We start from the raw sequence: 144,179 nt of genomic DNA on the forward strand, positions 1-144,179 counted from the left end.
TACATGGTGAAAAGAATGGATCGATTTGCATTCTTCTACATGCTGACCTCCAATTGAACCAGCACCATTTGTTGAAAATGCTATCTTTCTTCCATTGGATGCTACTTCTGAAGCAATGGGGAAAATATAGAAAAAGAAAGAAAGAAAATTATATAAGAAAATGCAGTTGAAGAATCCTAAAAAAAAAAAAAGACTGAAGATAAGAGCACATAGCACACAATTATCATAATGCAGTCACTACACTAAAGTAAACTATGATCTCTTGCATATGGCTGTGATCCTCCTTTCCCCACTTTTATCGGGGCTCCAGTTCATCACTCATATAGGAAACACTCTTAAGCAAGCATATCACCGATACAATTATCATCACCCAGATAGGAAATACTCCAAGGCAAGCATAAATTGCCTCTTCTTTTCTCTTTTAACATTTCATGCAACTTCATCCATAAGTAAAGAGCATATCATTTGTTTTTTAAGGCTTTATTTTTTAAGCATGTGTAAGAAGTAGTGCACATGAGCGTGGATGCCTCGAATCATAAGATCTCCTCAGAGCTAGAGTTACAAAAATATGTGGGTTCCCTGAAAGATAATACATTCTTTTGAAACAAAATAACCATTCCTCGAGCCCAACCCAGAAATTCTTACACTTTAAATATTGCTTTTGCACACAGAACCTCATAAAATTAAGAGTTCAATTTCAGTATAGAAGGGGAAGTGTTTTTAATGTCACATCCATAGTTAGAGAGGCACTGAGAGTTTATGGTTGCTGGTGTTGTGTGATAGTTTAAATGAGATTCCCCCCTCCCCACATTAGACTTCTATATTTAAACAATTGGTCCTCAGTCAGGGAAAGTGTTTAAGAAAGGTTAGGAGAGTGTGTTTTCAAATGTCCATGAATTTTCAGTTTGGTCTTTCTGTCTCTTGCTAGGAATCAAACATAAGCTCTCAGCTTCTGGTTCAGTGGTGACAAACAAGCCTGTCAGTTACAGTTCTCTCCATGATAATGGCCATGGATGCTAACCCGTGGGAAACTCAGCTCTAAAATAAATGCTTCTTTTTATAAGTTGCCTTGGTATTGTTGCACTGTCACAATTGAAAAGTAACTAAAATGGGGAGACTTACTTTTCTTGGAGTAGGTAACACCACTTGCATGTGCATATAAAGAACATTAATTACAATCAGCATGCTATATATACAAAATGTGGGGGCATGATGTTTGGGATGGAGTTATGATGAACGGTTCATGGGAAAGTGGAGGAAGAAGTAGGGGAAGATATGGCTAAGATATATTTTATACTTGTATTAATTTTTCAAATAATAATTAAAAGTATTTCAAAGCGATGATAAGGAAGAATTTTTGTTTACCAATAAGCCTGTTGGTGTATCAGTAGGTATTTATGAAGAATTTGTGTAATTAATAATAAAAAAATCAATCAATGAGTATATAAAAATTTAAAGTGAAATAAACAATGGTAATATTGCCAGGGTGTTGAGTGCTCTAGATGCAAAATTTTGGCTGACATGTTTTGGTTCAATAGAGAAGCTACTGAACTCTTTATCGTTATTTGAAGCCATACCAATATATTCAGGGGGACATAAGTTCTGTTCATATGTTAATGAGTGCAATATGTAAGGAACCTATTTGGTTCTTTTGGTTATCTCATTGACAGAACATAGGAATTAAATAAAAATATTAAAAAGAAATCTAGGTGTCATGGATAAAACCAACCCCATTTTAATGGAAAATATTCTAAGACAAATGAGTACTTGAATAAGCCAAATCTTAGCAATTTATTATACAATGATTACTGGAAAATTGGGATAATATGTTGACATGGCTAGCAATAATTCAAGCAAGAACTTACTTGAAGTTAACTGCAGTTGTAAAATATCTCCTGATTAAATCATAACTCCCAGTGACTTTAAATATCAGCTTTTAAAAATAAGAATTTTAAGCGGTGTCACATTGAAGTACTTAACTGCTCTCTTTATTCAGTCTGTAATCCAAAATTAAACTGGGAGGGAATGATGCTACACATTCCACTATTGTTAGGGTAGAAGTTTAGAAAAATGAAAATCCATAAGATGACAAATGCATGACAAAGCTCGACTTCTTTTCCATTATTTTTTGCAAAAAATGGACTTAATAGAGAAAGGTGATCACATAACAAAGCTGAGAAAGCTGAGCACATTCCTCCTTCTTAGAGGCTGCATATATTTATAAAATAATCCAGTAGATTCCTTGTTCTAGATTAGAATCTTACAACAAAACATTGAATAAATGCTAATCAAAGTTTATATTTATTTAGCATGCTATAGATTCTTTTTTCTTTAAAAAAGATTTATTTGTTTGTTTGTTTATTTATTTGTTTATTATATACAAGTATACTGTAGCTGTCTTCATACACACCAGAAGAGGGCATCAGATCTCATTACAGATGGTTGTGAGCCACCATGTAGTGGCTGGGATTTGAACTCACCACCTTTGAGAAGAGCAGTCACTGCTCTTAAACACTGAACCATCTCTCCAGCCCTTCTTTCTTCTTGAAACAGTCTCATGGGTCCCAGACTGGCCCAGACCCAAGTTATAGAAGAGGGTAATTCTGAACTACTTGGTCTCCTGCTTCCACTTCCAACTCACGACCTTAATGTAAGCTAGGCTCAAGTCCTCTGCCACCTTAAGTCCATGGCTTGATTTTTAAATTAGCTTTAATTTTTTAACTATCATGATGTAATCACCTGGATGTAATAGGGACTGTTTCTCAACAATTTCCTATATAAAGTAAAATTTTAAGTTTTAACAGGCTCTTGGCTATTCACAAGGTCATTAGCAAAGTGAATAAATCTTTCGTGTCTTTTCCTTTGCATTCCTCTATTCAATCTTGACAGACAGACAGATGGAGAGTGCAAGGAGACTACTTTTTTTCTTGAATCTGTAATAGAAACCTTAGAAGCAGAGAGTTAACTGCTTCAGGTCTCACAAACAGATGCACAATGTTTATAGATTCTTGCAAGTGTATGATCTATGGTAATGTATCACTATATATAATGAATAGACAAAGAAATGAAAGGCAGAAGTGCTGTAAAATATAAATCCAGCAACGTGGCTGCACTGATAACAACCAAACGCTTTCTATGTCTGTTTGACCTGGCTGAATAACATCTGGCTGTAATTCTTTCCAATGACTTAATCACAGAGTAGAGGAGTGATTCAGGAAAACATTTTGCCAGAATTAGAAAAAACAAAAACTCTCATGAAAAAGCTTTTACACTTTTCAGGTTTGGGGTTTTCAACTTCAGTGCATGAGGCAGGAAAGCTCTTGCATTTGACTAACAATTCAGTGAAGAGCTTGAATCAGTTTTTGAGCCAGAAAAAGCTGCCAATAGTCACAGTTCAGATGGCAGAGCTTAATCAGCATGTCTCAGAGATGACAATTATATCAGGCTAATAAAATTAAATTTACATATTAGACCCCAGAGACTTAATAAAGCACCTTATTTACTTGAAAATACGTACACAGCTAACAGATAAATGTCTGACAGTTTCCATCCTGGTCTATAGTGAGGATCTTCCAACTTGGGAATCTGTCATTAAATAAAAATGCTATAGGGTTAATCACCACACAAAACACCTTAGACAGGGACCTTTGCCAAGTCGAACAGGGATGATTTTCTGAATGCCATACCCTAAAAGTGATGGATCAGGGCAACAGAACACACTCAGGGCTAGCTGAAATGTTGAATTAATATCTGAAAAGGCTTTAAGCCTAAAATCCACAAATATCTATGCTATATTAGTCTACCAATCAGGATTTAGGGATAGGGGATTTCCTTAGAAACATGTAATTGTTGTACACTTATCCTTTGGATGGGGTATTCAACTGTGGCAGGGACCTTGCCTTGACTAACATTGTCTTATCTTGCCAATCAGGATGGCAGTTACCAACGTATATGTATCTTTTTGCCGAACAGGATGTCAGTTTCCAGTGAGGTCTTGGGAATTTAAACTTTATTTAGCCTGAACTTAAATGTGTCTTAAATGGTACAGTTGTCTTCCTTATGTTGGGGTCCGTGCCAAAGATAATTTATAAAGGCAAGAAACCATAATCATATATAGGTGCAGGAGGTACTTCTGGACAGTTGGTTTGAGTCCAAGCTTATTGTGGCTAGCTATACAAAGCACAGACTGTGACTTCTATGGTGATAGGTTTCCAAGAACCTCAAAGCACAGCAAATAACAGAATCTGAAATGAATTAGAGTATCAGAAAATTTCCTAGCAACAGCACAGGAGAAACTTTTCTTATACTATTAGTAACAGTGTAAAATGGCTAGTTAGACAGGTAACAGTTACCTAGACCTTAACATTTTACTGAGGCCTTAAAAGAAACCTTTTGGGATACTACTACAATTGGTCGTATTATATAATGAGAATTTCAAATTATAATTGTTAGCATGAAAAATTAACACCAATTTAAATTTTTTATCACTACTGTATCAAATTACCACATGTACAATATTTCAAAACAATAAATTATTACCTTATGTTTTTAGAGAACAGAAATCCAAATCATTTTTTCTGATCAAAATCAAGGTGTGTTTAAAACTTAATCCTTTCCTGAAGCTTAATCTTAAATTATTTTTAATTGTTTCTAGTTTTCATTTTGAAAAATTCTCCTTCAACTCACATTAACAAATTTTCTTTATCACTATTTACAGTATTATATTGCAATTTGATAGTAGATTTAATGTACATACATTTTGTATATAAAAAAACTATATTTAAAAAGTAACAAGAGCAATTCAGGCTTTGCAAAACAATAAACTATTGGACTGATGTTTTAGAGACTGGACTGAAGGAAAAGGGCTTGCAGTCCCAAGGAAGATCAACAAATCAACCAACCAGACACCCAGAGCTTCCAGGGACTAAACCACCAACCAAAGAGTACACATGGAGGGACCCATGACTCCAGCTGCATATGCAGTAGAAGATGGTCTTGTGCCATATCAATGGTAGGAGAGGTCCTTGGTCCTGTGAAGGCTTGATGCCCCATTTTAGGGGAATGCCAGGGCAGGGAGGTGGAAGGTAATTGGTGGGTGTGGCAGGGGAGCACCTTCATAGAAGCAGGTGGGGTGATGGAGTAGAGGGTTCCCAGAGGGGAAACCAAGAAAGGGGATAACATTTGAAATGTAAATAAAAAAATACAATTAAAAAAAAAATGTTATAGCGGCAGAAGGACTGGGAAGATGGCTTAATGAAAGTTTGTTTGTGAGCACAAAGGTGAGTTGAGACCCTATGTGCTCAGATAAAGGCATCCTTTACTTCACTGCTGGAGGAGTGAAGATAGGATCAGCAGAGCTCACAGGTAGCCATCAGCCCAACTAGTGAATCCCAGGCTTAATGAGAACTCAAAGTGATGGTTACTAGCACTGAAAAACTCAGCAAAAATTGATATCTGGTCCTCATAGGCACAGACACTGAGACACATGTACACATACATGAATGCACATGCACCACACATATACATACAACATACATACAACTGACAAATATGCATATGCACATGCAAAACAATGTACACTAACAATGGGAAATCAAAAGTAGGGTACATAATGCCCAGTATTATACTCCAATTAAAATTAAAAGAAAATTCTTTTGGAAATTGAAACTAAATATATCTTAATATGTGTGGATAAATATAGCTATATTCCCCTTTCTCTTTATGTATAAGTTCAAGGTGTATTTATTTAGTTATAGATCACAAAGAACATTCACTATGAATTTCAGCCTGCCTTTTGCAAGTGCCTTCTAAATTTAAATCACTGTAATTCTTATATGCCTGCCTCTGCCTCTCAAGTGTTAAAGGCATGTGCCTCTCAAGGAAAGGATTAGCAGTTGTAAACCATGGACTTGGTATGGATTCCTTATAATAGTCATTCTCATAGGGTTATCTTGGTATAGTTTGGTAGAGTCTCCATTTCTCTTTATTTTTCATAGTTAGGAGTAAAATTTCTAGTTTGCTTTTTTAATGTACAATCTATCACTCTTGAGGATTTATTCTAAATTTTTTCCTGGAAAAATTTAATATTCTATTCTTAAACATGATACCAATTTGTCCACTATTCCATTACTTTTAGACATTTTTGTCTATCTTACTTGTATGAGCTATATAAAATTTGATGTCTTTGCTGAGATTTGCTAGGCTTTGCCATTTTTCTTCAGGCCTTCTATGACCAGATATTTTTGTCAATTTTCTGCTGATTAGAGGTATTCCATCTTGCTGACCATATGCAACATAAATTAGAGATGGTAGAGATTTTCCCTTCACTTTCCAAATTGTTCGTCTTATAGACAATTGTCCTGAGCTGATTTTGTGGTTCCTTCCTCAGTATTGGCCATTCCATTCTGTGGCCTATAGGCTACCTCTTTCCATTACTTTTGGTCCCTTCAGTGTTTGATCAGTAAACCTTTCATTAGCCAAATATTGTGACCATTCCATTGGTTGCCACAGTTAAATAAGTGTCTCTCTTTGGGAGGGGCAAGTGTATTAGGGATGGAGATTATTGGCAACTGAGTTGTTTCCTCACTGCAGGAAGGAGCAGACACTTTTGCTTCCACATTGTGGTCATTAAGAAGTCAAATTTGTACCAGTTCTACTGTGATACCTTTTTTTCCATGCCTAAGCTTGCAAAGGACTCTGCCTTTGAATGGTTCCAATACATCATTGTAAGGAGCTTCCCAATGAGGTTCTCCATGCCTTGTAAAATTCCCAGATTTGTTTTTCAAAGAGATATTTATTCTCCATATATGCAAAGAATGTGCAATAGAACCCAATAGGACAGGCAAATGTTGGTGGGCACCTTTTTGCTTTATGAAAAATCTCTAGTTGTCAATTTGCCAGAAGAGTTAGTTTCAAGAATAAAAGAATAATTCAGTCAGAATCCAAGAGAAGTCAGTTTGAATCAGTTTTGAAATTGGAAAGAAGTTTTGAGCCTGAATAGCTGAGTTGAACTAGCGAGGCAGAGTTCATAAAGAACTAGAAAGGGTGGCCTTATTAAACAGCACAACCATTTTATTTGGTAAATAAAAAACTTTTACAGGAGAAGATGCAGAGACTCACAGCCAAACATTAGCCAGAACTCCAGGTATCGAGATGGACGACAGGAAAGGAGACTTGGAGGAGGAAGATGGGTCAAGGAAACCAGGAAGACACAAAACACATGGTCCAGAGAATCAACAAATCAGGGCTCACAAGAGCTCACAGAGACTGGTGTTAATGAAGGAGCCTATCAGGGTCTGAGGTAGGACCTCTGCATGCCAATTCAATTATGATTGTGTAGCTTGGTATTCTTGTGGAACTCCTAAAAGTGGGAGCAAGACTGCCTCTGATTATTTTGTCTGCTCTTGGGATCCTTTCCTCTTAGTTTGCTACCTTGTCTAACCTTGATGCGATGGTATGTGTGGTAGTTTGAATAGGTTTAGTCACCATAGATTTATGTTTCAATGCTTCACCATAAGGAGTGGCACTATTAGGAAGTATGACCTTATTGAGTAGGTGTCTCTTGTTGGAGACAGTGTCTCTTTGCATAGTCAGACTTTGAGGTCTACTATGCCTAAACTCTGTACTGTGTGGAATCAGATTTCTCTTGCCTGCCTTTGGATCAAGATGTAAAATTCTCAGCACTTTCAGCCCCATGACTACTTGTAAGATACCATGCTTCCTGACATCAGGATAATAGACTAAACCTCTGAGATTGTAAGTCAGCCACAATTAAATGATTGTCTTTATAAGAGTTGCTTTGGTCATGGTGTCCATTCACAGAAATAAGACCTTAACTATGACAGTGTATATGGACTTGTTTTGAAAGCATGAAGGTGTTGAGGAGGTGAAGATTAGCACTGTGAGAGGCCAGGAAAGATCATTGGTGAAGATGCGACTTTGGTGGTAGCTCAGGACCGAAGAACTCATGGAAAGTAGCTGAGACTCGGCTCTATAAATAGAGTCTATGAGAGCCTATTGGTTGAAATGTAGCCTAGTTGCAGGAGAAGACTACAGAGTACTGGAGATGCAAATACTATATGATGACCACCAAGAGTAGCAATACTAGTAGAGTGGATTCAGTCAAAGCCTAGAATGATACAGAGCACAGAGGTGAAAAAGTAACTGAACCAAAACCTGAGGAGGAGCTCATAAGATCTTGGTTGTACCCATGGACCCCAGACTTTGGAAAAGGAAGCTGTGAAGGAGAACTAGTTTTGGAGGCCCCAAGATTTTAAAGATGCCAGAGATGGGAAGGGGAAACAACCTAAGAGAAAAAAAATGGTTTGTAGTCAACAAAGCTGAAAGGAGTTGGGCATTAGGCATGGAGATGTTAAGTTTGGACTTTGACCAGTGGAATTTGTACTTGATTTGGTTCAGTATTTCCTTACGAAGACATTTTGGAATGGTAATATATGCCTTTGATTTTAATTTTATAGTGGATTGTATTTAAGTGATTGAATGAACCTCAAAGGAAACTATGAACTTTGGACTCTCAAACATTGTTGGGACTGTAATAGACTATGGAGGCTGTTAAAGTTGGATTAAATGCATTTTGGAATATGTTATGGCTACAAGGTTATGGGTTTCAGGCCATGGAATATGATTGTTTAAAGACATTTGGTCCCCATAATTTCTTATATTTCAATAAGGACATTGCGTCATTATTAGGAGGTGTGGTCTTATTGGAGTAGGTTTGGTCTCGGTGGAAATGTATCACAAGTTGGTAGGCTTTGAGGTCTTCTGTGCTTAAGCTCTTCCCAATGTGGAATCAGAGTCTCCTCCCAGCTTCATTTCAATCAAGGTACAGAACTCTTGGCTCCTCCAGTATTGTGTCTGCCTGCAAGATGCCATGCTTCCAACCATGATAATAATGAAGTAAACCTCTGAAAATGTAAGCCAGTCTCAATTAAATCTTTGGCTTTATAGAAAGACAACTTTGGTCCCTAGAAAGACAACCCCAGAACAACCACCCTCAGCCCCCCAAGTCCAGGACATTGGGTGATGACTCTTCATAGTCTCTTCAAGCTGAATATAGTCATCAAGATATCTTGAAGGGGAGTGGGGATAGGGAAATGGGGGAGGTTAAGAAGGTCACCCAATGATTGTAGTCTCTGATGTCTCTCCTGACTAGATCAGGCTAAAAGTTCCTGGGATCAGGAGTTCAAACAAGGTCAGTTCAGCATGTCTGATGATGAGACTCACCAAAGCTGTACTTTCTGTAATATATAAATCTCAAAACAAACTTTTAGTATCATCAAGATATCTGTCTGGATTGTATCAGTCTATGAAGGGTGTACAGACTAGTTAGGATAAAATTTTGTTTTCTGTTTTCTCTTTTTTTTGACATTTTTTCTTGTATTGGATATTTTTATTTACATTTCAAATGTTTTCCCCGTTTCTTATTTTCCCTCTAGAAACCAACTATCTCCCCCTCTTCTCTGAGGGTGCACCATCAACCCACATACTACTTCCCATGTCCCCACCCTGACATTCCCTTACACTTGGACATTGAGCCCTGACAGGACAAAGGACCTCTACTCCCACTGATGCCCAACAAGACTGTCCTCTGCTAATATGTGGCAGGAGCCATAGGTCCATCCCTGTGTTCTGGAGAATTTAGAAATGATCATAATTTAACAGGGAGAAATTAGCTAGAATTGATTGTGCTGCTACAATTTCATTTGGTAGAAGTCCTTATGTCTGTTACTCAATTGAAGTTATAATCTCTTACATTGGTACATAGTTTATTTGATACAAATTTAAGGTTTTCATTGGAATGCATGTCTGATTGATATAAAATTGAGATTGATATTGTTACTTTCATATAGACATTGTGCTTAGACAACACTTATACAAGGCTTAGACCCAGTCCTATAACTGCTATTATATACTGAGATGATTAAACATATGAGTTAAGCATCAGATAACAAATCCATGGCTCTGAATTTACCGTTAGGGTGTTTTCAAAATAATTTATTAGAAATAGCTAAAAGTATAAAACAGAGAGCAGCCCAGACTATTTTACATAGACAGTTGGTTTTCAAAAACTTCAGAAATCCACAAAATATGACATGTAATGTTTTATACTCTTTTCTTGTTGAGATTATCTGCTCCTAGTAGCTCCTGTTTTGCGCACTCAGAGTGTCTCTACCTCCAGGTGCGGTAATACATTGTGGCTATGTAGCCACTGGGCAGACATTGCCTATTTTATCAACACATGAAATACTCCTCAGAAAAGAACACACAGAATAGTCAACTGATAATCTGTGCCAAGTCAGAATAATCAGTAATTCAAAATTCTGTGTTGAAAAAGTCTGTCAGATGATACTGAGCCAGAAGGCTGAAGACTGATGCTCTTATGTGTTGCTAACAGGGACTGTGCAAATAGGCAATTGTCTCTACAATCTGTCTCAGTTCTAGAAGCTGTGTTAGGCTTCCAATATTTTCAGATAATATTGGTCTTTCTCAGATCTCTGATAGGGTTAAAGACTAATTATAGTCTCATAGCCCATTCAGGCTATATAGTATACTAGCTAGCCAAGATATAACATATAGATTTTAATCCTTTCTTAAGCTTAGATAACAGAATGTACTACTTAATTGACAAATATGATTGACTGGGTGTTAGATGTATTTTATATGTTATAATTACAGAAAGTAATAGCTGCACTCAGCTTACATTTGACAGAAAAGTTACTTTTTTTAATTATACAGAAAGTGTAAAATGTGGATTGTTGTTTCTATGTAGGTGAAGCAGGCACAAGATAAGGCAACACCCATGACTGGGCAGTGAAAAAGTAAGACAGGCACAGAGCTTGGGAGAGAGAGAGAGAAAGAAAGAAAGAGAGAGAGAGAGAGAGAGAGAGAGAGAGAGACAGAGGAGAAGGACAACCCAGATCTGTGTGCCCTTAAAAGGCCACAGGTAGTTATGAATATTTCATAAGGGATGGATTTTTATAAGAAAATTTGTCCTATGTGGGCAGTTTATATTAATATTAATTGGTTCAGAATTTATTGTGTGGACATTTTATAGGGGGAGGATTTACTGATATTAATCTGTTTGATAAAGAAAAAAAAGAGCTGCTTCATTCATGGTATTTCTTCACAGCAAAAAAACACCAAATAGGGCAGAATTTGCTTAGTCATATTTTAACTTCTTATGCTATCTATGTTCAGTTGCTATCCATGGGAGACCTGCTCTTTTCTGAAGGTAAATGGAGGGGTAGTCAATGTGTAGGGAAGGGGAGATGTAATGGACTTTGAGGAGCAGAGGGAGATAGAAGTGTTATGATGTAATATTCGAGAGAAAAGGCAAATAAATACATAAATAAATAAATGCTATATGATAGATAAAGTATAGAATAAGTAAATAAACAAAACCCATTTTGTTTATCTAAAAATTTTGCAAATTAGAGGCTGATAATATTCAAAATGCAATTATGAAAAAAGAGTCTCATTTTTCTTATAATTTGGAAATGTGGAAGTATAATCATTAACATATTTGTTGCGTTTCACATTAGATAGTGATTTTTGTTTCATATTGCCCATTAGTTTTTATGAACAAAACACAATATTTATTTCCAGTTACTTAATAAATAAAATAAACAGGCCTGAAGAGATAGCTCAGCATTTAAGAGCACTTGTCACTCTTCCCAAGACAAACATGTGGTTCCCAGCATGCCCAGTGGTTCACAATCTGTAACTCCAATGCAATAATATCTGACACCCTCCTCAGGTACCAGACATGTATGTGTGCACACAGACAACCCAGAAATATGTTCAATAAAAATAAATGCATGCTTTTTTAAATGAAAAAAGACTTAAAATTTGAAGTGGCTAAAATAAAATTCGAGAAGGCAATACAATTTCTTATTTGTAATATTCATTTTTATTTTTAATACTAGCTCAGAAATAGTATCTAAGTATTTGTACCGTATACTGTCGAAACTTAAGAAAAGCAATAGATATGTGCTTCAAATATGATTTTAGAATTTGTGATTTTATCACACTACAGAAGGTGTTGAAATGCTGAACATGATTTTTTATAACAATGAAAGAGTTCAAAAGTCTCCAGGGAAATGTAGACGGACATAGTTCAGAAACAGAAATGGAATTGAAAAGATGAATAGTCATTGCAATGTAGGTAAAGTAGAAATGCAACTGGAGTGCTTGTCAAAACAAAAGTCAAAATTCTTTGGATTTCTAGTTCTATCCTTATAAAATATAAAGTATTATCTACAAATAAAATATTATTTTATGATGTGTGAACTGTCAGAGCTTAGTATATTTAAGTTTCAACTAAAATGAAAATAAAATGCCCAATATAGAAAGAAATATTAAGGACATTATAGACAAAGAATATTGAAAGAAGATCCTTAAAGTGACAGACATGTTGACTGACAAAGCATTTGACTAGAATGTGCAAGGTCCAAGGATAAATCCCCAGTCTAAAAGTAATGGGACAGGAGACAATATGGGCTGGAGATCAAATAATTCACTTTTTTGAGGTCTTATTTTAAAAATACATGTTGATAACTAGAATGTAGTTTAGAGGATTGAGCTAATTTAGAAATATTTGGAAAGATTGTTTTCTGCTAAAACCATAAAACAGACGACAAACAAATGAGTTTCAATATGTCCATCCTCAAGTAGAAAAGCCTGAAATTAGGGCACAGGTTAATTATTATCTTGGTTAGAATCAAAATATAGTTGGTACTATGTAGCAAGTTGCTGGTCAGTCCTCTCCCATCTACATGTAACCTGTGACAGGAGACAGCAACTATTACACAAACAGTAATAGTGATTACGCTGTCCAGGAAACATCAGACTATCACCACCTCTTTAGAAAGGACACAAGAAGTACCTATATTAATACAGACTGAATTTTAAATTAAAATATACATCAATTCCTTCACTATGAATAACATTAAGATTGATATTGCTTGTAGTAAGGAGAGGGCCCCATATAAGGCCATGTTAAAATACTTAATACTAAGTACTAAATATTAAATATGAGATAATAAAGCCTGATTATTATCACCATTACTTTATGGCTGATAAAGAAAAAGAATATTAAATATCTATTTTAATTCCATTTAATTTTACTTTTAAAAATGTATGTCTCATACTTACTAAGTGATCAAGTGATTAATGTGTCTCTACTGAACTGGGTTATTATAAAAAGACATTTCATCCTCACACCACACAAACACACACACACACACACACACACACACATACAGACACACGCACACACACACACACACACACACACACACACACACAAAATCTGTCTGCTTTTTAAATTTAAAATCATAAAGCGTGGTTTCTAGCTGGGGCCCGAACCTCGCTGATCCGGGCCACAGCTCCCTGCTCCCAAACCCCATGGGAGAGCTCACTGCCCAGACAGGTGGGTACTCCTGAGACTGCAGGGCAGGAGAGACCTCCAGTACTGCCTACCCCTGCCCACATCCCTGGCCCAAGAGGAAACTGTATAGGGCCTCTGTGAACAGGACAATAGGGAGAGATTAAACGTTAACACATTTATATAATTTAGGACTAAGTGTTCTCAAAACACTATCATGATATTTCTTTTTATTATTTCCTGTCTATTTGGTTTTCATTTTGTTGTATTTTCTTGGTAAGACACTCAGCTTTTAATGGAATAATTCCGCAAACACTATAAAACTCAAGAAGTACGAATGTATTTAAGAAAAATAACATGGGTAAAAATTGGTTGGCTCAGTGGGTTTCAAAAAATAGATGTGAGTGGCTTAAAGAAAATTTTTGCCAGAAGCTGGAAAGAACCCAGATGCCCTTCAACAGAGGAATGGATACAGAAAATGTGGTACATCTACACAATGGAATATTACTCAGCTATCAAAAACAACGAGTTTATGAAATTTGTAGGCAAATGGTTGGAACTGGAAAATATCATACTGAGTGAGCTAACCCAATCACAGAAAGACACACATGGTATGCACTCATTGATAAGTGGCTATTAGCCCAAATGCCTGAATTACCCTAGATGCACAGAACACATGAAACTCAAGACGGATGATCAAAATGTTGCTTCCAAAAAGGGGAACAAGAATACCCTTGGCAGGGAAGAGAGAGGCAAAGATTAAAACAGATGAAACATCCATTCAGAGCCCTCCCCACATTGGCCCATACCCAAAAGATGGATGAAACAAAGAAGTTAAAGTGTAGATCCTCCTGAGAACACAGCAGAATACAGTGAAATACAGAGGCCCTGAATGTCAGCAACAAACCACTAATAGAATAGGACCCCGTTGAAGGAATCAGAAAAGAACTGGAAGATTTTGAAGGGCTCGAGACCCCATATGGCCAAGCAAACAGGTTCCAGGACTAAGCCACTACCTCTATCATGGACTGACCCTGGACCTGGCCTCATAGGTAGCAATGAATATCCTAAGTAAGAGCACAGTGGAAGAGCTTCCTGCTAATACTGAACCCCAGTGAACTTGTTGCTGGAGGCAATCACCCATAAGGAAGGGGAAGGGGGAGGGGATGTTTGCCAGGAAAGGGAATAACACATTATATAAAATATTCAAGTTAATAAAAAAAAAGAAATACCCAAGTTAATAAAGATGAAAAAAAAAAGATATCCACAAAAAAAAAATTTTTGCTAAAGGTTATCAAAAGGAAATTCTACGTAAGAAGCATTATACAGACCATACCAGCATTTACATCCCTAATATTCCATGTCTCTCTTGATTTGAGGAAATTATATTAAGATAATCTTATCTTGAACCCAAATCATGGTTTAATTGTACATTGAAACACACTAATATGCTAACTATGAATAGATTTTGCTGTGGAAGACAGGTTGTTCACCTCATCATTGCCTGGCTGGCCATGAGCAGTGGTTCTGCCAGAGTTAACAATCCTGAAAGAGCTGTCCAACACATTATTAGGAAATAATATTTAAAATTCAAAATGTAATTTATACTATGTCTTGCTTTTTTTATTGTAGAAACAAATTGTAAATCCAGACCATCTGTACTCAGGCATCTCTAGCCTCCACCCTGATCTTCTATGTACATTTTGTTTAAAATAATATCAGATCACTCAAATCCTCACATACACTTAGCTCCCAATGATAAGTAAAAGAACTATGTGAAATATTTCAAAGAAAATGAAAAGCCAACAACCACTCCCTTTTCTCAAATTGTAACATCAGGTGGTCTGTGGCATCAGGTGGTCTTATAATAGCATAATTAAGGAAATGATAAGTGTATATATACCTATCTGACTACAGAAGAAAGTACAAAAATATCAATAGTTAAAAATTTAAGAAACCACAGAAATGATTTGATTATAGCTATTCTCCCTAGGGACATAAAGGAATCATGTAAGCAAGTTCAGGGAAATGAAAGAGGGCAGGGATGAGAAAGGAATCACAAATAGTAAGGAGAGAGATAACACTGGACTTTTTCTATAAAATTCTTGGATACCAAACAGCTCTGTGAAAGCAACATATTTTTCTGTATTAACTCTAAATCAAGAACATCTGTAAGAAATTTTTACATTTTGAAAATGACCCTGGTCAGTGCTAGTGCACTGAGGAAAGTCGCCTGTTAAAGTCCTGATATTTGTAATTGATCAAGCCATGCGCATAGGTCATGCTGAAGAGGGGACCATAGCCAGTTGGAAGCAAAACTAAATAGTCCAGCTATGCATGCAGAACCTGCAGAGTGTCTCTCTAATGGTTCCCCTTCTGTGCCTGAGTAAGTACATCCTGTGTAAAAGATGTATTGTAAAATGGTGGAAAGCACTTTTGACACCGAATATTCTATATTGACTTTCAGAATTCAGATGTGGCTTCTCCTTAGTAGACACTCATTTGCTGTGACAGGAAAGCCACTTTCATGTGCCATTCAGTAGGAAGCCTAGTGTGACATTTTTAGATCTATGCCTGACACGCGAGAAGGAAAATAATAACAGCCCATCTTTCTTGAAATAACAAAGAGAAATGATTTTTTTTGAGCAAAGGAAGTAACCCGAGTGGGTACCCACACTGACAGAAAAAAAATCAAAAGATTTTACATAATGAAGGAATCAGGGGTATTTGTTACCAAAATAGGGATTAAACACAGCTCTGAGCTGTGAAAAAATATTCTTTCTGGATGTTAAAATTGTGTTTCAGAAGAGGCAATATAACGATAATTCTTAAACATTTTTAAGGTTTTATGTAAATGTGCTCCTAATCAAATTAATTCATTAATTAAACTAAATCTGAGCAGTCTTAATACTTCAAGTAGATTTTCATGATTTAGTGTTCAAAACATTCACAAGTTTCTTTCACACAAAGATATTCCTATCAAATATTAAAATATGTATATTTGTAAAATCCTGATGGATCCATCCACAACATGATTATGTAACTAAGGTCCAGGGATCATTACTGAAAAAGCAGGTAGAAAGATGCTAAGCATTGACTCTCCTAGAAATGCCAAAGCAGCTATACTCATGGAGTCTTTCCAGTATGGCTGCCTATGCATGACCTAACTGAGGACAAAACCAATGGGTATGCTTTGTAGAAGAGGGCAGTGTTTCTGAGATCTCAAGGCTTGACAAAGAGTTATGGACTAATAAATGCTGAAGGCAACAAAAATTATCCCGCAGAAAAGAGCACACCAGTTGGTTATGCAATATCAAATGGTCACCCTGAAAATAAAACTGCAAGTAACATTAAATTAAGTGTACTAAGTAGGTTATATAGGTGTGTGTGTGTGTGTGTGTGTGTGTGTGTGTACATACATATGTTTGTAAGAACAAATAAAGTAAGTGATACATCATACACGGTAAATGGAATGATTCCATGATCTGAGATACGTGAGATTACATGGGAGAGAATTAAGAAAGTAAAACAAATTGTGAAATGATGCAATCATAATATTTGATTATGGTTTTGATATAAAAATAAAAATGTGCAAATGATTATATGTAAAAAATGCTGTTGAATTTCACAGATGTGCTCATAAACCTTCAGTATGCCTAAGCTCAACACTAGAGTATGTAAAGTTGTTACCTCAGCAACGGAGCGAGTACAAGTTGTTACCATCTCATGGAGTAGTTTCTCTAATTTACATACTTAATAATGATTTTGTCAAGTGGTAGTAACATATTGAGATCGATAAAATATGTGTGGGTTCTCAGGAAAATGCAGATTTTTGTTACAACATTTCATGCCATAATATAAAGTATGCAAGTAGCTTAGGTTGATAATTTTTTTGATATGCTTGAGAAACTTTTTTGGCTCTAAAATAAATAAATAGTCTTTAAGAAGACAGGACCACTAGTTTTATGGCTACTCTTATTCATGCTATTATTTTAGTTTTCATAAATTCATGTTCAAAAAATTATTCTAAACATTGTAGAAGACTACTGTTTAATAACTACATATATATATACATATATATTTATATACTAATTTTCTTATCTGGAAATATACTTTAAGAATTATATATGTGTTTGTGTAATACATAAATTAGATTCTATCTATGAAAATCTATATGTATGATTGACATTTTAACTATAATTAGCTATAATGTAATGATGTAAAATAAATATTTATATTTTCCAATTTTTAATGATTTTTCTTTTTCTTTTTTCATGAATATGGACAATAAATAAAATGTGAATTATAATTTTTAAACATTATTTCCTAACTTTGTAATTTTGTAAATTGACTATACACTTTGTTTTTACGAAATTATTGAAGCACTCATTAGAGCTTATTTCCCCTGCTTCAGTCTGCAAACTTTCCTTTTGTTTTACGTGTGACTTAAAAATGTGAAATACAGGACATACGGATAAATTCTATTGATGGATTTTTAATGCATAAAAACTGCCATTTGGTCACAGCCTGTGAAAATATATCAGACAACAAAGAGAACGATTTAAAGCGTATTACCTCATATTTCCATTATTTTAGTTTACATGTCAACCTCAATCCAAGAAACTAGATCTGGAGTCAGGGTGAAGCCAGTGAGTACCACTGAAGTGCATTTCAAACTTGTGAATACAGAGCTGAATATAGAGGAAAATATACGGATATCTGCCCCTCCTGCTTAGGACCATCCAGAAGAAAGGAATAAAAATAAATAATGGTCCATCAAAGACACATTAGGACAGAGTTGTAGCATTTTCTGAACGGAAATTCTGATTTTTTTTTGCCACTTGTTTTCTAGTGTAAATAACAGAACCATAAAACTGGGTCATGTTTTTAGAGTGAGAATGAATTTTAGCACTCACTAGGGTGTGATTTAGCAACCACTCCCTCCCTCAAAAGTTCACAATCATATATAGCACATCTTTCTGGAAACCTCTTTTCCCTTAACCTTGTTTCCTATAAGTGTTCTGTGCCTTGCAGTTTCACTATGTTATGGTCTCTTTTATAGGGAAAAAATCATAATTTTCTGATCTGTCTTAGTAAGTCTATTAATGTACATTAAAGATTTCATGAGCGTGTATGTTTGCTGTGCCACATATTGAATATCCATCTAAATCAAACCATGCCTCTTATATGCATACAAAAGCTTTTCTATAGCTAATTTTCATTATTCAGAAAAACTTCATCATGCAAATGAGATGGAAATATTTCAATAAATTGTTTTTCAAGGTGAAATAGTTGTTATGTTTCTGTAACTCTATATAATCAAACATCATATATATCATGTAACTAATATTAACAATTTCTAATGTGAAATCTGTTCTGCTTCAGAATGAAATATTATTTTAAAAACTTCTAAACTGTAGATGATCATCTAAAAGCTACTGTTAATTATAGTAAAATAAGATTTTTATTTTACCCAAATTATCTGTTCATAAAAATTTTACAGCTGTTATGATAATAATAATATTCTAATTAAATATGTTAGCTTTAAACCTCCTAATGAGGGTTGATTGGAAGTAAAATTAATTGGTATGTTTGTTTATATGTTCAAAAGATGTTGACTAATTAAACAGCATCACTTTATTTAAAATTAAAAATACTAAAGAATCATATTCCTCAGTAATGTTCCCTTCATTATTATCCCAGCTTTCTTAATATTAGAAAAGAGACATTAAGGGTAATTAGAGAAGATTGCTTCAAGCTTCTCTCCATTTAGTTTGATGTTGGCTACTGGAAAGTAGTTTTTCCCCCTGCAGTGGGAGTTTATTAGTCCTTAGATATCTTGGATTGCTCATTGGGAACTATTTCCTCTAATAAACAAATAAAAACTCTGGGCAGGTTTTTGAAGACACAAAATTATTTTTAACTTATATTAAGCTGCCAATACTGAAATAATTTATCAACTTGCTGTTTAGTACAAGAGTATTTATAGAAAATTGATTCAGTATTTTAAAATAAAAGAAGGCAATGCTTTCTGTATAATTGGCAAAATTTAAATGTCATATTTGATTTGATCTCTTATCTGTTTAGATAAATACAGAAATAGTCACAATAGATTACTACAGAGAAATCAATAACCCAGGGTAAGAATGCATTCCCTCACAATTTAGTGCTATTAAATTCTGTAGTATTTTGAGAAATCCATCAGTTATCTGACGTAAAGTATTTAGTATTTCAAGATTAATTTTGAACTCATGATCAGTAGAGATTAACAGTGGTTGAAATTTTATATGATAGTTTGATCCCACCAATGGTACCTAAATTTTGTTTTGCTACATGAAAGCCAAACCATTTTAGTCTTCATCTGTAGAACATTTTATAAAAGGTGCCATTTTACTGGCTACTTTGGTTACATGAAGGAAAAAAAAAACAAAGAAGGTACAATTTTTTTAACATAGACATGCACTTATTATTTAAATTATTATCTCAACTCTAAAGTGTACAGATAATATTCCCTTGATCCAAAATTTCAATTATTTCATCTCTGTTTTCAAAATGCGAAATAAATCTACAGATGAGTCATCAGCACTTGCATTTGCTTCTTTTCAGAATAAGTCACTTTCTGAGCTGGATCACAAAGAATGCTGTCAATATTTGCTCGTAACAGAATATTTAGAGTGCTTTAGACTCTGTGTAACTTTTAGTGAAAGATTAATTGAATTCATAAAGCTTTCTTGAATCAAATTTATTTTCTCAAAAGTCTAATGAAATTATTATTTGTTTTTATGTGAGCATGAATTTTATAGTACATAAAATTCTTGAAAAGCTTCAATAGACACTTTCCAGAAAGAAGATCTAGGGTTTGAAGGGGATACTGTAAGGCTGACTTCCTGCAAATACAGTCATCAATGTGTACCAGTACTTTATACCTTGAACTTTGACGTAGACAGAGTTTATATCATTGCAGTGGATAATGAGTACTCTTGTGCTATTTATGGAAGTATTTCAGTCATCCAGAAAACTCTAAGGGGCTATAGTGGATTTCCCAAGAAAGTCTCAAGCCAGAAACAGAAAGATAGCAGTATGATAGACCTCTCTTAGCTTAGTAGTCATTACAATTCAATGTTTTCAAAGCCCTTTCATTGGAAATCTTTAATTCCTAGACTATAGTTTTAATAGTTCCACTCACTTTGTTTTGAATGTGAACTAGTAAAGCTTAGATTATTATTGTTTAAGAAGACCAGGAGGATATAAAAATCAAAAGACAAATATCCATGTAGCAGTAGAATCATTAGCAGGCAGTGTGCTTTGGCCTGTCATCTGTTTTTATATTCTCAAGACTGAATGATAGGAGGCTTGGGATTTACTTAAACTCTAAGTCTCTTAGAGTAATAAAGTTTTTCTCAAACTTACTCATATTGCTGCCATTCTCTGTCTCTCCTTAGTACAAAAAAAGTCTCTTTTCCTTTGACTTCTCAAATCACAGTATTTTACATTTCTATACTTAATTTTCATACTTAAATTTCCAATATAAAATCTTGGACTGTTTGGTTTCTTATAAAGAAGCGACATCACTAAGTGGGAAGCAAAATGTTAATACTATCTATAGTATTAACAATAATAATGTATTATTATTTGGTAATTATGGTAGTCTTTCATATTTAGCAACCACATTCAATAAATATCATCTTCTATCTTTTAGTAGATTTGTTGATTATCAAAAAATTAACTGCGTATATGACTAAGGAGGCTGCAGTTTATGGATAAAATTGTATATACCTTTTCTCTCTCTGTTTTTTCCTCCTGTTCTTGACAATAGATATTTTCTCATTCATTACATCCAAATTTCAGATTCCTCTCCCTAGACTTCCAATTCCCCCAGACTCTCCTCCCATGTGAATTCACTCTCTTTCTGTTTCAAACATTTCTTTCTTGTTGATGTTAGAGGAAAAAGTATTTGGTATTTTACAGCTAAATCTAAAATTTTAGTGGTATTATATGATATTAAATAAAAGTTTTAGTGGTCTCTCGGTACATTGAAGTTTTATGCCTTACATACTGACAATTTAAATATTAAACTTGTAAGTTATTTTTATTATTATTTTTATTCCTCTATCATTATATTCATGTAATGTATGGCTATGATTACATGGATTTGGTTGATTTTGTAATTCCGAATAAGCTTTGCTTTCCTCAGATAAACTCCATATGATCAAGATATAATTTCATTCTTATAAGTTGCTAGAATTGAAATGTTAATACCCTTTAAAGATATTCCCACTGATGTTCATGAGGGATAATGCTATATTTTTTGGTGATGCTTTGTTTTTCTATTTTCTACCAACACAACAAGCTTGAATGAAATATGGTTCAAATGTAAAAAGAAAAAAAAGAAAAGAATGGATTCTAAGAGATAACAACAAAACATAACAAAACATAATGTAATCATATCAAAATTGTACAGGGCAAGCCATCAGAAGAAAAGGAGCTGAAGATCAGGGGCAAAAGTCAAAGATCTACTTATTCACTCACCCCATAATGGTACTAATCTGAAAGACATAATGTATATGAAGAAAATGTGGTATAAACCCATGCAGGTCCTGTATCTGCTACCCCAGTCTCTGTGATTTCACATCCACTTTGGTTAGTTGATTTAGAGAGTGTTTCCTGATTCTGATCATCCCTTCTGTCTCCTATTCTCCTTCAACTTCTTCTGTGGAGTTCCTGTGAGCTAGGAGGCCAAAGTTTTGATGGAGTTATCCCATTTAGAGTCCTGTGTTCCAAAGTTTTACCATCTCCATGTAATGTCTGTCTGTGGTTTTAAGTATAGACTCATATAGGAGGAATAAGCACTGATTTCTGAGGACAGCAGAATATCATTCAGAATTATTCTAACATTTTTCAAAACAAAATAGACTATCAGTATTTGATTTTACTCTATGCTATCCATCTCTGGTTCTTAGTCACCAAAGCAGTGTCAGATATGTGCTCCATCTTGTGGTGTCAACCAAAGTTAAAAAAAAATCATTGGTTGACTGCTCCCATAAGCACTGTGCCATGATGGCCCTAGAATATTCTGCAGTAAGACAGCATTGTAGATCAAAACTTTCATGGCTGGTTTGATGTATAAATTTCTCTCTTGATAACCTGCAGAGTATTTTCCTATATCATAGACACTAGATCATAGTAGTGTAGGGTATATATAGACACTAGCTTGACCTCTTCATGTTCAATATATTGTGTAGGTTTTTGTTTTCAGAATTTAACCAGTTCTATCAGTTTGTGGAGAGCAACCTATTGTCTTGACAAAAGCCTAAGGCAGTAGGGGATTTCGATATTACTCCTTTGCCCAACAACTAAATTAGATGTAACCCAGTCCTGATATTGGAAATTTCATTTGTTAAAATAGATGGCTAACTGGTACTCTGTTCTTCTCATTATGTGAAGACTTCATTAGAATTGCCTTCATATATTTTAGGAAATTTCCACTGTACTGGGTTTCTATACCATATCTCAAATGCCCCGTAATTCTAGTTGTCTCTCCTTACATTTCTTTCTCCTCCCCACCTCATCCTATTTTTCCATTTCCCAAGTCCCTAGTTGACCCCAAAAGTCTGTTACTCCAAGTGTTTGCTTTAGTTCTTTCTTCTATGACTAACCTCTCTAAATTTACAGATTGTGGTGTCATAATCTTTTACTTAATGGTAAATATCTACATATAAGCAAATACACACCATATTTTTCTTTCAAGGTTTTAGTTACTTTACTCAGGATAATTTTTTTCTAATTCCATCCATTTGCCTATAGATTTCATGACATCACCTTTTAACAGCTTGGCAATACTTCATTATATAAATGTTTCACACTTTATCCATTCTTTTATTGAGGGACATCTATGTTGTTTCCAATTTCTGCCCATTTTGAGGACAGAAGCAATGAAACCGATTAAGCAATTATTTTTCTTGGAAGTGATGCATTCTTTGAATGTATGCTCTATACTGGTAAAACTGGATCTTGAGGTAGCTCAATACACATTTTTCTGAAGGACTACAATATTGATTTTCATAGTGGCTATATAAGTTGCCACTCCTATCAGCACCAGATGAGAATTCTTGATTTCAGGCAATGAATTCCTCATTTAATATGTGTTAATATATGTAGAAAACATACAATAAAAGGCTTAAAGGTAGGTTTAATTTTATAAAATTTTAATCAATTTTTCATTCTACTTAAATATTAACAATTTTGACAGATTTTTTAAAAAATCTGTTTAATTAAAGTATTGATTTTCGTGTTCTAATCAAGGAAATGACATTAAAGAAGTGGGGGGTTTTGGAATGTTATTATAAGAAAATTCTTAGATAAGAGAACTACTAACATCTAACATATCCTTACTCAATTTTCTTATCATTTATGTGCTATTCATCTGGTTTATTTTATAGAGAAAATGCTAATAAATGGTGTTTATATACATGAAAATGCTGGATAAATTTTGATTTTTCTACTTTCATGGTAACTATGCCTATCTTAAAAACAATATTTATTAATATTTTGTTCAAATATGATTGGCACATGAACAGAAAATGCTAAAAATAAGAACTTGCTTTCTGTAAAATAAATAGAAATACCTAGAAGAAATTGATCTATCAAAATTACTATTTTGTGAAATGTCAAATATTGAATTATATTATATCTCCTAAAGAAGTAATGTGCCCTGTAAAATAGTTTATCTATAGTCTGCTGTTTATGAGAAATAGTGTACATTAATTTTGTAAAATGGAGAAGTTGCTGAGGAATGTTTCTTGACATTTGCATCAGAGTCATAATGGATGAAATAGCCTCATCTTTTGACGTCTGCATTATTTCAGGGGTATATAAACACCTACTAGAGTATTCATTATTCATATTATTTAGATATTTGACATTAGAATGGATTTAATAAGAACATAATTTATAATGAAGTCTAAGAAAAAATCATGTGATCATCTTATTAGATGATGAAAAAGTCTTTGACAGAATATAATACCCCTTCATGTTAAAAGTCAAGGAAATATCAGGAATTCAAGAATCATAACTAAATAAAAGCAATATACATCAAACTAATAGTCACCATCAAACTGAATGGGGACAAACTTGAAGTAATCCCACTAAAATCATGGGACTAGACATGGGTGCCCACTCTCTGCCTATCTATTCAATATAGTACTTGAAGCTCTATCCAAAACAATTAGGCAACAAAAAGATGTTAAAGGAATATAAATTGGAAAGGAAGAACTCAAGATATCACTACTTGCAAATGAAATGATAACATCTTTAAGTAATTCTGAAAATCCCACCAGAGAACTCCTACAGCTGATAACAACTTCAGCAAAGTGGATGGATATAAAATTAACTTAAACAAATTAGTAGCCTCTCTCAAGTCAAACAATAAATGGGCTGAGAAAGAAATTAGGGAAAGAACACCCTTCACAATAGTCACAAATAATATAAAATATCTTGATGTGTCTTTAACCAATTAAGTGGATGATCTGTATAAGAACTTCAAGTTTCTGACAAAAGAGGTCTAAAACCTCAGAAGATGGATCATTTACAAAATGGAGTACTACTAAGCTATTAAAATCAATGACTTCATGAAATTTATAGGCAAATGGATGGAACTAGGAACTATCATCCTGAATGAGGTAACCCAGTCACAAAAGAACAAACATGGTATTTTCTCACTGATAAGTTGATATTAGCCCAGTAGTTTGAAATACACAGACCTTATGAAGCTGAAGAAGGAAGAAGACCAAAGTGTGGATGCTTCAGTCCTACTTAGATGAAGGAACCCAATAATTTTGGGAAGTAAAGGGAGGGAGATATCTGAGATGGTGAGAGGAGGGGGATGATAAAAGAAGGGACAGTATCAGATGTGGGAAGAGATAAGGAAAAGTACTGAGAGTCAGGAAATTAAACAGAGGTGGTTAGCAGTGGGGGATGTTGAACCGGAGGTAGCCACTAGAAAGTCCCTGATGCCAAAGAAAAAAGAGGTCCCCAGGACTCAATGAGGATGACATTAGCTAAAATACCCAACACAGGGGAGATAGAACCTTTTGAGACCATAACCAGTGGATAGGCAGATCTCCTGGTAAGGGATATTTCTACCCACCCATCCTAAAATATTTAACCTAGACTTGTTCCTGTCTTAAGAAAATACAGGGACTAAGATTTTAGCAGAGACTGAAGGAAAGACCATACACATACTGCCTCACCTAGAGATCCATCCCATTTGTAGACACCAAACCCAGATACTATTTTTGATGCCAAGAAGTACTTGCTGACAGGAGTTGGGTAAGATCCCCAAGAGACTCTGAAAGAGCATGACTAATACAGATGCAGATGTTCACAGCCAAAAATAGGCCTGAGCATGGAGACCCCAAGTGAAGGTTTAGTGGAAAGACTGAAGGAGATAAAGAGGATTGCAACCCCATAGGAAGAACAATGATATCAGATAACCGGACCCCCCAGAGCTCCCAGGGACTAAACCCCCAATCAAAGAATACACATGGGGGAACCTCTATGGCTCCAGCTGCATACAGAGCAGAGATTTGCTTTATTTGGTATCGAAGGGAGGAGAGGCCCTCGGTCTTGGGGAGACACAATGTCCCAACATAGATGGTTGCTAGAGTGGTGAAGTGGTAGTGGGTAGGGGGTTCACCCTCATACAGGCAGGAGGAGGTAAAAGAAGATAGGGACCTTGCAGTGGGGGAAACTGGGAAGGGAGACATTTGAAATGTATACAAATAAAATAACCAATAAAAAAACTACATCATGAAATTTGTTGGCAAATTGATGGAAGTAGAAAATAACATCGTGTGTGAGGTAATCCAAACTCAGAAATACATATATGGTGTCATAAAGTACAAGATAATCAGGCTACAATTCACAGAGTCGAAAACAATAAATACCAAGGAAGGTCCAAGGCAAGATGCTTGAATAACACTCAGAAGGGGAAATAAAATAGACATCTGAAGTAGATGAATGGAGGGGAGATGGATAGAGAGAGGTAAGGATCTGGAGTAGAGAATGAGGAAAGCTGGAAGAGAGGACAGAAATGTGTATGGGAGGGCATCTTTGTGATTTGTGAGACTTACCAGACTCTATGGAGGGTGACCTGGTGGAGATCTCTACCAAAGGAGGATATGGAGCCTGAAGAGGCCATCTCCTATAGCCATGTGGGACTTCTAGTGGAGGAGGGTATTAACCTATCCATAATCCTTCAGCTCAAAATTATTCTTAATATAAAAAGTGCAGGGATAAAAGATGGAACAGAAATCAAAGGAATGGACAGCCAATGATTGGTGAAACTTGAGAACTGCCCCACGGGAAATAGCCAACCCCCAACATTATTAATATTCTGCTATGCTTTCAGACACGAGCCTAGAATAACAGTCCTCTGTGAGGCTTCATCCAGCAGCTGATGGAAGCAGATGTAGTGACCCTCTGGCAAACAATAGTGAAGCTCAGGGAGTTTATGGAAAGTGGGAAGCAGGACTGTGGGAACTAGAGGAATCAAGGACACCGTAAGAAGACATATAGAGTAAACTAACCTGGGCCAATGGGTGCTCACAGGGACTAAAGCACTAACCAAAGAGCATTCATAGGCTGGATCTAGTTCCATGTACTCCTGCTGACACACACACACACACACACACACACACACACACACACACACACACACACACAGAAGTAGCAAATGTGCAGCTTGTTCTTCACGTATTTAGAGTAGGGGCTTTCTCTGACTCTGTTGTCAGACTTTGGATCCTATTTCCATAACTGGGCAGCCTTGTCTGGCCTCAGTGGGAAAGGATGCACTTAGTCGTGCTGTGAATTGGTGTATCAGGGCGGGTTGGTATTCATGGAATTGTCTCCTCTTCTCTAAGAAAAAGCAGATGGGGGAATGGTGGAGGGCGTATAACGGTAGGATTGAGAGAAGAGGTAGGAAGGGGCAGCAACCAGGCTTTGAAGTGAATAAATAAATAAACAAACACATAAATAAATAAACAAACAAATGAAAAAACTAAGGATTTTAAAATGGGGTTTGCTTAGGCCTGTCTAAAATGTGATCTATCATGTTTCCTATGGGATAATATTTTTATAACATGATATTCAATATTTCAAGTACAATTGATATATTTGGCAATATTTTAGAAGCTAATTTTGTAATTATATTGATAAGGGTTTAATACTAAGCTCCAGAAACACTTGAGAGAATCTACTTGATAGGAAAATTATGAATTAATTGTGAGGTCTACTTCTGTAACATGTCATTTGGAAACCCATTAATAGTCAATTATGTGACCAGATAAAATACGTATGTCATTGGCTTTAGGTACTATAAATACTAAATTAAAGAGTTTTTTTGTATTTCAGCTAAATTTAAGCCAACACTGTGATTTCTGCTTTCCATCAGTAAATTTCTGCGACTTTACACTTGTTGATTTTCAAAAAATCCAGATGGGCCACATTACCATTCGGTTTCTTTGAGATATATAAAGAAAAATCTTGCTTTCCAGAAAGGTACAATTTTACACTGCTATGTGTACTGTGAGATCCTTAAGCTTTTAACTGAATTTGACCTATTCGAAACAGAACATTTTATTCTGTTTTCAGACAAGAATTGTTATGACTCATAGTGCTGGCCAATGTGCAACTAATTAATGGGACCTAACATAAACACACAATCCAATTAATCATAATGCCATCTTAAATATGTGAATTAGATCCTCTTGATAGTCTAGAGGGACAATATGAACTTTCATTTATTCTTTTGGATATGGTAATGATTTTGACTCAATCCATCCTCAACTAATTTTTTAATTCTATGAGACCAGCGTTTTTCATGTACATATTAATCATTGGAATCATTGACTATAGTAACTACAGCTTTTACTGAATGTCTAAATTTGTTTTCAATTTACTTGCCTATACTCAATGCTCAATGTACATTTTGACTTTTTAACCTACACAATCTATAGGCAATTGTGTTTTCAAACCAAACTCCTAAAATGTAAGTTCACAATCATTTTCATATCACCCTAGGTTTTAAGAGGAGTAGATTCAATATAAAACATCAGGAAAGACAAAAATGGTATCAGTTTTCTGGTAGAAAAACAATGTCTGATACATGTTGCAAACCTTTGTATGTGAGGGGAGTATACAGATGATGATAGCCAGAGTGCTGTGCTTGAACCATAACCTAATACAAAGCCAAATGATGCAAGTGTCTGAACATAACTGAAGAGATTTATCTCATGCAAAAAGGTTGAATGCTATCACATTTGTCATTATTTAAAAATGTATTTTATGAAAAATACAATCAGAAACAGAATGTAATTAATATAAACCTTGGAAGACGGGAATGCTTCAGAATTCTGCCATGAGATATGCATTTGAAACACGTATTTTTAGATCAATGATTCTAGTTATAGTCACAGCAAGAGGTTTAGTTCTGCTGAAAGCTATTGATACAGCTACCTTGCCTGCAGCCAGCATTCCCAAATGGCTACAATATCAGACGGCAGTCTAGGAGGCACCCCATTACAAACTTTATATGGTAATTGTCTCCACACTACCTCCTAGTGTATTATTTTCATTTTCTTTTTCCCATCCACAGTTTTCTTCATTGTTTATATGTTTCTGAAAATAAGTGTCAATAAGAACTATTTGTCAGTAGAAGATGATTAAAATGTGTCAGTCTTGAATAGCAAAATACAAATCATTAGGTGAAGTTTAGTGGTTCTATTTCAAAATATTACTAAGAAGAAATATTGTCTGAGGCAGAATGATCCATGAATTTAATCCCAACACTCAGGAGAAGAGGCACGTAGATTTCTAAGTTCAAGAACAACCTAGTCTGCAGAATGACAGACAGCAAAGACAACACAAAGAAACGCTCTTGAATAGCCAGGAAGAGGAGGAAGAAGAGGAAGAAGACAAGAAGACAAGAAGCAGCAGTAGCATAGGTCATTGCCAGGGGTATTTGGTTACTTTCCATAATGCAACCATAAAGCACTTCTAGAAGGCATTTTGCATTACAGCAGAGGAAAAAAATTGTCTTCAATAGTATCTAGCTATAAAACCTGCAAGACAGACCTGTATGTAAGGTATAATAATGCAACAGAGGTACAAATATATGAGAATAGACAACCACTTTAAAAAATGAATCTAAATAAATGTACTGAGATGGAATGAAGACATATATTCAAAATTTGACCAAAAAACTATGACTAAGATTGGTCTGTCTGTCCCTCTCACCTGCAGTCTGCAGACTGCAAGGAGATCTGATGCCAGGGTAACAGGTAAGAACCCTACCCAAATAATGACATCAGCTGGGATCATAATGTTAGACATAATCTCCCTTCCAGTCTGCACCTTTATTGGGGTAAATCAGAATATCTGGCTATCTTACCACACCACAGGCTCCTGAACTCTCAGGATATCTGCTGCAATCAGGCAATAGGATCTGCTCCAGATAGGACAACAGTCTGCAGGTCTCCCAGAAGATGTGCTAAAACAAGGAATTCAGGAGATAAGTTCCATATAATGTCACCTAGGACAATTAAAACCCGAGATAACAAAATGGTGAGGAAAGTACAAAGAGATAAACAACAGAAGCCAATATATCTTGGTGCCATCAAAACACAGTTCTTCTACCAAAGCAAGACCAGCAAAATCCACCATATGTGAAAAGCATGATGCCGAAATAAAATCTTATCCCATGAAGCTAATGAAGTTCTTTAAGGAAGATATAAATAACTCACTGAAAGAAATACAGGAAATCATAGGCAAATAGATAGAAGCCCTTAAAGTGGAAACAAATAAATTCCTTACAAAATACAGGAAAGCAAAAACAGGTGAAGGAATTGAACAAAGCTATCTAAGACCTAAAAATGGAAGTAGAAACAATAAAGAAATCAAAAATGGAGGCAACCCTGTAAATGGAAAACCTAGGAAAGAGATCAGGAGCTACAGATACAAGCATCAGCAACAGAATACAAGAGATAGAAGAGAAGGTCTTAGGCATAGAATACATCATAGATAACATTGACAAAAAGGCAAAAGAAAATACAAAGCATTTGGCAAAGTGACCATCTTTACTATATTAATCCTGCCAACCCATTAGCATGGAAGGTCTTTCGATCTTCTGAGATCTTCCTCAATTTCTTTCTTCAGAGACTTGAAGTTCTTGTCATACAGATCTTTCACTTGCTTGGTTAAAGTCACATCAAGATATTTTATATTACTTGGGACTATTGTGAAAGGGGTCATTTCCCTAATTTCTTTCTCAGCTTGTTTATCTTTTGAGTAGAGGAAGGCTACTGATTTGTTTGAGTTAAATTTATATCCCAACATTTTGCTGAAGTTGTTTATCATGTAAAATAGTTCTCTGGTGGAACTATAGGGGTCACTTAAGTACACTATCATATCATCTGCCAATAGTGATATTTTGACTTCTTCTCTTCTAATTTGTATCCCTTTGACCTCCTTTGTTGTCTGATTGCTCTGTCTAGGACTTCAAGTACTATACTAAGTAAGGAGAGAGTGGGCAGCCTTGTCTACTCCCTGATTTTAATGGGATTGCTTCAAGTTTCTCTCCATTTAGTTTGATGTTAGCTACCGGTCTGCTGTATATTGTTTTTACTATGTTTAGATATGGGCCTTGAATTCCTGACAGATTCCATGCAATCCCCATCAAACTTCCTACTCAATTCTTTATAGAGATAGAAAAGGCAATTTGCAAATTCATTTGGAATAACAAAAATCCCAGGATAGCAAAAAAAACTATACTCAACAATAATAGAACTTCTGGAGGAATCACCACAACTGACTTCAAAGAGTATTACAGAGCAATAGAAATAAAAACTGTATGATATTGATACAGAGACAGGCAGATTAATCAGTGGAACAGAATTGAAGACCCAGAAATGAACCCACATACCTATGGTCACTTGTTCTTTGACAAAGGAGCTAAAACCATTCAATGGAAGGAAGATAGCATTTTCAACAAATGGTGCTGGTTCAACTGGAGGTCAACATGTAGAAGAATGCAAATCGATCCATTCTTATCCCCATGTACAAAGCTTAAGTACAAGTGGATCAAGGACCTCCACATCAAACCAGATACACTCAAACTAATAGAAGAAAAATTGAGGAAGAGCCATGAGTACATGGGCACAAGGAAATTTTCCTGAACAAAACACCAATGTTTTATGCTCTAAGATAAAGAATCAACAAATGGGGCCTTATAAAACAGCACAGTTTCTGTAAGGAAAAGATACTGTCATTAGGAAAAAATGGCAACAAAAAGAATGGGAAAGATCTTTACCAATCCTACATCTGATAGAAGGCTAATATCCAAAATATACAAAGAACTCAAGGAGTTGGTCTCCAGAGAGCCAAATAACTTTATTAAAAATGGGTTACCAAGCTAAACAAAGCATTCTCAGCTGAGGATTATCAAATGGCCAAAAAGCACCTAAAGAAATGTTCAACATCCTTAGTCATCAGAGAAATGCAAATCAAAACAATCCTAAGATTTCACCTCACATCAGTCAGAATGGCTAAGATAAAAACTCAGGTGACAACAGATGCTGACGAGGTTTGGAAAAAGAGGAACACTCCTCCATTGTTTGGATTGGGAACTGGTACAACCACTCTGAAAATCAGTCTGGAGGCTCCTCAGAAAATTGGACATTGTACTACTTGAGGATGCAGCTATACTTCTCCTGGGCATATATCCAAAAGATGATCTAACATACAACAAAGACACATGCTCCATTATATTCATAGCAGCCTTATTTATAATAGCCAGAAACTGGAAAGAAACCAGATACCCTTCAACAGAGGAATGGATTAAAAAATGTGGTACATCTTCACAATGGATTAGTACTCAGCTATCAAAAACAATGACTTAATGAATTCATAGGCGAATGGAATGAACTAAAAAATATCATCCCGAGTGAGGTAACTCAATCACAGAAAAACACACTTGGTATGCACTCATTGATAAGTGGATATTAGCCAAAAAGATCAAATTACCCAAGATTGCAATCCACAGACCACAGGAAGCTCAATAAGAAGGATGACCAAAATGTGGATGCTCCCACCTCTTCTTAAAAGGGGACAGAAGATCCATAGGAGGGGATATAGAAACAAAGTTTAGAGCAGCAACTCAAGGGACAGCTGTATATATACATAAATATACAGACACCAAAACTAGATAAGATTGATGAAACTAAAAAAGGCATGCTGAAAGGAACTGGATATGGATCTCTCCTGAGAGACACATTCAGAGCATGTCCAATACAGAGGTCAATGCTAGCAGAAAACCACTATCCCCTTGGGGGGGTGGGGGATGAGAGGAAGGATTGAAAGAGTTGAAGGAGCTTGCAACCCCATAAAAACAACAATGCCAACCAACCAGAGCTTTCAGGGACTAAACCACTACATGGACTGACCCAGGGCTCCAATTGCATATGTAGCAGAGAATAGCCTTGTTGGGGCACCAGTGAAGGGGAAATCCTTGTTCCTATCAAGATTGAACCCCCAATGCAGGGGAATATGGGGGCGCAATAAGGGGGATGTATGTGGGGAACACCGGTTTGGGGGAGGGGAGAGGAGGGGATGGGGGCTTATGGACAGGAAACTGGGATGTGGAATAACATTTGAAATGTAAAGAAATATATCTAATAAAAAATTTAAAAAAAGAAAATGCAAAGCATAAAACATGCCTAAATATTCAGGAAATGCAGAATAGACTGTAAAGACCAAATCTATAATAGGAATAGAAGGAAACTTTGGCAAAGAAAGAAATGCATTGCCATAAATGCACAAGTTGCCTAGAAAACACCAAATAGATTGGATCAGAAAACATAAAAATAATTCGTTTCCTCATGTAATATTCAAGGCACTAAGTGCACAAATAAAAAATTTAAAAGCAGTAATGGGGAAAGGACAAAAGACATATGGAGGCAGACCGATCAGAAGTCATTGGTGTTCTTTGAGGAAATTTTCCACAATGTCTATGTGTTTGAGGCTCTTCCCCAATTTACCTGCTATTAATTTTAGTGTATCTGGTTTTCTGTGGGTCCTTCATCCACTTGGACTTGTGCTTTCTACAGGGCAATAAGAATTGATAAATTTACATTCTTCTACATGCTGACATCCAGTTGAACCAGCACCATTTGTTAAAAATGCTATCTTTTTCCACTGGATGGTTTTAGTTCCTTGTCAAAGATCAAGTGATCATAGGTGTGTGAGTTCATTTCTGGGTTTTCACTTCTATTCTGTTGATCTACCTGCCTGTCTCTGTACCAATACCATATAATTTATATCACTATTTCTCTGTAATCAATTTGTGGTCAAGGGCGGTGATTCCCCCAGAAATTATTTTGTTCTTGAGAGTTTTCACCATCCTGGGTTTGTTTTTTGTTTGTTTGGTTTTGTTTTGTTTTTTTTATACAAAATGAATTTGCAAATTGCTCTTTCTAACTCTATGAAGAATTGAGTTGGAATTTTGATGGGGATTGCATTGAATCTGTAAATTAGATTGCTTTTTGCAAAATGACCATTTTTACTATATTAATCCTGCCAATCCATGAGCATGGGAGAGATTTCCATTTTCAGAGATCTTCAATTTCTTTCTTCAGAGACTTGAAGTTCTTGTCACACACATGTTTCACTGGCTTGGTGAGAATCACACTGAGGTATTTTATAATATTTGTGACTACTGATAAGTGTGTCATTTTACCTAGTTCCTTTCTCAGCCTCTTTATCTTTTGAGTAGACAAAGGCTACTGATTTGTTTGAATTAATTTTATATCCAACCACTTGGCTGAAGTTATTTGTCAAGTTTAGTAGTTCTCTGGTCAAACCCTTGAGGTCACCTAAGTATACTATCATATCATCTGCAAACAGTGATATCTTAACGTGCTTCTTTCTTATTTGTAACCCTTTGACCTCCCTTTGTTGTCTGATTGCTCTAGCCAAGACTTAGAGTACTATATTGAATAAGTAGGTGCAGAGTGGGCAGTCTTGTCTAGTCCCTTATTTTAGTGGAATTGTGTCAAGTTTCTCTTCATTTAGTTTAATGTTAGCTACTGCTTTGCTGTATATTGGTTTTACTACATTTATGTATGGGCCTTGAATTCCTGATCTTTCCAAGATTTCTAAAATGAAGAGGTGTTGAATTTTGTCACATATTTTCTCAGCATCTAATTAGATGATCATGTGGTTTTTTTCTTTGAGATTTTTATATGGTGTATTACTTTGGTGGATTTCCACATAATGAACCATCCTTTCATCCCTGGGATGAAGGTACTTGATCATGATGAATGATCACTTTTATGTGTTCTTGAATTGGGTTTGCGAGAATTTTATTGAATATTTTTGAGTCAATATTCATAAGGGAAATTGGTCTGAAGTTCTCTTTCTTTGTTGGATCTTTGTATGGTTTATGTATAAGCTTTATTGTGACTTTATAGATGCACTTGGGTACTGTTACTTCTGTTGCTATTTTGTGGAATAGTTTGTACAGTATTGGTATTAGGTCCTCTATGAAGGTCTGATAGAATTCTCCCTAAACTGATCTGGTGCAGTTTTTTTTTGTTTGGGAATCTTTTAATAACAGATTCTATTTCTTTAAGATGTATAGTACTGTTTAGATGGTTTATCTGATCCTGATTTAACTTTGGTATCTGGTATCTGTCTAAAAAATTGTCCCTTTCATCCAGATTTTCCAGTTTTGATGTATATAGCAGGATCTGAGGATTCTTTGAATTTCTTCAGTTCCTGTTGTTATGTCTCCCTTTTCTTTTCTGATTTGTTAATTTGGACACATTCTCTGTGCCCTCTGGTTTGGCAGGCTAAGGGTTGATCTATCTTGTTGATTTTCTCAAAGAGCCATATTCATCCTTTGATGAAGTGTCCTTATCTTTTTTGATAACTTTTGGTTGAAAGTTGATTCTATTTGATATTAGAATGGCCATTCCATCTTGTTTCTTGCAACCATTTGCTTGGAAAATAGTTTTCCAGCCTTTTACTCTGAGGTTGTTTCTGTCTTTGTCAATGAGGTGTGTTTCCTGTATGCTGCAAATTGCTGTGTCCTCATTACCTATTTAGTTTGTTAGTCTATGTCTTTTTATTGGTGAATTGAGTCCATTGATGTTAAGAGATATCAAAGAATAGTGATTGTTGTTTCCTGTCATTTTTGTTATTAAAGGTTGTTTCTGTGGCTCCCTTCTTTTGTGTTTGTTACAAGAAGATTACTTTCTTGCTTTTTCTAGGGTTTAGTTTCCTTCTTTGTGTTGGAGTTTTCTATCTGTTACCATCATTTTTATGGCTGGAATTGTTGAAAGATACTGTGTATCTTTCAATTTGGTTTTGCATGGAATATCTTGTTTTCTCCATCTATGTTAGTTGAGAGTTTTGCTGGATGTAGCCTTGGCTGGCATTTATCTTCACTTAGGGTCTGTATGCCATCTGCCCCGAATTTTCTGGTTTTCATAGTCACTGATGAGAAATGTTATGTAATTCTGAAACTTACATATAATTTTATATAATTTCATGAAAAAAATTGCACTGCAGAACTTGAAATGATTAAGAAGAAAAATAACAGCAAGTCCATGAGGAAGTCTGTTATGGCCTTTCCTAGACCACATGTAAGAAACACAGACGTACACACACACACACACACACACACACACACACACACACACACACACACACACCAGTCTACAGTGAATTGCATGTCAGCCGAGTGGATGTTTCCTAGTGGCACTTTAACTACTTACAAGGCTTTAGTTGCAAAAATGATTGTCCAAATGCTCATCAAATTTGCATGGGCTTTTTTGCTATGTGTTTTGCTGTGTTACTGCCATAACACAGATGATGAAAACACAGTGTCTATGTTTAAATAATCAGAATGACATTATAAAAATGGATAAAAGCCCAGAAATTTCGAATTCTAAAAGCTTAGCCTGGTCTAACATATTTAATGTTTTCTCAAGTTCTATAAATTGATGGAAGGAAAAAATCCAGTTTTCTAAGCATAATCATGAAAACTCTGTTACCTATTTCATAAATCCAAAGATATTTATAGTAGCCAGACTCTTAAATTAGCCTAACCAAGCAGTTACTATAGATTGAATTTGCCTGAACTCTGTTGCTTTTTAGATATGACCTTGAGAAATTACTGAACTTCTCAATTTTCCATCCTTCAGAAAGTGACTTTATAAAAACTCTCACTTGATTCAATATATTATTAGAGATAAGGAAGCAACTTGTCCTAAAAGAGTTTTTTTTTAAATTATGACAGCCAATCATAAAATTAAATTATCACTAATACATTAAGGATTTATTCACTGTTATTCACTGTTTCTCCCAAGGACACTTGAACTAAATTTGATGTACAAAATGTGTACATAAGCATTTATCTTTCTTCTTTGAGAGTCGGGCATGTAAACACATATTTGGAAGTACACAAGGCAAGGTATTTTATTAGTATAACTTTTGAGATTAAAATCGTTATTTACCAAGACACTGGCTATAAGAAATTAAACCTTTATTACTAATACCCATATTGAGAAAACATTCATTTTCAATGAATACAAAGATCTCAGTTTTACTGATTTTAAAACAAAAGTTTTGTAATTAAATCAAACAACTAAAACCAACTTATAAGGGTGATCCATTTATAATTTTAAGCATTCCAAACATTTAGAAGCTTATTTATGGGTTTTTTCTCTTTGTGTAGTATGTGATGATTTGTATTAGATTTGATGAAAATATATACAGTATATTCAAGGAATGTTTTCAAAGTTCTTTATGTACTTCTACTTTGTGAAATCCTAATTATATATAAAATGCAATGTAAATATGAAACTCAATGTTACACACAAAACAAACCTTTCAGATTATTATTCAAAGAAGAGCTGATGTCATTGATGTATAAATAAAAAAGATTTCAAGGGAATAGGAAAGGGAAATGGTAAAGGAAGGGTTTAACCATAGTTCTTGTCTTCTTTAGAAGACAAAGGTATTAAGACAGTTGTATAGCCACTTTTTAAACTCTGGGCTAAGGTCAAATGAAAAGAGTTAAAGTGAAAGGTACTACTACTGTCAAAATGTTGGGAAGCCATGATAGGTCCTACTAAAGGGTAGGGCTGTTGGGTGATTCTAGAGATCTGACTTGGTACTTTTATTAGTGCCTGGTTGCTGGAGAGTGGTGAAAGAGGTCATGGCATGATGTAGACTGTCAACAGTGGGCCTGTCAGTTTTTCTTCCACATATGGGTGAGCGGCCTGTGTGTTTTCAGGATCACCATGTGGTTTACCTAAAAGAATTTAGAATAGTGTAGTTATAACCTAATGTGAAACATTATTTTGGGAATATAAATATTAAAACTATTTTATTAACTAATTAAATCATATTTTACATGATACATGTGTTTTTATTGCACATACATTTAAATTTTACCAGTATAGGAAGTATGAAAATCCAAACTGAAAATACATAACAGATTTGCTTGTTGTCTTTAGCATAGATGTAGCTATTTAGTTGCATATTTATCTATCACTCTCAAGTCTCTTACCTACCCACAGTGTTATAGAATGAAGAAAATACAGAAATAATGGGGTAGAAATTTCAGATTTCAAAAACTGTGTTTTTCTTACTTCCCAATTTATGACTACTGAACTTGCTGTATTAAATTCACAATTTCCTAAAAAGTAATGGAGGTAATTGAAATAGTTTTCTTCTGAAATACATTCAGCTGAGTCAATGTTTCAGCAATGATTCTTGGCCAGTATTCTGAATTATGTAAAAAATAAGGAAGTTGGACAAGTTGAATGGGATAAGCAAGGTTTATTCTGGGGTTTTTAATTCCAGTCTGATCTGTGATGTTTCTAAAGCTTGGCTCACATTCTAAAGATATACACACAAATGGCATTAATGACTAATAACTGTAGATTTACACCAACTGTTATTCTTCAAGAAGGGAAACATGCCTCTAATCTGTGGTTTCTAAAATGTATGTATGAAATGTGAAGTAATAGACATTGAGCCAAAGAACATGTTTCTTATGGTTTCAAGATGTAGTTTTGGGAAAATTCTTTGACTTTCTAAGGTAACTATATGAAAGCTAAAAGTGCACTAAGGCAAAGAATAAGAAAAGTGACTGAAAAGAATTAATTGCAGAAACACTTCACTGTCTCAGAATTTGGTATTATGATTGCATATTTGAAATTATATTCATAATTTAAAAGTGAGTCAGAAATAATTATGGTGAGATTACAAACACTATGGATTAATACTAAATGTAAATGTTTTTATAAGATTCTTTATGCTGGGTTATACTCATGTTATTTTATTGGAATAAACATCAATTTTTAAAAATCTGTTCTGTTTCATTGTGTATATTTGTACATGTCTTTGTGTGGATATGTCTACATGCATGCAGATACCTGTAAGGTTAGAAAAGGAGTCATACCACCTAAAAATGGAACTACGGGCAATTGTGAGTCACAGACATGGATTCTGGGAACCAAATTTAGACCCTATATAAGAATGGTGTATTTGGAGTCATCTCTACAGCATCCAAATTAAGTTTGAAAATTCCCTTTTAGCATATATTGAGAAAATTACATGCATTTTCACCTAATATATTATGATAGTAAACATATTTTCATACACATGAAAACATATAAATATATAATATATAATATAAAATATAACTATGCTACTATTCATGCTAAAATATTTGAATTAAATATATGTATAGATAGGTAGAGGGATAAATATATATATATGCATATGCATAGATATAATAAAGGACACAGTCTTTGTGCTGATAGAATTAATTTAATAAGGAACAATAACTCATTACAAAATATACATATAGATGTATATGTGGATATATAAATATACATAAAATATACACATAAAACTTTCATTATGATGAAAAGTAACACAGCTCAAGAATATCACTTGTTGATGAAATATAATATGCTCAGAGATTTTCTATTTGGAAATACTGAAACATATGGTAGATAATTTGTGGTGTTATTTTTTCTTTTTCAGATTAGGGATAAACATCACTTGAACATGTCAAAAACAAATTTAAAATAGTTTTTTATATTTAATAGTGTGAGCTATATGAACGCGTGTTCTTTAAATACTTGAAGATATTGTTTTAAAAAAAGAATTGCTAAACATGGATTTATGTTATAGTTGTCTTCAGTATTTCTTTATTACTTCAATACTTATATACCATACTTAACTTACTCAAATTATTATATTTTCTATATGTGAATAAAATTCTAATGTGTATCATTGTAAGTAATACATATTACATCAGAATATTATTGATTAATATGTATCAACATTTGAGAGTTAAGAATATCTCAAGTATATAGTCCTTTGATTATGACTGTGAGATTTCTGGATATCATGTTCTGATATAGGTACCTGTGGTATTATACACTGTTTTAATTTCCTTGGGTTTTCATGGACTTCAAAAATCTGCCAGGATTACAAGGGGCCTGGGTTTGTATGTGATGTGTGTCAGTCTTTCTTTTCAGTACCAAGAAAATTCCACAGATTAATCTTTATGAGACAAAGTATCTCAAAAAATACCACTAAATTTGTTTTGACTTGGCAATCTATTCCTGGTTATGGGGCCTGCCCTTAAGTATGCTTTGTATACTGGATACTGGGACAGCATTGGAGAAAGCTAATTTTAAATTATTTTATTTCTCAGCCACCTTCTAAGAATTTTTTACCTACAATAGATGGAATCAAATATAGACCTACAAATAAATACTGTGGTGGGATTGAAAGATCTTGATACACAAAATGCTGATTGTATGTCTCCTTTACATCTTTCCCTTTGTGCCTCAAAGAACTTTATTGAATAGGGGACAGACATATTGGAAAATCAGTGGAAATTGAGTACATCAAGGAAATAATGCCTTTAAGACATAATACAGCTGATAGACATATGAACACAATTGCTATTTACTAGATTGTGACTCAAATGACAAAATTCAATCACATAACCACAATTATTCTCTGTGTATTTATAATGAAAAAAGACAGATAATCATTTAATTTCTTATCTCTAAGCCTCACATAGCTGCTCTACCACATGACAAGTTGGGATAAAAGAAAACACAATTTTAAGCATTTATAAGGTGGAGAATTTCCTTTTTATTGTCCTGTCTATTTAGTGATTTTTATGCTTTCTGTACCTTGATTAACACCTTTTTCCTTACATTAGAAAAAATTTTCTTCTCTAATTTCTACAAATCCTTTCAGTTACAACATAAGAAAAGACTCTAGTATATATTATCAACACACAATTTGGATATAAAATTATCTCATATTCCTTTTGACGTAAAAGTTGTGTTTTTGCATTGACAATATTATATATTGGAATTTTCTTAAATATTATGCGGTTGTATTTTTGTCATTAGACGAAACTATTGATTTTTATATTTTCTGCTTCACTATAACCATATTACACAGGTAACCACTATTTTGGTAATTAGTTTGTCATCTTTCCTTTAACTAGAGACTTCAGTCTTAGAGATTTCTATTGTATTATTTCTATTTTCCATAATTTGTTAAGGTTTTTGTTTTTATTATCAGACATTTCCATGAATTCTTCAAATTGTGCTTTTTATTGCATGTACATTAATAAATTGTATTTTCTGATTTTTCTCACAGAATGTCTATATGGTTGTGGTGATTTGAATATGTGACCCCCACAGACTCATGTGTTTGAATGAGTGGCACTACTGGGAGATGTGCCTTTGTTGGATTAGGTGTGGCTTTGTTGGAGGAAGCACATGTTGGAGTGAACAATGGAATCTCACGGGCTTAAGCTATGCCCAGTATAGAAAGATCTCAATCTACTGTCTATGGACCGAGATGTAGAACTATCAGCAACTTCTCTAGCACCATGTCTGCTATGTTTCCTGTGATGATAATGGACTGAACCTATAAAACTGTAAGCTAGTCCCAAATTAAAAGTTTTCCTTTAGAAAAGTTGCCATGGTCATGTCTATTCCCTGCAATAAAAACCCTAACTAAGACTATTTTAATGGGTGGAACCTGCCAAACTTTCTTTAATCCTTTTATTAATAAACTTAATTTGATATAATGCATTTTTGTAAAAATATCATGTAATCACAGTTTTGAAAAATAAAAGTTCTATATATGTAGTTTTGATGGGTTTTTACTTCAGAGAAAGGTATATATATATATATATAATTTGCTGACATTATATGAGCTTATGTATTCATAAAATTTCTAATATATTCTTTCCCACGTGTCTTTTTTATTTCTTTACAACTCATGTACTATATTTAGAAACTGGAAACAATCAAGATGTCCCTCAACTAAAAAAATGGATGAAGAAAATGTAATACATTTATATAATGGAATATTACACAGTTGTTAGAAAAAATGACATCATGAAATTTGCAGGCAAATGAATAAAACTAGGAAAAAATCATGTTGAACAAGGCAACAAAGCCCATAAAGACAGATATGATATGTACTCACTTATAAGTGAATATTAGCTATTAAGTAAAATATATTCACACTTCAATCCAGACAAGTTAAAGAGCAGAGGTCTGGGGGTGGGTGGACATTTAGATATCTTTATGAAGAAGAAATAAAATAGATTTAATGTTTGAACTCATCAGGTAGAGATGGGAAAAGAATGGTTAAGGTGGGTAGAAAAGAGAGAGGCAGAGCCTAGTGGGAGAGATGACTGAAACAGGTAACCATTTTGGGGTAATGTGGAAACTGCATGGAGTAGAAATTTCCTGGGACCTCTGAGGGTAACCCTAAAAGGACTCCTAATGGTAGAGGATATGGAGCCTGAACTGGCCATCTGTAACCAGATTAGGCTCCAAGTGCTGGGACTGGGCAGTGGCAGCTCAAAGCTTGTGGGACTAACCAGCCAATGACTGGTATAACTTGAGGGAATTGTGTCTATTGTAAATTTGAAAAAAAAAAGCAGTTTTGACATTCCAACATATTATGTTACTTCACTACAAACCCAGAATCACAAAACCCAACTGGACGTGGATAGCAGCTTACAAAACCATAAGCCAAAGCCAACACTCTGACCTGCCTACAGCATTATTTTTTTTTTGAAGGATGAAATACTCCACTATTTACTCAGACCCATTTAACAGAAAGGGTAGAACAGTTTCCATCCTGTTCTTTTTAAAACCTATACTTTCATTAGAAGCTAGAAAGGTACATGCTCATAAGAATACACTGTAGGTGTCATATTTTGACTATATATTTTGACAGGAAATTGTCACATACATTTACAAAATATTTTTCTGTAAAGCTATATTTAGAGTCATAGTACAGTATGTTGTCCTTGTTGGGGTATAAGGACATCCATGTGTAGAACACTGCTTTATATAATGGAGGAAAACTAGAAATATTTGAAGACTGGATCCCCCCCTTATTTTATTGAAAATGTTTTTCATGCAATATATTTCAAACCTATTAGCTCTTCTGCAGTTCTTCCCATATCCTGCATTCCTCCTTATCAAACCAACTTATTGTTTTATTCCTTCTCAAACACTGCATTAGATAGATCAGAGTGTTGGCTTTGGCTCATGGTTTTAGTAGATTCCATCCATTCCTGGTTGGCCTAAGACTCGGGGTCTGTAGTGAGCCTGCATATTATGTTGGTTAATGAAAAGTCAAGTTAAGTTATTCAAGAGAAGACTTGAGTCAAAAATGAGGTATTCAAGTGGAAAGAAGCACAGTAGTAGGATATGAAAGACAATGGCAAATCTAGGCAAAGAATACAACAATAATAAGCAGAGGGAATAATGAAAAGGAGTATAATCTTTTATAGCCATGATGCTAGCAATGACTGTGTTTATTCAAAGAAATAACTTGCTATGAAAAAATTATATCAAAAATGTCGTTAGAAAAAAGTAGACTTCTAGGAACTGGTGAATAAATAAACCTTCAACTAAATGCAGTTTAAAAAGTGAGCTGTAGTACAAAATACATCAAAAGTTCAGTATCTTCCAAATGTTTACATAATAAAATTCAGTCTTCAGGATCATGCCATTGGAAATGATGGAAAGTGGTGAAGCTGGGACACATGGAAATACAAGGAAACAAAGAAGAATGTGGCAATTCCAATGCAATAAGCACAGGCGAAAGCACAAGTCTTCAAAGAATGTCAGGCACAGGTAAGACAAGATGTAACCAGGCACTCCTTTGCGACATCACCCATTTTCGAAAAAAACATTTTCTGTTCTAGTTCTGGAACTCTCAAGTACCTTACAAGACTTTTAGGTTTTTTTCTATGAACGTAATATTTTTATTCAAATGATCAGTATAAATCAGTAATGAAATGAAATATAAGCATATTTTAGAATATGTAAGTTAATTAAAGGTCCAATGTCTTTTTAATCCCAAATTCCCATCATACTTCAAATATCTACGCATGTCAGAAATGTAGTCCTTTTTCCAGTTTTAACTATCATACAAATTTACAAACCAAAGAAATATTTATTTGCTTGGGTCTTTGTTCTTCGGGTCAGTTATTTAATCCCGATTCTTATTGATATTCATTACAGGTGTGATTTTTGAGAGGAGAGAGGGTATTATGTTCTGTAAAAATTCCTGAAACAGAAGATCAGAACCACATGATTATGATCATATGAGGAATTTGTAATGTTAAGAATAGAATAGTAGTTACCAGAGAAAATTGGAAGAGAGGTTATAAAGGGGGAAGTTGATTACTATGTCTAAGCTGTAATTAGTAACAGAAAGTTTGGAATGGTGTTAAATAGTTTGGTAACTATAAATAACTTATAAATGATGATAGTCTTTATATTTCTTAAATCTGTAAGAAAGGAAATTAAATGAAATCATATAACCAAAGAATAGATTTTGTTTTAGGAAATAGGTATATTCAAGTTGAAACATATTATCCAATATGTTTACATTTCAAAACAAGGTTGTAAGAAATGATATAAGCAGTTTTATATATCAGAAAATAATTTTAAATTAAAACATAAACTAATTTGATGTACATATTTTTTTCTTAAATAATAAACTATAAATAAGTAGTATAAGGTTAACAGAATTATTTATGAATACAAATAATATGTCACATAATATATAACAAATTATTTGTGATTAATAATTCGAATGATGCAGTAATTCATAAAGAAATTTAACAGTTACATAGTCCAACTGAAAATGGAGTAAGGATGAATTCATTTTTAAATGTGAAAATTAGCTCTCCTGTGTAAATTAATGATGACTAATGCCCCAATTTATTTGGTGCTACCTGGTATTTTTCTTTGTGATGATTTATCATAGACTCTGCTGTACCTTGGATGTAAGTTCCATGAACAGGGGACATACAGTTGTAGTGATTTGGTGAGAACCACTGACCATGAGACATCCAACCCCAACTGATACATTTAGAAGGCAACCCAAGGCTCAGGAATCTCCCCCAGAAAAGGTGAGGGAAAGATTTTAGGAGGCAGAAGACAAATATGCCTGCTGTGAAATAATGTCTAGAACTATTCTCAAGGGCTGATCCAGAATAAATTTGTTCAAAATGCTTAGTGCAGGTCCTAGGAGGAAGTTACCATATAAATCTATGTTTTGTTTTGCTTTTTACCACATTACTTTCTTACATTCGCAGGAGAGAGAGTCTCTGTGTTCAGGAACTGATGTTGCATTACCATATACTCTTTGATTCTTTTTAATCTTTTGGTTCCTATTTAACTTCTTTTCTTTATTTAAACTTCTAATGCCTCATCATCTCTTCTTTAACAGACATGGAAATATTAGCATCAGATTATATTATTAAATTAGAATAAGCATGCCAAGGTTTCAAGGAATATTAATGAAAGGTATGATGAAGTGATTTTTAAAAGTGAAGTATTAAATAATAAATGAACTCCATCAATAACAAGCAGTGAGTAAATAGTGGACTTTAAATTGTCTCATTGTCCAAATTGTAAGACAGGATAAAGAACAAGACAGTGAATCATTATACCCTAATACTCTATTTCAAATCTACTCTCTTCTATAATTCCAAAGAAAGCATTTACTTAAAATCAGTTTAAGAGTATAATTGAAATACCATAAGTAACTGTCTAAGAACAAATTTGATAGACACTATAATTTTTTCAATCATCAGGAGAATCAGATAACTTAATGGAAAAGAAATCTTAATTTGCTTATGAATTACAGAGCTACAAACTCTCCCTGTGCTTTGACTTAAGTGTGCATGTCTCAGACTGCCTGGCTGACAATCACTTAAGTATCTTGAAACTGAACGCTAAGAGAAAGATCTATGGACCCTGGAATAAATCAGTTTTATTTCCAAAGAGGCTGGAAATGGAGCATAGCATTATGAAGCCTAAAACAAGACAAGACAAAAGCCCAAGGCCCTTTTCATTGGCAACTCCTGTACATGAGATACTGCTACCATGGGACCAAGGCCATTTGCCCCTTCTCTTATGTTAAATGACTCAGCTGATGGTCTTCCCTAATGCCTTTTACTTTACAGGTTTAAAATATCAACATTAGTGTTGGTACCACTAATTTATTTTTTGTTTCTTTTGCCTCTAAAATTAGCATTGCCCTGAAGAGAAGAGACCACGTTCTTTCTCAGAATTCTTTTATTTTCTCCAGGTTGAAAGAGCCTGTTCATTTTCCATGAAAGCTACGTTTTATTACTATGATTTCTTCCACATCAGACCATGAGTTATATTTAGAGGCTGACTAATTCAGCTTCAAAATTGACTCTCCAAAGAAACAAAAATAGCATTATTCCATATTACAGATTAAATTGAGAATTTCCTTAATTCCTTAACAATCAAGATTATTTTTTAAAACTTAAATATGTTTTGAGATTATAGTTACATCATTTCCCCTACTTCTAAGTCTACTATGTACTCCTGTCTTTGGTCTCTTCAAATTAATGGTTTCTTTTCTCTTTAATTGTGTGTGTGTGTGTGTGTGTGTGTGTGTGTGTGTGTGTGTGTGTGTGTGTGTGTGTGTGTGTGTGTGTGTGTGTGTGTGTAAACATATAATATAACCTGATCTGTCTACATAATATTACTTGTATGTTTACATTTTGAGTGGGTAATTTGGTAATGAATAACCTGATCAAGTACAACAGTAATAGACATGATAACCTGGACTGGGGAAACTTAATTGGCTTCAACACTAGACAAAAGATTATAGGAAATTAAGGGTGCTAAAGAGGCATGAATCACTAGTCTTCTCTAAGGAAGAACACAACAATTGTTAAATGCCTTTAAAAATTGCCTCATACCATGGTCTGCTTGAATGCTTAAACCTCTCTACAAAAGTTGGCATGGTCATGGTGTCTCCTCATTATAATAAAACTCTAACTAAAACATAAGTTTTTCAGAGACTAGGGTATTGCTGATAGGCCTGACCATGCTTTTGTTAGAAATAAAGTTTTATGAATGGCTCAATGGCTATACTAGTAAGAACATGGATGAAAATGGTGAAGGTGTGAATTGTGGAAACCTGGCTCATGTGATTTTAGAGAAGAAGAATATTTGTATTGGGCTACAGAAGGTTCTTGTGATATTTTGGCAAAGAAAATTGACTGCTTTTTGCATTTGTCCTAAAAATCTGTCTGAGGTGAAATGGAAGAGTTTTGGGATAATGACATTGACAGAGAAACTCCAAAGAGTTGTTGTGTTGTGTGGTTATTAGTATTTATTCTTATAGAGGTTTATAAGTTAAAGTAGCAAGCTGAGCAAGAAAAATGTATACTATAAAGGGAAAGGGGGCACCAGGAAGTAGAAATTTTCTGTTCTAAGACATAAACAGACTAAATAAAACTGGATGTTAAATGGAATAAAAGGAGTGGCTATTTCAGGGTAAAACACTACCTAGCTAAGTTTACAACTTGCCAAAAGAAATTAAATATAAATTTAGACCAAGGTTTGGTGGCACACAGCTTTAATACCAGCATCCCTGAGACGACAGAGGCAGGAATGCCACTTCCTTCAATACTAGTCTGGTGTATAGAGCACGCAAACTTAGGCAGTGAAGCAAACCATTTACAATGGAAACCTATAAAACAGGACATACAATGAACAAGAAGTCCATGTTCTAGCACGAGCAAGCACCAGAACTTGGCAGCTTCAGCCATGGGGGTTCTATCTTTAGTCAAGGATAGAACAAAGGGTTTATGGAATTTCCCTCAGCCAATGAGAAAAGCTGCTGGGGCCATACATGTGTCAGGGATGTTCCTACATTGATAGGCCATTATGTGAAGCTGTGAAGGTAAAGCCTAAATTGCTTTGAAGACTACAAAAATGTTGGAGATTCCAGAGCCATAGGATATCTTCCAGGATGATATGATAAAAAAAAGGTGGAAGTATCCAATGAGAAAGAAGTACATTGCAGTCACAAAGCTGAAAGCAGTTGAAGATCTGAACACCACTGTGTTATCAGTCATGGAAATGCCAGAGTTGAGTTTGCCTAGCTGGTTTTCCAGTTCATGTTGGTCCAGTATATTTTCATTATGTTTTTTTTGAATGGTAATGTATATCCTGTGCCATTATATATTGTGGGTATGTGATATGAATTATGATTACCATCTTATAGGGGATTACAGTTAAGACATAGCCACAAGTCTCATAAGAAATTTTGGATTTTCATATGGTCAAAACTGTTAGTCTATGAGGACTTTTAAAGTTAAACTAAACACACTGTGCATTATGATATAACTATAAGCCTATTGGGACCAGGAAGTGTGGAATGTGTTAGTTTGAATGAAATTGACCCGAATAGGCCCATAGGGACTGACACTAATAGGAGGTGCAGGCTTGCTGGAGTGTATGACCTTCTTGGAAGAAGTGTATTTCCATTTGTTTCCTGCTGCCTGTGGATCAAGATGTAGAACTTTCAGCTCTTTCTCCAGCACCTTGTCTACCTGAATGCCACCATGCTTTTAAACTTCTGAATTGTAGGCAGCTTTAATTAAATGTTTTCTTTTATGAGTTGACACAGTCATGGTATCTTTTCACGGCAATAAAACCCTAACTAAGACACTCTCATTAATTGTTTATGTGTGTGTGGGAGTGGGGCAGGCGATGAATGGTACCCTGATTCGTGGTTGAGATAGGTCGAATCCGTGAGTGCCGGGAGACCCTAAAAAGGACAGCAGGCACATTCCCATTCTCCTAGGATACCAGGGCTTCACGTAGCTAACCCCCCCTCCCCACACCAATGAATCCCTGTAGAGGAGTTTGAGACAGACCAGTCACATAGAGCAATGCCTCAACCCTCTCCTCCACAGGTGAGGACATGACCACAGGTTACATAGGCTCAGGACAGATCAATCACAGAGGACAACACCCCCAAAACACCCCAAAACCTTCCTCCACAGGTGAAGATGTAACCACAGGTCACATACGCTCAAGACAGTCATAGAAACAGGACAATGCCCCAAATTATGTAGAAGAGGTCTTCCCTAGCTTTCAGGCCAAACCCTTAGGAAGTACAGGCTGTCAAACATTAAGAGATCCAAAAAACTGTATTTAAGTGTCGTGTTCAGAATTAAAGGTGTGGAGGAATTATTTTATAGTGGAGCCTTTTGTCATAAGAGCTGTATCCTACCTGACTTGAAGAAGAGATCTGTTATCCTGAAATCATCGCTGCAAAACTCCCCTGCATGCCCACGCCACTAGTCCGTCTCCTGTAACTTGCTTACCCAACCGGGCAGCCGAAGGAAACAGTGGTGGAAAAGAAGGACCAGCAGCTGGTCCTTCTCCCTGCCTGAGTTCTCTTCCCCTCGCCCCAACCCAAATCTCTTGGATTGGGGCAAGAGATTGCTGTGAAGATTCCCCCTCCGAACCCCGTGCCCAGAGCGGTGTGTGAGTGTGTGTGTGTGTGTGTGTGTGTGTGTGTGTGTGTGTGTGTGTGTGTGTGTGTGTGTGTGTGTGTGTGTTAGGACGTTAAAAAATTCTGTCAAAATGTATTAACTGGGATGATAAAGAACCTGGAATTTACCGCCCTATGAAACATCAACAATGGGGAATATGATTAGCTGGCAAAGATCAGGTCCCAGGAACAGGTGGAAAAAGTTTTGAGTATAAAGAAGAAAATCAAGAATTGGAAAGAAACAGAATTGCCAGTGGCAATTACTTTATGTGATGTTCTACCTGGCCAAGTTTTCAAGGTATTTATTAAGATGTTGATAATCTGATGACATTTGATGTTAAGGAATTAATAAATGGTGATTACATAAAACCAAGGCTTTCCTGTGTGCCTGAGGGCACCCTTGATAAATTTTCCAGCAATTTCCATCTTTCTGATTACCCAGAGGGAAGCCAAACCTTAGTGTAACAAAATTGTAATTTATTGTGCAAAGTGTACAGAATAGAGTTGACACTAAGTTATAGAAAAGGAAATTGTTGTTGAAATCTGCCCAAGGTTATGAGAAGTGAAAATTTTATTTATAAACCCTCATAATCATGAACTCTTACTAATACAAATACACACACCTCTTTCATTAGGCAACTATGATGTCATATTTGAATGAGAAGCACCTATGGCTGATAAACTCTGAGCAATGTTTACATGACATTATTGTCTTACACCATGGTCTCTCAGTTGTTTTGACACTTACCTGGTGTTTGTATAATAATCATGGTAAGTGTAGACTCACATGTTCAATAAGAAAGCTCTGACAAGTAGAATGAAAAGAGTAACTCCTCATTCTCACTGTGCTGACTTTGCCAGATTAACTGAGCCAACAATTAGGCTAAAGTTCTAAGTCATTTTTTTGGCATGCTTAGCCAAAAGCTGTATCTTTTTCTGTGGACGAGTGAGAATGTTTACATTCCACATGACTTTAGGAGTGCAGGGGATATTTATACTTTAATTTTCAGACCAAATGAGCAAGCCACAATAATATTCTTTTATTTAAAATGTGATATAGTGATATACTCAGAGAATCAAATCAGAAAAAATGAACACATTGACAAATAGAATAGCTATCATTCTTTCATTTGTAAAACATCAAGTTCTATTTTAATATGAACAATGCCTGAGCCTCGAGAGATAAATGAATAAAATATACATTATCTTAGATTCTTGGTTAGTTATGTTTAAAAACTTATGGCCAGCGGTTGGGGTGTATGTGAGGAGAAGTTCTCTGTAAGGGTGCCCACTCATATTTGGCCAGACATGTGTTAAATCAGTGGTTTACGAAGGACATAAAACCATCATGATATACAAAACTAATAATGTGCACTTTCTTTGCTGTATGCATATTCCTTTGTAATGTACATTATGTATCTGTATGTTTAAAGAATATACTTTCTGCTCATATTTAGCATTGAGTTATTTTTCTTATTACAAAAATATGAGACACTTAAAAACTCATGTTAACCCAAAATAAAAGCCAGCACGCACATACTTAGTAATTTATATTTACATATCTTTTGAATTATTGCTCATCTCTTTTCTTTCTCTTTTTTACTAATACAATAAGTTTGGTATTTATTGTTTGCTATTGCATTTATTTTATCATAAACCATAAATATCCTTAAATATGTATGATTAGTTTTTTTGAGTGTATAAATGTAGAAAAATATCTAAATTACAATCACAAGGGTAAGAACTGCCTGAGTCATTTCGGAAAGATCAACATCTAATCATTGATTTAAATTATTTAGGATATTTTCCCTAGCACAACATGCTTGAGTTCATGAATTTCTAAAACATTTATTAACACATCATTTTGCTTGCATGCACATGTATAAATATGGAGAATTCATGCAGCCTATGACGAATTTTTATTTTTCTCACTTTTTATGTGTATTCCTGAAATTGTATTGTTTTAATAGTTGTCACCCAGCTAGACTTTCAAGATATAAATACAGATGTCAACTTTGAATGGATTCCACATGGAGAAGCTGCTATATAGTGCAGAGTTAATTAACGAAGCTTCATTGGTTTTCCTGAAACACTTCGTTTCATTCCATTGCCTTATCAAGAAAGAAACAGTGACAGCTAGACAGTTTAAGTGGTTATCACATCTGGAACCTGTGGATTGGTTACTGTGATCATATATTCCTTACTTGTCTCATTGTGATAATAACATCGTTGACAAAAGTCTCTCTTAAAGGATGGGTTAATTTTAAGTTACAGTTCAGGATTAAACTCCATCATGGTGAAAAAAGTCACAGTAGTAGAAGTTGTCGAGAGTAGAGTATGAGCAAAGTTCAGACTCAATTCTCTTTCATTTTCAGTCCAAGATCTAAGCAAGAGTTATACTGCTGGCCAATTTTAGGGTGGATCATCCACTTCAATTAACCTAACCAATGTAATCATCCCTAGGTGTCCGCTGAGGCTAACCTAATCAAAATTATTCCCGATCTGTGCCTGAAGGTTTCTCTCTAGGGTGACTGTAACTTCTGCTAGATTAATCAATATTGATAGTCACAGACACATTGATAGGTCATGCAGAAGTAAGAAGTAAAAACGTTTGTCATATCGCTACATTCTAGCTATGGGCAATGGACACATTTGCTGACTCTTTCTAGGCGTCATCTTATTTATATACCATGGATGATAAAATTACAAATTTAAGAGTTTATGGTAGTGAAGAGCTAGTTGTGTACAGATAAGGAAAAACACAAAACAAATAGTAATTGTTAATGAGAGAGAAGATCATGGGTTCAGACTCCACTTTAAAGAACCTGACCCAAGGTTGAACCCGAGTTTACTAACAAGCCAGCAGCTAGTATCAGTTCCCTAGTTACTACCCTGGCACTCTACTTCCTACTAACCACTAATCAGGAGGGAAGCAGAAATTAAATGTATGGTTTGGCTCCCAACACAAGCCATTGTTAAAGCCATTATGTTAAAGGGCAGCAAAAACTCCGTAAAGGCACCCACAATCTGATTTGTGTCTAGCAAGAACCCCCTCAGTTGCCTAACAATTCCTATAAAACCTCGTCCCACTGAGAGCTCAGGGCTTTACCCTCCTGCTCTGCTGCATCGGAGTAGGTGGCGTGGCTCAAGGGCAATCTCAAAATAAAGAGATCCTGGTGAGATTGCCTCAGAATCTATACTCTGCTGGTCTTTGGGCTCTCAAACAAGGCATAGCAACGCATCATATTAGGAAAGCTTTCAGGAGGTTGTTAACTTATGCTTCCTGCTCTGATTCAAACACTCTAGCAAATAAGAACAGGTTACAGACACCTACACAAAACTTGAAAGGGCTCTGGATCCTACTTGAAATAGATCAAGTTTGGCTTTCTAATAGGTTTTTCATTTTGAAATTAACATAAAATCTGATTAGTATTTAGGGCAACTTTGTGTTGTTCTCATCCTTATCTCAATCCATGATCAAAGAATCAATCTGGTTCAGCATTGTAAGGGGAAAACATAGACAGGAAAGAATTAATAGATGAAGGAAGCCACAATGATAGGAAACAATTTTCATTATTAACTATAATCATGTTAAATGTTTATTATACATTTGAGTATTATATACTGTTTGGTGGTATATATTTTAGTACTTTGTAAAATAAAATACAGCTTTCAATCAAAATTCACAAAATTTACTTTGGGAAATATAATTCGGTAACTTAATTTATTAATATTGTACATTAACAAACAATGAAAAAGAGCAAAATACATAAGATATGCTACCATGAAGATTAAGAACATCTCTGGAAGGAGAGAGAATATGTGTGAAGCATTTATTCAAAAGACAACAACTCATGTTCTTTAATCAAATATTTCAACTGCTAAGTCCCAGGTTTCACTTGGTAATAGCTAGCTGAAAAGTTTCCTCATAGATTACATTTGGTAAACTAATGACAATTTCTTTTTTTATTTATTTACATTTCAAATGTTATCCCCTTTCCCTGTTTTCCCTCCACAAACGCCCTATCCTGTCCCCTCCTCCTGCTGCTATGAGGGTGCTCACCCATCCCACACCCACCCCCTCCTGTCTCCCCATCCTGGCATTCCTCTACACTGGGGCACCAAGCCTTCCCAGGAACAAGGTCCTTTCTTCCGATTGATGCCTGATAAGGCCATCCTCTGCTACAGAGGCAGCTTGACCAATGAGTCCTTCCATATATGTTTGGACGATGGTTTAGTCCCTAGGAGCTCTGGGGTCTAGTTGGTTAGTACTGTTATTGCCATGGGGTTGTAAACCCCTTCAGTTCTTTCAGTCCCTTCCTTAACTCCTCCATTGTTGTCCCTGTGCTCATTCAAATGGTTTGCTGCATGCTTCCACATCTGTATTGATCAGGCTCTGGCAGAGGCTCTCAGGAGACAGCTATATCAGGCTTCTGTCAAAAAGCACTTCTTGGCATCTGCAATAGTGTCTGAATTTGGTGACAGTATATGGGGTAGAGACCCAGGGAGTCTAGTCTCTGGATGGCCTTTTCCTCTGTCTCTGTTCCACACTTTGTTCCTGAATTTCCTTTAGAAAGGAGCAATGCTGGCTTAAAGATTTGGAGGTGATTTCTAATACCAGCCAAGTGAAGCACAAACATACAGACTCTAAGCTACTACAAAGTCTGCAAAATAACTATCACAAAATCAAAATAACTATCACAAAATCAAAAAGCAAATAGGTTTGCTTTGACTTTGCTCTTTTTTCTAATTTTATTTTTTTACTTAATCACTTTACATCCTGCTCACTGTTCCCCTCCTGGTCACACCTCTACTTTTCCTCTGAGTGGGTGGGGCTCCCTGGGTATCCTCTAACCCTGGTACTTCAGTCTCTGGGAGGCTAGGTGCTTCCTCTTCCACTGAGACAAGAAAAGGCAGCTCAGCTAGAAGAACCCATCTTAAGTACAGGCAATAGCTTTTGGGGTTAGTTCCTGCTCTATGTCTTCCAAGCCCACATGAAGATCATCTGCTACATATGTGTGGAGAGTTCAAGTAGGTCCTGCTTATCTATGTTCTTTGGTTGCAGGTTCAGACTCTTGAGAGCCTGAAGTGTCCAGGTGAGTTGACTTTGTTGGTCTTCTTGTGAATCTCCCATCCTGTTTCTGGTCGCAATCCTTCCTCCTGTTCCTTTATAAGTGTCCCCAAGCTCTAATAGCCAAACTTTACAAAGAACTCAAATATGTTTTAAACTAACAAAATAATAGAAGGTATATTTTCTGCAAGAAAGTCTTGTATGAATGTCTAATAGCCTGTGATGGGCTATAGTCTAGTTATATAAAATATGAAGTAGAATGAGTTTCTGAAGGTCTGTGGACCATACCAAGACCATTATAGTGAGTTACTTCTGTCTTGGTTCTCCTTTTGTTTGCTTAAATATTGACTTGGTTTGGGTAGGAAACCAACTTGGTTAGGGAAGGAAAGAGAAAACTTCTGCAATGGTTAGCTTTTAACTGTCAGTTTAAAACACTATTAAATCACCTGGAAAGAGATTATCAATGAAGAATTTCTTTGATAATGTTGTAGAGTGACCATGGTTATTAGGAATTCTTTTAATTGTTTAATTGTGGTTGGAGCACTTACCTTGAATATAGGGAGCACTCTCACACTGAAAAAACTGGGATTGACTGAAAAGGAGAGTAAATTAAGTACTACAAGAAGGCCTTCATCCAATTTCTTCGCTCTAGACTAGGGTTGTGGAACAACACTTTACCTTCCCTGCTATTTTGATTTGCTTACTGATATGGAGAATAACCTAGAATCATGAGCTAAAAAACCTATTTCTTTCAGGTATATTGCATTGTTTGGTCATGATGGTTTATCACAATCTGAAAGAAAACAAGACAATTTTTATGAATTAAAATGCAGGTATCCTATTTCAGGTATAGGAATTCAGCTTATTATCTAATGGAGTACTTTTCTTGTGACCAAGACAGAGGAAAAATTTTAATTTTAATAAGCAATGTGGATGGAACTAGAAAATGTCATCCTGAGTGAGGTAACTCAGACTCAAAAGGAGATGCCCAGTAGGTTCTCACTAATAAGTGGATATTAACAACAACAACAACAACAACAAAAATGTGCAAAATACTCAAGATACAGTTCACAGAACTCAAAAAGGTTAATAAGCTGAAAGACCCAAGTGAGGATGCCTTAGTTGCACTTCGGAAGGAGATGAAAGCAACTACAAGTGGGGAGGGAGGGAAGTAAGGGGGTGGGGAATGGGATGGGGATGGGGTGTGAGGGGAACATGATCTGGTGTGGGGTAGGAAAAAAGGACTGAAACCCTGAAGCTAGAAAGAATGGAAACAGGCAACCTCCGGAGGAGGGAGGTTGAGAAGACCCTTTAGAATGTACCAGAGATCAGGGAAGTGAGAGACTCTCAGGACTCAAAGGGGGGAACCCTAGACAAAAGGCTCTACAGTGGGGAGAGGTAACTTATTGAATCCACCTCCAACAAAAAGACAAGGCATCAAGTGAGAGATGAGGTGACTATTCCACAGCCAAAGCTCTGACCTATAATTCTTCCTGTCTGAAAGAGATGCAGGGATGGAAAGGGAGAAGAACCTGAGGGAAAAAAAGTACAGCGATATGCCCAAAGTGGGTTCCAGCTCAAGGAAAGGCCCCAAGATCTAACACCATTACTGAAGCTATGAAGCATTAATAAAAGGAGGCCTACCATGACTGTTCTCCAAAAGACCCAACAAGCAGCTGAAAGAGTTAAGATGCAGATATATACACCCAACCAATGAATAGAAGTTGCTGACTCCTCTGGTTGAATTAGAGAAAAGCTGGAGGACGCTAAGGAGGAGGGCAACCCTGTAGGAGGATGAGCTATCTCAATTAACCTGGAACCTTGAGATCTCTTAGAGACTGGATCACAAACCAGGCAGCATACACCAGCTGAGATGAGATTTCCAACACATATACAGCAGAAGACTCTTGGGTCTTGGTTCAGTTAAAGAAAATGCACCTAATCCTCAAAAGACTGGAGGCCCCAGGAAGTTTAGAGGTCTGGTGGGGTACGTGAGGTGGTGTAGAGAGCTGTGACGTGCTGCGCCTCAAAGATAGCGCTGGTTTCCGCCTTCCACCCTCCCAACGGTGAGCGCTCCTTGCAGTAAACAAGTCCTTATTTGGCTATGTCTGCCTGGCCCGCTAGCTTCCGCATAGTGACAGCCTATCTACATGACCCACGTGGCTTGCTAGGACTGGCCAGTGCTAGCTATTTAAGTGTGGTGCAGGGCGTTCCCTGGGAAGGAAGAGGCGGACAGAGGGGAGAGAGAGCCAGAGGAGAGAGAGAGTCAAAAGAGATAGAGGTCAGAAGGTTGTATCAAGTTTCCTGAATAAAACTGCTTGAAGAAGATCTCCTGTGGTCGTGTCTTCCTTGTGGGGCGAGGTTTTGGGACATGGCAAGTGGTGGCCCCTACACGGAACTCCTCGAATCCACCGTAAAGGGACTCAACTCTCTCCAAGATCAGAACTTCTTGCAGTTAGGGCAGCGCTGAAAAGCTCCCAAGGTAAGGTGGGACAATAAGGACTGCGGGAAATAAGCGGCTATAAAGTCTCACGGTAGTGAGCAAGTAAAGTTCGAGGTAGCAGCGAACCGAAAGTAAAGTTTGCGGTAACAGCGAACCAAAAGGAGACAATAAAGTTCCCAGGTTTTGGGACGAGGGTTAAGTTCTCGGATTGAGACAATAAAGTTCCCAGGTTTGGGACAAGGGTTAAGTTCTTGGATTGAAACTATAAAGTTCCTAGGTTTTGGGATGAGGGTTAAGTTCTCAGATTGAGACAATAAGGTTCCCAGGTTTGGGGACAAGTCGCAAAGCTCTCGGATTGAGACTATAAGATTCCCGGTTTTGGGACAAGTTAAGAGGGATGTAGCTTACACCCGGAAATCTGGAGAGTTTTTTATTTGCTCCAGGAACAAGCGGATATTATGATGGGTATGACTTTGAGTTTTATGGTTATATTATTACTCTGGGAGAGAGTACAAGATACAAGCGTTTCCGGTTTCAGACTAAGGAACACAGTATTTTGGGAGAAAGATTTTGTCCTTGTGCTTTTAAAAGGTGTGATTAGGCTCTGGAAACCTCACAGAATCATACTGATCAGATGTGATAGAGGTAGACCGCCTGAAAAATTTATTCAGTAGCAGCGAACCAAAAGTAAAGTTCGCGGTAGCAGCGAACCAAAAGTAGCAAGACGCACAGTGAATTTAGCCATAGCAGTGTAGAAAGTTTTTGTCATGGGGACCTCACAGTCTCGTCCAATTTTTCTGGCTCTTCAAGAGCTGTTTGAGTGAAAGAAACTAAAAATAAAAAGAAGCACCATAGAGAGATTTTTGAGCGAATGCGATGCCATTGCACCCTGGTTCACAACCTCTGGTAATCTCACGGTGGCGAGCTGGGACAAGTTAGGGAAAGACCTTGATTTTGCCTGGGAACAGGGGGACTCTAAGACCTGGGGTCCGTTGTGTGGCGCTTAGTGCATAGCTGCCTTGAGGATCAGAAATGTTGTCAGGCAGCTATAGAGAAGGGGCAAGCTGCCCTAGAAATGCTTCAAGAGGAGAGGTCAGAAAAGCAGGGAAGCACAAAGGAGACAGACTCAGAAAAGACAGATACAGAGGAGGAAACAGACGAAACAGATTCAGAAGAAGAGTTACAAGTGTTGATAGATCAAATGCGGAAACAGTCTCTAAGGAATAGACAGAAGAAAAGGAAAAAGCCTAAAATGGTGGAGGAACCTCCTGGGCGGTTCCCCTCAGCTCCTCCTCGCTGCAGTGTTGTAGAGGGAGGAAGTAGAGTTTCGGGTAGTACATTCTTCCCAGAAGTGTGGAAGGCAGTCCACACAGAACTACATCTGGCCTACCCTGTTTATGTGGATGCTAATCAACAAGGATATCATGAGCCTCTTGATTTCAAGGTGATTAAAGACTTGGCTGAGTCAGTGAGAACATATGGTATCACTGCCTCCTTTACCATAGCTCAGATAGAGGCTCTGCACAGATTTTGCATGACTCCTAATGATTGGACCAACCTGGTGCGAGCGTGCCTCAGCCCAGGACAGTATCTAGATTGGAGAGCTTTTCTAATTGAATATGCCAATGAACAGGCTGCTGCCAATTATCGGTGTTCGAGACTCATGCGATACGTCATGACCCTTAAGCCCACCTCTAATTTGTCTAAACAGTTGTCAAAGTTATTTTTTGAGGTAATTGACTGGAGAATTCGATTTAATGGATCAGCTACGTAGCCATTGTGATCGTGGAACTCCACATGTGCAGATGCTAGACTAGCTACGGGATTGTCATCTTGGATTGCTGCTGCTATGAATCATCTTAGAGAATGGGTGGGTATGGGAGCCCTAGCTGGACTCTTGCTGCTGGTCTCCCTAGTGAGCCTGTGGTGTCTCTGTAGAATTAGGTTTGTTCAGAGGTGGCACACGGCTATGGTGGTACAGACATTTACAGCCATTGAAGCAGGACAGTCCCCTCAAGCCTGGCTTAAGGTCATTCAGAAAATCTAATTGCACCTCGCCCCTGAGTATATGTGAGTGACCTTGCCCAGCGACGGCCAACTTCCCTTCTACCTAAGGCACGGAACCTTGTGGGCAACGAGGTGTCCTACGATGGGTTTAATGGAGGGATGATCCTAAGACGAGGGGGTCGCCACGCTCAGCGGTGCCTTTGCCTGCTTGATTAATTAAACAAAAAGGGGGAACTCTAGAGAGCTGCGACGTGCCACACCTCAAAGAAAGCACTGGTTTCCACCTTCCACCCTCCCAACGGTGAGCACTCCTTGCAGTAAACAAGTCCTTATTTGGCTATGTCTGCCTGGCCCGCTAGCTTCCGCATAGTGACAGCCTATCTACATGACCCACGTGGCTTGCTAGGACTGGCCAGTGCTAGCTATTTAAGTGTGGTGCAGGGCGTTTCCCGGGAAGGAAGAGGAGGACAGAGGGGAGAGAGAGCCAGAAGAGAGAGAGTCAAAAGAGATAGAGGTCAGAAGGTTGTATCAAGTTTCCTGAATAAAACTGCTTAAAGAAGATCTCCTGTGGTCGTGTCTTCCTTGCTGGTCGAGGTTGGGCGCGGCAAGGTGGGGATATCCTTATGGAGATGGGGTGGGCGTTGAGGGGCAGGAAGGAGGCATGGGATGTTGAACCCTGGGGGGGGGCAGGAGGAATAAAATCTGGAGTGTAAAAATAATAAATAAATAAATAAATAAATAAATAAATAAATAATTTTTTCTAAAAAAATCAGCAATGTGAATCTTTTTAAAGAAATACTTTTAACCGTTTCTGCAAATTCTGTTTGTTGGGTAAATATAAGTGAAAAGTTTAGTTATAAGGATCATCAAGGTCCATGCATCATCAATGCTAAGTCTCCAATCACACTCTGTTTGAAATAATCTTATAACCGAGTTCCCTCAGAAAATTGAACCATTTTTCTTTCACTAAAGTTTGTTTGCAATTCCTATGTTTAAATGTTTAATTTCTATAATGTCAGTAGGTTACCAGGGTGTTAGGAGTGGGAAAGGAAGGAGAAGCATACATCTTTCCAAGTCATTTCACTTCTACCCATCAGACGAGATGTTTTCATTTCATGTCTACTTGACCATACAGTAGCTTCCATTTTCACTACATAAAAACAATGGCTGTACTTGTTAGAGTAGACTCTCAGATTGGATAGTTTCAGCGATTTCCATGTCCCTCTTGGGCACAAAGCTACTCGTTATTGCTCCAAAGAAAACAGTTCTTCATGTACCTACTTAACTCTAGTCTTCACAGACAAACTTAACTCTTTACCCAGACTTTACGTAGACCAACAAAGTAACCCACATTTTTAGTTTCCCAATAAATCTAGTGTTCTAATATTCATTTTTCTTCCTTTGGACCTAGTGGAAGATAAGGAAAGAGCAGAAGACCTTAGAAAAGAACATCTAGCTGCTTTCTTGTCTTTGGCAATTTGGTGACAGTGGCACAGGTAGGATTGGGTGAACATATTGCCCCATATATTGAAAAATACTGAGTTTCTCAGAATGAAATTGAAACTAAATTCCCAGAGTGATATGCCTCACCTTTATCTCACTTCAGTTTCATCTTTTCCTTTAGGTTGAGATAAACAATTATTGTAACTAAGAAGCCTATGAAAACATAACATGTAGAGAATAAAGTATTTCTAACCACACAGAAGTACGTTGAGATGTGTGAACTTTGAGTCTGGATAATGTTACTGCTTGGTAGTTTTTGTTTTTTTTTTGATAATTTATGTATTTACATTTCAAATGATATCCCATTTCCTGGTTCCCCCTTCTCCTATCTCCCCTCCCCATAATTCTAGGAGGATGCTCCCTCCTACCCTCCCAATCCCATCTCAACACCCTGGCATAAACATACACTGGGAAAATGAGCCTTGACAGAACCAAGGGTTTCTTCTCCTGTTGATGCCAGATGATGCCATCCTCAGCTACATATGTGGCTGTAGCCATGGGTCCTTCCATGTGTACTCTTTGGTTGGTAGTTTAGTCCCTGGGAGCTACAGGAAGTCTTGTTGGTTGATACTGTTGTTCTTCCTATGAAGATGGAAAACCCTTCAGCTCCATCAGTCCTTTCTTTAACTTCAACATTGGGGTCCCTGTGCTCAATCTGATGGTTAGCTGCAAGCATCCCCATTTGTATCAGTAAGATTCTGGCAGATCCTCTCATGAGACATCCATATCAGGCTCCTGTCAGCAAGCACTTGTTGGCATCACAAAGAGTGACTGGGTTTGGTGGTTGTATATGGAATGAATTCCAAGGTGGGACAGTCTCTGACAGGCCTTTCCTTCAGTCTCTGCTTCACTCTTTGTCCCTATAGTTCCTACTTTGAGTATTTTGTTCCCTCTTCTAAGAAGGACTGCAACATCCACATTTTAGTCTTCCTACTTCTTGAGCTTCATATAATCTGTGAATTGTATCTTGGATATTCTGAGATTTTGGGCTAATAATCACTTACTAGAGAATGCATAACATGTGTGTCCTTTTTTAACTAGGTTACCTCACTCAGGATGATATTATCTAGCTCTATCCATTTGCCTAAGAATTTCATGAAGTTACTGTTTTTAATAGCTGTGTAGTAATCCATTGTGTAAGTATACCATATTGTCTGCATCCAGTTCTCTGTTGAAGGACAACTCGGTACTTTCCAGTTCTGGCTATTATAAATAAGGCTACTATAAACATAGTGGAACTTGTGTCCTTGTTATATATAGGAGCATCTCTTGGGTATATACCCATGAGAGGTATAGCTGGGTCCTCATGTAGTACTATGTTCAATTTTCTGATGAACTAATAGACTGATTAGCCAACTGATTGTACAAGCTTGAAATCTGACCAACAAAGGAGGAGTGTTCCTCTTTTTCCACATCCTTGCCAGCATCTGCTGTCACCTGAGGTTTGTTTGTTTGTTGTTGTTTTGTTTGTTTGCTTTTTTTGCTTTCTTATTTTTATTTTATTATTTTAGCCATTCTGACTGATGTGAGGTGGAATCTCAAGACTTTATTTGCATTTCTCTGAAGATTAGGGATGTTGAAATTTTCTCTAGTTGCTTCTCAGCCATTGTACATTACTCACTTGAGAATTCTTTAATTAGCCCTGTATCCCATTTTTAATAGGGTTATTTGGTTCTCTGGAGTCTAACTTCTTGATTTCTTTGTATATATTAGATATTAGACTGCTATTGGATGTAGGATTGGTAAAGTTCTTTACCCAATCTTCTGGTTGCCATTTTGTCCTATTGAAAATGTCCTTTGCCTAACAGAAGTTTTGCAATTTTATGAGGTCCCATTTGTCATTTCTTGATCTTAGAGCTTAAGCCATTGGTCAAGGCTCTTCCTCACTGTCTCTCCTACTTGTTTCAGTGTACCCAGTTTTATGTGGAAATCTTTGATTCACTTAGACTTGAGGTTTGTACAACGAGATAAGAATGGGTCAATTTGGCCGGAACCTGAAGGAAACAGACCGGATAAACAGTTCTCTGCACCCAAATCCCTTGGGAGGGAGAGCTAAACCTTCAGAGAGGCAGACAAGGCTGGGAAACCAGAAGAGACTGCACTCTGCACACACATCTCAGACGCCAGAGGAAAACACCAAAGGCCATCTGGAACCCTGGTGCACTGAAGCTACCGGAAAGGGCGGCGCAGATCTTCCTGGTTGCTGCTGCCGCAGAGAGCCCGTGGGCAGCACCCCGCGAGCGAACTTGAGCCTCGGGACCACAGGTAAGACCAACTTTTCTGCTGCAAGAGATCTGCCTGGTGAACTCGGGACACACAGAGGCAGAATTCCTCTAGGACCGGGCACGTCCTGTGTTTACCGGGAGTCCCACACCCTCGGATCCCAGCCTGCAGCAGCTCTCTGCTCCCAGACCCCGTGGGAGAGAGACCTCACCGCCTGGTCAGGTGGGCACTCCTGAGGCTGCAGAGCGGAAGAGACCACCAACACTGCCCACCCCTGCCCACATCCCTGGCCCAAGAGGAAACTGTATAAGGCCTCTGGGCTCCCTTGGAAGAGGGCCCAGGAGCGGCAGGACCCCTGCCTGAGACACCGCCGGAACCTGAAGGAAACAGACCGGATAAACAGTTCTCTGCACCCAAATCCCGTGGGAGGGAGAGCTAAACCTTCAGAGAGGCAGACAAGCCTGGGAAACCAGAAGAGACTGCACTCTGCACACACATCTCGGGCGCCAGAGGAAAACACCAAAGGCCATCTGGAACCCTGGTGCACTGAAGCTACCGGAAAGGGCGGTGCAGATCTTCCTGGTTGCTGCTGCCGCAGAGAGCCCGTGGGCAGCACCCCTCCAGTGAACTTGAGCCTCGGGACCACAGGTGAGACCAACTTTTCTGCTGCAAGTGACCTGCCTGGTGAACTTAAGACACAGGCCCACAGGAACAGCTGAAGGCCTGTAGAGAGGAAAAACTACACGCCCGAAAGCAGAACACTCTGTCCCCATAACTGGCTGAAAGAAAACAGGAAAACAGGTCTACAGCACTCCTGACACACAGGCTTATAGGACTGTCTAGCCACTGTCAGAAATAGCAGAACAAAGTAACACTAGAGATAATCTGATGGCGAGAGGCAAGCGCAGGAACCAAAGCAACAGAAACCAAGACTACATGGCACCATCGGAGCCCAATTCTCCCACCAAAACAAACATGGAATATCCAAACACACCAGAAAAGCAAGATCTAGTCTCAAAATCATATTTGATCATGATGCTGGAGGACTTCAAGAAAGACGTGAAGAACTCCCTTAGAGAAACAGAGGAAAATATTAATAAACAAGTAGAAGCCTACAGAGAGGAATCTCAAAAATCCCTGAAAGAATTCCAGGAAAACACAATCAAACAGTTGAAGGAATTAAAAATGGAAATAGAAGCAATCAAGAAAAAACACATGGAAATAACCCTGGATATAGAAAAACAAAAGAAGAGACAAGGAGCTGTAGATACAAGCTTCACCAATAGAATACAAGAGATGGAAGAGAGAATCTCAGGAGCAGAAGATTCCATAGAAATCATTGACTCAACTGTCAAAGATAATGTAAAGCGAAAAAAGCTACTGGTCCAAAACATACAGGAAATCCAGGACTCAATGAGAAGATCAAACCTAAGGATAATAGGTATAGAAGAGAGTGAAGACTCCCAGCTCAAAGGACCAGTAAATATCTTCAACAAAATCATAGAAGAAAACTTCCCTACCCTAAAAAAAGAGATACCCATGGGCATACAAGAAGCCTACAGAACTCCAAATAGATTGGACCAGAAAAGAAACACCTCCCGTCACATAATAGTCAAAACACCAAACGCACAAAATAAAGAAAGAATATTAAAAGCAGTAAGGGAAAAAGGTCAAGTAACATATAAAGGCAGACCTATCAGAATCACACCAGACTTCTCGCTAGAAACTATGAAGGCCAGAAGATCCTGGACTGATGTCATACAGACCCTAAGAGAACACAAATGCCAGCCCAGGTTACTGTATCCTGCAAAACTCTCAATTAACATAGATGGAGAAACCAAGATATTCCATGACAAAACCAAATTTACACAATATCTTTCTACAAATCCAGCACTACAAAGGATAATAAATGGTAAAGCCCAACATAAGGAGGCAAGCTATACCCTAGAAGAAGCAAGAAACTAATTGTCTTGGCAACAAAACAAAGAGAATGAAAGCACACAAACATAACCTCACATCCAAATATGAATATAAGAGGAAGCAATAATCACTATTCCTTAATATCTCTCAACATCAATGGCCTCAACCCCCCAATAAAAAGCCATAGATTAACAAACCGGATACGCAACAAGGACCCTGCATTCTGCTGCCTACAGGAAACACACCTCAGAGACAAAGACAGACACTACCTCAGAGTGAAAGGCTGGAAAACAACTTTCCAAGCAAATGGTCAGAAGAAGCAAGCTGGAGTAGACATTCTAATATCAAATAAAAATCAATTTTCAACTAAAAGTCATCAAAAAAGATAAGGAAGGACACTTCATATTCATCAAAGGAAAAATCCACCAAGATGAACTCTCAATCCTAAATATCTATGCCCCAAATACAAGGGCACCTACATACATAAAAGAAACCTTACTAAAGCTCAAAACACACATTGCACCTCACAAAATGATAGTGGGAGATTTCAACACCCCACTCTCATCAATGGACAGATCATGGAAACAGAAATTAAACAGAGATGTAGACAGACTAAGAGAAGTCATGAGCCAAATGGACTTAACGGATATTTATAGAACATTCTATCCTAAAGCGAAAGGATATACCTTCTTCTCAGCTCCTCATGGTACTTTCTCCAAAATTGACCATATAATTGGTCTAAAAACGGGCCTCAACAGGTACAGAAAGATAGAAATAATCCCATGCGTGCTATCGGACCACCATGGCCTAAAACTGGTCTTCAATAACAATAAAGGAAGAATGCCCACATATACGTGGAAATTGAACAATGCTCTACTCAATGATAACCTGGTCAAGGAAGAAATAAAGAAAGAAATTAAAAACTTTTAGAATTTAATGAAAATGAAGGTACAACATACCCAAACTTATGGGACACAATGAAAGCTGTGCTAAGAGGAAAACTCATAGCGCTGAGTGCCTGCAGAAAGAAACAGGAAAGAGCATATGTCGGCAGCTTGACAGCACACCTAAAAGCTCTAGAACAAAAGGAAGCAAATACACCCAGGAGGAGTAGAAGGCAGGAAATAATCAAACTCAGAGCTGAAATCAACCAAGTAGAAACAAAAAGGACCATAGAAAGAATCAACAGAACCAAAAGTTGGTTCTTTGAGAAAATCAACAAGATAGATAAACCCCTAGCCAGACTAACGAGAGGACACAGAGAGTGTGTCCAAATTAACAAAATCAGAAATGAAAAGGGAGACATAACTACAGATTCAGAGGAAATTCAAAAAATCATCAGATCTTACTATAAAAACCTATATTCAACAAAACTTGAAAATCTTCAGGAAATGGACAATTTCCTAGACAGATACCAGGTACAGAAGTTAAATCAGGAACAGATAAACCAGTTAAACAACCCCATAACTCCTAAGGAAATAGAAGCAGTCATTAAAGGTCTCCCAACCAAAAAGAGCCCAGGTCCAGACGGGTTTAGTGCAGAATTCTATCAGACCTTCACAGAAGACCTCATACCAATATTATCCAAACTATTCCACAAAATTGAAACAGATGGATCACTACCAAATACCTTCTATGAAGCCACAATTACTCTTATACCTAAACCACACAAAGACACAACAAAGAAAGAGAACTTAAGGCCAATTTCCCTTATGAATATCTACGCAAAAATACTCAATAAAATTCTGGCAAACCGAATCCAAGAGCACATCAAAACAATCATCCACCATGATCAAGTAGGCTTCATCCCAGGCATGCAGGGATGGTTTAATATACGGAAAACCATCAACGTAATTCATTATATAAACAAACTGAAAGAACAAAACTACATGATCATTTCATTAGATGCTGAGAAAGCATTTGACAAAATTCAACACCCTTCATGATAAAAAGTCCTGGAAAGAATAGGAATTCAAGGCCCATACCTAAACATAGTAAAAGCCATATACAGCAAACCAGTTGCTAACATTAAACTAAATGGAGAGAAACTTGAAGCAATCCCACTAAAATCAGGGACTAGACAAGGCTGCCCACTCTCTCCTACTTATTCAATATAGTTCTTGAAGTTCTAGCCAGAGCTATCAGACAACAAAAAGGAGGTCAAGGGATACAGATCGGAAAAGAAGAAGTCAAAATATCACTATTTGCAGATGATATGATAGTATATTTAAGTGATCCCAAAAAGTTCCACCAGAGAACTACTAAAGCTGATAAACAACTTCAGCAAAGTGGCTGGGTATAAAATTAACTCAAATAAATCAGTAGCCTTCCTCTACAAAAAGAGAAACAAGCCGAGAAAGAAATTAGGGAACGACACCTTCATAATAGACCCAAATAATATAAAGTACTTCGGTGTGACTTTTACCAAGCAAGTAAAAGATCTGTACAATAAGAACTTCAAGACACTGAAGAAAGAAATTGAAGAAGTCCTCAGAAGATGGAAAGATCTCCCATGCTCATGGATTGGCAGGATTAATATAGTAAAAGTGGCCATTTTACCAAAAGCAATCTACAGATTCAATGCAATCCCCATCAAAATACCAATCCAATTCTTCAAAGAGTTAGACAGAACAATTTGCAAATTCATCTGGAATAACAAAAAACCCAGGATAGCTAAAGCTATCCTCAACAATAAAAGGACTTCAGGGGGAATCAATATCCCTGAACTCAAGCAGTATTACAGAGCAATAGTGATAAAAACTGCATGGTATTGGTACAGAGACAGACAGATAGACCAATGGAATAGAATTGAAGACCCAGAAATGAACCCACACACCTATGGTCACTTGATTTTTGACAAAGGAGCCAAAACCATCCAATGGAAAAAAGATAGCATTTTCAGCAAATGGTGCTGGTTCAACTGGAGGTCAACATGTAGAAGAATGCAGATCGATCCATGCTTATCACCCTGTACAAAGCTTAAGTCCAAGTGGATCAAGGACCTCCACATCAAACCAGACACACTCAAACTAATAGAAGAAAAAACTAGGAAGCATCTGGAACACATGGGCACTGGAAAAAATTTCTGAACAAAACACCAATGGCTTATGCTCTAAGATCAAGAATTGACAAATGGGATCTCATAAAACTGCAAAAGCTTCTGTAAGGCAAAGGACACTGTGGTTAGGACAAAACGCAACCAACAGATTGGGAAAAGATCTTTACCAATCCTACAACAGATAGAGGCCTTATATCCAAAATATACAAAGAACTCAAAAAATTAGACTGCAGGGAGACAAATAACCCTATTAAAAAATGGGGTTCAGAGCTAAACAAAGAATTCACAGCTGAGGAATGCCGAATGGCTGAGAAACACATAAAGAAATGTTCAACATCTTTAGTCATCAGGGAAATGCAAATCAAAACAACCCTGAGATTTCACCTCACACCAGTGAGAATGGCTAAGATCAAAAACTCAGGTGACAGCAGATGCTGGCGAGGATTTGGAGAAAGAGGAACACTCCTCCATTGTTGGTGGGATTGTAGACTGGTACAACCATTCTGGAAATCAGTCTGGAGGTTCCTCAGAAAATTGGACATTGAACTGCCTGAGGATCCAGCTATACCTCTCTTGGGCATATACCCAAAAGATGCCCAACATATAAAAAAGACACGTGCTCCACTATGTTCATCGAGCCTTATTTATAATAGCCAGAAGCTGGAAAGAACCCAGATGCCCTTCAACAGAGGAATGGATACAGAAAATGTGGTACATGTACACAATGGAATATTACTCAGCTATCAAAAACAACGACTTTATGAAATTCGTACGCAAATGGTTGGAACTGGAAAATATCATCCTGAGTGAGCTAACCCAATCACAGAAAGACATACATCATATGCACTCATTGATAAGTGGCTATTAGCCCAAATGCTTGAATTACCCTAGATCCCTAGAACAAATGAAACTCAATACGGATGATCAAAATGTGAATGCTTCACTCCTTCTTTAAATGGGGAAAAGAATACCCTTGGCAGGGAAGAGAGAGGCAAAGATTAAAACAGAGACCAAAGGAACACCCATTCAGAGCCTGCCCCACATGTGGCCCATACATATACAGCCACCCAATTAGACAAGATGGATGAAGCAAAGAAGTGCAGACCGACAGGAGCCAGATGTAGATCGCTCCTGAGAGACACAGCCAGAATACAGCAAATACAGAGGCGAATGCCAGCAGCAAACCACTGAACTGAGAATAGGACCCCCGTTGAAGGAATCAGAGAAAGAACTGGAAGAGCTTGAAGGGCTCGAGACTCCATATGTACAACAATGCCAAGCAACCAGAGCTTCCAGGGACTAAGCCACTACCTAAAGACTATACATGGACTGACCTTGGACTCTGGTTGGGGATTTAGCTCAGTGGTAGAGTGCTTTCCTAGCAAGCACAAGGCCCTGGGTTCGGTTTCCAGCTCCGGGAAAAAAAAAAAAAAAAAAATTAAAAAAAAAAAAAAAAAAGAGCACCAGTGGAAGGGAAGCCCTGGGTCCTGCTAGACTGAACCCCCAGTTAACAAGACTGTGGGGGGAGGGCGACAATGGGGGGAGGGGGGTTAGGGGGATGTTAGCCCGTAAACCCGGAAAGGGAATAACACTCGAAATGTAAATAAGAAATACTCAAGTTAATAATAATAATAAAAAAATGGGTCAATTTGAGTAATACTGATTGAAAATGGTTGTGAATTCTCACTAGACAGTTTTAGCTTCTTTGTCAATAATCAAGTGACCATAGGTGTGTATGAAGGTGTGTTGTATTTTGTCAAAAGCTTTTTCAATATATAATGAGATGATCGTGTGCTTTTTTTATTTTGATTTTGTTTATATAGTGGATTATGTTGATGGATTTTCACATATTGAACCATCCCTGCATCCCTGCGATGACACTTTCTTGATCGTGGTGAATGATCATTTTGCAAAGTTTTTTCTTCTATCACTAGTTGGTTAGTTGATTAATAAATGATTAGCTAGATGGATGAACTATAAACAACCAAAATTTACATTAAATTTCAATAATGGTATGAATGAATATATATATATATATATATATTCAAGTAAAGATCAAAGAATTATAGATAGTGTGCTGTATGGTAAAGAACTTCTGAAAAAATAGTATTTCTTAAAATAGTTTCATTCCTTTCCTGTGGTTCCTCTTGTAAATCACACACTCTTTATCTTAAGAAAATCACTTAATGAAATGAGCACTACATTCACATCTAATTCATTTGGAATACAGTCTTAGAGATGTTTTTTACTTTTGGAATAATTTTGCCTTAAAGGATGTAAGTACAAACCTACACTCAGAATGTTCATGCTGATTCACTCGCATATTTAATATATACTATCAATATAATGCATTTTTATAACTCTCCCAAACATTTACTCTCTAGCTATGTAAGTTACTCAGTGGTTTGGTTATTAAATTTCTTTAATATTACTTATTGCTGATGTCAAGAAGAGCTTGCTGACAGGAGTCTAGTATGGCTGTTTCCTGAGAGTTTCTACCGACACCTGAAAAATACAGATGCAGATTCTCATAGCCAACCATTGGACTGAGTGGGGGACTCCCAAAGAAGAATTATTTGAAGGACTGAAGGAGCTGAAGGGAATTGCAAATCCATAAGAAGAACAATATCAGCTAACTGGACCACCCAGAGCTTCCAGGGACTAAACCACCAACCAAAGACTATACATGGAGGGAGCCGTGAGTCCAGAAACATATGTAGCAAATGACGGCCATATCTGACATAAATGAAAGTGGGGCCCTTGGAACTGTGGAAACTTCATGCTCACTCTAGGGGAATGAAAGAGCAATGAGGCAGGAGTAGGTGAGTGGGTGGGGGAACACCCTCATAGAGGCAAAGGAGAAGGGGATAGGATGGGGGTTTTGTGGAGGGGTAACTGGGAAGGGAATATCATTTGAAATGAATAAAGTAATTAAAATAATATTGCCTATAATTCAGAGAGCATGGCCCACATAATATAAGTGCAAGAGGCCATGCCCTAGGGTCCTACATGCTAGAGTTTGATATGATGATGTTGCTAGTGTAACTTTCCATGATGATACATCCATAGAAAACTGTTCAGTATTCCTTCTTGGGGATATTTGAAACACAGATTCATCATGAAGGTAATGACTGAATGACTAGAAATAAATGTTCAGCTTGGTAATATAAAACTGCCTTAAATTTTTAAGAGAATATTTTGGAGATAAACTGCCCTGAAATTCAAGACCTAACCTTGAGATGTGTGTTCTCACATGAGTAGATGGTCTCCTTGCAGGGGTCTTCCCCTGTGCAAATATCAGATCATAAGGAGAGCAAAATAAGGAAAAGGTAGGCTATGAATCTGAAAACAAACTTAGAGATCTCACATAGTAATCAACTTTCTTTTAACCTGTATGAAGGGTTCCCCCTTAATATTCTAGTTCTTGGCTTTTGTAGCTGACTATGTTGCCAGAAATCAGGCCACAACTCATCATTACCAGGTGTGCCATGCTTCACAGGCTGTCAGAGAAAACCTGGAATCTGTTTTTAATATGTCATGCCCATGGTGGGCTGGATATTTCCTTGAACTTTAATATACACAAAGGTAGGGTGTATCAATTAGTTGGAATGGAGAACAATATAGCATGAATGTTAAAATGTTAGATGAAAAATACATTGCAGTACCTGTAAAGAAAATACATTGAAAATAAGAACTAAAAATGAAAGATTTAGGAAAATTTAATGTGCAGACTATTTTGTAAGTCACAGAGCTGAATGCATGTAGTTTGGTTTTGAAAACTTTCACACCTTGTTTCTTGTAGATATCAGTGTATTCTTAAATTAGACACTTTTTAGTATAGTGAATTTTATACTGATTATCCTAAATAATCCACAGGATTCTTACCAGTCAGATTGAAAAATGCCTCTTGGATTTTCATTATATCTTGAATATACTATTTCAGATAGTCATTGAAATAACGTTATACATATCAAATTTAATTTTATTCATCAGAAGTTACAAAATTTCCCATAATCTTTCCCTGAAAATTTGATACTGGAGAGGATTTCTGCAACTCACATCCGTGAACTAGAAACTGATGTGAAGTGACTGTGATAACCGTGTCTCCCAGGGGAGTTTTCCTGATCCTTCATTCTCAAATTTTATAAGATGTGGAGATAAGATAAGCAATTAGGACCTAAGAACATCAGACTCAGTTTTGTAGTTTTAAGAAAAATATGTTTCAATGGACTGTGGGCACGCTTGATTCAAAATATGCAACTGCAACTTTGGTCAGAGAATTGCTGAGATATCAGTTTACAGTATAGTTTCTCATGTGGATGGAAGATATATGCTGCATAACCCTTTCGTCTCATGTGGAAATGCCAATGTGATAACACACAGTGGTTTATAAGAGAACATTAAACGTGAGTTTCTTAAAGATAAAGGTTGTTTCTTATTCATGTATGCACATATGATACACATAACATGTCCCTGAAATTTTTTCATGATGAAATTGTGCTCGTTGAATTCACTGTTTTGAGTTATACCACTTCACTAGAGTAAATATAAGAACCTGGAAAACTAGGTCAGTGGATACTACAGTACCATGCATAGGAATCCCATGAAGATCTATGTCTTATTTTCTTTCTGATGCTCTCATTCTATGTGACATAGATACTTAATTCAATTAGGAATGAGTTAACAGTGTAAAATAAAAATAATTAAGGCAAAAAAAAGAGCAAAAAGATAACAGAAATTTTGGTTACAAAAACAAAAGGAGGAGCTAAGAAAAGAAAAGGTTATATCTATATAACTTATTCTATAATTATATAGTACTATAATTATAAAGTAACAAAATCAATTTTCATTTAATTTTATTGGAATTAAACCAAAAGACAGTAAAGAAAAAAAACTACAGAACGTATATTCATTTAACCAGTCATTACCAATTTAAGGTATTTTTAATTTATTTTCTTGGATATTTTATGTATTTACATTTTAAATTTTAGCCCCTTTCCCCTCTCTCCATACCCCTTTCCCTCCCTCTGCTTCTATGAGGATGCGCCCACTCCCACACAACCACTCCAACCTCAACACCTGGAATTACCCTATATTGGGGAATCAAGCCTTCACAGGACCAGGGGCTTTTCCTCCTATTGATGCTGGACAATGCCATCCTCTGCTACATGTGTAGCTGGAGTCATGGGTCCCTCCACATGTACACATTGGTTGGTGGTTTAATCCCTGAGAGCTTTAGTGGTGTCTGGGTGGTGTATATTATTGTTCTTCCTATGCAATTTAAGTTTTGAAATATTTATCTTAATTTAAAATATCACTAGAAGCCTCTGGTATCCATCTGCAACCAGAACTAAGGCTGTCCCACAGCCATCCATAACCAAATCCTGCTCAGAGACAGCTGGTCTCCCAGGAGTGCTCTCACTCCTAAGTCCACAGTTGAGACCCCACTTTAGCTCCAATAACTGTCCAAAGAAGGACCAGCCAAGAGCAGACAGGGCACAGGAACTGGAGAGCAGCCTGGGACGGGATGCTCTGGTCTCCATCTGTTCCCAGAGCCAAGGCTGTGCCATGTCCTTCATAACAAAATCTTGCCCAGAGAGAGGTGGTCTCCCAGTAGTGCTCTCACTCCTTAAATCAAAGACTTATGGGCCCACAGGAGGAATAAGTTCCAATCAGAGCAAGACCAACAAACAGCAGAGATAACCAGATGGTGAGAGGCAAGCACAAGAACCTAAGCAACAGAAACCAAGACTTCTTGGCCTAATCAGAACCTAATTCTCCTACAGCAAGTCCTGGATACATCAACACACTGGAAAAGCAAAGTTTGGATTTAAAATTACATCTCATAATGATCTCAGAGACCTTCCTTTTATTATTGGATGATTTTTTATTTACATTTCAGATGTTATGTCCCTTCCCGGTTTCCTATCCATAACCCCCGTTTCCCACTCCTTCTCTCCCTCCTTGTCTGAGGGTGTTCTCTCACCCAACCACCCACCACTTCCAGGCTCTCTGCCCTCATATTTCACTACAATGGGGGGTCCAACCTTGAGAGGACGAAGGCCTTCTCCTTCTTGTGCCCCAAAACACCATCCTCTGCTAAATATGCAGCTCGAGCCATAGGCCTATCCATTTGGACTCTTTGGATGGTGGTTTAGTCCCTGGGAGCTCTGATTGGTGGGTATTGCTGTTCTTATGCGGTTGCAAAGCCCTTCAGCTCCTTAAATCCTTTCTCTAATTCCTCCAATGGGGACCCTGTTCTCAGTTCAATGGTTGGCTGCAAGTGTTTGCCTCTGTTTGTAATGCTCTGGCAGAGCCTCTCAGGAGACAGGTATATCAGGCAGATGCAAAATTTTTGTATCTGAAATATTATCTGGGTGTGTGGGCTGTATGTATATAGGTTGGATTCCCCCGTGGGGTAGACTCTGAATGGACATTCCTTCAGTCTCTGCTCCAAACTTGTCTCCATATCTCCTCCTATGAATATTTTTGTCCCCATTTTACGGATTGAAGCAACCACACTTTGGTCTTTTTTCTTCTTGAGCTTTATGTGGTCTGTGGATTGTATCTTGGGTAATTCAAACCTTGCAGCTAATATCCACTTATCAGTGAGTGCATATGAGTAGGTGGACCCATCTCCCACCCAGGGCCTTGACTAACCTCTGGATATAGTCTCTGTAAATTCTCCCTCCCCTATGTGGGTTATTTCACCTAATGTCACCCCTTGCACACCTGGGAGTCTCTTGTGTTCCTAGAATCTGTTACTTTCTGATTGCTATCACAGTTCCTGGTCCTCCATTTCTGAACAATTCTGCTCAAATTCCTGACCCGTTGTATATCATTTGATTTTCCTCATTCCTGATGATGCTCCCTCTTTTTCTCTCCCCTCCTCTTCCTTCCAAGTCCTTCCCACCATGTATGTCTCCTGAGTATTTTGTTCCCCCTTCTAAAAAGAACTGAAGCACCCATGCTTTGGTCTTCTTTCTTCTTGAGCTTCATGTAGTATGTGAGTTGTATCTTGGGTATTTCCACTTTTTGGGCTAATATCCACTTATCAGTGAGTGCATACCATATGTGTTCTTTTGTGACTGGGTTACCACACTCATGATAATAATGTCTGTTTCCATCCATTTGGCTACAAATTTCATGAAGTCATTGTGTTTAATACCTGAGAAGTCCTTTATTGTGTAAACGTACATTTTCTCTATACATTCTTCTGTTGAAGGACATCAGGTTTCTTCTAGTTACTGGCTATTATAAATACGGCTGCTATGAACATAGTGAAGCATGTGTGTTTGTTCTCTGTTGGAACATCTTTTAGGTATATGCTTAGGGGTGGTATAGCTGTGTCCTCAGGTAGTCCTATGTCCAATTTCTTTGGAACCTCCAGGCTGATTTCCAGAGTGGATGTGCCAGCTTGCAATCCCACAAACAATGGAGGAGTGTTCCTCTTTCTCCACACCCTCACCAGCTCCTGTTGTCACCTACATATTTGATCCTAGCCATTCAGACTGGTATGAGATGGAATCTCGGGGTTGTTTTGATTTGTATTTCCCTGACAACTAAAGATATTGAACATTTCTTTAGGTGCTTCTCAGCAATTCAATATTCAATTCTCACCTGAGAATTCTTTGTTTAGCTCTGTACTCCATTTTTAATACGGTTATTTGATTCACTGGTTGTTGAGTTCTTTGTATATATTGGATATTAGTCCTCAGATGTAGGATTGGTAAAGATCTTTTCCCAATCTGTTGGTTGCCATTTTGTTCTAATGACAGTGTCCTTTGCCTTACAGAAGCTCTGCAAGTTTATGAGGCCACATTTGTTGATTCTTTATCTTAGAGCATAAGCCGTTGGTGTTCAGTTCAGGAAATTTTCCCCAGTGACAATGTGTTAGAGGTTCTTCTCCACTTTTTCTTCTATAAGTTTGGGTGTTTCTGGCTTTATGTAGAGGTCCTTGATCCACTTGGACATGTACTTTGTACAGGGCAAAAGGAACAGACCAATTTGCATCCTTCTACATGCTACCTCCACTTGATCCAACACCATTTGTTGAAAATGCTCTTTTATACACTGGATGGTTTTGACTCCTTTGTCAAATATCAAGTGACCCTAGGTGTGTGGGTTCATTTCTGGGTCTTCAATTCTATTCCATTGATCTACCTGACTGTCTTTTTACCTATACCCTACCATTTTTATCACTACTATTCTGTAAAACAGCTTGAGGTGAGGGATGGTGATTCCCCCAGAAGTTCTTTTATTGTTGAAGATAGTTTTTGAAATCCTGTTTTTTGTTTTTTGGGTTTTTTTTGTTATTCCAAATGAATTTGCAAATTTCTCTTTTTAATTATATGAAGAATTGAGTTGGAATTTTGATGGGGTTGCATTGGATCTGGAGATTGTTTTTGGCAAGATGGTCATTTTTACAATATCAACCCTGCCAATCCATGAGCATGGGAGATCTTTCCATCTTCTGAGGTCTTATTTGCTTCCTTTCTTCAGAGACATGAAGTTTTTATCATACAGATCTTTCACTTCCTTTGCTAGAGTCACACCAAGGTATTTTATGTTATTTGTGCCTATTGTGAAAGGTGTTAATTCCCTAATGTCTTTCTCAGACTGTTTATCCTTTGAGTAAAGGAACACTACTGATTTGTTTGATTTAATTTTATATCCAGTTAATTTGCTGAAGTTGTTTGACAGTTTAGTAGTTATCTGGTGGAAATCCTGGGGACACTTAAATATACTATCATATCATCTGCAAATAAAGATATTTTGACTTCTTTCTTTTCAATTTGTATTCTTTTGATCTGCTTCTGTTGTCTAATTACTCTGGCTAGGACTTTGAGTACTATATTTAATGGTAGGAAGATAGTGGACAGCCTTGTTTAGTCCCTGATTTTAGTGGGATTGCTTTCAAGTTTCTCCCCATTTAGTTTTATGTCGGCTACTAGTTTGCTTCATATTGCGTTTACTATGTTTAGCTATGAGGCTTGAATTCCTGAACTTTCTAAGACTTTTAACACGATGGGGTGTTGAATTTTGTCAAATGCTTTCTCAGCATCTAATGAAATGATCATGTGGCTTTTTTCCTTTGAGTTTGGTTATATAGTGGAATACATTGATGGATTTCTATATATTGAACCATCCCTGCATTCCTGGGGTAAAGCCTACTTGATCATGATGGAATATGCTTTTGATGTGTTCTTGGATTCAGTTTGTGTGAATTTTATTGAATATTTTTGCTTCGATATTCATAGGGAAAATTGGTCTGAAGTTCTCTTTCTTTGTTGGGTCTTTGTGTGGCTTAGATATAAGCATAATTGTGGCTATATAGAAGGAATTGGGTAGTGTTCCTTTTGTTTCTATTTTGTGGAATAGTTTGGACGGTATTGGTAGTAGGTCTTCTATGAAGGTCTGATAAAATTCTCCACTAAACCCATCTGGTTCTGAGTTTTGTTTTTTTTGTTGTTGTTTTGTTTTGTCTTGTTTTTTTTGTTTGAGTGGCCTTTAGTAACTGCTTCTATCACTTTAGGAGTCATGGGACTTCTTAGATGGTTTATCTGATCATCAGAACCCAGTATTCCTACCACAGCAAGCCCTGGATACCCCAACACACTGGAAAAGCAAGATTTTGATTTAAAATCACAACTCATGATGAAGTTGGAGGACTTTAGGAATTACATAACGTAGAATCTACATGAACAAGTAGAAGTCTTTAGTGAGGAAACACAAAAATCCCTTAAAGCAATACAAGAAAACACAAGCAAACCAGTGATGGAATTTAAGAAAAACATACAGGATCTAAAAATGGACATAGACACAACAAAGAAATCACAAGGAGGGTGAACCCTGGAGACAAAAAAAAAAACCTAGGAGTCACAGATTCAAGTATCATCAACAGAAAAAAAAAGAGATAGAAGATAGAATCTCTGGAACAAAAGATACCCAAGAAAATATAGACACTATTCAAGGAGAATGCAAAATGCAAAAAGCTCCTAACCCAAAATATTTAAGAAATCCAGGACCCAATAGGAATACTAAACCTTAGTATAATAGTTATAGAAGAAAGCAAAGATTCCCAAATTAATGGGTCAGAAAATATCAACAAAAATTATAGAAGAAAACTTTCCTAACCTAAAGAAAGAGATGCCCACGAATATATAGAACTCCAAATAGATTGAAACAGAAAAGCAGTTTCTCCAGTCACATAACAACAGAATCTGAGGAAATTTTAAAAAAATATCAGATCCTACTACAAAAGCCTATACTCAACAAAATTGAAAAATCTGGATGATATGGACAGTTTTCTAGATATCTTCCAGGTACCAAAGTTAAATCAGGGTCAGATAACCTAAACAGTCCCATAATCCCTAAAGAAATAGAAGCAATCATTAAAAGTACCCAACCAAAAAATGCCCAGGACCAAATGGGTTTAGTGCAAAAATCTATTAGACCTTCATAGAAAACCTCATACCAATGCTCTTCAAACTATTCCACAAAATAGAAACAGAAGGAACACTACTCAATTTGTTCTTTGAATCCACCATCAAGCTTATACCAAACCACACAAAGACCCTACAAAGAAAGGGAACTTCAGACCAATTTCCCTTATGAATATTGAGACAAAGTAATAAAATCTTTACAAACCAAACCCAAGAACACATCAAAATGATCATTCACCATGATCAAGTAGGCTTTAGCCCAGGGATGCATTGACAGTTCAGTATATGAAAATCCATCAATGTAATCCACTACATAACCAAATTCAAAGAAGAAAAATTACAGGATCATTTCATTAGATGTTGATATAAAGCATTTGAAATAGTTTAGCACCACTTCATGATTGATGTCTTAGAAAGATCAGAAATTCAAAGCCAACCATTGAACTGAGAATGGGGTCCCTGTTGGAGGAGTTAGAGAAAGGATTGGAAGAACTGAAGTTGTTTGCATCCCCATAAGAAAAACAACACCAACCAACCAGAGCTCCCAGAAACCAAACCACCATCCAAAGAGTACACATGGACAGACCCATAGCTCCAGCTACATCCTCCAGCAGAGGATGGTCTTGTTGGGCACAAGAGGGAGGAGAATCCCTTGTTACTTCCAAAGTTGGACCCTCCCCGCCAGTGTAAGGGTATGCCAGAGCAGCGAGGTGGGAAAAGATGTGTGGTTGGGTAGAACACCCTCAAAGACGAAGGAGGAGGGGGATTGGAATAGGGGATTTATGCACAGAAAAGAGGGAAAGAGGATAACATTTGAAATGTAAATAAAGAAGTATCCAATAAAAAATGTGATACAGAGCTAAACACACAATTCTCAACTGAGAAATCTCACATGACTGAGAAGCACTTAAGGAAATGTTCAACATCCTTGGTCATGAAGGAATTGAAAATCAAAGCAACCCTGAGATTCTACCTCACAACATTCAGAATGGTTTAGATACAAAATTCAGGTGACAGCAGGTGCTGGATGTGGAGAAAGAGGAACATTCCTCCATTACTGGTTGCATAGCAGGCTGGTACTACGACTTTGGAAATCAGTCTGGTATTTTCTCAGAAAATTCAAAATAGTTCTGTGTCAGACCCTCCTGAGTCCCCTGCAATGTTTGATCCCTGCTGAAGCCCCTCTGATGCATGTAGAAGCCTTTTGTTTCCAACAAAGGAATGCCCTGGAGAGTAGTGACACACCCGGGTGTACATCTGGGTGGTGGTCCATTTGTTCCTGTCTTTTGTTCTCAGTCTTTGTTCCTGGGACTTAGGCTGGTCTTCCTGGATTTCTACCCAGTAAATTTGGGGCACATATTTGGTCTTTTAAACTGGCATTAAGCCAGTTTTCCCACTGTGCTTCCTGGAATTGTCCACTCAGTGAACTTGGGGTATATATTCAGTGAATAAAGCTACAGATTTGGCATTCTTATGATATGAATGACCCAAATATGTGTGTTTTTTAATCCTGCAGGCCAGACCTCAGTGACATGTTAGTGCGGGCATCAACAATTGGAGGGTTCCACGGAGATCGGAAAAGAGAAGATTTCCTGATGGGATCATCCCGGGAAGCCGGCCAGTAAAGAAGGAGGGACGTATTGGGAAATAAATAGTGAAAAGGAAAATTTTGGCATCATGGGAACTGCGAGTTCTACTTTACAACTAACAGATCAGATAGTTGTTTGACTCAAACAGCAGGGAATGGGGGTAAAGGAAAAAACCTCTAAAGAATTTATTAAAACCTTAGAAAAGATTAGTCCCTGACTTGTTCATTCAGGAAGATTTAATATTCCTGATTAGGAACAGGTTATGAGAGATTTACAAAGAACACTGCAGAGAAATGGCCCCGAGAGCCCTCCTGTTGCCACGCTCTCTTTATGGAGATTGGTCAAGGATGTTCTGTTGAGTACTAACACTAAAATAAGGGGACGAATGTCGGAGATAGAAAGAACATTTGAAGAGGCACAGGATGATGCCTCTCATAGGTCCTTACAAACCCATGATTCAGATCAGGATTCTAGCTCAGAGGAGGATGAAGGAGAGACATCAGAAGAAGAAATAGAGGTGCCTAAGAGGAAGATTAATAAGTACAGTGTTACTAAAAGATCAGAATCATGTCCCCCTAGTGCAAATCCCTTCCTTATAGGAGAGGGAGCTACTGCTCCTATTCTTCCTATTCTTCCTTGGAGTGGTGTTGTGAAGACAAGGCTCCAAGGAGAGGGGTAATTTTTCCTGAGTCTCCCCCTGCACAGAGTGGTATATCCTGTTGTTGAGGTCCCGGACCCTGGCAATGCAGGCCAATCCATCAGACAGCATGTTACCCTGAGTTTTAAGGAGTTGAGAAACCTGAAAGAGGCAGTCTCTGCTTATGGTCCCCTTGCTCCCTTTACCTCTGCCATTTTTGAGTCCTATGTCCAGTCTGACTCCTAAAGATTGGCAACAATTACGTAGGGCAGTATTGAGTACGGGAGATATTCTATTATGGAGGGGAGAATTTCAAGAACAATGTGCACAGCTAGCTAGACTTAACGGATTCCCCCAAAGAAATCTATAAATGCGGACAGGAGCAGAACAATATGCAGCCCTTCCAACCTAGATTCAATATGAAACTGCCATTTATGCTCAAATTTCAGTGGCAGTTAGAGCTTGGAAGGCCCTGACTAATAAGTCAGCTGGAGAACAATTATCCAAGGTAGAACAAGGACCCTTGGAGTCTTTCCGGGAATTCACAGATTTTTACAGTTGGCTAGGAAGCTGTTTGGAGATGTTGATACTGCTATGCACATAGTGAAACAATTGGCATATGAAAATTCTAATCAATGGTGCAAGGAGGCTGTTAGACCTCATAAGAATAAGAGTTTAATAGAATATATTAAATTGTGCAAAGAAATAGATGGGAATTATGTGATGGGACAAGTCTTAGCTGTGGTCATGCAGAAGGGAAATGGAGGGACCAGGACATGTTTTGGGTGTGGACAACCTGGACATTTTAAAAGAGAGTGCCCTCAGAACAAAAAGATAGGAGGCCCTGGATTATGCCCTCAGTGCTGTAAAGGCTATCATTGGGGAAATAAGTGTAGATCTAAGCAAGATGTAGAGGGACAGCCTTCAAACCTTCCAGAAAACGGGGACAAGGCCCACTCCAGGGTCCCCACATGAGAGTGTACTGAGCTATGAAAACTTCTGTTGTAAAACCTACTCCAACACAGTTTGTCCCTCAAACCAATCCCTTCTTGTCAAAGACCTGGTCCGAGGTACCCCAGGAAGTGCAAAACTGGACCTCTGCTCCTCCACCCAAGCAGTGTTAACACCTCAAATGGGTCCCCAGTCACTTAGCTTTGGGGTACATGGGCCCCTGTCCTCTGGTAGTATAGGCCTTATTCTAGGCCTCAGCAGTGCCTTGATGAAAGGAATAAGAATTTTCCCTGGAGTGATTGACTCTGATTTTACTGGAGAAATTAAAATTATGGTTTCTGTAGAAAAAGGAATTGTAATTATTCCTCAAGAGGACAGGATAGCTCAATTGCTTCTTTTGCCCCAGTTTTATACTGACAATCCTGTGTTTATATCTGCCCATGGAAATCAGGGTTTCAGGTCCACTGGGCCTAGAGCATTTTGGGTATCCTTCCTAGAGAAGCATGCCACACTTACTCTATGGGTTGAAGGAAAGCCCCTGCATGGGCTCCTAGATACCAGAGCTGATACCACTGTAATAGCTAAAGCCTTCTGGCCAAAGTCCTGGCTGCTAGAGATATCTCACTCCACCTTACAAGGAGTGGGGACAGCTACAACTCCTCAAAAAGTAGCAAGATTCTTAAATGGAGACATGAGGAAGTACATGAAGGATGGTTTCAGCCTTTTGTTTTAGAGAAAATACCTATCAACTTGTGGGAACGAGATGTGCTCAATGATATAGGGGCTGTGTTGACAACTCAGCCTGTACAAAACATAATGAGGAGACAAGGCCTTGTCCCAGGGAGAGGATTGGGCAGAAATTTACAAGACAAACCTTATAGTGTAAGTGAAGAGCTAAAAATAATTAAGCATCCTCATGACAAAACAGGCTTGGGAAATTTATCGTAAGGGTCACTGTTAATAAGTCTCCTTATGTTAAATCTTTGCCCATCAAGTGGAAGTCAAATGATCCAGTGTGGATACTACAGTGGCCCCAGTCCAAGGAAAAATTGGAGGCAGCTCATCAATTAGCACAGGAACAATTACAAGCTAGCCATATTGTCCCTTCCACTTCCCCTTGGAATATACCTATTTTTGTGATTAAGAAAAAGTCTTTGGAAGTGGAGATTATTACAAGATTTAAGAGAAATTAATAAAATTAGGATACATGTGGGCCCTACTCAGCCTGGTCTCCCTTTTCCTGTAGCTATACCTAAATATTGGCATATGGTAGTTATTGACTTAAAGGATAGTTTCTTTACTATTCCACTAGATCCTAAAGAGATTGCCTTTAGCATTCCTTCCATAAATTTTCAAGAGCCTTTTAATCACTATCATTGGGTCGTGTTACCTCAGGGGATGGCAAATAGTCCTACTATGTGTCAGGTGTGTGTAGCCTCTGCCCTAAAGCCTTTAAGGCAGAAATATCCACAGATTTATATTGTCCATTTCATTGACAACATTTTGGTGGTATCTCCAGATGAAAAGGAATTGCTGACAGCATATGCTGACTTATAAGAAGATTTGGGTGCTGCGGAGTTAATGATTGCCCCTGAAAAGGTTCAAAAGAACTTCCCATATCAATATTTAGGACATGAATTATTACAAAAAGGAATTCGCCCACAACAACTTAAAATTAGATTGGATACACTAAGGACCTTAAATGACTTTCAAAAATTATTAGGGGAAAAGAAAAAAACAAGCAATTTGTGACTCAAACCTTTGCTGTGCACTCCTTACAGTGATAAGTACCATCTCTTTGGTTCTTGTGCATTTAAGGTAGGCAATGAGCTATTCATTCTCTTGAGATTTTTTTAAATCAAGCGCCAAATATTTTAATCTGAAAAGTTATAAAAACAGAGCACAATTATTCCTCTTAAGCTTGTAGGATTATCAAACTCAAGACACTGTAAGATATTTTATTTGAAAACTCCAAATCCCTGTCTCATATCAGAAGATCCAGGTAGGGGCTGGTAGGGAACAGAGGGAAAAAAAAGATACTATTGCCACTAAAAAAATATATTTTATTTCAAAAAAATGCTTATTGACAGTAAGGTTTGAAAGAAATTTGCATACAAGAAATACAAGAATGTAACTCATTCTTGTATTTAATTTAATCCTAACTGTTTTTTCAAAGGATCATCAATCTAACTGTAAACTATAAAAAAGAAAAAGAAGCAATAAAAGTGGGCAATTTTGTCTCTAACATGATATTATTTAGTCATAATCCTAAATCATGCATTATTTTGACAACTAATTTTTTTTGTTTTCTTGTTTTTTAGTTTTTGCCTGTATATGTTGTTGGTAGAATGATAAAGAACGTTTAACATAGTTCATGCCATAATATAAGGATATTTAGTTAGGTGCCATAGCTCACCATCATATTCCAGCTTTCTGTTAACCCTTTGTATTCTATTGTGCTCAATCTACTGAATGAATTCAATCCCATAAGTACAAATGTATTACAATTCCAGATGGTTGAACAGAAAAGTTAATACAGATGTATTGGAATTAATTTAACATATACATAAGCATTTTGAAAACAGCCTTTATATATTGTATACTACAGATATATATTAGCTATGTTATTCTATTGAAATAGTATTAGAATTCACACTAAAAACAGTTAAAATGAAAATAATATGAACACTACTCATAAACTTTAAAGATACTAACAGATTCTTAGCTACACTAACATAATAAGACCAGGTCAAATATATAGTCTTAAGTTTTACTTGTTTCCTTAAGTTTTACTCATAAGTCATGAGAACATTTCTATCTCTTGAATTACAAAGTTTTCAACTGGAAAGTTAAATATTCAATTTTTATTAATTGATGTTCTAATAGTTTTACAATTCTATAGTGTTTTCTATCTATAACTAGTATTAGAAACAAGCTAAATTTCCAATTTTTATAATTATTACTATTCTTTAATCTTTTATTTTTACAATCCAGCTATTATCCCCCTCTCAGTTTGCCCCAGGACTGTTTCTCATCCCATTCCTCAGCACCTGTCTATAAGAGGATGTGCCCTTCCTAAAAGATGACCTTACACCCTGCGGTCTCAAGTCTCTTGAGGGTTAGGTGTGTCTTCTCTAATTAAAGCCCAACCAGACAGTCCTCTGCTGTATTTGTGTCACGGTCCTCATATCAGCTAAGGTATGCTGTCTGAATGGTGGCTTGGTGTCTGAGAAATTTTGGGGGATCCAGGTTAGTTGAAGCTGCTGGTCTTCCTATAGAGTTGCCTTCCACCCTTTCCATAATTCAACCACAAGAGTTTCTGACTTCTGTCTATTAGTTGAGTATAAGTATCTGCATCTCTGACTCTTTCAGCTGCTTGTTGGGCCTTTCAGAGGACAGCCATGCCAGAATCCTGTCTGTAAGCACACCATAGCATCAGAATTAGTGTCAGACCTTGGAGTCTCCCCTTGAGGTGGATCCCAATTAGGGTCAGTCACTGAACCTCTTTTCCTCAGTCTCTTCTCCATTTTTGTCCCTGAGTTCTTTTAGAAAGGAAGAATTCTGAGTTAAGAGTTTTTGACTATGGAATGGCAACCCCATCCCTACACTTAATGTCCTCTCTTTCTACTCGAGCTGGACTATAGAAGCTTCCTCTCCCCACTGTTGGGCACTTCATCTAAGGTCCCTCCCTTTGAGTCTTGGGAGTCTCTCACCTCCCAGGTCTCTGGTACATTCTAGAGGGTATTTTTTTTCTTTTTTTGATAACTCCTCTCCATTTTGATAATAGTAGAGTTACTGCCATGTGAAACTGTGTCCATGATATCACATAAAAAGAAATAAAGTTAGTAAGCTTTGTTTGTATTTTATTTTCTTCATATTTACAATTAAATTTAAGATATGGTCATTAAATATTGTTACATGTTCTGTCTCTGAATGTATTGTTCATTCATAATTTCATTGGTTTAGTTTTGCTTTAGTATTGTATAATATCATAAGGGCAAGTCAAGTGATTATTCTTGCTTGTTCTTGCTGATTAGGACAAAAATGTATTTGTATGCTGAGAGGTTTCTGTACCTAGTCAGATCAATAACCATGTAGATTATGAAAATTGTTTTTTTTGTAAAAGGATAATTTGTTAGTTGTTTACTTGTGCAATGTTTGTAGATGCTGATAAACAATTAGCTAATTAATTAATAGATGAGAATCACTGAATTTTAGTTTTATGCTCATATAAAGCAACATATTTTACATGCAAGTGTCATAAATATTTTATGTAGTCCATAGAAAACTGGAGCTTTACGAACTGTCTGCCAAATTTCTGCTATTTTCAATCATGTTTTGATATAATAAAACTACCCTTTTCTAAAGAGATAGATCAATGACTAAGGGCATTTCTTACTCTTGCAGAGAACCTGGATCGATTCCCAAGCACCCATATGTTTTTTCACAATCTTCTGTGACCACAGTGCAAGAAAATCAAATGGTATCTGTGACCATTGAGAGTACTGTATAAACCCGATGCATGTACATACATTTAAAAAATAATCATACACAAAAAATAAAAATAAATCTTAAAATTTTAACTGTTTGCTTCATGATTTGAGCATTTTGGTAATAATAAATCATTGTTAGTATTTTATTATTTAACAAGTATGACAAGTTACCAATATCTAATAAATGAAAATTTCTACATCCTTCGAAGAGAATCACCTACTAACAGAGGTATGTGTTTGCTAGAAAGGAAAGGTTCGGATCCTGTTATACATGTTTGGAGATTCAAAGAAGGTATCATATGCCCATATGTAGTTCTTGAAGAAAGTCTTGCTGTAGTTATTCACAAGTTTGAGCATTAAAGTCTTTCGGCAACCTAATTCTGCAGTGATCTCTCAACCTTAGTAGGAGGAGATGGGATATAGATGTTCCAGTTTGTGTTGCGTATTCCTCAGCCTCTTATTCTCTTTATGCCCTGTGATAATAAGTCATTAGGAGTTAGCTTATTATGTGCCCACTTTAACAGAGTGATAGTAGTAGGTACTCCTTAAGAACTATGAGCTGCCTACTACCGTGTTACTTAACAGTAATTCAGCTGAAAGTCAAAATGAATTTTAATCCCTTTATACAGTAAAAATGTTAAGCCAGGCCAACAAAATGGCTCATTTGGCAAAGGTACTTCCAGCCAGGCATCCCCCATAGTAAGAAGAAGAGAACATATTCCTGTACCTGTCCTAAAACCTATATATGTGTAAAATGAAACATACAATGTTCAGATACATGGACACTCACAAATATATAGAAGTGTATTAATTAAACATTTAAAATTTCAATGTTAAATAATAGGTTTAGAAAAATGACTCAATAGTTAAGGCTACTTGCTAGTAGGCAGAGGACCTGATCTGGTTTCTGTTACCATGTGTAACCAAAACTCCAGGGGACGCCTTACTTTCTTCTGCCTTTAGAGTACTCTCTATTCATGTGCACACACCCCTCCATAATTAAGTTTACAAATATTTTGAAAAATTTAAATAACGGTAAATCAATGGCTATCTTTAGTAGTGTTTTATAAGTAAAATATGATATTTTGAAAGAAATCAATAGTTTATACATTATCCTCAATTGGTTTATTCTTATCATTAGAACTGATACCTAAGGAAAGCAATATCTAACTTAATACTCTTCGTTTAAAACAAATAAGTTTGGGCTTAAGATTTTTCAACCAGGGGTTGGGGATTTAGCTCAGTGGTAGAGCGTTTGCCTAGGAAGCGCAAGGCCCTGGGTTCGGTCCCCAGCTCCGAAAAAAAGAACCAAAAAAAAAAAAAAAAGATTTTTCAACCAAAGAGAGTAGACACTTGCTTTGGAAAATTATGAACATTAAAAATGTTTTCTTCATTAAGCCATTAGACCCTATTTTTGGAACATGTAAAGACAAATAAGGAAGATCATACGTTGTCGATTGAAATAACGGATCACAATATAGATAGGAGAAAAACTTTGAATTGCCACCATGGTGTACTTCATGCATGCTAGCGTGGTCTAGCATAGAAGCAGTATTCTCGTGAGAGATAGTACTTAGCAAGCAGTACTTCAAAAGAAACACTGCTCCAAGTGCTCCTTCTTCCTTTCTGGAAAATCTATGTGCTTCTGTGATGTGGGTCTCAATGATATTCCCCTCTTACCAAAAAGGGAAGACAGCGTAATTTCCAGTAAATGGCTTTTATCAATATACAACTGTGACCAGAGTTATAAGCCTGGCTGTGTCGCCGTGAGCAACAGTTATTTTGGTTCATATCTGATTCCCGTTGTATTCAAGGCAGAGTTTTATCATATGTGAAGGGACAGGATAAGACTGAATACCCTCAAATAGCAATTCAACGCTTACAGAAAATATGTTAATACATTGCATTTTGAAATTAGTCAAAGAAAAAAATGTCTTCAAGCATAGGAGGAAATGAAAATTTCTCTGGGAAATAAGAAAGATTCTTTAGCACTCATTTGCTATTTTAAATCTGTAATGTTTGTTTTCATCTTATTTTTAAGTTCATGTATTTTCTGCAATGCAAAAAAATGAGAAAAAAATGTTATTCGTGATGCTTTTTTACTTGATGAAGTTTTTTTCTTGGCTAATGGCTTGTTGTCTATACCTAGCACATTTTGAGTAACATTTTTTAAAAATTGTTTATGCAACAGTTTGTGCATTAATTTGGCAGCATATCAGAATCAAAGGTGAGGCTACGGTAACAATGTTCTGTTTTTCAAGGATATCTCTGAGAATTGTTAGTATCCGATATGGATGTAAATAAAAGAAGTGGAACACATACAAATTAAATGACAATTTAACTCATTCAAAATGTATCTCTTAGTACATTTTTGATGAACTAAATCAATGATGCAAAATATTTTCATTTAGATCAGCTTAAGATCTTTGGTTTTAATTCACTAGTTTAAACTATTCACTGACATAGTAAATATCATATTTCTATTTCTGATGCTAACCTAGAAGATTTCCCTCTACTTTTAAACTCTGCAGTCATTCATTGTAGAGCAATGATCATTAGGCATTGTGATAAGTCTGAGAAAGCCATGACTTTCAGCCCAGTAAGCAATACTTCTCTGTTTTCAGGTTATCTGACATATTTTGAGTTCTTGCTCTGACTTCCCTGTGGTGATAAACTGTGACTCATAGTCAATATAATTACACTGGTATTGGTGTTTAATCACAGCAGTAAAAATGTTTAGCTATTAATTACAAGAATGTGATATAGGCATCTCTTGCAAAGATGTAATAAAACACAAATTATATTTATACATACATTTCTGATATTTTTTGAAAGATTAAAATACCTTAAGGCTCTCTCTATTTTAGAGTAGGCAAGAGCCTGAAATATTACATTTTATAAATATAGCATAAGTTCCTGTGTTCAATAGTGTAATGTTAGTGATTTGGGGAATATGAAGCACAAAAATTAATATTTACCATGCAACATTTTCACACATATTTTCTAATAAATGTTATATGGCTGCAATCTTGTCAAGGTAAAGACTAGCCAAAGTGCAATGTTTCTTCCTGCCTCTTAGAGTACATATGCTTCTTCCTTCTGAATCCCTTGCTTTTAATGTCTATTAGCACAGCCTATTTATTTCAGTCACTTTGTTTTAGCCAAAGCAGGGTTATACATCAGATGCTGCAGTAAGATATAAACAATAGAGGATTGTTGGCCATGAGTCAAATTCCATGGCATCTAACCCTTAACCTTTCCCATGTACTGGACTCTTTCTTTTTCTATGAGAATATCAATCTCCTCAAGGTTAGCTCTTTCTGCATTTTCAGCATATTTAACTTTAATCCTTGGCAAACTTGTTGAAATACTTCTGTTTCACCTTTAGAAAATTTCCATCTGGTGGTCTTTTTTTTGTAGCATGTGCAATTTTATTGAAACCATATACATTTTATGGATGCAAAAATAATTGAGGAGAAATTAATTTTATAGGAAATATTTGCTTTTTAAAAATAATTCTAATTCTAACAGTAAATGGTACACAATCTATCTTTCCAGGCAAAAATAAAAATAGCCACATGATTGTTGAATAAAATATGTGTAATTTTGAAGTAATCTTGATATTTTACCAATGCTACAAAAGAGTCTCTGAAACTACACCAAAAAAGAGGTTCAATTACACTTATTTGTCTTACATTTTGCAAAGTTTTCACATAGTTTCCCATAAACAATATGAGTGGTTCAAGATCCATAGGTCTGTCAATTAAAGTAAATATAAATGGATGTTATATAGCTATTTCAAATATATATTTTCCATATTTTTAATATACATTATTATCATCTTTGGAAAGAAATTTACTGTTAAGCTGCAAGAGTCAGAAAGAATGTGTTTCAGAGTTGATGTTCATTGCAATGTGGCTGCCCATTTGTTTCTCTGATACTCTTTCTTTATGAAGTGCTAGCAAACATTTTTTTTCCCTCAAGTAGGTATCTATAGTATCAAAGAACAAAGGTTAATAGATAAGCATCTATTGAGAGGCATATTTCTGATCATAAATATTACTTTGCTGTTTCCTCAGGTGATAAAAGAAGGAAAGATAGAGAATACAGGGAGACTGAAAAAGAAGTCATAAAGTAGGACTGAAAACATGAAAGTATAAAGAAAGGAGGGGAAGGGATAGTGGACGGCAGAGGAGGCAACGATAGTTGAAGAATGGGAAAAGGAGAAGAGGGGAAGAAAGCAGAGAGGTAAGAAAAGAGAAAAGAAAAAAGTGGAAACTGAAGAGTTTGTAAAGATGATAGAAGATGCTAGAGGGGGTGGAATAGAACAGGATGAGAAGATGAGAAGGAGGATGAGTGGAGAAGGAAATGAATGAAAAGGTCAAAGGATGAAGGATGGAGATAACCATGGAGGAGAAAGGCACAGGGTAAGAGAATAAAGGAAGGGGAAATAGAGAAAAAATTATAAAGTATGATGAAGGGAAGAAAAGAGTGAGGAAGAGAATGAGACAAAGATTGACAGAGAAAGAGGCAGACACAGAGAGGTACATAGACAGAGACTTTTATGTGTCTTTGCATAAAGGCAGGAACCTCATTCATCGAGATTGCCTTCATTGCCTAACTAACTCCTCACTTTTTAACATTATAATTCAATTCACAATACACATACATTCTAACTGTATGATACCGTGGCACCTACATAGGCTTTGAAGATATTTTATGAATTCCTTGAATACTTTACATAATGTATTGGGACATATAACTGCCCATTAATTCCCTCACAAACCAACTTCTTGATCCTCCCTTTCCTTTCCACCCAACTTTGAGGTGATTTCCTTTTTTGTCTTCTTACCTGTTTCTTAAGCTTAACTTGTCTTGTAATTGTACCCTTCTCTTGTTGTGTGGTCAGCCTCCCAAGAGTAGGTCAGCCTACCACTGTCAGAACGTTGACTTTTCCTCTCTCAACAGCTAAAAAGTGCTTATAGCTTCTCAGCTAATACTGGGATTGTATACTTACCTTTCTCCTATGCACTGTAGTTTGTCTAGCTGGAATTTTTCCATATCTTATGCATGCTCTCACATAACTGTCAATTTATATGCATATTTTCCAAGGGCTTGGGAAAAAGTTTTCTTGATGGTATCTACTATCCTGGTCTTTCTAAGCTTTCTGGCCCACTTCTAGAAAATTTGCTGGGCTTAGGTATGAGATATAATTGTCTGTTTACGGCTGAGTACTAGACAGTTTGTTTTTATCTTCCTGCTGAAATGGTTGGGGGTCTCTGAATTAATTGCCATCTACTACAACGAATAGAGGACTTTCTTTGAAGGGCTGAGAGACTAGGAATGGTTTTAATACTATACCTATTAAACAAAATAATGGTATTTCATTCTCCACTAGGACCTAGCCATAAGTTTGTGCCGTGTTTAATATTTCTAGGAATGGGTTTCATCTCACAAAACAGGCTATTGATCCAACCATTTATTTGGGTACTCCAATGATATGTATGTTACTATTCAAAGAGTGGGCCTAACTTGGCAGGTCAATTATTGTGACTTTAAAGTTTCACATCTGTGTGGGATTGAAGATAACCGTTCTCCTCTAACAGCCTACATAGTATATTGTAGAGAGTAGAGTTGAAGCTTGAAGTTGAATATCAGCTTAATGTCTCTGTATTCTATGATTCAAGTATGTGACATCTTCAGCAATAGGTTCCTATTGTAAATTTCTGGAGGAAAGCCACTGTAGAACAGCAGGCTGTGAAATGTACCCTGATTTCTGGTTGAGATAGGTCGAATCCCTGGGGGCCCTAAAGGGGATAGCAGGCACATTCCCAGTCTCCCAGGAGATCAGGGCCTTCTCATGGATCTGTAACCTCCCACAGACCCCTGTAGAAAGGTTTGAGACAGATCAGTCATGTAAGGCAACTTCCCAAGCCTGATCTGTAAAGGTGAGGCATGACCACAGGTTACATAGGCTCAAGAGAGATTAGTCATAGAAGCAGAACCACGCCCCCAAATATGTAGATGATGTATTCCCAAGTTCTCAGGCCAAACCAATAGGAAGTACCTGCTATCAGACACTGACCCGTTCAAAAACTGTATTTAAGTGCTGTGTTCAGAAGAATTAAAGGTGTGTAAGAATTATTTCATTGTCTGAGAGCTTCTGTCATAAGAGCTGTAACACCGCCAGTGGGGGAAGATATCTGCTCTCCTGAAATCACTGCCATAAGCCCCCCTGAACTCCTCTCCTGCTAGTCAGTCTTCTGCTGGCTAAGCTCAGCCTAAGTGTCAGTGGCAGAAAGGAGAAGGGCCAACAGCAGGGCAGCAAAAGCTGCTTCTCCTCACTCCCTGCTTCTCTCCCCTTCACCCAAACCCGAGCACCTAGCCAGGCCAGAGATTGACAGGGAAAGCCCCTAGTGCGCAGCCCCACAAGTCACTACTTGGAATATTCTCTAAATTTTTTAGGGGGTGGGTGTCTTTATGAACCTACTGGCTAACATTTCACCAATAGGTGACCCATTTCTGGAACTGGGAATTCAATTTGGCAGCAGGGGAAATTGCTTCTAATATGGCATGTGTACACAATATTTTATGAAGATTTTATAGTTGCAGATTTTCATGTGGCTTTTTAAAGACTATGAGTATTAATTATTCCTGCCCATATTCCCTGTTTACCCTCCAGTTTCCACTCAAGCTTAATGATTTCAATTCGATGATTGCCCTTAACTCTTTGTACTACCGTGCTCTATCTCCTGTCTTTTGATGCGCCTCACATGTATTCCCTGCCTAAATTTCTGGCCTCTCGGGGTATTCCAAGTGGAACTGAGACCAACTATTTTGGATTCAGACTCCATCTTAGAGAACCTGACCAAAGTCTGGATTCAAGTAAACCAACAGGCCAGTACCTACCACCAGTTTCCACGCTACTACTCCCACCCCCTAAAGACCTTCATCTCCAGGTTATTCCCACAACAAATCTGCACCTCCAGGTTACAATCGGAATCTATTAAAATAAAGCAGCTGTGAATGTATGTGAATGTTATTGGTAGTCATCTATTTTTATTTCCCTTTGGAAAATACCAAAATACATTTGGCTTTTATAAGAGGTCAAAAAATATTTCCAAATCATTATCTCATTTTGTGGCACATCCTGGTCATAGAGGGTAGTATGTCTTAACTATTGACGTTTCACTGAGTGTGAAATGAAAGCTCTTTATGGATTTAATTGTAACCTCTTGATATATATATATATATATATATATCTTCGATTTTTTTTAAATTTCACTAATATATAGTGACAGCAATATTTACTTCTTTTACTTCATTTAAGACTACAGACTATATTTACTCTTCATTGTTAATTACATAATGGATATATTTGGAGCTTCTATCTAAAATTATGATTCCAAAGTTGACAAAATTATTTAAAATGAATATTGTATACCATTCCATGATAATTAAATTTCCCACACAAATTAATAGTCATATCGTCTCATTTATCTATTCTTAAATTTTATGATTATGAATAATTCTTGTAAATTATTTTCTTCTGGGTCATAAGTCCTGTGTGAAATGTTTATCAATGCTAATTTACATTACAATGTGTCATTTAGTAACATTTGGTTACGAATTAAATAACATTTTGTGTGCACCCAATATTTACCATTATCTCCAAATAACATTTTCTGAAAACGTCTATTCAAATTCAATTTTGATGTATGCTAGCTTTAAATGCATATGTATACACATACACACAATTCATATGTGTATATAATATTGCTTAGGTGAGCGATTTCTAGGTAAATTTAGCATCTGCATGATATCAGGTCACAGTTCCATCTGCATTTTAGTTTTACATTCACAGGCATATTAGTTTAGGGTTCTATGAGCCCAGGGTGACTGTTACCTTGCCAAAAATCATGCCTGAAAAGAATAAAGTAGGTGGCAAAGGTTCTCCAGATGGATTTTTCCATTTTCATCTGAAGTATAAAAGATTTTTCCAGAAGCCCTTGCAGCAGATTTCCACTTATAATGCAGTCACCCGAAGAGCTTTCCAGTCACTACTGGGTTATGTCAGACTGGAAAATTGAGGATTTGACTTTCCACCCTTTTTCATATGACAAAATGTTTTTCAGTATGAATTTAGCCTCACACATAAATTTTATTTGTCTCAATAGGAAAAGGAAGAAATGAACTCAAAATATCCCTTTCAGACTCATGGGGAATCTAATGGGTCCAACATATCAATAGCAGTTCTAATATACAAATTATGTCTATGTTGATACATTGGAAGTCTGCAAACATATTAACTTCAGTTGTCTGGTTCTTTCTACTTATATTTTAGAGCATGTTTTCTCACTTTTTTCTCATTTATTACACTTTCCCTAATGATTCTCAACTTTATTATGGTCCTTTTTTCTACCATTTAGACTCTACTTCTTTACTTCTATGTCCCATAGATTCTGTTCACCAACTTCTCTATATACTTTTGTTTTTCCATGCAGCACTATTTACTACATTATTTCTCAATATTATATATATATATATATATATATATATATATATATATATTGTAAACTACCATTTTTCAAGCCTCAACCTTAATATAAATGTCAATGCTTAACAGATCTTTTGGAACACAACATATCAAATTCAACTGCTTCTAAAGACTAGGCCTTGAGATCATTGTCAATTTTTGTTTCAATCAGCTGTACATAGAACAGAAAGACCAAGGTATGACGTGGGATTTCCTACCTAGTGGTATGAAGAAGAATGTCCCACACAGATTCATATTTTTGAATACTTGACCCAGTTGGTGGGACCCTTTGGGAAACACTAAGATCTGTGTCTTTGTTGGAGGAGGTATGTCTCTGGCAGTGAGATTTGAAGTTTCAAAAATCCACATCATTCCTAGAAAGCTTGTCTCTGTCTCTTGCTGTGAGTGTGTGTGTCTTCTGTGACGTTCTCTGTCTCTACCTCTGTATGACTCCCTTTTCTCTCTGTGTGTCTCTGTCTTCTTTGTCTCTCCCTCTCCCTCTCCCTCTCCCTCTCCCTCTTCCTCTCCCTCTCCCTCTCCTAGCTACTTCTGTAACACCATGGCTATGTGGTTGGTGGCTTCTAAACTCTAAATTTTTTTCTAAAATATTTTTGATCATGATGTCTCTTCACAGGATTAGAAATGGAACTACGATATTATGTGTAGGGATTTACTTGCCTGCTTTATCACAAACAATTCTAGAATTTGGCTATGTGATTTGGTAACAACTTTTACTTTAACCACTTTTTATAAATATTTATTTTAACATCCTCAGAGTATTGATAAAATCACTAAGAAGCATTATTGGGTTTCTTCTCTACTTTCTTTCAAATGTGAATTAGTAAATAACATTATTACTGACATATTTCCCGAAGACCGTTTATTGTTGGTTGAGTCTCTAGATGTTTCACCAAATGTCGAGACTAGTGTGATACAATAAGCTACCAAGATATTAGAAAATTGAGATTACAGTTTTCAGAGGACAATTCTTTTCTTTCATTCTAACTACAGACATACATGAAGTTACAGAACAATGGAGATGGAAAATAGAGGGAGCTGATATCCAGTATTTTAGGGAGTAGAGAATGATGCTGGATAATCAAGACTCGTGATAGAATGAAGAAATTACTTTATAAAAATGAGAATTGAAGTTCTTAGCATGTTTGTTTCAGAAAAGCCATTTCTTTCTCTTTATTTACTTTATTTAAACTTTTTTTTTACACTCTAGATTTTATCCCCCTCCAGGTTCACCATTGGCCTATTCAACATTCCATATCTAACACACCCCACCTCCATTTCCCCAAGGATTTCCCCACCTCAAAAGACCTCCTCACTTTATGGGGCCTCCAGTCTCTTGAAGGTTAGATGTATTTCCTATGGCTGAACCCAGACAAGGCAGCACTGTGCTGTATATGTGTTGAGGGTCTCATATCAGTTGGTGGTGTATGCTGACTCTTTAGTGGTCTAGTGTCTGAGAGATCTCAGGGGCGCAGGTTGAGACTGCTGGTACTTCTACAGGGTGATCCTTCTCCTGGCTTCTTCCAATTTTGTCCTAATTCAAGCACAGGGGTCACCAGCTTCTGTCCATGGGTTGGGTATAAATATCTTCACCTGACACTTTCAGCTGCTTGTTGAGTGCTTCGGAGGGCAGTCATGATAGGTCCCTTTTTAATGAGTACTCCATAGCCTCAGAAATAGTGTAAGGCCTTGGGGCCACTCGTTGAGCTAGATCCCACTCTGGGCCTGTCGCTGGAACTCCTTTTCCTCACACTCTTCTCCATTTTTGTCTTTGTCGTTCTTTCAGATAGGAACAATTATGTGTCAGAGTTTTTGACTGTCAGATGGAAACCCATTCCTCACTTGGTGTCCTGTATTTCTGCTGGAAGTAGGCTCTAAAAGTTCCCTCTTCCCACTGTACATCATTTCATCTAAGTTACATCCCTTTGAGTCCTGAGAGTTTGAGTCCTCCCTGGTCTCTGGTACATTCTGGAGAATCCCACAATCTCCTACCTCCCAAGGTTGCCTGTTTCCATTCTTTCTGCAGGCCCTTAGGGGTTCAGTCCTTTTCCCCACCCAATACCAGATCATGTTTCCTTCTTTCTGCACCCTCATTTCATTTCCCTCCCATGTCCCCTCCCTCCCTCCCCCCTTGTGGTTACTTTCTTCTCCCTTCCAAGTTGCGACTGAGGCATCCTCACTTGGGCCCTTTGGTTTGTTTACCTTTCTGAATTCTGTGGACTGTATCCTTAGTGTTCTGTAATTTTTTGGCTGATATCCATTTATTAGTGAGTACACACCATGCATGTCCTTTTAGGTCTGAGTCACATCACTCAGGAAGATATTTTCTAGTTCCACCCAACTGTCTGAAAAACTTAGAATTTCCTCCTCACTCTTAATAGCTGAGTAGTGTTCCATTTTGTAAAAGAAACACATTTTCTGTATCCATTCTTCTGCTGCAGGACATCTAGGTTGTTTCCAGCTTCTGACTATCAGAAACAAGTCTGATATGAACACAGTAGAACATGTGTCCCTGTGGCATGGTAGGACACCCTTTGGATATATGCCCAAGAGGGATAAACCTGGATCTTTAGGTGGATCTGTTTCCATATTTCTGAGGAATTGCCAGATTGATTTCCAGAGTGGTTGTACAAGTTTGCAATCCCACCAGCAATGGAGGAGTGTTCCTTTTTCTCCACATCCTCATCAACATGTGCTGTCACTTGAGGTTTTAATCTTAGCCTTTCTGATTAGTGTAAGGTGGAGGAGGGTCATCTTGATTTGCATTTCCCTGATCATTATGGACTTTGAACATTTCTTCAAGTGCTTCTCAGTCATTGGAGATTCCTCGGTTGTGAATTTTTTGTTTAGCTGTATATGTGTTTGGGGGGCATTAAATACCAGTTGGTGTGCAATTCCCTTGAAAGGCCATTCTCTCACTTGCAACATCCCTTAGTTGGCATGAATTCTATTTCTAGGGTTGAGACCTCCTGATTCTTCTCCCTTCGACAGTAGTATGTCTGTTAGTATTGTCCTTTTTCAGATTATGTTTAAGCATCCATCCATGTTTTTGAGACTTACTGGTTTGACTTCTCTAAAAGTTCAAGGAGACAAAATGTCACAGCAAATTTCCAGTTTTCTGTCTCCTAGAATTGTTCTACCTACATTTGCATGTTAAAATCTCAATGTTATTGAGAAAATATGAAAAGGTAAAGAAAAAATTTGTTTTGTATCTGAGCTATTATGCCAGAGTAAGATGTTCTCAATAGAGAATAGTGCTTTCAAATTTGACCATCATTTCAAACATACATATTTACATTTTAATTAAAAAACCTGCATCTGTTTATAAAGGATTGGTAACACATCTTCTAAAAAAACATACAAATATAAAGAAGACCCAAGAATGTACAGTGCCTTGGTTACATGTAAGTAATAACCCCAATGAACTCTAATTCCATATGTGTTAGAATGGTTATAAAGAAAAAGATGTAAGACCATATGTGCTGCTAAAATGTGTATTCATACCTCATGTGACAGACAAAATATTTGCCATCAAGTGCTTTCTGATAAGACTACATAGCTATTTCAAAGTGATGCTATGAAACTAATTCTTTTCTTAGTTTTTTTAATAAGCCATACCTGCCATATCTTGAAAAACTTGACTTCAAAATAATGAGTTCATGTTTTAAATAAATTTTGCTGAAATAGATTAGCAAGATGAAATTCACATGGGCCAGTGAAGAATTATAAGAAAATTCAAAAACAGTGAAAAGATTCTTCAGAAAACAAAAATAAAATTTATGTAAGGACCAGCCTTCCAATCACCCCAAACATACCAAAAAACTTTGAAGTTGGCATGTCATATCAATGTTTATTAAACATCCTCACAGTGTTATTTTACCCAATTGCCAAGATCTAAAAGCAACCTCGTATTAAAATAGTAAATAGATTTTAAAGTGAATAATGTGGTATTTTTTTTTCTAAACTAAAGCAAGTGTCTAAGAGCAGATGTTGTATTAGTGAGCAACAGTAACAAAAAGAAGATGATAGATAGATTAGATAGATGGCTAGATAAATGATAGATGATAGAAAGATAAGTAAAAGATAGATAGATAGATAGATAGATAGATAGATGATAAAGAGATGTAGATAACAAATAAATTAGGCAGAAAATTTTCAACATTCAAATTTACAAGTTTCTTGATAACAGGTTTTTATAAAACCTGTTCTTTTTGAATAATATTACTTGAATGTATCTATCAGAATGCTGCTTGGGGACCTGAGTCTCTTGAGAATCTAATGGTTTTTGTGAAAACGAGTCAACGTATTGATGACAAAGATGTAATTGATGCTGCCGTCCTAATAGGTCCATTAAACTAATATAGTCATCCTGACAGAAATAATTTAATCCTCTTTACTCTAGGTAAAACCACAACAGGATGCATAAGTCTTCCCTGATTCAATTTATCATCAACATGAAATGCATAATTCTTTCATTTGCATTGATTGTCTTGTGCTCTTAACTTAGTTAAAACTCAGGAAGAAGAGAGGTAAAGACAAAAGAAAAAAAGTGATATTTCACTTCTTTGAATGGCTTTCAGCAAGCTCTGTGGATTTCTTCTGAAAATTCCATTGAATATTACTCTCTGAGCAATGAAATCTCTTTAAATGTGTTCTTTTATCATCAATCAAAAGAATGACCTGTGTGTTTATATACTTAATAAAATTACAGTTTTGTAATTTTGTCAATACATACAATGAGGATTTGATTTCATGTTGTTGTAAAAATATAAAAATAAAGTAAGTATTGGTTGTCTTTTACCCTGCTAGGTCCGGCACCTCAGTGCCCCAAGATATCTGCTAGATATCTTGGCGGAAACACATCCCCACTCCTCAGCGGCCCAGTGTCTCTTGCCGCCTCACACTTTCCTACACTCAAACCCTCACATAAAAGAACACACAACACAGTAATCTTAGATCCAATTGGTAAGATATAATTGCCCACTTAAACATACAAAGCCCGGTACTATCCATCCCTTGAGAACATTAATAACAACCTGTAAATACCCAGAGCAGAATCTTAACATCACCTGCCATCTTGTCCTGCCACGGTTTCTCAGCTCCTCTCTCCCTCCTGTCTCTTGCTCTCTCCTCCGCTCCTCCTCCTCCTTCAAACTTCTCTCCCGCCCATCCTTCCTTCTCCTCCAATGACAGGCCTCCTTCTATCCTGCACCTGCCCCTCACCTGTACTTTACAAATTCAATGGGGAAAAGGTTCTGATCAAGTCACCTGATTCCTGAGTATGTGACTAGGCAGCAGTCCTTGGGGCAGTGGAATTAGGATCAAAATACAGATAACTCCAGGGCAAACCACAACAATTTCATGTGGACAATAAAATCAGGTGACCGAATGAGAAAAGGTAAATGGAAAGCTTCCTGTTCATTTTACACGCCCAACTATAAACAATCATGGTTATATGAAGCCAGTATGTAAATAACAAAATGGCTTATTTTGAAATTCCAGAATTAATCACTAGTCCCACGTCAATCCAGACACACACAACTAAGTCCAAGCACCCTGTTTCTAGAAGGTTGTGCCAAGTACTCTCTCATTCTTTACCAGCCTAAGAGGCACTGCCACCCATCTAGAATCTCTAAAGACCAACTCTATAGACTTACACATTCAGTGATGAGTTTTTCAAAGTTAGCTAGTGAATTTCATTTCTTTTATTGTTGCTATGTTTGTGTGTTTCCTTGTTATACAAGCAAACTCAGTGGAACCTGAGCAGAAAATACTCTAAAGTAATCAAGGAGAAGTTGTTTGAATTCATGCTTTTTGTAAGTACTATTAAGACTTCCCCGGAATGACTGACAAAATGAGCAACGAAGGCATCCAGCAAAAGCACTTAAAGAAATTAGGTTAATGGCAGACCTAAAGAACCATTTTCAATTCCAAGAAGAGATTTAGAAGTTTATATAATCCCAGGTTCAAGTGAGAGTCAATTGGCCTGGATTTCACCATCCTGGAGCCACTCACCTGCTCTGAATTTGCATCCCCACTTTTTAATGTAGAAATGTATTTATTATGTGTTTCATTCCCCCACCAAACTGACTCAGGCAAAGAACTCCCTTAAGATCACTAGATTTTGCAGGACTATTTTCTTGGCAGAGGTATATAGCAAGAAGAAAAGTGACTCAATAATTCTCACTGTATCTTTGGGATAGGAACAGAAACTTTCTATATATCATTGTTTATATGACATGATGTTTCCTGTCTGTTTCTATGAATAAAAGTTCAGCTCACGAAAGACTTCCAGCTTTAGCTGTATATGAAAATAGAACATGACATTTTCTACTCAGTGTGTTTCCCAATACTTAATCATATTATTTGGGGGATGTTTTTAAAATTTAATATTCCAATATTTTAAAATTGTGTTGGTTGTGTTTTATTGCTGTGAATCCAGGTAATACACAGCATATATTTAATACTCTTCCTGACACTTTTCAATGATCTTGTTTGCAAACAACAATGACAAAGGTTTGCTAGTGTAAGTAGAACAGGTATCTTATTTTCATGTTATTGCATTTATATAATAGATACTCCATACAAATAGAAACTAGGGGTATGGGTTGCCATTAGGGTCCAGTTATGATTTGTATGTGGTTTCTGACTCCAAGGGACTTAGTTTATGAAGAGAAAAAAGGCATCTGAGCAAATATCGACAATCTAATGTGAAATCATCTTTCTATTGTTTAGAATGACTAGGTTTGTAATTTTAAATATTTAACTCACCTATGAGTATCTCATTGGTAACAACTTCTCCATCCATTAGAGCACTGTCTTTGTGTAATGACTTACTATTAGAATTCTTGTTCATTAGAATTACAATTGCTGTGAAAATATCTTTATCCGTGTTGAGGCAAAGATTATCTTCTCTAAAATAATATTATCTGAGAGTTTCTTTGTTTTATTTCTTGATATTCTCACCAATTTGGCATCCCTTTTTTCTTGGTAAGTTTTATTAAACTGCCATTTGTTACTTGTAGAATTAACTAATAAAGTCATCACAAAGAACATACCCATTTGATTTTCTGTAAAAAAAAATTGAGATTTTATTGTTGATCACATGTTCAGAGATTAGCAATAAAATTTTTCTATGGTTACTAGTAGGGAATCATTAAATGCCATGCATTGTTTATGTTTAACATAAACTTTGGGCCTGCAGTGACGTCAGCTACTATGCCAGTGGAGATGACTTAATGACTGAAATAAGAGTACAGGCTTTATGAGGAGGGATGATCATTGGTGTTTACATTGTTTACTTTTCACGCACCCTTCATTTTTATTCTCCTCATTTTCAAACGTATTTAAAATTTAAATGAATAACTACATATGTTTGAATCTATTGATTTTTGATATTCAAAAGACACTATTTCAAAGCAGTAAAACTTACATGAAAAAAAGTCGCCCCGTTTAATTCAGAGGAAACTCAAATAATTCCTTTCGTGACCAGAAACAAACCTGCCTGTGCTTAGCAAGTCGGTGAGTCAAGTGTGCTGCTGTACATGTCAAGGGAGCAGTGTCTACCTCATAAGCATTGCTTTTGTGTTCTAGGGTATATACATGCATGTACATGTGATAACCTAAAGCTGAGTTTTCAGAATGAGTAATAGCACATTATAATGAGAAATTATAATTAGAAATAATATTGTCATTAGTTGAAATTTTATTTTAAAATCCAGCCAATATAAAGAATTTGGAGTTTTGCCAAGCTAAATGTTAGATTGAAAAAAAATATTATTTGTAGTGATGTACTGTGGTCTACCATTTTCATTTTTAAATACCTGTTTACATGTGAGAGTATACGTTAATTTTCACTATTTAAATTACCCAATTCTACTTGTGAATGTGCTGTTGGAAATAACAGATGAGCTCAATCTATATTTAAGTTTGAATACAATTTAGCAGTGTTATACTTCCAAATGATTTAATCTCATTAAATCTTAAGTGGATTTCTAAAAGTAGAAACCCTAATTAAGAACTCAAACACAGAACACATACCCATTCACACTGAGTAGCAAGTAGAATTAATGAAATAGGAGGAAAATTAGTCACCAAGAGACTTGTGAGTTATTTAAAGGTTTATAAAATAGTATAATTACCTCATTTTCAACATTAATTTTTAACTGTTAAAAATGAATTGTACTATTGGAAAGTCAGTCACTTTTCTAGGACATTTTTTGTTACCATTGTTAAATTCACCTTTGTCACATTTGGGGACATTTTTTATTACTGTGCTCTCTATTAGACTAAAATTAATATTTAAAAATAAGATATATGCATTTCTGTTACACGTCTTAAATACTAATGTTTGGAAGGACTACTCTAACACAAGAAAATTATATTAAGCCAATCATTGCTCAATAATGTACTGCATCCTGTCAGCCAAATTTTACTAAATTGATTAGTCAAAGAAAGTTTATATGTTGAAAGGGTGAATATGAAACCTTGTCAACTTCTATACCAGCTCACATGTGCAATTTAGGAAAACTAAGTTTTCTTAAGCATTTGAAGCCATAATATACTCATGTCACAGGCTTGCCTTAATCACATCATGTGTTTATGTAGTAAAAATTATTAAATTATCTCTCAGAATAATTAGTTTATATCGACAGGGTTATATGTATTGGTTACTATAATTCTGAATGATAATTTTATAAAAAGAACAAATTTATACAAATCAGATGGATCTGTATTTAAAGCCAAAGGGATGTGACTTAACAAGGAAGGTTGAATTTGGGGAAATTGGACTTGTGCTCATGGATTTGTTGAAAATCATTGATTCATGAACTTAATATTGCTGAAGAATGTATATTTAGACAGTAAGCATTATTTTGTTCTGTTGACAAAACAAGATACCAGCATTTTAGTATGTCAGACACAGTGTTCTATTCCCAATCCATGAAAAGCTATTTGTTACACAGCCAAAATTGTTATACAAGTTTAACTTGAATGTCAATCATTTTTCAGCTCTATTTTGTTCCCTTCACTAGTCGTGAGTTCTAGAATTCTCAACTAATGGTTTTAAAAATCCCAGTCTATCTAGAAACATAGAGATCAAACTTAGTAGTGGCTGCCAGGAAACACTTTGTAACCATGCCTGGTAGACAAAGTGTCTGCACCACAATTATCTGTTCAATAATCAGGAATAGAGTGTGGGTTCTAAGCAGGATCCTAGGCAGCCTCTGAGCATGAAGTATACGCTTTCACTTGATGTCATTATTCCACAGTATCAGAAAAATTGTGTCTAACATTCTTCCTTTGCTGTTGTCATCTATAAGGAAGAAAAGTCAAACAAAACAAGATCTCACTGCATACCTCTGGCTAAACTAAAACTTGTGGCAATCCTTCTGCCTGGACTTCTGGAGTGCTAGAGTCATGGATGAGTTACTCCACTTTGCTTGAGGTGGGCAATGTTTCAGATTTTCTATGATACTTGTACTCAGTTCTAACTATTTTCCACATTTGAGCATCTTGACTTTTTTATTGGATATTTTATTTATTTACATTTAAAGTGTTATCCCCTTTCCCAGTTTCCCCTCCAGAAATCCCCCATCACAATCCCACTCCCCTGCTTCTATGAGGGTACTTCCCCACCCACTCATCCACTCCCACTTCCCCGCCCCAGAATTCCCCTTCACTGGGGCATTGAGCCTTTCAAGAATCAAGGGCCTCTCCTCCCATTGATGTCTGACAAGGCCATCCTCTGCTACATATGTGGCTGGAGCCAGAGGTTTGTCCATGTGTACTCTCTGGTTGGTGGTTTAGTTCCTGGGAGTTCTGGTGGGTCTGGTTAGTTGATATTGTTGTTCTCCACCTCAAACACCCTCAGCTCCTTAGGATACTGCTGTTATTAATAACATCTCCATTTAGTAGATAACATACTAAAACATTCAATACACTAAGAAAACAGGTGAAAGAGTGACTTACATTCCAAGGCTAAATATTGAATCCTTGCCTTTTACAACCTTACTTTGATGTTTTAATGTCCTTGAAATGGTCAGTGTAGACCCACATGTGAAATTCTGGTAGCATGTTCAACATTTGCTGGGCAAAGAAACAAGAACATGAGCAAAGAAACCAAAATAAAACAAAATGAAACCTTTCTCTATATATTTAACATGTTCTCTCCATCTTCCTTCCTTGTTTCCCTCCTATCTCTCTTTTCAGGGTGTCTTTCTGTGTACCTTCCTTCCTTTTATTTTATGTTATTGACATGGAGTTCTCCATTGCGTATCTATTTTTCTTCTCAATTTTTAAGAAGCAGAAACCAAGGTGCCACTTCATCTTCTTCTCAAGTGAAAGCTATGGGGAAAATATGCCATTTTCTATCTAGGTATTGGCACAATTCAGTTCTCCCAGAGTAAAGAGTTGTCCCCATAACCTTGTTGGGTGTCAACATACACTGCCCTTATTACTCTCCTTTATATTAAAAGTCAGATTGACAAGACCACTGTTACTTAGAATTTATCTCATGCTTCAAAACTCTGATCCCAACCCCTATCCTCTTGATCCAAGGCTCTCAGTCCTATCAAATTAGCCTCTGCAAAAAAATCTCTGCAACTGTCAATAGTACCATTATGTACAACTCAGACATTGTATTTGATCTCATCCCAGAAAGTAGGTAGACTGCATAGAAAGGGGAAGGGATGATTATTTTCCTCACAGGTGAAACATTAAGACATACATTAAACATACTGATCTGTGCACCATTCATGTTGAGTTACTTATATTTTAACTGAATATTACCCCAGTAGAGAAAAGTTTGTTCTGAGCTTCATATTTTTAAGATATGTTAGAATAGCTTAAGAATGTTAGAATAGACAGCTATATGATAAGGCACATAAAACACACACACACACACACACGCAGAGAGAGAGAGAGAGAAATACATATTTCCATGGATTGAGTTAGCAGAAATGCACTAGATAAAAAAGAGAGAGGAAGAACATGGATATAAAAATTATGGAAGATATAAATTGATGCGGGTTAAGCTAAACTCTAAGGAGGTCAGAAAGAAAAGGAGTTGGCAAATTAAACATTTTAGCTGTTCACTAGGAATGAACTGTTTACTTTGTAGAAGGGAACCTTTGTGGGGTTAAAGAAAGGGTAACAGCAGCTTGTAAGGAAACGAGTCATGACAAGGACAAGAAGAAGGAAGTATCAAGTGATGTTTACTAGTGTTTATTAGTGGCACAAAGAAAGGGTTCTAAGATACCAGCTTTCTTTTGTGAGTTATGTAAAACATTAGTTTTAAGATGAAATAAAGAAGAAAAGATTGTGAATTGACAAGCAAAGTCAAAGCCCTATGCTAAATAATACATTTTCTTGAAGAAATAGTGACTTAGAAGAAATGTGATTAGCATTTGCTTAATCACATTACCCACTGAATGATGACAAAGAACAGATGATAAAAGGAGAAAATGCCATCTGTACTCTTTTGCCTGACTTTCTTTTCTCTTCTATTTTTTTTTTTTTTTTGCCTTTTTAAATGAAAGCAATTCTTGGCAAACAATTCCCACAAAAATGTGGAATAATAGTTAGGTGCTGTCATGAACGTGTGTTTGGGGGAGTTCACGAGTGAGGCAGAGGGAATACTTCATCACCTGGAATTGATATCTGCTAAAACCCCTCTTGTCTGTCTTCCAGGAATTAATGTATTAGTCATTCATCCCATCTGAGTAGGAGGTCATCCCGGTGATACAGCAGCAACCGCCAGAGCTTTCAATTCCATCTCAAAAGAACTTTCCAAGCCAGTGGAAGAGAAATATTTGGGAATGTTTTCATCCCCACCCTTTTGGCAGTTATTGACGTGGCCTGACAACAGCACATACTATAAATTCCAATGTGGAATATTTATTTTAAATCCTTCTCAGTAGTATAAGGCAAACAGGTCATCAGTGGCAATACTGCATTAAGAGAATTGGAGTCAACAACCAAAGCAGCAGGACCCTCATACATTTTTAAACCTGTTAAAAATCAAGCATAGAAGTTATGTTTCATGAAGTCAAAGCAGCAGAAAACACTTTTCAATATAAAATCCAGCTCCCAACGCTTGAACATCTCTCTCTCTCTGTGCTAACTATTTCACAGTCTCTGAAGAAATGGCTTGACGTGTCTACCTTTGTCTCAATTACTTCCCTAAATGGTTTGTACTAGGAATGATATAAGGTTTATTGACACTATGATTTCTTTTGCATTGTTTCTAGAAATTCCATTTCATTTAAAAATGCATTTGTGAATGACCTATATAGGATCAGTGTACCATAATTTATAAATTTCTATATAATGCAAAGCACCACTTAGGAGACAAAACTATGAACAACATATTACTGAAATAGTCCTTTAGCAAGGTGCAGTGGTAATACTTGATTCCCAAATGAAGAAGGGAGAGGATCTTCATATCATCTGGAATTTTTAATGCCATTGATGGTTGTGGGTAAACATGGGACTTATCTATATTTATCTTGGAAAAATAAAAGAATATGATTGGAAATATATTCTAAAGTTAGCTTTTACTTCACTCACCAAAACTAAGAAATAATTAAAAATAAAAATAAAAACAAACTCTTGCCTGAATTCCAAATATTAAGACAGAAGTCTGAGTATGATTTTAGGATTATTTTCAAAATAAATGAGCAAAGAGGTAATATTCAGAAAGACTTATAGTGTCATTTGAAGTTTTAGCTTTTCTCAGGATGCCAAATCCTTTGATTTAAAAACATAACGTTGTGAGGTACAAAGTTTACTCTTGAGAACTATACAACTATGTTGAAAAAAGTACAAAATTACAAAATAATGTCAATGTTTAACGTATAAAATATTTGTGGCTTTGAGTTGTTCCAAACTCAGCATTTACCTCCGAGTGGCCTGAGTTGAATGCTGTACTCATTATTTAGAGTAAGTCTGTTTATTGTTTGTGATGTACTTTCTGTTGCCTTTGCTTCTGGGAATGGATTGAGCTCTCATGTGGAGTGTGGCACCTGCATTGGTTGACTGATAGATCAAATCCGAATTTATTGACCTGTACAATTTTCTTGTCTAGTAATCCACTAAGCCTAACTTATGTAAATCCATTCAAAAAAGACTTGGATTTTTGATGTGAGGCATACATCTTTCCATTCTCGCATGATGGTCGAAGACCTTTGAATGCAAGAAAGATATGAGTATTAATGCATTAAATTGGTTAGGTATGTTTATCTCTTTATATTTTTAATTGAAGTCAGATAAAATCCAAGTATCTCTTTTTTGAGAAAGCCATGTTTTACATTTTCAGGTCCACTTATGGGACCTGAAATTTTAGTGTCATCTCATTGCTGGTCCCTAAATCTATGTAATTTTACTAAGCTCTTTAAAAATAAACTGAAGCTCACAGTTCCATTTTAGATCTTGATTTTCTTCCTTTTGCTAATGCATTTGGAATGTGATATTTTTCTAATAAATATATTTATATTGAGCATGCATTCCTTTCTGTGTTATTAATTTTGGGGATGGTACTGCCTCAAATACACGAAATCCCACTATTTGTTATGTCATTAGTATCGGGTCTCTCCAAATTGGCGCATCTATCAAGGATCAAGGAGGAAATCGAAACCACTCTGAGTATTTTAAGCAGTAAGACATTTGATATGGAGAGTTAAGCCCTTAGGGACCCATTATAAGCACTGAAAGAGTAAGCTCGTAGAATGCATTGAGCCTCCTGGACCATCTCCATGAATAATACAGCACTGAGCAACCTTGCAGAACAAGGACTGCCACCAGCCAGAGCAACTTTGAAAGCAAACCCAGCCACTATTGCCATGCAAACAACTACCTTTCATACACATAAATTTAGAGGAGAGTGGGAATAAAAATGCAGCAAAATATCCCACATTTCTGCAGCTAGTTTACAGTCATATTTAAGAGGATCAGGAAATAAGCACACCTAAGTACTCCTACTAAATGTATCCAGTCAGAAAAAAAAATAAGAACACCACCACCACCACCAACAACAACAACAACAACAAAACAAACTTACATCCATTTTCTGGGAGAGGTTCTAGGAAATCTTTACTGTTTGAACCTCTACAATTAGAACAAAATGGAGATTTACGCTGGCTTTCTTAGGAACACAGAACTTATCTACTATTACATAGTAACTCAACATCAATGCATATTCAGTACATTAAGTACAATGAGATAACAGCAGTGATCAAAATCTACTACTCTGGTTTTTCTCCATGATAGCAGCAGTCATGAAACAAACTAAACATATCATATCGGGTGATCAAATTGAAGTACCCTGTGTGTTCTTATATCTGATGGAACAATAAAAAGCTTATCTGCTTTCATCTATATAAATCCAGAGGAACAACTTTAGTCAAATGTTTCTGTGCAGAATTGTCTTGTCACACAAAAGTGCCTGAATTTGGCTCTATCCTGTTAGTAACGCCATGTTGCCCTGGCTCTATAGTGTCTTCCAGGTGCCTGATATCATAGGACTGTGCCAATTAAGCCAGGAACCAGGAAGGGATTGCTGAATATTCACTTCCAGGTTTTCATCAAACACAGATATTGACAGATGTCCTTTTAAAGAAAGGAGCTGATGATCTCCCAGCAAAGCTAAATGGAAACTATTAAATCTGTGATGCACATACCATTAGAAAAATAGATATGTAAGGAGGGTTCTTGTTATTTCTTAGCCTGTATGTCTCTGAAAATAGTACCAGAAACAAAAGATCACAAATGAGAATTGCTCATTTAAGAACATGTCCCTGGGAATCAGGAAAATACATTGGGGAGGGGGTTCCAGGAGGAGAAAGAAGAAAATGTCAGTTTGTTTCTTACAACTCTGTTAGTATAACGAATATTTAACAGCTGAGGAATATTTTTTATCAGTTTCCATTTTCATGAGAATTAAATATTATATCTTTATTTTTTGTGGGGTGGGAGTATCTGTGTGTAGACACCCACACACTTATGGTCACTTGATCTTAACCAAGGAGCAAAAACCATCCATTGGAAAAAGGAGAGCATTTTTAGCAAATGGTGCTGGTTCAACTGGAGGTCAGCATGTAGAAGAATGCAGATCGACTCATTCTTATCACCCTGTACAAAGCTCAAGTCCAAATGGATCAAGGACCGCCACATAAAACCAGATAAACTGAAACTAATAGAAGAGAAAGTGGGGAAGAGCCTCAAACACATGGGCACAGGGGAGAATTTCCTGAACAGAACACCAGTGACTTATGCTCTAAGATCAAGAATAGACAAATGGAACCTAATAAAATTGCAAAGCTTCTATAAGGCAAAGGACACTGACAAAGCAGCAACCAATAGATTGAGAAATGCTCTTTACGAATCCTACATCCAATGGAGAGCTACTATCCAATATATACAAAGAAGTCAAGAAGTTAGACTTCAGAGAACCAAATAACCCTATTAAAAATCGGGTACAGAGCTAACCAAAGAATTTTCCACTGAGGAATATCAAATGGCTGAGAAACACCTAAAGAAATGTTCAACATCCTTAGTCATCAGGGAAATGCAAATCTAAACAACCCTGAGTTCTACCACACACATTTAGAGTAGCTAGGATTAAAAACTCAGGTGACAGCAGATGCTAATGAGGATGTGGAGAAAAAGGAACACTCCTCCATTGTTGGTGGGATTTCAGACTGGTACACACACTCTGGAAGTCATTCTGGAGGTTCCTCAGAAAATTGGATCTGAGGAAAATATGTTCATAGCAGCCTTATTTATAATAGCCAGAAGCTGCAAGAAATCCAGATGTCCTTCAACAGATGAATGGATATAGAAAATGTGGTACATTTATAAAATGAAGTACTACTCAGCTATCAAAAACAATGACTTTATGAAAGTCTTAGGCAAATGGATGGAACTAGACAATATCATCCTAATTGTGGTAACTTGGTCACAGAAGTACACACATGGTATGAACTCATTAATAAATGGATATTAGCCCAAAAGCTTAGAATACCAAAGATACAATTCACAGACTACATGAAGCTCAAGAAGAAGGAAGGCATGGATGCTTCAGTCCTTTTTAGAAGGGGGAACGAAATACTCAGGGCACATAGATGGTGGAAGAGACTTGGGAGGAAGAGAGGAGGGGAGGGGAAAAGAGGGAGCAGGATAAGGAATGGGAGGACAAGGAGATGATAAATAAAGAGTCAATCATTTGAACAGACTTGTGTAGCAATGGAGGATGAGGAACTGAAGGTAGCAACCAGAAAGTCGCAGATGCCAGGAACATAAGAGCCTCCCAGGACTGCAAGGGGGTGACAGCTGAAATAACACACAAAGGGGAGGGAGTGCATGCAGAGACTATATCCAGAGGTTAGGCAAGGTGCCTGGGTGGGAGATGGGGCCACCTACTCACCTGCAAAATTTTAACCGAGAATTGCTCCTGTCTAAAGGAAATACAGAGGCAAAATATGGAGCAGAGTCCGAAGGAAAGACCTTTCAGAGACTTCTCCAACAGGGGATCCATCCTATATACAGACACCAAACCCAGATCCTCTCACAGATGCCATGAAATGCTTTCTGATAAGAGCCTGATAAAGCTGTCTCCTGAGAGGCTCTGCCAGAGCCTGACAAATATGAATGTAGATACACTCAGTCAACCATTGGATTGACCACAGAGACCACAATGGAGGAGTTAGAGTAAGGGCTGAAGGACCTGAAGGGGTTTGCAACCCTATAGGAAGAACAAGAATATCAACCAACAGACCCATCAGAACTTCTACCAACCAAAGAGTACACATAGAGGGACCCATGACTCCAGCAGCATATGTAGCAGAGGTTGGCCTTACCTGGCATCACTGCGAGGAGAGAGGCCTTTGGTCCTCTGAAGGTTTGATGCCTCAGTATAGGGAAATGCCAGGGCAGGGAGGCAGGAGTGAGTGCGTGGATGGGGGAGCACCCTCACAGAAGCAGGAGTAGGGGCATGAGATAGGAGGGTTTTGGAAGGGAAATCAGTAAAGGGGATAACATTTTAAATGTAAATGAATAAATATCGAATTAAAAGATAAAGAAGCCCTAGTGAAGATGATTAGAGATTTAATCTCAGATTTGATGCTTTCATCATAGAGTTATAGTCTAAATTTTAAGACACTAGTTTATCACTGTATTAAGAGAATTCCCTCTTTTGGTAGGAAGAATATACAGCAGACAACCATATTCCACAGACATGGCTATAGCTATACTTCTGCTGACAAAGCCTGGGATTTTATTGATTATTTGAGAATTTCATACAATGCATTTTGATCATATACATCCATTCCACAACTACTGCCAGATTCATTTTCCATTTTTGTCTTATTAAAAAATCTTAATACCCACAATCTCTATAATTTAAGTGACTATTCTCCCAATATAGTTTAAGCTTTAATATTACCTCATACTAAGGGTCCTAAGCATTCAAGAGAAAATGGACAATTAGTTATAGATCAAGAGCATACCACTTAGGTAATCACGCCTGTGGATATTCTGTATGAACAGGACAGTTACATACCAAGAGCATATCAATTTGGTAATCATGCCTGTGGATGTTCTATATGAACAGGAACACAAAACCATATCCTGTATTTCTGCAATTCCTAGTAAGAATTAATAACTTCTGCCTATAAGATCCATGGGCCAATGAACTTGGGACCAAGTGGATGACCAGTTGGATGAACCTTGTTATATCATTAAGCAGTCTTAGTATATTGATTTCCCCTTACTATTTCTGATGTAGGAAATTTACTAACTCCACTCCCCTAATAAGAGAAGAACAAAGGCAAAAGTAAAGAAACAGAGTTGATTTTCCAATGAGCTATTCATGGTCTATGTAGTTGAAACTGGAAAGAAAACTGTTAGTATTTGTTAAAAGAACAGCATCTCTAACAATGTCTGAGATAAACAGAATTTAAACAAAGCACAGATTTCCTACAGAAACACAAATGGTACATTCTGCTATTGTAAGAACAATAACATTCTTGACAGTGAACACCAAGCCTCTACTAAAAGTTTTAACTAAAGACATCTGCTTTCCATTATTGCCAGAAATATATATGCACGTCTTTGGAGGCATTCTCACCAGGACCAGGAATTTAGATGCTTAACTCAAATGAGCAGATATAGAAAATGCATAGAGGATACATTATGTTTCTGGGATTAAAAGAATGGTTTTTTAAGTTAGGAAATTCCAGTGTCTTTGAACAGTAACTCTGCTTTGAAAGCATATATTCTGATATCTGACAGAAGAAAGGAAGACATGAATGGGGGCAGGGAGAGGAGGCAATATGAGGACAAAGGTAAAACCCATAAAAGTGAAGAAAGATAGGAGGAGAGAAAGAATGGAGAGAGGGAAGGACATGGCAGTAAAAGAAGGAATGGGGAAACATGTGTGTCCATGTTTGTTGGAAATGTGACTATGTCCTACTCTTTTCCATCTCACATGTATGTAGAAGAATATGTTCTTTTTCTTTTTCTGAGTGATTTATATCAACTTTGGGGAGAGGGGTGGCCCCTGCATTGGACTGTCTAAAAATGCTCAGTTACAGGTTATACTTCTCTCACTTTCTTTTTTTAGTTCTTTTTTTTTTTTTACTGAAAATAATTTTTCTTATAACATTTTCTGGTTATGGTTTCCCCTCTCACAACTCATTCCAGATCATTCCTGTTTCCCCATCCACCCCATCCATGTCCTTCCTTTCTCTCATTAGAATACAAACAGGCATCTAAGTAATAATTAAAATAAAATACAAAACCAGAATGGAAAACAAAACAAGAAAAGAAAATCCACAAGATATACACACAGAGACTGATACAAATATTTTTGCATTCAAGGAAACAAAAGCAGATTGGAAACTATACTATATGAGGAAATGATTTGTTAGAAAAGACAAAACAGTAAATAAACAAACACCAACTGTTGCTTTTTCTATAAAAAAGAAAGAGTCAAGGATATATTTGTAAAGCCAGATATGGTAAGGTGAGAGGGTTACCTCAGTGAGCTGAGGCTGAGGCTGAGGCTGAGGCTTCTCTTCCCCATGAGATACCAGCCAATATGTGGAATACAGTTTATCTATGGCTTGGGAAGTGGAGTGGGGAAGGGAGTAAAGACAGAGAAAGAGGGGCAACAGAAACCCGTGGAGAGAGAGGGTTGGGGGAAGGGGAGAAGGGTCAGGTAGAGAAGGGGCAATAAGTAAGAGAGTGAGGAGTGGGCAAACAGCCCCTTTTGTAGTAAGCCAGGCACACATGGCCGTTGTCAAGTAACTGTGGGGCAGAGCCTAGAAGGAATGATATCATCGCCTAAATTAATGTGAGACCAAAACCTTCAAAAATACCACCCATTTTATGTTGGCCATCTATTGTTGAGCATGGAGCCTTTACTGAAATATGATTTGAATACCTAGTGAGACTCTACTAGAGGATACTAAGCTTTCCTTTGCGTGCAATTACCAATTGAGCTAAAAATGGAGGTTTACGTCTACATTCCCTCTCAGCACTAGACCCCATCTGGCCCAGACACTGCAGGTCCTGCATACGCTGTCTCAGGGTCTTTGAGTTCATGGAAGGCCTTGATCTCTTGGTGTCTTCTAGCCCTCTCACTCCTACACTCTTTCTGAGCCCTCTTCCTTACACCCCTAAGAGGAAGAATTTGATGGAGATGTACATTTAGGACTGGGTGTCCCAAGGTCTTTCACTTAAGTAATCAAGGGGGAAAATGGACATAGGGCTGCGTCCCTAGCCTAGAAGCTGTATCCAAGGTATCCATTTGCGAGTCTCTGTGTTTGTTCCTGTCTGCTACAGTAGAAAGCTTTTCTGATAGTGGTTGATTTGTTTGTGTAACTGGCTTATGTTCTATCCCAACTTCTCCCACTTTTGGTTTTAGAAAGAGACTAATCTGCCTAGTCACTTTTTATAGAAACAGAAAAATTCAGAAGCGTTTTCTAAAGCAGACTGGAAATGTAAAAAGACAGAAACATGTAAAAAGTGAATATTAATATGAATTGTACCCTGCTCTATTGGTGCTTTTTATCCTAATATCAGGAGAACAGAAACTTTAGCTCAAATTCATCATTGCTACTACTTGGAAGCCATTGTCAACTCGCTCATCTTCATCATCATTATTTTTTGGAAGCCATTGTTTATATCTCTTAGTGTTTTGTCGACACCTCTTAATGTTCGTTTCTTTTGTGGGTTCTCCAACAACTAACTTGTCAGTCTTCACTTAACAAGGTTTTCAGACACTTTATTCTTACCGTCACTTGTATCAGATCTCTCTCTCTCTGCTACATTTTTCTTCAGTTTGTATTTACAAAACAGCCTCTTTCCATATTAAGTACAAAAAGCAGATCATCAAAGAGAAGTGAGAAAAACAAACAAACAAGCAACAAGGAATTGGATAATCATTCTGCCTCTTGTCTGGGAAACAGAGTCAGGATCTGGTATAAAGTTGCTGTTTTGAAACAGTCCCAGGCACAAAGTATTTAGGGTAATATTAAAGCATAGTTAATAGTTGTATGCAGAAATTGCTGAGTAAGCAAACTTTTCCACTCTTCACTAGACATTTGTTTTATATTAAATGTATGGTTTTCGCATATTAATAAATTCTCCAACAATCTGGTTCCCAAGTGGGTATCTTACAATTTTATTATGACACAAGATACCTGATGATAGTTAAACACTTAGACCCAGAATACTGACCTCCACTACAGGCAATAATACTAAACAGTGGCAAGTCAGATTACCCAGACATTTCTCTTCTGGCTACAGTTCTATCTTTACAACAAATCTCATAATGTTTAGTGATTTTTCTAAGATGGAACACAGAAATCAAGGAAACAATTACTTACTTGTGCATGATAAAGACATCATATATGATCCAAGAAATCTAGGTGAAACCACATTCTTAGCCCAAAAATATAGTCATCGACCCAAGGGAACCAAGTCCTATACTTGCAGACTTGAATTTCTAGTTCAGTTATATTGCCGGTAATTTCTTTGTACAGCAGCATATCCTAAGCTTCTTCTCTTCATGGTTTGGTCTTTACAGTGATCAAGATCCCATCAAGAATCACCATACAAGAATATCACACTGGAGATTTTAAGAGATTTAGAAGTCCTACATCTGGAACCAGATTCAAAGATAATTATAAGAACAGAAGACAGTCTTGGAACCCATCTCATATGTATCATAAAGTCTGAAGTGTTCTAGGTTGAGAAGCATCACAGACACACAGACACAGACACACAGACACACAGACACACAGACACACACACACACACACACACACACACAAACAATGCACACACGGACATGCACCCATGGACATGCACACATACAAATGCATATATAAATCTTTACCCAGATCTGTGTGTGTGTGTGTATCTGTGTGTGTCTATGTGTTATCATATATATATATATATATATATATATATATATATATATATAATCGTTCTGCATAAAAGACGGAGACAAGAAAAAGGAAGTGATGCAGAAAGGCATAGGAGAAAGCAAGAGCGAGAGAAAAATTCTGTCATATTAGATAATCATTTTAATGTATCAGGTGTAAATTTCTAGATTACTTACTGTATGACTATGTTCAGACTACCAGATTTATCATGCATTTGCTTTGGATTATTTTTTAGATTAAGGTAACCCAAGGAAAAATGTATAAGTTACACTGATACAAGGAACTAAAAAGCATTAAATGTTTACTGTTTGAACGTATACTGCTGTGCCAATAATCAACCTATTCCTGTCCTGTCTGTTACAACCCTTTTATTAAGATCCCATACTGAATGACTAATGTATTCTAGAGAGAATTATAAAAAGACATTTTAGAATCTTAACACAATGATAAAATCACTAAACAGTGTATCTTTTACAATATTCTTTAATTAAGCAACAAGACAACAATTACCTCTTAATTGCTAGATGCCCATGTTTTTGCTATTTTCAAAATTAAAGTGATAAAAATTAATCCAAGCAGTTATTTTCTACCACTGATACATTTTTTTCTGGCCTTTTTCATATTTTTGCGCGCGCGCGCGCGCGTGTGTGTATGTGTGTGTGTGTGTGTGTGTGTGTGTGAAATTTCATATGCCTATATTGATAATACATTGATACATTGATAAACAAGTGCAAAAATCTTCTGCATATATTACGTAAGTGTCATGGTGATGCTATACCAGTTTTCTAGGACAGCTACAACTCAGAACAGCGAAGTGGTAGTTTCATTAAAAATTCATAACATACGGGGGTTGACTAAAAGCCTTATAATCAAGGCACTGGAAGTTTTTGTTCAGTTCCGAGGTCTACAACTCTTGCCTACGCCTTGGGGTATTTCTTATGATTTCTGACATTCCCTGGCTCTAGACAAGTCATCTCTATTCCAGATTTTACGGTCACGTGTCTTTCAACTTAGCATCTGTCTCCAATGTCCCTTTTTTTAATAAATACAAATCTCATATTGGAGACTACTCTTATTACATCATTTATATGTTATTACTTCTATAAAAGACTCCATCTCTAAAAAAGTCATATTATGAGACACGGGAGTGTGGGGAGATGAAGAAGGAAAGATGCGTGAATGTATAAAGAACAGACTAAGAGTAAAGACTCATCAGATGTCTATGGTTTTGACTGGGCTTTTCCACTTTAATTTCAGTAAGGCTCCTGGCCAATATCACATCTGAGAGGAGCATCTACAGTATACTATGCTTTCTGTTCCAGAACAGTGCCTGCTCTAATAGTCTAAATTCCCTAATTTTATCCACATGGTTTTGTCTCTAGTATGAAGACAAATTAGGAAGTGAAAGACTGATCTGAAATCCATCCTTTTGCTCAAAGGCTTTGCAGTTTGCCAAGAATTCCACACAGTAATTCAGAGACTTCAGATCGACGCATGAGTATTGCATATGCCCTCATTCCTTGTTTCTAAGACCATATTAGAAAGAACAGCTCAGACTCAGTCCAGAAATGTGCAGTGTCTGGGAACAAGAACTAAGTAAGCATAGAATAGACAGACTTAACATTACAAAAACACTAACTGCAAACTTGCAGTGAGCACTGCCATCAATTATGCGGGGCTATTCGTCTCCAGTCTCCACCATACTGTTTAAGCTAACACAAGACACCATAACAAAGGAACCTGAATGGCTTACAGTCAGATAACACTGAGCCACTTCCTTCAGTTAACCACTCAGTGAATGATGGACAACAACTGAAAAAATGAAGAAACTTTCCTTACTTTACAAGCCTATACTCTCTCTAGTGCTACGCATGCACATTTTAATGTTGATATAAACACAGATTAAAGGATTTCTTGAACGTATGACTTTTTAGTACAATAATACTAGCTAAATTTAAAGAGAAAATACCAATTCTGGTGCCTGGTACTATGCCCTCTAAATTTGTTATATTACATGAAAGAAAGTTGGAAAAGAACTAGAAATTTGAGTTTAAAAACAAAGGCTTAACTCCACTGTTCAAAAAAAAAATCCAGTAACGGAGTTTGTTAATTTATATTCCAGGATTTGTTCTTGTTTTCACACAGAAACTCCTTAGAGTCTTCTGAAAAGTAGCATAATTTGAATTGTAGAAGTTTATCTGCGTAAGTCGAATGCAGCATTTGGAACACCTTCCATAAATTAATGAATACTTAATTTTACTTTAAAACTAGTTACATTTATTTGACAATATATCTGACAACCAACTATTGTAACAATGAAGAATTTAGAAATATTTGTCATTGAAGTAAAGAAATCTAGCTGCAGAAAATATCTAAAGGACTCAATGCTTTTTACAGATAAACTTTGGCCAAGAAGATTTAAATGAATTATACAAGATCATACTAATTATAAGTGATATCACTAAGTATGAAAATCAGTTCTCACTGAGTTGATGTGTAATTAAATGCCACCACATAGTTTATTGGGTATATTTAGTGATATTAATAGTGTTTGAAACTCTAGCATTACTGTGTTGTGCCAGGATGTGTTTCTAATTATATACATCATGGCCCCTATGCACAATGACTGGCAATATTTATCACAATAGTTTATGTGTGGACATTGACAGTCTTCCAAGTTCATCCTGAATATGGTGAAAATGTTTTCTTTTTTAAAAAACTTATTCAATTTCATTTCATGTGCATTGGTATGAGGGAAGTGAAGTTACAGACAGCTATGACTTGCCATGTGGGTGACAGAGATTGAATCTAGTCATCTCTTCAGTCCCGAAAATACTTTCTAATAGTATCTTCTTGAACTAATTCACCTCACAGTTCACTTTGACTGGAGGATAATAACCACATGAAGGGTTTTCAATAATGTCTGTGTAATAGATTAGATAAATCTTTACTCCATGAAAATATTTACTGAATGCATGGCTGACTAAATTACTTTTAAAGGTACAAGTTTTTAAAATACTTTTCCTTATTCTGAATTGTTATGGTGTGTGTGTGTGTGTGTGTGTGTGTGCGTGCACGTGCATATTATGCATGCTCCTGTGTGAGAGTGTGAATGTGGGTCAAAAGTCATCCTCAGGTGTCATCCTTAGGAACATCATGCACATCTTTTTGAAGAGATTTCTCTTACAGCTTACTAATTGGGATAAACTGGCTGCCCAGTTAGTCTGGGGCATCTTACTCTCTCCACCTTCTAAACACTGTGACTACAACTGTATACTACCATAGCTAACATTATTATAGAAATTCTGAGTATTGATTTCATGTACTTGGGCTTGTAAGATGAGCACTTTACTGACTGAGAACACCTGTGGGCAGACCTGTGAGGACATCTCTGGGAGTAATGGGCTGGAAAAAGATCACATGCTCACAGTGAGACTTATAATTACGACAAAGAGTCATTGAAAACAAAGCAAAATTATTTGCATAAAAGACATACTCAACACGCAGTATGGGCTGAATAGGATTTTTTGTCAACCAGACACAAGCTAAAATCATCCGAGAAGAAAATGCTCCTATAAGATCAGGCTGGAGGGAGTTTCTGTTTAACTTCTTATGGATTCATTGTGAGTTTTGCATCATGCACCCCAGTCCCATTCATTTCCTTATCTCCTGGTATCTACTCTCCTCCCTTGCAACTTTGCCTCCACAAAGAAAATAAAACATACACAAATAGAAACAAACAAAACCAAACAAACATATGCAAAGTGTCTCACCATGGAAGCTTTGTGTGTCACAATGTCTTCCACAGGACATAGATCCTTCTGGTCCAGAACTTCAATTGCAAATGCATCTTTCAATGAGGCGTGGGTCTGAATTGGGGTCTCTGACTTCTGTCACACCATCAATATTGGATCCTCACCAGGAGTCCTTCCGGTTATCTTGTTGTTGCTTTGCATCATGGAGATGCTCCAGTGCTGGATCAGCAAGATGGACCCTTTTGCATACTCCAACAGTTCATAGATGATGTAGATTTTTGGCTGGATCCAATCCAAGTCCTGGACTTGGGCCTAGGTGGTAGCCAAGTCGAACAGCCTCCTGCTCTTCCCCATCTATACCACCTGGGCATGCTCTCCAACAGAGCACTGGCTAGGCCCTCCATTTTTGTTATGGCATAAAACAGGAAAAGCATTCCTGTTTTCATGCCCCCAGGGACACCTCACTATGCTCCCCAGTTGAGGCACAGGGCAAATTTTCCTGCAGCAATTAAGAGTAATTAGTGATTTTCAGGGGACCTGGAATTGGTCTGGCCTAGCTTCCTTGAGAGGTATGCTCATAGGCTTTTCAGGTTAGCATTCTTTCACAGCTCCTGGGGCCCGATATGCCGTCCAGGTCCTGAAAATCCAATGTACTCTTTCAGCAAGTGAAGTATTTGGACTGCTTTGTATTTGTCTGTATGTTCCCTTGAATGTCAAGAAAACAAAGAAGCTTGGCAGGGCAATTGATCTTCTGCATTAATCTTGTGTGCTCTGTATAGATATCTTGCCAATGTCATTATCTCCTGGTAACTATAACTGTATTGATCCTGGCAATTGCCATTATATTCTGGTTTTGATAAAGGCATTAAATTTCTGATTGTAATCAAAAAATTGCCACAGCTTGAGTTTTGCTGTGGCCCCTCCAACTAACGAGATTTAATTCCTTGAGGCTGTATCAGGTGACTGTGCTTACAAGGATGCTTACAATGATGGATGTGGAGGGCCCAAGTCATTGAGGGTGGTACCATCCCTGGACTGTTGGTCCTGGGTTTTATAAAAAAGCAGGCCGAGTAAGCCATTGACAGCAAGCCAGTAAGCAACACTCTTCTGTGGCCTCTGCATCAGGTCTTGAATCCAGCTTCCAACTCTGTATGAGGCCCTGCCTTCATTGCTTTTGATGATAGACTGTTATAAGGAACTCTGAGCAAAATAAATCTTTCCTTAGGAAAGTTTTTTGTTTTGCTTAGTTTTGTCATGGAGATTCATCACCACAACAGTTACCCTAACACAGATATTAAGCATATCTTAATATATCTTAACAGAAAAACTTGTTTTCCATTTAGGATATTTGATGTCTAGGCTAGAATCAAATTGAAGACTAAGAGAGTTTTATTTTCTATACAGAATATGTAAGTAAAACAAGAATATGATCTTAGTCTTGGTGGACAGAAATCTGTAAGAGGTAAACAGTGATTCTGAAGATCTTGAGGTCTTGCTCTGAATGAGTCACTATGTTCAGTGAGTAGAGCAGTCTGATAAAATCCATTTCAGATTTCCAACTCGCAACGAATCCTTTTCTCCACTTGCCTGTACAAGGGCTGCCAAAATCCAAGATTTTCCCACTCCAAAAAGTCTTGCCCTAATGAAAGCATCTTCTTTCAAACTTGTGGGCATCTAAAGGCAGTTTTTGCTCTTAAGAGTGTGCTGTGGGAATAGCCAATCACTCTCTGAGTTAGGACATCCCATCATTAACGTCAGATAAAGAGTTGATAGTTCTCAGCATGCACTAGAAGTAGGATCATGAAGTAGGATCAAACGCAGCCATCAACACAACCTAAAGCAGCAAATGCTGAAGACATAGAATACTGTGATCTAGAGAAGCTATGAAATTTAGTGATTATTTCTCTAAGTTGCTGGTATGTTTCAGAGTAAAAACTCCAGTTTCATAATTATTTATCATAAATTCAGTATGAAAGTTAGGCATTTTCCTGGCACCATTCTGAACTCTCGTAGGAGGAAAAGAAGGAAAACCTGGACTAGAATTGAAAGTTATGGGACTTTGTTACTTTAAGTCAGGACACAAGGACCTCATGGGACTTTACCATCTTAAGTCAGGATGCAAGGACCTTGAGGCTCAGGATTGGCTATATCTGAATTAACAGATTTCTACTTTCATTGTTTGTTAAAAAATTTTTTTTTACGTGACAGCTATACATATGATTCCATATGCTTTGCCTGACACACCTTTCCCTCTCTCTAGTACTGGTCCCAAGTTACACTGCAGAGCATCAGACACTCAAATAGGGATAAGTATCAACTGGGACTACTAATGATTGAACAGAACTGGACACCAAATAAGGAGATATTTAGCTCATAGTTGGTCATCAGGGAAGAGTAACAATTGGAAATGATGTTGGTTGGTCATGGGAAATTATGAAGGAAGGTCAGGAACTTTAGGAATAGAGCTTCTCATTTATGATATCCTCCCATCTTTCTGGGGGGAAAAACAGTTTAACAACCAGAATCAGGAAAATGCAGTACAATGTTTCTGCTTCTCTTGATAGACACACAACTAGAAAGACCAACACTCCCACTGGCAATAGGACTTTTTCTTTGTTTTAGAGATGGTATTTGTTCACCTCGCCTAGTCTGGTCTCAAGCTTATCATCCTCCTGTGGTAGGCTCCTAGATCTAGGCATTTACACACAATAATCTTGGCTTACAACACAATTTTTAAGACAATCAATTAGCTGCAATCAAAAAATAAATGAATAATCTGAAATCAAAGAAGGAACAGACTTGTCCCTACTAATCCACCTCCAGGAGACTTGTGCAAAGATAAATGAGCTTAAGTTTCAGTAAATTACTGAGATTAAAAAGTGGATTAGAAAAATGTAGGTGATGCCCCAGGATATGGACACAAGTGTGGTTTGAATCCATTCACTGGCAGTAGCTTACCTGTAAAAGTGTGTTATGAACTGTCAGTAAAAAGCCCAGGCCTGAAATGCAGTGACCATAAATCCTTTAATCACATGCCACAGGGTAAAAGCCACTGGTTAGCGAGAGAGCTCTGAAAGTCGAAGTATGAACAAAAGCAGCAAGGATACTCTCAAGTTTCTCTTGGCTTAGGCTCTGGTTGATGCTCCCACAAGAAATGATTACACTAAAACCAAATATATATACATTATTAAAATTTAGTCTCAGAATAAAAATGCATTCACAAAGAGAATTAGGACACATTTTAATCACTAAATAATATAAATTAAACATTTCAAAACCTGTTGACTGCATCTCATCCTTGGTATAAACATGATTATGCTTTCAATTTGAACGGAAAAGAACAGGGAAGGATTAAAAGAATGTAAGGGAACCCGAAGGAACCACAAAATAGACAATAAATTCATAAAATTAAAATAATTTTTAAAAATCAGATTGAAGAGCTGAACTCACAGTGGCCTACCAAAAACAAAAACAATCAAAATAACATAGTAAAAAAATGCTATGAGTTTTCTCAGTTTCCAAAGACATAAATGAACCGTGCAGGGTGTGTGGACACAGGTTTCATGCTAACATCTTGGTCTTGGTAGGAACAACTAAAGTGGGACTCCCATCTGCCTCCCTCTAAGAAAGACAATAAATTAAAACCGATACTGTGCAATACATTGACAGACAGACGAGCTCTAATCTCCAGAGCAGAGAGGGTCTAGGTAAAAATGAAGCTATTTCCTACATGTGCATTTACCCTACCTCATAGGTCCCTGGAAAGTTAGATGGAGTGTGGTTAATGACATTGGACCACTGAGTCTGACAATGTGGAAAACACAGGGGCAGCTCCTGAGTAACTTTCCAGGGATATTGACACCAGTCCTGAAGTACATACGATGTATTTGTTTCAAAAACCCAACAGGTAGGAGAAACCACACAGGACGTGTTCTAGAAAGGAAGACTTTTATGTATTATTTTCTTGACTCTGATGCAGTTTCTTACAAAAGAGTTTAAAAAAAGAATAAAGTAGAAAGTCAGTTGTGCAGTTCTAATGATGACACCTTGTATATTCAACTTGCACTGCACCTTGTATCCAGCCTGGTCAACTCTCTGTTAAATCATGCTTGCCTTCCTCTGTTTGCTTTTGCTAGTGTAAATGTTATTTTATCCTAAATTACAGTTTAATGGATACTGTTACATATTCATTAGAAATAATATTACTGCATTCATTAGACTCGTTAAGCACATTAATAAGGCTTCTATGTATGAGTTATTTTTTTTCTTCTTATGGTGATTACAGAAACAGTAAGCTGTGAACCTTTTCTCTCATGAATAAAAGAAATATAATATTTTTCTTCAATTGTTCAATATATCAGAACTCCCACATGGCTTATTTTATAATTTTGAAGAAAAAAGTGTGAAAGTTAAGACCATTCTCTGATCACTGATTTAAGGGAATGTATTTTAAAACTTCACATATCGTGAATGATATGTTAATAATGAAACTCATAGACTGAGGTATATAAATCAGACTATAACAATTTATGTACAACTTGTGCATTTAATGTAACATGATTTCTCAATAAAGCAGTCAATTTTTCAAGTTTTCAGCAAAACTTGCTGCTATGCCAATATCACATTTATATACTATATGGTCATATTATTTGATTCCTTCGATGTTCATTATCACATATTTTTGAGAGTTTTTTTTTTAAATCTAGTGTTGTGCAGTTATTTGTTCTAAATGTTGCTCTTTCCTCTGCACGTATTTTTGGTGTTTGAATAAGTAAGGTAATGGCTTCCTGGAGACCTCTGTTAATAATATTTAAATAGATACAGTTTGAAGGAGTGATTCTTGAGATGAAAATCTAATAGCAACTTTCTTTTCAGTTCCACTAACAAAAAGTGTTTACTCCCCCTTCCTCTGCTCAGCAGCTATTTGCTCTTACTCAATAACACTATCATACTATCCCTTGTTTTTAAATACCTAAAATTAGATGATATTTTTGATCTTCCATCGTAGCCAATATGCTTGCATTTGTTGTCATGTTGTCAGACTAAGCTTTGTTTTCATTTAGCATTGTGTTTTCTTATTCAGAAATTTCTTCTATCTATATTATTTTCCCCAAAGTAACATTAGTGAAATGTATTGATGTCAAGTTCTATGTTTCCATGTATGTTTCAATAGTAGATATGTTTACATTTCATGCAGATGTACATTTCTACCAGTAGGCATGCATATGAAAGCCCTAGGATGATGTCGGCTGTTGCTCTTGATTACTCTGCATGTTATTTCACAGACATAGTCTATCTCTGAAGACTGATTTCATCAATTCACTATACTAGCTAGCCAGGAAGTTCTGAGGATCCTCCTTACTATGTTTCCAGCAATAATGTGACAGTCCCACATCACAATGCCTGGATTTTGCATCTCTGCCTGGGAATCTCAACTCAGACCCTCATAATTGCATGCCATTTAACCTATGAAACTTCTTCTCCCCGCTGTTTCTGTTTTTGCTTTCTACAATGATAATAAATGATTGGTGCTGAAGCTCATTTGCAGAGAATTTAGCTTGCATGCATGAGATCCTACATTGAGATCATACATTCAATCATCAGTACTGCCAGAAAGAAAAGCATAAATTTTATTTCAATCTAGATGCATTCTAATTTTATAGTAGTCTTTGAATGCATGTTAGATAGATATTCAACTTAGATATTGTTATTTTCTGTAAACGCTTTGGCTCACAATCATTTTTAATGAATTCTGCACTTATCACTTTATGTGTCATTATAATTGAATTTTCCTTAGTTCAATATTAAACATTCACTGTTTTCTGTGTATATAGTTGCTTTCCTAACAATGTACATTAATGAGCAATTACCCTTTTTCTGAACTGGTATACAGTTCACTTTATTGATCTTAAATTTGTATTGTAATAGTTAATATCACAATATATTCAAGATAATCCTTTGAAAATTAGCCAGCAGTTCTTCCACATTTATACCTGGTTATTGCTATAACTTTTTGGAACAATTCTCATTCCAGATCTGAGTGTATATTATTAAATTGTAGCAATAAATTCATGATGGCATTGGCATAAAAATAGCCACACACACCAATACAGTAAAGTAGAAGACCCAAACATGAGTGTATATAACCAGAACCATCTGCTATTTAGCAAAGATGCCTAAAATATACATTGGAGAAAAGATAGCTTCTTCAACAAATGGTGTCAAAGAAACTAGATATCAATATATAGAAGAATGAGAGTAAACCCTTGCCCTTCACCATACACAAAAATCAGCTCTAAATGGATGAGAAACCTCAAAATGAAACCTGAAACATTAGAGGCGAACAAAGGCAATACCGTCCAGACATATTTTCTAATAGGAGTCCATTCCTTCAAGGATTGAGGCTTATAATTGACAACTGGGACTCATAATTTAAAAATCTGCAATCTGCACAGCAAAAATAATAATCTTAGTGAAGATGAAGTCCACAGGATTGAGGGAGAATCTTTGTAGCTTCTATAACTGAAAGAGGATTAATGTCTATAAATCATTTTTTTTAAAAAAAGAAAAATAGTCAAGAAAACAAACAACTTGATTACAAATGAACTGTGGACCTGAATAGAGAATGTTCAAAGAATTTAACATGGCTAGACTATTTTAATATATATTTTAATACATATTCTAATATATTAATGGCTAGACTATTTAATATATATTCTGTGTGTGTGTGTGTGTGTGTGTGTGTAATTCTTTTTAAATTGAAAATAAATTTGTCTCTTATACAACATATCCTGGTCATAGTTTTCCCTCTTTCCACTCCTCCCACTTACACTGTCCCACCTCCCCTCTCTTCTAAATCCACTCTTCCTCCATTTCCCCTCATAACAGAGCAGACCTCCAAGAGACAAAGACCAAACACAACAAAACAAGACACAATAAGACAAAGCAAAGACCCTCAGATCCAGGTTGGACAAGATAACCAGTAGGAAGAAAAGAAAATCATGATCAGACAAAAATGTCAAAGACATACCCGCTTCCGCTGTTTGGAGTACCCACTCTTCTATAACTTCATTTTTATAAAATACCATTCTTCCTTTCCTTCTTCTGAATATCCCTATACTATATAATTTAAGAAAGTTATTGATAAACAATAACATGTTTATAAACTATAAACATTAGTAAAGATACTTTTTAAAATATCTATATTTCATTGCATTGTATTTAACTAAAATGGCAGCATTTCCATGACAGTAGAAATTCAGAGTGTGGAATGGAATTTTACAAATGTGAATTTTTTATTTCTCTGCATTCACAGTAGAAAAAAATTATTCAATGTCCTTAAATCAAACTTTTGCTGTCATTTCTGATGGAATGAATGTATGAATAAAGCTCTAACTGGCTATTTGGCTTATTTCTAATTCTTTTGCCATTACAGACAATGTCAAAATATATCTCAGACAGTGCCACAAAAATCTTCCCGTACTGACCTCCTTATTCTCATCCAGTTTACAAAGGTTGGTTTTGTGACATTTTCTATTGAATTTATGAGTTTTTTCAGAGTATGTATTTAGATTTGGTACAAGATTATAAAAAACATTTAATCCATTTTAAGATCTGTATCAGTTGTAACACAACCAGCAGCTAAGCTTCTGCTTGTTCTGCATGCTTATAAAAGCTTGTGTTAACCAAGCACCTCAACCATTTACTACACAATGAACATCAGAAACTGTCCCAGATGTTTTTTTATGTGCATTACTTAATTATCACATAAGCGGGCAGTTCAGTTGACCAAATAAAACCCTGTAATAAGAAGCAACCTATTCCTATTTTCTGTGAAGTGCATTTTGTTCTATTTTCTCTCTTTTAAAAAATAAATAATTTAATAACCATTCACTACATTGTGAGTTGTTTTTCTTTGGCAAGATGTGTGATGTAAAATAATGTCTAATTTATTTTCCACTTGTATTCTGATAAAACTATAGACAGGTGAGCACATTAATACTTACATGCACTTAGTCAAAATAAAAATATGTGAATAACTGTCATGTGTTGTCATATGCTATTTGATTTTGTTATTTTTAATATATCTTACAGATAGACCATAAAATTATAGACTAACACTTATCATTTATCATGATAGAATACCAATATGATCAGTATTTGCTGATTGAAGGTGTTAGTCCTGACATTTGCACTGAACTCTAATACATAGCAATTGATGTCTTATTTACCCACTAACTAAAATGTTTTGTGTATTAAATTCCAAAGAATGTGCTTCAGGATAATTAGATACACAAAAAATCTGGCTTCTCCATCTCTTTGACATTTTCACAGTCTCATATTCCTTTCTTTACAAAACTGGACCTATAATTCCTTTATTTCATCTACTTTGAACAACACAGTGTTATCTCTGATAATTACTTTTCAATACTTACAACTGTCTGTAAACAGTCTAAGTACCGGTGCATTGTTTGTCTTGTAAAACACTTTGAGAGTAGATTACATCCCCAGGAACTTATTTGCAACACTTTTTGGCTCTGTATAGTGGACTAAAGAATTTCTGCCAGATTAATTACATGAATTATGTACACAATGGGGATTTCCAAAGAGAATCCTGTACAGAGCACACTTGAGTGTTATTACCTTACATATATCAATTAAAATTTCACAAGACTAACATTACTATTATTCTTTTCTCTCAAGAATATCATCAAAAGATACTTTAATTTTTGTGTACTTTATTATTAGATTGAGTTAAAATGCTCGGTAGTGTGAGGACACAGAGAATGGAGCAGGTGTGGGGGAACGTTTCTGGAGGGTTTCTTTCCTGTTCTACTGGAGAAGTCAGAAATGACGCAGATACATAACAAATACAATTTAAGTGGCTACCAGGCGTTTAAAGTAGGGAGAATTATAGAACAGCAAAAGAAAGCTGGTAGACAGGAACTACGTCTGAAGCTGAGGCATTCTCAGAGACAGGCTGTTTTATTACATCTTCAGTAGCTTCCTAGTCCCTCTCTCTGTTCTGCCTCTTGATTGTATCAAGAGATCACGCACAGAGTCTGAACTACAACATGCAGTGATGCACTTCTGAGTATTTCCTATCGTCAAAATGACATGTGAATATAATTAACACGCTCTTTCTTATCTGTGACATGATCTCATGTAATGCAAGATGAAGTCAAACTCAATATTTACCCAAGGGCATCCTTCTACTCTGATCCTACTTTTCCCATATACTATGGCATCAGGAACTATGATCTTCTGAGGTAGAGTAATTGTTACGGTCTCCTCTTTATATACATCCAATATTAAATATTAACTCAATTCTGTAGCATGCTCCACCTGTCCTATATGCTTAAAGTTTTACTACTTACAGACACAAGTTTTTTCTATTTCTCTGTGTATTTCTTTCTATATGATGTGTAAATATGACAAGTGATATATATATATATATATATATATATATATATATATATATGTATTCTGTAAACCAGGCACACACCATGCTAAGGTTATAATAGCTGTATTTAGAAAATGCCACATATAAAACATTAAATAATAGGACATTATTGCTCCATATCTCTAGAAGCTGAGTGTTCTACATCAAGGTGTTGACTTAGCTGTTTCTTTCTAAATATTTGAGAAAAGATTTATCCTGTGCCTTTTTGTTAAACTGACTATTTTTACATAACTTAGCTACAATGCCAAGTGGCAAGTATCCTGACTGAACATTTTTGTATAGAGTAAAAAGGAAATTGTTCTATTAAAGATATTTTATTCATTCATTCATTCACTAATTCTTTCAGTATTTAACCACTGGACTATAGATTACAGTAGAAACACAGGTTGTTTCATAGCATCCTGGTCATAACAAAGCAAAGGGAGAAACAGTGCTAAGGATACACATCCTGTGCTCTGCCTTTTGATTGCTTTGCAATCAAAAGAGACTCAGAGTACTTCTTACCACTTACCAGATGTTTGACCTTGGCCACTTAGCCTCTCTGTACCTCAATTTCCTTTTGTGTAAAATGAGAATAATAAAATACCTTCGTATTGTTGCTATGAGGATTAAGACGATCAATTGCAGATGCTTAAGATAATGCCAAGCATAATTTAAGTGTCTAGTCATTATTAGCTTTTATTGGAGTTACAGGAAAGCCTAAAAAATTCCAGTAAAGTAGTAAATTGATTCCTAATATCTAAAGAAATATTTAGAGGAAATGCACATGAATCAGATTTCTACAATATAGGCTCCTTTCTTTTATATATTAAATATAATATATATGCATGGTGTATATGTATATATATATATATATGTGTGTGTGTGTGTGTGTGCATGTGTGTGTCTCTGTGTGTGTGTGTTTCTATAATTCAGCATCATATGCCTCTACATATGAATTTTTTATAATGATATTTTCTGAGGATAAAAGCTGGGAATATTCTCCTGGAATAAAATGGAAAACTTAATTGTTTTTAAATGAATACTGTATTGTCATTCAAGACTAGATTATTCCAGGGGATTTTTTAAGAAATGATCACTGGAAGTATCTGCAGAATGAGTAGTCAGAGGATGGAGTCACACAGACAGACAATCCAAATTCTTGCATTTCTTTATAGAATTCCAAGAATGTCGAGCACAATGTGATTCAGTTGTCCATTCAGCATCTTAAAGGGAAAGCATATTTTAAAATATTTAGGAATTTGTATGAAGAAAACTATGTAGAAAAATTAAATATGTAAAGTAAGAAAATCAAGTTCTTACAATGTAGGAATTAAGTCAATCTTTCTTTTACTTCATTGTTATATTCAAGAGACGCACACTCCTCCTTATGTCAATCAAATCTTAATTACAGATTCATCTACGAATTGTAACCTCAGGGAGAATAGCCACGATTCAGTTATTCTATACTTAGGAAAACTGAAGTTCAAATGACCAGATCAAGCAAGTATCTGCCAATGCTTGATTTTCTTTCTCCTTTTTTATTACATAAATATATATGTTTGCATATGCACATATATATTCAAGTTGATTATAATTACTATTATTAAATGTAGTGGTTCATTTTCATTAAATGTAGTGATTCATTTCATTTTTCCAAGCTTAATTTATATTATTTTTCACATGTGAATGGGTGTAGCTAACACATGTGGAGGTTAGAACACGGCATTCAGTATTCAGTTCCCTTCATACTTTTCCATACCAGAGGCCCCCTTTTTGTCTCTGTTGCTCTCTGTATTCCCACCAGCTGCCCATATGCTTCCTGGGAAATTCACCTTCTTCTACCCCCACCCCATCTCTCCATAGAAGTGCTGGAATGTAGGTGCACACTTCTATGTAGAGCTGTTTTAAGTGGGTACCTAATTCTGGCTACAAGGCTTCCATGGCAAATTCTCCTACATGCTGAGTCATTCCAAAACCTCATTTTATCACTTGACATAGAAACTGATATATAATACATTTCTGAATATTTGCTTGGAAACGAATACCAAAATCTGTTTTCATTTTGTGATCCTAACCCCATTATTTCTATCATAATTTCATAGAGAGGTTGATGAACAATGAGTCAACTTTTTGAGAAAATATTATATAGGGCTGCATGTTAATCTATTACCTATTTTAATAGAAAAAACTATAATTTTAATATTAGGTGTCAGATTACAAAATGTCTTCATGTTAGCTGCACAGAAAGTTACATCTTTTTTGTTGTTATTTGTGTTTGTTTGCTTGTTTGTTTGTTTGTTTGTGGCAGCATCATACTAGGTATCGATGGGTAGCATAAAACTATATGTAGACTAGGCTGCATCTTAAGTGCTAGTATCAAATTATATACCACTACACTGGGCCTGCATCTCATTTCAAACCTACTAAATAAATCTAAAACAAACTTATTTTATTAGGAGAATTTAAAAGTAAATAAAATATATATTTTCCTCAAATGAAGTCTGGAAATAGAAAAACTGAGTAAGCCAACTCCCGACAGATATCAGTGCCCAGGGACTATTATTCACTGCAATTGATTCTTTGATTTTTTTCAGGTTTTCATAGATAAAGGAACATTAAAATATTTTGTCAAATGCAGTTACAATATCTTTTTGGAATGTAGTCAAAAAGGTAGGTGGAAACAAACCCAAATTACTTATAATTGCTAATAACTGGAATGTAAAGAAGAAAAAAAGGAAGGGCCAGTCTTGATTCAAGCTGACACACATGATGAGATTAAGCAGCAACAAAATTAAAGGTACAAGAAAAGCTTGGTGACGTTCTTATTACTAGAATGTCAAGTTGATTGGTATAATAGTTATCTGTATATGAATACAGTTTCTGAGAGCTAAAGGACTTGGCTTAGTGATCTAAGAACCCAAATTAAAGTGCCTAGACTGTCTGGAGCCATAGGTTTCAACCCTGTCAACCAACTCTTCACTTTCTGCAGCAGATAAACCACATTCCAAAAAGCTAGCTCTTTGTGTAGTGTGACACCTTTAGATCAAGGCCTGCCTACATGTCCCGGGCAGCACAGATTATTCTGTAGGTTTCTTACAACAGTATGGCTTTGTAGTTAACATATGTGTGGAACTACATGACCCAACAACTGCCTGACCCAGAAACACATTTAGAATTCTTAAATACTTCCATTTTCTGTAACATTGGGTATTTCGAAGAAATTAAAGATAGGAGGAATCATTGCATATCAACACCAGAAAAATGACCTGCGAGAAAAGGTCTTTGTAAAGTATTTTTACCAACCAAGTAATACTTGACTGGAAAAACAAGGCATTAAGAGGAAATGTGCTGTACGGTGGGGCTCGTAAATGAGATTCAAATATATATAAAAGCTGTTGTGCTCAGAGGAGCCATAATCACATAGCCTTATGCTAAGCAGCTAATACCACCAGTGTTCTCACCTCATTACAGACTGTCGTCCTCAGTTATTTAGTTGACAGAGTAGCAGTCCACAATAGGAAAGGAATTTAGCAAGGGGACTAAAACATTTTTTTGCCCTTTCATTATTTCATTTTATCTAAACATGATTTATTGTTTAATCTAAACACACACTTAAAAATTGTTTTTTTTCACACAAAATTACCCCAAATACCTTCCAACTGAAATAGCATATCAGAAAGTTCAAGATCAAAAACTAAAGATATTCGAGTATAATAAACATGTATGAAAAATAAGGAGAACAAAGGTAGACAGCCATTATATCTCACGTGAACTAAAGTTAAACAAAAATTCTTGGAAGATCTGGATCAATAAATCCAGCAAAACAAATAGGTAAATGATTTAAGGATCAGCCTTTAAGTCAGAATCAGGAAATTTCTCTTCTGTAATTTTCATTATTTATGTTAGCCAAAAATATTAGCAGGATTAAGTGTTATTAAGTGAAAGAGATATTTTAGTGACTACCAGAAGATTTACAAGCTTCTAAACTGCATTCCCAAGTACCAAATCTAATGTAAGCATGAATCAGGGAATAATTATTGTCCCTGCTTTGTAATAATACGCATAACAAGTGTCTGCACGGTGAACCAACGCACTGAAAATACCACTTTTTGGTAGTAGAAAATGTGTCATGTGCAATTTAGAGTCTTAAACAATATATTAACTGCACTCTTGAGTTAAAACCATTGCTAAATTTATTAACCAGAAGGCACATACAAGAAAGGGGAAAATTGCCTTGGAATCCTTTCTCATTACAGATGAAGACAGACAGTCCATCAGGATAAAATGCAGAAGATCATGGCCAATGAAATATCAAGCTAGCTAATCTTGCCTTCAGGAAGCCATATAACTTATTCAAGATAAAATAATTGAAAGACAACTTGTCTTTTTCAGAAGTCAGGAATGTCACTTTTGTCCCTGGAAGAAGTTTTGAAACTCACAGTGGCAACAACAGCTGTTTTCTCTGAATTCCAAAATATCTCCAGGAATCCAAGCTATAATTGCCTGTAATAGGCACCAATTTGCCTGTCTAGAGCTCGCAGGTTGCAATATTCCAGGAATTTGCAGGTGTCACTCTTTTACCACACTTAGCCAATGAAAGCGGTAGTAACTGTCAAGACTACAATTTTTCATGTAGGAATGTTCAAAAGGACCCCAGGGTATATCTTTGAATAGATCATTTGTACACACAGGTTACCAACAAAATCCCTGAGAGTCAGAAATGTCATAGCAATTCTAGTGAAAGTCACCATATAATAGATCCCAACCAGACACATTTCCAACTTCTTCTGTAATGGAGACATTGAGAGGGCAACTATTGTGGTTTATTTTTCCAGAAAAATGGGTCTATCTGGGAGCTACCAGACAGACTTTACTTTTTCCATGCAACCTACTACTCCTGTTAACTTGTCAGAGCCATAATATAAGGAAATATCATGCAATGTTGAGCATGCGTATAAGCAAAAATTTAAAACACAAAAAGCTAACATGGGGAAATATTTTAATTTGTTACAGTATAAAAATTTGGAAATGTATAGTCACTGCCTTATTTATAGTATGTGCCTCATAATTCAAAGCAGTATGCCTGCCTTTGTAGAAATATTAGCCAAAATGCTTTTGAATAAAAGAATTCAGATAACCAAAATTGTACTTAATTTAGCAAAAATCAATTCTTTTTTATTTTACTTTTACTATTCAACAAATTATAATTAGATATATATTTGTTCATAAAATTTACATAGGATATTCATTTTCTGTTATGACTTATAAATCAGAAGCAGTTAGTACAGAACAAAATATTAAGATTATTTATGTTACCTAAGCACAAAAAAAGTGCTGATATGCAAACTAAAACAGTCAATCTGCTGTTAACCCCTGCTTCATGAAGTACATTAGTTGTGTATGAAAATGGTTAAATCTTCACTGTCCCATAGACCTAATATAGAATAAAAAGGCCTACATTTTAATCAAAAGGTTATATTTGTGCACTATCACATAAAAATAACAGATTAGGATGCAGTTAGCAAAGTCCTTCAGACTTTCCAGTTCTAGTGAACATGAACTGTGTTTAGTAGCTGTATATTTCAGAATTTGGAAAATACTACAGATCTTTCTGCTCAAACAGAAATACTTCGTTTCAGTTTCTATTTTAACTTTTGCTTTTTATTGTTAAAATGTATCAGTTGAACATTATATACAAAAGCTTCTAAAAATCGATAATTTTATGTTTATCTTATGGTGAAAATTAATTTAGTTGAATCTTTTGCGCCACTCAGGACAATCAATTTCAGCAATGAAAATCATTTTGGATGATCAGTGAACTTCCTGTGTATCTGAAGAAAGAGCTACAAGATAATGAACACATTTCATTAAATTTATACTCATCTAAATTGAGTAATTGCTTTAGTGGGTTTTGACTACAACAGCATTTTTCTTTTGAGATAGAAAGAGAAGTTTCATGTATTGCTTCTATTAAACAAACCATTTACTTTTTATTGGTTATTTTATTAATTTATATTTCAAATGTTATCCCCCTTCCCAGTTTCCTCTCCACAAGCCCCCTATCACCTCACCCCCCTCAGCTCCATGAGGGTGCTCCCCCACCCACTCATTCCTACCTCAGTTCCCTAGCATTCCCCTACCCTGGGTCAGCAAACCTCCCCAGGACTAAGGGGCTCCCCTCCCATTGAAGCCAGATAAGGCCACCCTCTGCTACATATCGAGCCAGAGCCACAGGTACCCCCTGTGTACTGTGTGGTTGGTGGTTTATTTCATTGGAACATGGGGGGAGGGGATCTGGTTGGTTGATAGTGTTGTTCAGCCTATGAGGCTGCAAACCACTTCAGCTCCTACAGTCCCAATATTCACTTTCAGTTTTGAATCTCAATGTATGCTCATTATGTATGGCCATTAGCTGCTGCTATTCCACGGTAGAAAATAAATTTACGTTTGAGTTTTTATAAAAAGAAAAGTGCTTAGTGTCTGAGCTTTCATGTTCCTGTATTTGAGTTACGAGGGAATGGAAACAGTCATGCTTTGTATCAGAGATTCTATTTTCACTGGTTTGAGGAAAAAAACTAGTTATTTTTAATTGCCATTATGTAATGTCTAAAAACATCTGATTTAGTATGATAATAAACAGATGGAGATTTTCTCCTGTAGCATAAATATCGTGTACTTTCTAGTGTTTGTAAAAGTGTAACTATTTAAAACTGGAGATTTTGTTTTTATCCGTTAACAGTTTCCTCCACTGAATTAGTATGGTCTCAGCGTTAATGCAAATCATCCCTCTGAACACTGCTCCAAAGCTGTTTGGTAAGCTATGAACCTCTAACTTCTGATCCTTCCATCTATCTGCTCAGGTAAGGGTTAGGACTCCATGGCCTCAGTTTCTAATGTCTTTGCTGGCTTCCTGGAAGATGAGTAATCCACTGTCTATCTGTTTATGGTTCTTAACAGCTTTACCAACAGTTTTGCTGTAATTGATGTTCTCATTTTGTTTTGTGATGCAAGAAATTAGAAATCTAAAGATAAGAAAATATCTTATAAACTGTAGTGTGGTTTTCACAAATGATTACTAAATTCAGTAACAATGGTGGTGTACAGTAAGCCAATTATAAAAATGTTGCATTGGAGTCAGTTTAAAGATTATATGCTTCTGGGCAACTAGAGTTTCCACCTGGAAAATCTAATGCACTCTCTCTATGCCCCAAGAAATGATCGTAAATACTGACATAGTCACATAAAATGCAAACACCTTTGCTAGGAGAAAGGCAGGCATGTTTGCAAACTGAATTATAGCATAAAGTGCAAAGAAAGATGGCCATGCTGCTTGATATGTCATCTGCAAAACCTCCATTAGTTATACCTGACTACTGACTTGTGTTGCTATTACTCCTTACTGATTATTAAATGACAAATGTTGACTGAGCACTAAAGTCTACTACTGATAAAATAATTTAAGATAGGAATTAATTGTTCATACAGCTCAATTATATGGCTGGACAAACTTATTTGATCCTTGGAATTAAAAACACCTTCAGAGACTCACATAATGTCTTCCCTTATTTAAAAAGGTCATTCTTTCAAAGGACATATAGTTATCAAATTATGGAAAATAAAAAAAATTGTGAGAAATCAATGCTATTTTACCATGAAATATGTTGGCTGTTACAATGGAGAATGCCATATACTGTTTTTTATTGTTTGTTATTTATTTAAAAATTTTTCAGTAACTGTTACTGAATAGATGTTAGATATAAGAGCGTGTACTGCTTTCACAGAGGATCTGAGTCCAACTTTTAAAAACCCTTATTAGGCAGCTCACATCTTGTTTGTAACTCCCAGTCAAGTGCTGGGATTTCCAATACTTTCTTCTATCCTCTGTAGACCGCCTCATTCACATCCACATATTTTCATTACTCATAATTAAAAATAAGTCTGAAAATACATTCAACAATTGATACCTATCAAAAATTAGTATACATAAACACAGCATCCAATTTTCAACATAAATTTAATTAGAAATAATTAAAACCCTAAAGATATTTAAGATATTTTTCATAGCTGTACATATAAACAAAATTCAAATTTACAGCTAATAGTCTCTAACACACTGCCTGACTCCATCTTCTGTTGCAGCCACAGGAACTAGGGAGGTCTTTCTCTTTTCATAAGAGGACAGAATGAGCAACACTCAGAAATTCTCAACAATAGAGTTGCCTTAACAAGACATGAACAACAAGAACAATGGACATTCCAACATTGATAAAGAAAATCTCTTGAAAGAGAAGAGATACACCCAATTAATGAAAATTCTGTGTGTATGTTGAGGGGGTTCTGTTTCTGTGTGAGTGTGTGCGTGAATTCATATTCATATAAGAATATACCCAATATTTATATACCTACATACCCATATCTATATATCTAGAGAGGGGAGAGGGATTTGGGGGAGGGGACTGAAGGTTGTAGGGACATGGGGGAATTGCATGCATAAAGTAGAAGATGGTATAAAAGCAGTACAACTGTATACATTTTAAAGCAGCAAAATATTTCTTTCAATAGTTTTTTATTCTGGCATTCAAAAATGACCTTGCCAATAGTTCATGGTTTTAATCAACACGTTATCTGGAGATTTAATGGGTAAAAAAAAAGAATGTAAATTGTTTTAAGACAGAGATGATTTCATATGCCTGTATACACAGCTGAGTTAAGAAGGGGAAAATAACTTGAGAACAATTTGCACTATTTACTTTGCAAGGCCTACCAATACCAAAGTGGAAAGAAAAGGATCAAAGGGAAAGGCGATGAGAGAGAGAGAGAGAGAGAGAGAGAGAGAGAGAGAGAGAGAGAGAGAGAGAGAGAGAGTTGGATGTGAGTTTTTTTTAGGTTGATGTCCATATGCAGATGAGGGCTGGCACAAGTTAGGACAAGGCCATGATTGGACAGTAAAAGTAAGGCAGGGACAAAGTTTATGTAAGGCGAGTGAGAAGGAAATGTGGGAGAATCAAAATGGAGATGGAGAAGGATGACCCAGATCCAGGTGGTCTTAAATGGCCCTAAGTAGCCATGTGTATTTTTTAAGGGATAGATTTCTATAGGTCAATTTATCTTATTAAAGTGAGTGGTTTTTATTTTTATCAAATTGGTTGTTAGTTTATTGTGTGGATGCATTGTGGGTTGAGATTTTAGCATATAAATCTGATTGTTAAGTTACAGTTTGATTTCACTGGGTAGTTGGGAGATTTTACCTTAACTACCAGGGCGTGGTTGTTGAGAGTATTGGCAAAGTCTGTGGCAGGGAGCCATGAGAAACCAAGCAATGGTAGACTTCTAGAGCCCTGATTTTACCAGGAAGCTGGAACCAGAGAGTTTGAGGCTAGCTGAGAGATGCCATGAGAGATACTAACCAGAGATAAATTATGGCTAATTCCATATGGTCCTCCGACGAGAGAACTAACTCTAAGAACCACCATGGCAAGGTGCCACACTGGAATGGCTCGTGGACCTCCTGGGTCTGAGAGTACTTGGGGGCTGTGTGGAGCCACTGAGATAAAAGTACCACTTAGTGCCATGTGGACCAACAGTGCCATCACCAGCACAGGATAAAAGACTACCAATTTTTAATACTTACCTCAACACAATTTCATTACCCCACCTTAGTTCCAGGAATGGACCGTGTTACCAGCCCCCATCCAGCTTCCCTTGAATCCATAGATAAAACACACATATACACACATACACAATTGTTCCTTTTCAACTTGCTTTTGGGCACGATCTCTGGGAGCTGCTATCTCCCACCTGGAAAAGCATGTCCTTAACAATATTCTTATCTTTGCTCCCCCCACATGCTCTAAACTTTAGCTCTAAGATACATCTATTTCCTCCTAAACATCCCTGACCATCCTCCTGTAGGAGTGGCCATAGGCTCCCTCTCTCCCTAGACCTCACATGGATGCTCGGTTCATGGATGTCCCCTGTTCCTTCTACCCAGCAATTGTCCCATGGATTTCTTTACTGATATAGATCAAGAACCAAATGGGGGACAGAGCATCAGAAGTACCCCTATACCTCACCTTTCTGTCCAATAAAACAAAAAAATATAAAAAAACCTCTTTTTGCAGACAAAAATTCAACAAAAACATAACAATCATGTTAATTACAGAGTATAATATACAAGTGACATCTGGTCCAACATTTGTCAAATAGATAAAGTACTCTATCATCATTCTTAACTTAAAGAATTATGATTCTATACCTAGATTATATTTAGATTTAGCCTGTAATGACATCAAACCATGTCTTCTACTCTATAACCTCTCTCTCAATGTTAAACAACTTGAGTTAGATTCTGAGATTAAAACTAGTCTTCAACCCCGTCAGAAGTCTGAGGATGACTTAAACATAATCTGGGTACGAAGGAATCACCAAATATAGTTTCTCAAACTTAAAAAAATAAAGTCTGTAGAGACATCTGACTACCTGGACAGTCCCCTGATTCCTAAAAACATTGGAGCATCAGTCTTCAGTCTTCTGACCTAGGATCAGACCTTAGCAAAACAGAATTTTTAACGACTTCTTACCCTGTCTTGGCAGAGTCAAAAGTCAACTATTCTACATAATGTGTCCTTTTCCTTGACATTATTATGTCTACAGAAGAAATAGGCAATATCTGCCCAGTAGCTACCTTGCCATAATAAACAACCTTGCCTAGAGGTAAAGATACTCAATTTCTTCTTTAAACCAAGAAAAGGGTGCTATCAGGATCAGATATGTGTCATTATCAAATGATTAAAAAACATTAAATGTCACATTCTATGGATGTCTAATATTTTTGAAGACTATCTATATGCATAAGGTAATAAAAACTGTTAAACCTTGAAGGCTCTTAGCTATTTCTAGTTGAAATATATAAAAACCACACTTTTATATTTAAATAAGGATTATTATTTAATAGAAACATGAGTTTGCTATTGTAGATTGCCCTGGTGTTCTTTGTATTTTGACGTTAATTTCTCTTCCTCAAGTGCGGCTGTCCCAATGAGGGGATCATGTACTCAGGTGATTTCATGTGATGCTTCTTCCCATTTTAACTGGTCAAATAAATGCTGGAGTTTGTGATTGGGCAGTGGAAGGGAAAGGTGTGGCTGGAGGTTTTAGAAAGGGGAACAGAAGAAGGAGAGAGGCAGAAGATGAGATGGAGGACAGAGAGGAAGACCGAGAAAGAAGAAGTAGAAAGGAGATAGAGAAGAACCATCTGGCCTGGGGAAGCTATAAGTAGAAAGGGATCTCATAGCTGGGGAATAGAGTAGTGTATTGGTATATCTGCACAATCTAGGCATGCAGCTTTTAAATATTATAACTGAGTTGTGTGCTCTTTGCAGGGGCATATAGGGGTTTGAGATTTACTACAACAAATTGGTGGCCAACTTATCAATTAGAACAAACTAACCTGAAAGAAAAGTTTACTGCCACCTATGGCCAACTTTCTTCTGCACTGGCAATCACAGGCTCTAGCCTTTATTTCACCTGTTAAAATAGGAAGAAGCAGGGGTCCAAGCAGATCAGCTTAGTATCTGAGGATGAATCTTGACAAAGCTGTCCATTCTGTAATTTATAAATCTCACAAAATTGCTGGTCGGATTGCAAGTTGGAATAACCACCTTGGAAAACAGTCTGTTGGTTCCTCAGAAAACTGGAAATAGGTCTACCTGGGGACCTAGTCATGCCACTCCTGGGCATACACCCAAAAGATGTTTCAACATATAATAAGAACTCCTGTTCCTTATTTATAATAATCAGAAGATGGAAACAACCCAGATGTCACTCAACAGAGGTCTAGATATAGAACATGTGGTATGCTTACACAATGAAGTACTATTCAGCTATTAAAAACAATGACTTCATGAAATTCTTAGTCAAATGAGCAGAAAATATCCCAGTCACAAAAAAAATACATGCACATGGTATGTACTCACTGATAAGTGCATATGAGCCCAAAACCTTGGAATAACAATAATACAACTCACAGAGCTCAGGAAGACCAAAATGTGGATGCTTTAGGCCTACTTATTAGTGAGAACAAAATAATGAGAGGTAAAGAGAAGGGGAAACCTGGGAGGGATAGAGGAGGGGGGAAAAGAGTCTCAAGTTTAGGTATGGAAGGAGAAGGGGGAAATGTAGAGAGTGTCAGGAAATTGAAAGGAGGTGCGTAACTGTGGGGGATGGGGAACTGGGGGTAGTCACTAGAAAGCCCCTGATGCCAGAGAAGCAAGAGGTTCCCAGGGCTGAGATAGGATGACATTAGGTGAAATTCCCAATAAAGGGGAGAGAGAAACCCAATAGAGACAATACCTAGAGGGTAGGCATGGCCCCTGGTTGAAGGATGGGACCACACACCTGTCTCATGAATTTTAACACAGAATTATTCCTGTCTAAAGGAAATACAGGGACAAAGACTGGAACAGAGACTGAAGAAAAGGCCATCCAGAGACTGTCCCACTTGAGGATTCATTCCATCTGCAGCCACCAAACCCAGATGCTATTGCTGATGCCAAGATGCACTTGCTGACAGGAACCTGGTATAGCTGTCCCCTGAGAGCTTCTGCCAGAGCCCGACCAATATTGATGAGGATGCTCACAGCCAACTGTTGGGATGATCATTGGAACCACAATGAAAGAGTAAGGGGAACGACTGAAGGTTGAATGGGATTACAACCTCAAAGGAAGAACAACAGTATCAACTAACCGGAACCCCCTAGAGCTCCCAGGGACTAAACCACCATCCAAAGAGTACACATGAAGGGATCCATGGCTCTAGGTGCATATTCAGAGAATTGCCTTATTTAGCATCAATGGGTAGGGAGGCCCTTGGTCCTGTGAACGCTCCATGCCCCAGTGTAGGGGGATGCTAGGGCAGTGAGGCAGGGAAGCACCCTCACAGAGGCAGGGGATGGGGGATGGGATAGGCAGTTTGTGGAGGCGAAAATGGGAAGAGTGACAACATTTGAAATATAAGTAAATTAAATGACCAATTTAAAAAAAATAAAGGAAGAGAATAACAGAGAGAGAGAGAGAGAGAGAGAGAGAGAGAGAGAGAGAGATCCGTATGGTGCAGATACACAGATTAGTTAAGGATGAAATTCTGCTCCTTTTTTTGAGCATGTGAAAGACAGCTGTCTTTTTTATGGGTTAACTTCAATAATAACCAATTATAAATCTTCATTCGTGCCATGTGAAGAATGGCACACAGACTCTTTACCTCTCCTGTTTGATTATCTTGAAATTTCTAATTCTTTAGGGGTCTCCCCCTATAATATCTGACCCATATCATTCGCAAAGAGGTCCAGAGCATGTTCTCCTTTCCTGTCAACACAGACATAGAGCATTGCTCCCAAAATAGCATGTCCTTGATCCAGTAACTGGAAATCATTTAATGTTTAGCTCGACCACTTTCCCAGAGGAATTTAATATAACCACCAAAATCAAAATCACACTCTTTTTGATAATTAAAACAATTCAAAGTAAATAAGGCAATCTAACCAAAAGTTATCTGTGCTTCTGCTAACCCCTGCCCTGACCTTCATGAGATCAAGGCCTAAATTGTTTGTTTAATATCTCTCTCTACTTACTGTAGGAGCCTATTTCCAGGCTCTCTCTCTATGTAACTCTCAAGGCCTCCATTTCTACTGTCTGAAATAGGCTAGGCACCCTATCCTCTAGCTTCAATCTAACTTGTAATTAATTTTTCTTAAATTCCCTTCTATTCACTGTATAAGCCTATCTTAGGCTTAATCTGTCACACCAGGACAAATGATCCCAGAATGCCTGTGGAGCCCATATTGGTAGAACTTGAGTGCTATCCTGGCAAGACCTTTTCAAATCTTCTCTAAAGCATTTTTCCATTCAATCTTCCTAACTTCTCCCTTCTGTGGAGCTTAATACCTCTGTATACTTAAGGCCATTTAAACAATTACCATTATACTCCCTTCTATACTTAAAAATAATTACATCAAATTTCCTTTATCTTTATCCTTTGCCTGCTTGCTGGAGGCCAGCAGCCTTGACTGTCTGTCTCTCCCTTCCTTCATCCAGGCATCCTGTCTCCACACAGCAGGTGCTCCCAGCACTTTTGAGCCCAAACTCTGTATTAGTTCAAAACTATGGAAATTCTAATGTGACTCCAGCAAAGACTGTATATTTTTTTCTATCCTAAAAACAGTTAATTCAAACTTTAGAAATCTACCCTTTCATTACCTCCTTGTAGGAAGCCAGCAGCTTTTACTGTCTGGATCTCTGCCTCAGAGCAGTCATTGTGTCTCTTCCCTGTGTTCCTTTGTTTAACTTTACTCCATGATGGAGCCACCATGTAACTTGCTCTGCTCACTGAGAATGCAACTCAACCCTCTTCCTAGACCAGTATCACCATGTGTATGTGATCAGTCTGAGAATTCCTAAATTAGTAGTGGATTCTCGCCTTCCACATTGCCTTCTGTTGCATGCAGATTTTTGTTACTCTGCCTTAGCTCTGGTAGTGAGTCAGACTACCAGCCCCCACCCAGCTTCCCTTGAATCCATAGATTAACAAATACACACAGTTGTTCCCTTTCAACTTGCCTTTGGACACAGTTTCTGGGTGCTACTACCTCCCTCCTGGAAAAGTGTGCCCTTAACAATATTCTTATCTCCTCTCCTCCCACATGCCCTCAACTTTAGTTCTAGAACACCTCTAGTCCTTGCTAAATATCCATGACCTCCTGCCTGTTGGAGTGGCTCCAGTTCCCCTCTCTTTTGAGACCTCACATGGCTGCTTGATTCTTCTCTCCAAAGCATGGCGAACTCTCCTCTCCTCTCTTGTCTCTCCTTTTTTGCAGGGATGTTGAAGTCATGCCTATTCCTTCCATTCAGCAATAGTTCCCTGGCTTCTTTTCTGACAGATCAAGAACAAATTTGGTAAAGGACAGCATCCTATTCTCCTTTACAGAGAGAGAAAAACAGAGCAAAAGGAGAGAAAAGAAGAAAGACCAACCAATTTGGTAAAGGACAGCATCCTAATCTCCTTCACAGAGAGAGAAAGAGAAGAAAGGTAGACAAGGGTGTGAGTAAGTAAATGAAAAGGGGAGTAAAGGAATTATGCAAAATCCAATTTCGTGATCAATTTTCATTATTTATAGTTGCTCTTTAACCAACATGGAATGCTTCTCAAAATTGTGGCAAGGTTTTGTGTACATGTTTCCCAAGTGGAATACAACTCTTTTA

This window comes from Rattus rattus, chromosome 6 (assembly GCF_011064425.1).
Source record: "Rattus rattus isolate New Zealand chromosome 6, Rrattus_CSIRO_v1, whole genome shotgun sequence".
NCBI lineage: Eukaryota > Metazoa > Chordata > Mammalia > Rodentia > Muridae > Rattus > Rattus rattus.